The sequence below is a fragment of the Aquarana catesbeiana genome, linkage group LG01 (assembly GCF_042186555.1).
Source record: "Aquarana catesbeiana isolate 2022-GZ linkage group LG01, ASM4218655v1, whole genome shotgun sequence".
NCBI classification, from domain to species: Eukaryota; Metazoa; Chordata; class Amphibia; order Anura; family Ranidae; genus Aquarana; species Aquarana catesbeiana.
This window is the reverse complement of record NC_133324.1, coordinates 254081558-254225736: the sequence shown is the minus strand read 5'-3', so window position 1 is coordinate 254225736 and position 144179 is coordinate 254081558.

The window sequence follows — 144179 nt, the reverse complement described above, 5'->3', positions numbered from 1 at the left end:
AGATTAGTTAAAGGGGTTGTAAAGTCTCATGGTTTTTCACCTTAATGCATTAGGGTGAAAAACCTTCTGTGCTTCAGCTGCCCCCCAGACCCCCTTTTTTCTTACCTGAACCCGATCGTTCCAGTGATAAGGATGAGCCGAGTGGCTCCAGCCGCTGTCTTGGGTCCTCATTGGATAGATTGATAGCAACAAGAGCCATTGGCTCCCCCTGCTGTCAATCAAATGCAGTGGCACAGGAGCCAGGGGCTGGGCCGAGTCCTGATATCTGTGTTAATGTGCGCAGCAGCGGGACTCGTGAGCACGTCTGCGCAGGTGCCCCCGGGAAAGCGGCTCTTCATGGGGGCACCCGATGAAGAGGAGGAGCGCCGCCGGGGCACCCCAGAAAAGGAGGATCGGGGCTGCTCTGTGCAAAACCCTTGTACAGGGCAGGTAAGTATGACATGTTTTTTTATTAAAAAAAAAAAAAAAATGAACCTTTACAATCACTTTAAACACCCAAACCATATATAATGTGTTACTGTATAAATTTCTTATATTTAATAAAATAGTGGTAGTTCCAATTTTTTATGCATCACAATATTTGCGAAATGGTTTATTAAGCACAAATTTTCGGTCAAAAATTCATTAAAAGAGAAGTAAGGGATTTTTTTTTCAGTATCATACTTATCTATGGGTGGATGCAGCATCGGTCTGATGCTGCATCTGTCCCCCGGCGCCCCTACACTGAGAACCGTGTGATCGAACAATGCCGATGGCTTGGTTCTCACAGCTCCCTAAGCAGCAAGCTGCTGCATCTGTCCCCCGGCGCCTCTACACTGAGAACAGTGCGATTGAACATTGCCGATGGCTTGGTTCTCACAGCTCCCTAAGCAGCAAGCTACTGACTGTCAGTCAGAAGCTCTCAGCTCTGCTCCCTCCTTGCTCACTGAAGTGCTGAGCTGTGGAGGGGCGGGGAGCGGCTGTCTCTGGAGCTCAGCGGCTCGCTGGGTGTCAGTCCAGGTATCTGGCGGATCCAGACTCCCATTGTCGGGATGACCCGCTGCCTGGACGGATTTCTGTGACATCAGCAGAGAGCAGACTTCAGCCTGCTCTTTGCTGAAAACGGGTCACAGCAGTGAAAAACAAATTGCACTCATGTGATCCATATGAAAAGCCCAGACAAACAAGCTTTGGCTGGACTTCTCCTTTAAAGTTATTTAAGGGCACACAGGCACAATATAGTACCCACATTTTTTTGTGTAGCACCCTGATGTTTAGGCAGGGTTGCTATTAAATTTATTTGCAAAGTGATAGTTGTCTTGGCCAATTGTTAAGAGGTCAATTGATTTCGCGCTAATTCTTGAATTGCTGCACTTCTCTCTTCTGTCACTAGATGGCTGGGTGTCTGGTGACATTAGATAAGACAAGGGCATTTCAAGGACAGATTAGGAATGAATGGGGTGTCTCAGCCAATGGGCAGGGATTTTCTTGGGTTCCTTGGCCTGCTGGGAGAATCTATTTATTTGGGTGGAGCCAGGTGATCAGGGTTCTGTGCCACCTGGACGGCTGTCTGGGTGGACGTGTGTCCTATTGCCCTTGGCTGCTAGGCCAGAAACCGGCCTATCCCGGAGACATCTGGCTGCTAGGCTATCTGAGAGCCTACCCAGAAGTAGTGCAGGGTTGGGACTGCGGGCTTGTAGTCTAACCACAAGTAAGGGATCTGCCGGCCGGGGAACCAGTCATGGTCAGAGGTAGAAGGGAAGCTGACACCACAAAGGAACCATGCACCTTGCTATCAGAGGCCACAGTGAGTCAGCTAAGGCCAGTACCAGAGCAGACTTCTCGCCAGCCGGGGACGGTGAAGAAGTGGGAAAGCATCAGCAAGTGCCAAGTCAGGGACCCAGCGGGACAGCAGAGGTGACATTTGTGGAGTGCTTGAAGCTTGAAGAGTATCTGTGAGTACCAAGCCAGGGACCCAGCAGTGAAGCGGGGGTTATGCTTGAGAAGGATACTAAGTGCTACAGTGAAAGAGCTCAGGGGATCCCGTGGCTAGTGGATCTAAAGTCTAGTGAGAGAGACTGGGAGCTCGTTGAGTCAAGACCCACAGTGAGTGAGTGTGGGGTAAATAGAACTGTTTGTGTTGCAGATAGTTGAATACCTTTACCATTAGTAACAGCTACAAGATTGTTGCCATAGGAGACAGCGGTCCTACCTATATAGCAGTGGTGTCCGGCTGGAGGCCTTCACCTGTATAGCTGGAGTCTGACAATTAACATTGCATCTTCCTAAGGGTGTCCTGGCCCTAATCCTCTCTGCCACAGATCTGTTTAAAAGATAATAAATCTCTTTGCATTAAAAAAGTGTCTGGCGCCCATCTGTTCATCTTGCAATACACCCACCATGTCTTGTGACCCACTCTACACTGAAGAATGTCAGCTGTCCTTAACTCTGGAGGTCACCATTGGGCTTCACATTTGTTAAGGTATAAAAGACAAGATTGTGATGAGTAAATAGATAGCAAACATGACAAGCCTTACAATTCCATGTGAAATAGCGACAGTCGGAAACCTAAATTTTTGTTATAGGTGAGGCATAAAAAACGAATGCCAATGAGAGGGTAAGAGTGCACTGCACACGGCAACTAGGGCCACACACTTATAGTGTCCAACCCATCATAAAAGTGTCAAGACAGAGGAAGATTGATGGGCCAGCAGTTTGCGCTGAGTCCCCCCAGGACTACATATGTAATGGCAAGCAGGAATAAAATCTGAAAAAGATGCGCAAAGAAACCGCTACAAATAATAAATATTGCAGGGAACAAATTCTCTAAAACATGATAATATGAAAAATTGAGTGGTGTATCAAAAAACATATAGATACACCACTCAATTTTTCATATTATCATGTTCTAGAGAATTTGTTCACAGCAATATTTATTGATATTTGTAGCGGTTTCTTTGCGCATCTTTTTCTTTCTTAATATTGGTTTTAGGTTTTGGTATTTGACCTATAGAGGTGCAGCATTTATTCACGCTTTATTTAGTTATATCACTTGTGCACATATATTTTTTGTATATATTGATTGGTTAGCGCAAATATCCCCTTCTTTTTTGTCTTAGGAATGAAATCTGGCCATAGATAGCGAGCTTGTAAGCCTATGTCAGTAGCGAGTGCCTGTCCCGAGTGCCTGTCCCAGGACAGGCACTCACTACTGACATAGGCTTACGAGCTCGCTGCTCGTTGGAGACAGATGCTCCTTTACATTTATTTATGTGAGTACCCACTTGCTGTTTAATAGAACGTATTGATATTTTAAAACAATATTACACTATCTGGTACTTCCTTTGCTTTTCTTACTCCCCCTACACCCAGGGACTAGGGTCTCTGGAGAACATACTCTGACCCAGGACCATAAGAAGAGGCAGCCATTACCAGCACCTACTTTATGCTGTTACCTCATTACAGTAAGGTAAGGGGCCACTGCTTACTAGTGTGTGATTTTTTGCATAAAGAAGAAGTCACCACCCCTCCTTCACTCTAGCACCCCACTGTGATACCTGCACATTGGAATGATTCACTACTATTTTGCTACTTTTGCACATCAAGGAATGATCTGAACTTTTTTGTGATATATATATTTTTTTACTAGCACGTTTGCATTGCGGTCTATGTGCTGTGTGTACGACACACACCGCAGTGTACTGTTCATTCATCTATTTATTTTTGCACATTTGCACATGAATTTCTATATATTACTGAGGCTGCACATGTGATTGCATTACACAGTTTTTATTGTTGCACATTCATTTTTGCATATTTTCTATTAACCACTTCTGGTTTTATGTTTTGCACATTTTTATTAACTGCACATTTTTTATTAACCGCTTCTGGTTTTATGTTTTGCACTGTGCACTTTACCATTTATATTGTACATACTATGCTATAATACTACCTCTTATTTATCTTTATTTAGTGATTTGCAGATAGTTCCGGGACTGCTTTACCTGGAGCTTGAGAGTCCCACCCACTCCTTTCCATTTTGTACTACGACCTGTAGTAACATATCGTTCTTCTTTTTTTGGTTTAGCGCAGCACTAATCCCCCATCCATATTGTATTGTATAGAGATGATGTCACATTATTTATACTAGTGGTATGCCCCCTATCCCATTGGGATTGTTTGAATTTTAGTATTATCTAACACTGCTCTGTTACTGGTTTAGCGCAGCACCACCCCCTCCATTAAACGTTTCTGATTATTTGGGTTTGGTTGTACCCTATTTGGTGCAGGCAGCTTTTCCATTTGCTCCGTCTTCCTTACTTGATAGCGCAGGAATAATCACTCTACACTTTCGAAATCCAATTTAAAATGACCCGTGGTTACAATTGCCGGCATCCGGCTAGTGAAAAATAAAAATAAACGGCTTGGGGCCCCCCAAAATCCATACCAGTCCCTTATCCGAGCATGCAGACCGGCAGGTCAGGAAAGGGGAGGAGCGAGCGCCTCCCCCCTCCTGAACCATACCAGGCCTCATGCCCTCAACATGGGGGGGTGGGTGCTTTGGGGCGGGGAGGCGCTCTGCCTAGGACTGTCAGGTCTGCAGGCAGGGGGCTTATTGGAATCTGGAAGCCCCCTTTAACAAGGGGGCTCCAAGATCCCCCCCAAAAAAAGTGCCTAAAAGTAATAACCACAAGAGACAGTTGTTGGCAAGTCCTTTATAAAAAATAAAAAATAAAATAGTGTCCCTCAATGTATATCCATCGTCAATCATGATGCCTGCTGGACCCAAAAAATATAGAAAAAAAATGCTCCGCCTCCTGGGAAGCCTCCTGCCATATGCCCGCTCTGCGCTTTGACAGTTCTTATATAGGCAAGGTACAGTGCCACCTAGGTACATCGCCCCGTGGCACCACCCCTTCTGACGTCACGGATATAACTGTTCGCACATCCCTAATCCCCTGATACAAAATTGGCAATCTGCTGCACCCATCCCTAAAATATGACATAGGAAAAGTGTGTGGGTTGCTCATGTTTGATACGAAGGGTGTATGTAGACAGTGCAACTGCTGCTAGAGTGCTGACAGGATGGCTGAAAGCTTTACTCAAAGGCATTCATTGACTTACATGATAACTGATTGCATTAGATCCTGGGATGATGCAGGTATTCTCATGAGTGAGGACTCAATGAACTATTGTGTGTCCAGGCTGTAACTTATGCAGTATGTGCTGGAGCTTCTGGCTTGCCCTGCAACCAGTGTATTGTCTGAGAGGACAGGAAGAGAAAAATGTGCCTGTCCCCTGACAATGTGGGCTAGCTCACCTTCAATAAAATTACCCAGTGTTGACTTGACTACAAAACCCTTGTTGCTGATACAACAAACTAAACATTTAAGTTTCTCCCAGTTCCCCTTCCCCCCCAAAAAATTGTTACCATTGTCACAATTACCAGCTCCTACCATCTCTCCTGGCCCATTCTAGTGCTCTGGTGCCACACAATGTTCCTTCAGCTTGACCTCAGCTGTCAAATTTAAATTTTTTGCTGTTGTAGCACAGAGTCTGCATTCCATTCTGGTGCTCTGGCACTCAAAAATATTTGTGGCTATTGTCTCTCAGAATAAACTCTAATTTCTATTTCTATCTAAGATAATTTCTATTTATCTTTCAGTGAAGAACAAGAAAAAATTTTAAATGGTGAAAACATTTACACTCGAATATCTGATTGGCCTGTAAAGAGGGGAGGGATTACTAAATTACAGGATAGCCACAAAAGATTTGAAAGTTCTCCTGGGAAGCTAGTACAGGCTCCCTAGGCCTGTGTTGCTCTATTTATTTGTGGCTGCTGTTGCAAAACACCAATGCTAGTGCTTGCCACTGTACTGCACTGCTGGTGTGCTGGTGTGTGCCTGCAGCATTTCACTTGGATGGTTATTAATGGCTGACATTATTGCTTGACTCCTTTAGCAGAAACCCATTCCTGAACCTCCTTTACTGAACAATCGGTTTCTACTGGTTCATACTCCAGATCTGAATCTGACTGTGAAGTCACCTCCAAGTTTACATTTTTTGGCAGTGGCTGTACTGGTACCTGATGACACTGATACTGGTACTGACTGGCAATCATGACACTGGTTCTGGCTGACACTGGTATCTGATGACACCAGTACTGGTGTAGGCTGGTGATAAGGACAGTGGTACTAAATTTAACTGGTTCTGCTGCTCACTGGCAATCAGGACACTGTTTCTGTTGACACTGGTACTAGATGACACTGTACTAGTGCTGGCTTGTGATCAGGACACTTTTGCTGGCTGACACTGGTCTAGAGCACTGTACTGGTGCTGGTGGTGATGAAGACACTGGTTGTGCCAGACTCTAGTATTGGAACACTGTACTGGTGCTGGATTTTGATTAGGACACTAGCTGTGACTGACGCTGGACTGCGTCTTTTTAACTGACAATTGCGCAGTCGTGCAATATTGTACTCAAACAAAATTGATGTCCTTTTTTTCCCCACAAATACAGCTTTCTTTTGGTGGTATTTGATCACCTCTGCGTTTTTTATTTTTTGTGCTATAAACAAAAAAAGGGTGACAGTTTTGAAAAAAACACAATTTTTTTTACTTTTTGCTACAATAAATATCCCAATTTAAAAAAAAAAAAAAGTCCTCAGTTTGGGCCGATATGTAATCTTCTACATATTTTTGGTAAAAAAAAGCGCAATAAGCGTATATTGATTGGTTTGCGCAAAAGTTATAGTGCCTACAAAATAGGTAATTGATTTATGGCTTTTATATTACTTTTTATTTTCTTTACTAGTAATGGCTAGGAATGGGTGAACGGTTCAGCACGAGCATAAGTTTGGACCGAACTTTAGCTGTTTGGACGTTCGCCGAACAGCCGAACAAACGGGTAGTTCGACCGTTTGTTCAGCCCCCCAAACCGACCACAATGCATTGCGGCGCTGAACAGTGCATTGCGAGCCCTGATTGGCTGAAGCAGTGAAAGCTTCAGCCAATCAGGGCACAGAGCACTGTCAGAGTCATGATTGGACACTGTCATCATGACTTTATCCAATCCTCGCTCATTCCCATCCCACAGTATAAAACTATTCTTTCAATGGCAGCCATTTTCAGTGTGATTTCGGTGTGGAGAGAGATAGAACAGGGCTCTGTTCAGTGCTATCAGTTTGTGTGCTATACTGTGCTATTTTGCTTCAATTGTCAGTGTAGAATATTAGTTTAGTGTCAGTCTAGGGATAGTGTGAGTGTAGTGAAGAGGACCATAAATCAGCTTTTCATAGTGTGCAGCTAGAGTAGGGACAGCTTAGATAGTTTCACTGTAGTGTAGTGAGACCGTGTCATTCATACATACATTTGTGTGAAGTAGGGACAGCTCATACAGTTTCAGTGTAGTGTAGTGAGACCGTGTCAGTAATCTTGACATTAGTGTATAGCTAGAGTAGGGACAGTTCAGATAGCGTCAATGTAGTTGAACACGTCTATTTGATTGCGTTACTGCCAGTTTTACGTCATTCACTTCTGTGTGCGTTACTGCCAGTTTAACGCCATATAGTTCTGTGCATCACTGTACGTTCGGTGAATTATATTGCAGTATATTATAGTGTATCCGTGGAGTGTGTCTGTGTAGCTTGAGTACTCAAATTAAGTGCACCAAACACCTCTTTACATTGATTAAAGTACATCTACGTACAAATTTCAACTTCTTCTTCATATTTGCTTATAAGCACCGCCCCCTCCATCCCAATAATGTCTGGGAGGACAACAAGGAGAAGCAGACGTTCCTTTGGCACTGTAAGGGGGCCAGCAACAAATGTGTCCACAGGCAAAGGTGGACGTGGTGGTCACTCCTCAGTCAGGGAATCATTTTCTCTGTTTAGTGAGTTTGCCCGTGCTATCCAGCCACAGCATGCAGAGGAGGTGGTGGACTGGCTTACTAAAGCTTCCTCATCCTCCTCATTCTCTGTCACACAAGCAGAGACAAGTGTGCAGTCCCCTGCAGTTACCAGAGTGGATAAACCTGCCTCCTTGTACACATCTATTCCTGCCATAGCCCCAACATCAGCCATTGAGGAGTCAGCTGAGTTATTTGACCACAGCGTCAGCCACTTGTTCCTTGATGATGCCCAGCCATTACTGGATTCAGATGTTGGTTCTCAGGTTGAGGATGACAGGAACATGAACCTAGAGAGAGGGATGGACACTGGTAGACAAATTGGCATTCATGTTCCCCAAGCCACAGCGTATTGCCAAGTGTCTCCAGTGGTAATGATGAAGATGGAGGAGATGGAGATGATAATGATGATGAGGTCACAGATGTGACTTGGGTGCCAGATAGAGTAGAGGAGGAAAATGAAGGTGAGGCGGCACAACCCCAAGGAGGCTGACATCAAGAAAGAGTAGAGAGCAGCCACCCTATTCCATCACATTCTGCAGCTGTTATCTCCCGGCCCACTCCCCAAAGCTCAGCTGTTTGGGCCTTTTTCAGCACATCTGCAGCAGATCACACTGTTGCTATCTGCAAATTGTGTCTCAGGCACATCAAACATGGCAAAAACACCAACCATATGGGTACCACATGCTTATCAAGGCATTTAATGTCCAACCACTCAGCCCCTTGGCAAGAGCACCTAAAAGTCACACAAAAGGGGCACAAATTTGTCTCTCGTCCTCCTCCTCCTTACCCACTTTAGTCTGCCCCTGCTATACTGAGTCATTACCTCTCAGCAGCCTCCACTGACAGGGATGATGGTATAGCATAGGGTGTCCCAGGTCCTAGCAGCACATCTGCCAGCAGCACACCACTAGTGGTAGACTGTAGCCGACAAATTTCTCTGCCCCATCTGCTGCAGCAGAAAAAAAAATACAGTCCCTGCCACCCACATGCCCAGCGTCTAAATGCAAGCTGTTGGATCTCCAACTTCTGCCTTTCAGCCTGGTGGATTATGCTCCCTTCCGTAAATTAGCACAATGTGGTGTACCACAATGGCAGGTTCCTTATCGTTACTACTTTTCACGTAAGGCTGTTCCATCTCTCTACCATCACGTGGAAGAGAATGGTTTGGCATGGTAGTCAGCTGGGCAAGGTAGTCAGCCGTAAAATCCACCTTACTGCTGACCTGTGGTCCAGCAAGCATGGGCAGGGATGATATATTTTGTTCACAGCACACTGGGTAACGCTGCTTGCAACTCGAAAGGATGCAGGGCAGGGCTTGGTGCTGCAGCTTGTTGTGCCCCCATGTCTCCATACAGCTGGTGGGGAGGATGCCAGACCTGTGAGCTCTACCCCCTCCTCCTCCTCCTCCGTCACCTCCATGCCCTCCTCTGCAGAATTGTCCTATGAACATCAGGTACCCCTTAAGCGTTCAAAGGGCTATTCCATGAGTCAGGCTAAAAGGTGCCACGCAGTGCTTCAGCTGGTGTGTTTAGGGGACAGGAACCACACTGGAGCAGAGATTTTTGCAGCTCTGCAGGGACAGGCCCAGAGGTTGTTCACACCACGCCAGCTGAAGCCAGGAATGGTGGTGTCCGATAATGGCTCAAACCTCCTGTCAGCCCTTAGACAGGGAAAGTTGACGCATGTGCCATGCCTGGCACATGTCCTCAGTTTGGTGGTGCAGCGTTTCCTAAGTACGTACCCAGGGTTGCAAGGTGTATTAAAACAGGCCAGAAGAGTCTGTAGCCATTTCAGGCGGTCATACATAGCCAGTGCTCAGTTGGCTGAAATTCAGCGGGAATTCCACCTGCCTGTAAACTGCCTGATTTGTGACATGCCAACTTGGTGGAACTCGACTTTGGCAATGCTGCAGTGGCTATACATGCAGCAGAGGGTCGTCAACGAGTACCTGTGCCAGTATGGCACAATGATGGGCTGAGGCCGCCTCGGCTTTTTTCCCCCACGCCAATGGCTGATCAATAAGGATGCATATGCACTGTATTGTCACCATTTGAGGAGGCCACAAGGATGGTGAGCAGTGACAGTGCATGACTTCCTTTCCTCCCAAGGCCCACCTTATCCAGACACCATCATTCCTATGTCACAGAACACACAGGAGGAGAGAGGGGAGGAGGATGAGGATTCTGGCACTTTCATAGGCTTCGAAGAAGAGGAAGACATGTGTCAATCTATAAGCGATGGCTTTCCAACCCCAGGACCCTTGGCAGTAGTACGTGGCTTTCCAGGAAGAAGTTCCAGATGCTGTCATCCTGAGTGACCCCGAGGAGTCTGCTTCTCAAGCCTAGGGAAATTTGAGGCGCATGAGCAACCTCATGCTTCAAAGCCTGTGAAAGGACCCAAGAATACGTGGCATAAAGGAGAAGTATAATAACTAGTTGGCAACCCTCCTTGACCACCGTTATAAGGGGAAGGTTTCAGAACTCATCCCATCCCCACAGAGATTGCAGAAGAAAAAATCTCTTGAGGACACGTTAAAGAGGATTTTTTTTTTTTAACTTTGAAGTTTTTTTATTAAATTTTCATGGTATATAAGACATACATAGTAGTTGTATACAAAGTAGTTGTACAGAAAAGAAAAGAATACAGATTACATGGAGCAAAAAGTAAAAGTAGGCTGCGGATCCTTGGTTTGTTACATTAACAGTTGAGACCATAAGATATGTCAGGGTTCCCAATAAGACAGGTTGAATCTTCAGAAATTGAGGGAGAAGCCTGTCACCCCTTTTGGGAGCATACTGTGAGCAGGCTTGCCAGTTGCCCTCTCAGGAACTGCGTTTATGACCCGGAAGGCAGTCACCCTAAATAGATCATGCAGTTTAATCAATACCGTAGTTCCGAAACCAAGTAATACTAACTCTAACAATTCTAAGTATGTACTAGCTGAAAATCAAATAGCTTATACTAAATCTTAATATTAAACATAGTAATTCTTCATTTTTATAGCTAAAGTCATTTAATCCCCTTGCACTGTTACAGCTATAGCACCCTAGACGCGTTGTACTTTTTCAATAACTGAGTGTTGTAAGTATCATCAAACTCAACACTAGAGGTTATCTTGGATAGTTAACCAACTGTCCCAATACTTATGATAGGTATGCAGTCTGCCTTCCTTATGCGCTAACATTTTTTCCATAAGGCTTGGTGATTTCACTCTAGCAATAACTTCGCTAATGTTAGGAGGAGTAGGTGACTTCCATTTCTTTGCTATAGCCATGCGTGCTGCAAACAGAATGTGTACCATCACTTTTCTGTGTAGGGTGGGAAAGGATTCTATCCCTAGGCTTAGTAAAGCTAGTGCTGGAGAGGGTGTACATATAGTGTCTGAGGTTTTCGATAATAGGGAGAATACATCCTTCCAGAAGGTGTGTAGGGCTTTACAATGCCACATGACATGTAGGAGGTTGCCCTTGTGATGGCATTCTCTCCAACATAGTGGTGATAGTGTGGGGTCTATAGTATGGAGACGCATGGGAGTCAAATACCACCTGTGGAGCATTTTAAGTGAGTTGTCCCAGTGGTCAACACATGCTAAAGAGGTGCTAGTGTTCTTAATTGCTAGTAGCCACTGTGGTAAAGTGAAAGACATTTGCAGTTCCGTTTCCCATTTATCTATCATTGGAAGTTTAACGTGGGAGGTATGGAAGTTACAATATTTATAGCACAATGATATGCCTTTAGTACTGGGTTTGTGTTTGTTCTGTAGAAAATTCCAAATGGAAAGTGGGATTTTCATATTTGGGAGTGTTTTTTTTTGTGTGTAGTGGTTAATTTGTTGAATCCTAAGGATATCTAGGGCAATTGGGTTCACTATATCGTCCGTAGAGAAGTGGATGCCTTTTTGTTTCCAGTGATGTGTGGAAAAATTGTGTATAAGATATTCATAGGTTGTTAGGGGTATATTAAGCTTAAAGAGTATTTCATTAGGGAAATTATTTCTAATCAGTAACGACCAGGCTGTTAGTGTTGCTTGTATGGTAGGGTATGGTGGAGTAAAGGGTTTGTGATGGACAGTAGAGGCCATTAACAGTGCCGTCAGGTCGTGTCCCGGTGTGATCTCATGTTCAATGTGAGACCATAGATTGTCCTCCTGTCAAGAAAACCAGTATTTCGCTTGGTCCAGCAAAGACGCTTGATAATAAGCTTGGGCGTTGGGTAGACCTCCACCTCCTATTTTCTTATGTTTATAAAGAGTTGATAGAGCTACTCTGTTTTTTTTGTTTTGCCAGATAAACTTGTCCAGGTTTGAGGCTAAGTTCTTGAAGAGTTTTTGTGGGATGGGAATTGGAAGAGTTCTGAAGAGGTAGAGTAACTTGGGGAGTATTTGCATTTGGTAAGCTGCTATGCGTCCCACCCATGTTAAGTGAATTTCAGATAGTTGGACGAATTCTTTCTGTATTTGTAATAGCAGGGGTGGATAGTTGGTGGTGTACAAATTAGAGGTAGGATGGGTCAATTGTATACCCAGGTATGTGATAGAGGGTGAATCCCAAGTGCAGGGGAATATCTCTTGAAGCATAGATATATTTTGCGTGGAGAGGTTTAAAGGGAGAGCGTGGCATTTAGTGGTGTTAATTTTGTGGTAGGTTATTTTCCCGAAGTCATGTAGTATTTTTTTAATTATGTGTAGGGAATATTTAGGATTCAATAGTGTTAGTATAACATCGTCGGCAAAAAGTCAGATTTTGTGGTCCTTCTGTCCTACTGTAAGACCGTGGATGTCAGTATTGGTCCATATGAGTTCCGCTAGTGGTTCAATGGCTAAAGAAAATACAATTGGGGATAGTGGGCATCCTTGACGTGTACCGTTAGTTAGGGTGAAGGGATCAGATAACATGCCTGAGGTATATACTTTAGATGTGGGGTTAGAATATAGGGACATTATAGCCTTGTGAACAAATCCTTTTAGTCCAAATTTAGTGAGTGTTTCTGATAGGTATTTCCAGTGCACCCTATAAAACGCTTTCTCTGCATCTAATGCTACAAATACTGGGTGTTCGCGTTATTTCTGCATGTCTTATTAGATTTATCATTCTTCTGGTACTATCAGGGGCCTGTCTTCCTTTGACAAATCCCACCTGATCCAGTCCTACGAGGGTAGCGGTAACTTTCATCAATCTATTGGTGATTGCTTTGGCATATATTTTGAGATCCGAATTTAATAGGGAGATGGGTCTAAAGTTTTGGGGATGGGAGGGGTTCTTTCCTGGTTTAGGTATGGTCACTATTATGGCCTGTAGCATTTCAATTGGGAAACTACCTATTTCTGCTGCGTTATTAAAAACCTCTACTAATCTGGGAATCAAAAGGGGGGGAAATGTTTGATAATACTCCGCTGAGAAACCATCTGATCTGGGGGATTTATTTTTTGGGAGACGTTTGACCGCATCTTCGATTTCAGCTTCAGTAAATGGCCTGTTCAATGTATGTAGTGTGTTCTCATCTATTGTGGGAAGATTCATTCTTTGGAGAAAGTCTGTGATGTATGTATCTGTGGGTTGGTATGTGTTCACACCTTGATTAAGGTTGTATAGGGATTCGTAGTAGTCTTTGAAGGCATTAGCTATATCTTTGGGGTTAGTATATAAGCTATTGTTCTTGTGGTGTTTAATCACTGAGATATTTGCCTGAGCTTGACGTTTTTTAAGTTGTGAAGCTAAAAGTTTGCTCCCTTTGTTACCCTGGGAGTAATATGCGAGTTTAAGCCTTTTAAAGTATAAGTCATAATCATTTTTTAATGTTAGTTTTAGTTCCTCCCTGAATTTGTTTAGTTGGAGGAGTAGTGAGTGATCGGGTGATTGTTTGTGTTTGGTCTCTAGGTCCGAAATGTGCTTGTGTAGTTGTTCTATATGCCGCATTTTTTTCCTTTTTTCCCTAGCAGCTATGTGGATAAGTACCCCCCTGGAGAAGGCCTTGTGTGCACACCATACTGTGCTAGGGTGAGTACCCCGGTTTTCATTTAATGTAAAATATTCCTCCAGTTTCTTTTGTATTTCCTCCCTAATGTTGGGTAGAGAAAGAAGGTAGGTGTTGTTACACCATAGGGGTGTAATGTTGGTTTTGCGGGTATCCATAATGTCTATCGTAATTGGGGCATGGTCAGACCATGTGATATTATGGATATCTGTTTTGACCACACTTTGTAGGGTGTATTTATCCGTGAGGAAGAAATCGATTCTAGAGTAAGTTTTATGTAGTGGTGAGAAGTACGTGTAGTCCCTCTCTGTGGTGTGGAGGCATCGCCACGGGTCGTATAGTTCCTCTGATAGGCAATAATGGTCCAGGGATGGTCTGTGCCTCCTCCCCACAGAGGAGGAGTCCATTTCGTCATTCAAAATTACATTGAAATCCCAACATATAAATAAATTGCCTTTCCTCAAACATTTAGCCTTTTGTAAGATTTTACGTACGAATCTCACTGGTCTTTTTGTGGGAGCATATACATTTACCAAAGTATACATGTGGTTGTTGATTTCAGCAACCAAGATAATATACCTACCAAGGTCATCAGAGTATTGTTCTAGCAGTTTGAACGTGACAGAGTCTTTAATAGCTACTAATACACCATTACGTTTGCAAGAGTTATTCGCAGTAAAAATGTGCGGGAATCTGATGTGGGTGCAGTTTGGAGTGTTAAGTTCTGAGAACTGTGTTTCCTGCACACAGAGAATGTCACAGTTTTTCTGCAGGGCCGTTTTCCACATCATTCTGCTTAAATGGGCTGTTGAGTCCTCTAGTATTTAGAGACATTAATCTAAGAGACATTAATTTCTTTAGTGGTGCTTTGAAGCCATCTAGTGGTGCAATTTGGTATTTGTATTAAGAGGGTTAGAGCATCCAGTACAGTGGAAAGGGATTGTCTGCTTGTCATACTTGCGAGGTGAAAGCTCCAGTAAGATGGAGGTATAGGTAAAATAACTGTGATAACTGGTAGAGATAACAATAGAACAGTCAACATTACCTGGATGAATTTGGGATTATCCCAGAAATCAAAGTGGGGTAAAGTCATATATTTATCTTCCGGTACAGCCGTACATCAGGTGCTACTTGCATTAGCTTCAATGAAGCATGGAATGTAGAGTGGAACTGCGGGACAAACTTCCTAGAAATGTGGCAGGTAGGTCTCATAGCATGTTAGCGGTGAGAAGCGGTCATCCTTTGTGTCTTCCTCTGGAGCCGCGGTTGTTATAATGGCCTGTTCTGGAGGCCGCAGGGCCCATGTCTTCTGGGTTATTCTCGGTAGGAAGAATTGCCCACTTACGCAGCAGCTCCAGGCCCTTTTCTAAGGACGAAATGGCATAAGATTCGTTGCCTCTTTGAATTAGCAGTTTGGCTGGGAAGCCCCATCGATATAGGATCTTGGGGTTCCGCAACGCTTTAGTGATCGGGATTAGGTTGTTCCTGGCCGACATGGTGGCTTGTGAGAGGTCAGCGTATAGGGTGATCCCCGCATATGGATCTGGGAGAGTGTTGTTTTGCCTAGAGAACCGCATGAGTTGGTCCTTAATATGGAAAAAATGAATCCTAGCAATTACATCTCTAGGAACTTTCTCCAGGAGGTGTGGTGGTTTGTGCAGCCTGTGGGCTCTATCAATGATGACATCTGCAGGTGTAAGGGATGGTAGTGTTTTCATCATTAATTGTTGGAGGAATAGGCTCAGATCAGCTGGTTTCACGGATTCGGGGATCCCCCTAAATTTCACGTTATTCCTGCGTGAGTGGTCCTCGAGGTCGGCGACCTTTAGTCTAAGGGCTTTAAGTTCATCCTCCACATCCACATGCGCATCTACGAGCTCATTATGGGCTGCAGAGAAGTCATCCATTTTAGTCTCCATATCGTCAAGTCTGTTACCCAGTGCTGTCATTTCTTTGCATGAGGAGTGCAGGACATTAGTGATGTCTTGTTGTATAGCTCCCCTCAAGATGAGAATCATCTCCTTCATAGTGATGTCTGTCATAGGCAGGCCTGAGGTGGGGAGAGCATCCAGCTTCTGGTTATACTCATTGGTGTGCTCCATGTCATTTTCCTCATTCTCCTGCCTATCAGTATCATCTGGGGTGTTCAGCCTCCTCTTTTGCTTAATGGGGCTGTTTGAGGCTGAATGTGGGGATAGATTTGCAGTGTCCATGTCAGGGAGCTCACCGTCTTTATAGCAGACTGTGCTGCTGTGAGGAGATGTTGCGCAGGCGCCATCTTGTGACGGTCTGGCTGGGACCGTCGTGTAAAAGTCGGTCAGCTTTCTAGGTCCCTCTCTCTCCTTACGTTTAGCCATTAGTGCGGATTAGTTCCCCTCTAATTCCGCTGCTCGTGTGGCCGTTTTCTGCTCGCTTCTAGTCGCTGCTAGTAGCTTAGAAGCACCTGGTGTGTCGAAGCTCTCTCCTCACTACTCCATCAGCTCCGGCCGCCGGCTCCGCCCCAAAGAGGATTTTATTGAACATTTTTCCTGACTCCGGTAGGTTACAGTGTTGTGGAAAACGTTGTTTTGAGTCTTCTGTTGGTCAAGAGAGGAGCCTTGGAGAAGGCGTCCGCCTAAGTGAGGCATTTTGGAATTTTTTTTTGTCCTTGCTGTCCAGGGCTGTCAGCTTTCACATACCATCGGCAGTGTCTGCATCACATGGTGGACAATTACCTCGGGGCCAAAACAGAGATGGAGAGCTTTCCAGCCGACAATCCACTGAATTACTGGGTCATGAGAATAGACCACTGGCCAGAATTTGTCCAGTATGCTATTGAGTTGTTTCCCTGCATCCAGCGTGCTTTCAGAACGGGCATTCAGTGCTGCAGGACGTCTTTCCACAGACTCCGTGGACCGTTTGACTTTTATAAAAATGAATCAGTCTTGGATTACCAGCTTTGAAGCCCCTGATGCCAATGTCACTGATTAAGTCTTTTTGGGATGTGGAATCTCTGCAGGACTTCGAGGCTGCCTAGCTTTGAGGGTGTTCAATCATTTGATCTGGAAGAATGTTTTTGGTATAAGTTTCATGGGCACAATTAACACCCAAAGACCAATTTTTCTGCACCTGTTTGACAGGTGCATATCATTGCAAATTTTTACAGCAAGGCCAATTCTTGCTTTCATCAAGATTACCTCTATAGGGTTAAAGTGGGAAGGCGCCACCGACACCCAAAGACCAATTTTTACGCACCCGTTATTTCTATCCAAAGTCAAAGTGACACCAGAATGTATCCAAAAAATCTCTAATCTTGTTCCCAGTGCACTATATTGTGGCCTTATCATTCACACTGGTTCCCCAGCTGGTGCCGAGCAAAATAAAGTCAGCTTGCAGAGAAAATGTCATTTTTTTTGGCTTTATAAATGCAATTATTGTAGCAGCAGATTCTAGACATGGTACAGATCTGCCACTTTACAGGTAGATGAAGGGGACCCCCCAGGCACTACATTGGAAGGATTTTTTTATTTTTATGCTTTCACTTAAAAAATCCAAAAAATCACTGCTCATTTAAAAATGAGATTTATTGCAAACTTTTTTTTATTGATACATGTCCCCCAGGGCAGGACCCACACCTTTAACCATTGTATGCCCAATTACTTGCATATAAGCCTTCAAAATGGGCACTTTTGATTTTTGAAGTTCGGGTCCATTGACTTTAATAGAGTTCGTTATTCAGGTCCGAACTTTCATGGTGTTCGGAAGTTGTGGTGCGAACCAAACAGGGGTCTGTTCGGCTGATCCCAAGTAATGGCACCTCATGGCAAAGAAATCTCTGAGGATCTGAAAAAAAAGAATTGTTGCTCAACATAAAGATGGCCTCAGTTATCAGAAGATTGCCAAGACCCTGCAACTGAACTGCAGCATGGTGGCCAGGACCATACAGCGGTTTAACAGGACAGGTTCCACTTAGAACAGATCTCGCCATGGTCAACCAAAGAAGTTCAGTGCACGTGCTCAGTGTCATATCCAGAGGTTGTCTTTGGGAAATAGACGTATGAGTACTGTCAGCTTTGCTGCAAAGGTTGAAGGGGTAGGCGGCCAGCCTGTCAGTGCTCTGACCATATGCAGCACACTGCATAAAATTGGTCTGCATGGTTGCCGTCCCAGAAGGAATCCTCTTCTAAAGATGATGCACAAGAAAGCCCGCAAACAGTTTGCTAAAGACAAGCAGACTAAGGACATGGATTACTTGAACCATGTCCTGTGGTCTGATGAGACCAAGATAAACTTATTTGGTTCAGATGGTATCAAGAGTGTGTGACAGCAACCAGGTGAGGAGTACAAAGACAAGCGTGTCTCGCCTAGAGTCAAGCATGGTGGTCATGGTCTGGGGCTGCACGAATGATGCCGGCACTGGGGAGCTACAGTTCATTTGAGGGAACCATGAATGCCAACATGAACTGTGACATACTGAAGCAGAGCATGATCCCCTCCCTTCAAAGACAGGGCCACAGGGCAGTATTCCAACATGACAATGACCCCAAACACGCCTCCCAGACGACCACTGCCTTGCTAAAGAAGCTGAGGGTAAAGGTGATGGACTGGCCAAGCATGTATCCAGATCTAAACCCTATTGAGCATTGAGCTCTGTGATGTCGTCATGGAGGAGTTTAAGAGGACTCCAGTGGCAACCTGTGAAGCTCCGGGGAACTCCATGCTAAAGAGTGCTAAGGCAGTGCTGGAAAATAATGGTGGCCACACAAAATATTGACACTTTAGGCCCAATTTGGAAATTTTCACTTAGGGGTGTACTCACTTTTGTTGCCAGCAGTTTAGACATTAATGGCTGTGTGTTGACTTATTTTGAGGGGACTGCAAATTTACACTGTTATACAAGCTGTACACTCACTACTTTACATTGTAGCAAAGTGTAATTTCTTCAGGGTTGTCACATGAAATATTTACAAAAATGTGAGCGCTGTACTCCCTTTTGTGAGATACTGTATATGTTGCGACAAACAGCCACTGTCAGTTATTGATGGAGTATATCTACCACATAGAATCTTGAGGTTCTTAAGGTAAATGGGTGGCAGTGAGAGGTCTGTAGGCAGCAAGGGGTTAAGCACTGGACACACTTTGCTCCCCACCTGGGGTATAATTTTGCCTTACCTGGGAAAATGAGTATTTTGCTGGGAGAGGAGAAGCAGGCTGTGAGGGAACATACCTGCAGGACTGGAGCAGACCCAGTGAGGTCTATCTATTGGCAAGGAGGCTTACATTCATTTGATGGACTTTTGCTTTGGGACTATGTTTTCTACCCCTGCACAGGAAGTATTTTCTGTTTGCTTTATTTGCTGACCAAATAAACACAGGCAGGAAGCCCTTAGCCTTGCATACAACTGGATTACCTTTCTGAGAACTCTTTACTTGAAGCTAACCTCCCACAATTGGTGAAGGAATGCAGGCAATACCTCTACTGATCCATGCTGAAAGGCAAATTTGCTGGCTACACTGTGTACCTGTTGTTAAAAGAATGCATTGAGATTAACTGTGTGAATGTTGTGTCAGAGGTATTAAAAGGACAGCAGTGTGTGTATATATACCACTTAAAGACACAGTGTACTGCAGTGCAATTGTGAATCTGCAAAATTAGAGGACTTGGTAAAAGCCTTGCTTGAAAGTAATGCTGGACAGCAACAGACTTTTCAGAAAGTCCTGGTTCAGCAGCAGCAAGCTGCTGCACAACAACAAGAAACTAATAGAATGTTGGCTGCTTAGCAGCAGCAAACCCAAGCAACCAGCCAGCAAGCTGTGGCAGCCCTGGCTCAGGCAACAGAGGCTCAAGCGATTGCTTTGGCACAGACAACTGGGGCTCAAGTGGCTGCCTTGGCTCAGGCAGCCAAGAAAGACTGACATGCCTTAGCTGAAGTACTACAACGGATGCCAGCCCAGACTAAAAATGTCTCCACAGGGTCCCCCGGTGACACTCTGCCAGGCATCAAAATCTTCATCCCTTTCTTCAAAAGATGACATTCCAGGATGATGTGGAGGCCACAGCTGGAGTTTCAAGGCAAATGGATCCCTCTGCTGCTGTATGGTCTAATCAACCTGGTTGAAGGATTGATGCAGCCTGAGATACTCACAGGGCCCTAAATAGTGGAAAGAGTTGCAATGGACCGGTTCCTGAGAGCTCTACCTCCAGAGTTGCAGAGGTGGGTGTGGCAATCTAATCCAAATTCAAAGGATGTTCTGGTTGAGCTGGTGGAATGCTACTTTGCAGCAGAGGAACTGGTTGCTGAGTCTGCAGTTTCCAGATCCCTAAAGGTCAAAAGATCCCCTCCTGTGCCCACCCGGTCAACCCCAGTAACACAGCTGGTAAAGCCAAAAAGCTGAAGTCCTGAGAGGCCAGAGTCACCCTCTGTTGAAAGACCCCATCTGGAAAGCCCTAGAGCAACCTGTGGGCATCCCCAGTGTTAATGGTGCAGTGAGTGGGGTCACATCGCTGCCAAGTGTCCCTTGAACCCTGAGCCTATGGAGTGTGACATAGTCCAACGCATGTCCCTGTTTGCTCACCCAGGCCTAGTCACTGATCTGGACATGCCGAGCTCTGTTGTAACGATAAGGGGAAGAAGTGTGCATGCCCTCCTTGACTCTGGAAGCCTGGTTACCCTGGTCCATATCCGGCTTGTGGACCCCGAACAGCTGACCCAGCATCAGGTAGGAGTGGTATGTGTGCATGGTGACTGTAAGAAGTACCCCACAGCACTGGTGACCTTTGAAACCAGCACAGGATCTGTTTGCCATGAAGTGACTATGTCCCCTATCCTATTGCTAAGTGTAATACTGGGGAGAGACTTTCCACTGTTTCAGGAACTCTGCAGTGGGAAGGATAAGTCCTGAGCCTGGATTTCCTAGTGGGACTGCAGTGGGGAACCCAAACCCCTTTGAACCAAAGGTTGATGAAAATACTGTAGGGATGGCCCCTGATGAAAATGTGTCTTTTCCCCTAGCAGTATGTGCGGGTGAACTGGAGGTGATCCCCGAGACCCTAGAGTTGCCCAGTGTGCCGGAGCTAGAGGTCTCTTGGGACAACTTAGGGACCACCAAGTCACAGTATCCTACTCTATCCCAGAAAAATGTGAAGGTAAACAATGGGGCTGTTAGAAATCATGAAATCAGACAGGGACAGAAGTACAGTTAAATCGCACTTGTTTAATAATAAAAGTAAAAAGAACAAACTTAGTCAAAACATAGCCAAAGTATAGTAACTGGAACAGATAGTCAGCCAAGCCAGAAATCAGGGATCAATGTAGTGGAACAGCAAGCAGGATCTGGAGCCAGAAGGGATGTCAGCAAAGCAAGTCTTTAAACAGGAATACAGGAGAATGTCTCCGTGATGTTGGCGAAGGCAGAGATCCACTGGGCTGAGCAGTTTAAGTAGGCAAGAGTGACGAGCAGGATATAATCAACAGCTGAGTAACTGTGGAGAGATAGGAGCTGGCAATTAGCTGACAGCTGAGTGGCCAGCTCTGAGAAGGAAGGGCTAAGCCCAGCCTGACAGTACCCCCTCCTCAATGGCCCCTCCCCCTCGGAGGACCACCAGGCTTGAGGGGAAAACTTCTAAGGAAATCACGGAGGAGGACATGGGCATGTACATCTGAGGATGAGACCCAAGAGCGTTCCTCCAGACCGTACCCCTTCCAATGCATCAGGTACTGTATGTGCTCAAGGAACCTACGGGAGTCAACAACAGACTGTACTTCATACTCCTCATAGTTCTCAACCTGTACAGGGTGAGGACGTTGCAGACCAAAGGTTTTAATAAGGATACATGAAATACATTTGAAATACGCATATTAGAAAGAAGGTCTAATGCGTTAGCCACTGGGTTAATCCTGCAAGGAATACGGAAAGGCCCAATAAACCAAGGTGCAAACTTCAGCGAGGGAACGCAAAGTCAGAGGTTGCAAGATGACAGCCAGACCCTTTCCCCAACCTGGTAGGAAGGTGCAGGCAGGCGTCTGCGGTCAGCATGGAGTCTGTACCATTAGCATGGAGTCTGTACCATTAGCATTATCCTTATGGAGGTTAATCGGTTCTCAAAGATGTCTCATTGTATTCCACTTAAGAAGTTGCCCACTTCTGGCTTCCATTTTTGCTTGGGAGATCTTTTGCTTACATGGGCTACACAAGGTGATTGTCTCGGACAGGGGTAGTCAGCTTGTGTCCCGGTTCTAGCACGCCTTTTGTGCACAATTGGGAATTCAGCTTGCCTTTTCCTCTGCATATCACCTGCAGTCTAATGGGGCCGCAGATCAAGCCAATCAGTCCTTGGAGCAATTTCTACGTTGCTATATTTCTGACTATTATAACAACTGGTCAGCCCTATTACCGGGGGCAGAGTTTGCTCACAATAGTGCCTTGAATTCTGCTTCCCGATTGTTCCCATTTATGGCGAACTATGGTTTCCAACCTTCCATGTTGCCTGACTTATTTGTCCCGCAGAGTATTCCTGCGTTAGAGTAGCATCTCCATGGTCTGCGTTCCACTTGGGCACAAATCCAGGAGGCTTTGCAACATGCTAATGATAGGTACAGACTCCATGCTGACTGCAGACGCCTGTCTGCGCCTTCCTACCAGGTATTGCCAGAAGGAATGCTTATGGCTCACGTAGCCTTAATCCCAAAGGAGGGTAAGGATCCCGCCCAAGTCTCAAACTACAGGCCCATATCGCTACTAAATGTAGATATCAAAATCTTGGTCAACAGATTGCTCCCTTTGATTCCCAAACTTATTTCTTCAGATCAGGTAGGCTTTGTCCCTGGAAGGGAAGCCAGGGATAACACTATCCATACTCTGAATCTCCACCACTGGCTCACATCTTTTAAGTCACAAGGGTTCTTCCTCTCTCTTGATGTTGAGAAGGCGTTTTACAGAGTGGCCTGGGACTATATGCAGGAGGTGCTTGTGGCTGTTGGCCTGGCATGCTCTCACATGTACTAGCCCTGTATTCAAATCCCTCCGCCAAGGTAAGGGTTAATGGCCACCTGTCGAACGCCTTTTCCATCAGCAATGGGACACGCCAGGGATGTCCCTTATCCCCCCTAATTTACATTCTGACACTGGAGCCCCTCCTCAACAAAATGAGATCCAACCCTGACATTGGAGGTCTGACTGTCGGTGGAAGGAAATTCAAGGTCGCAGCCTTCGCGGACAACATCCTTTTGTCCCTGAGATTGCCCCGCATCTCACTACCCAACTTACTGAAAGATCTTGAGCTCTTTGGCAATCTATCCAATCTCAAGATCAATCACTCAAAATCATATGCTTTGAATGTAACTCTTCCCGCTCAGGAGGTAATCCACTGTCGGGATGCCTTTCCTTTCCGATGGGAAGGGGAGGCGATCATTTATTTGGGAATTAAAATTACCGCCCGGCTGTCAGACCTCTATATGTCTAATTTTTACATAGCTCTCACCAAAGTTCAAAACCATTTTAAGGAGTGGATGGGCTTGAACGTTTCCTGGTTCGGCCGTTTGGCACTAATTAAAATGATCATTCAGCCAAGATTACTTTATCTCATGTAAACCATCCCTATCCACCTTCCTCCAGCCTTTTTCTCAACTTATCGCAAAGCTTGTTCTACTTTTATCTGGAAAAACTCTCCACCTCGCATAAAATATTCTCGCCTTACGTCGCAGAAAAAGAATGGGGGTAATGGCCTTCCAGACTTACAGATACTACCTGGCGTGTCACCTAACTAGGATAGTAGACTGGAACATACACAACACCAAAAAGATTTGGGTAGCCCTGGAAAAATCACTTATACCGGGTCCTCTACACTTACTTCCCTGGCTATCTCACAAACCCTGGCCACAGATAATCTTATCTCATCCCCTGATCTACCCATCCTTGCTGGCCTTTAGGGGAGCAATGAAATTGGGGTTGTCTGCCTCGGTGCCGGGTCCCCTAACTTCCCTTCCTCTCCCCTTCGAAAGACTGGTTAACATGTCCAAGACTGCCTCTTTTCCCTTTTGGTCATATCGACAAATCCGCCACTTTCTCTTGTCTCAATCACACCAGTCTTGTTGGACCAAACAACTCACTCCTTTTGAATCCATTTGCCACCACAAAACACAACAAAGGCACTTAATATCCACTCTTTATGCCTTCCTTTCATCTGCATTGACCTCCCCCCGGCATCTTCACAGATGGCTTGGGACAAAGACTTTGAAACACCCCTCTCTACGGAAATGTGGGACACCAATTACGAATACGCCCACAAATGCTCCCTAAATGTGGCCATCCAAGAAAATGGCTACAAAATTGCCACAAGGTGGTAAAGGACCCCTTCTTGGCTTCACAAATTTTCCCCCTCTATCCCTAACACATGTTGGAGGTGTGGCAAACAGGAAGGGACTATGCTCCACATATGGGATTGCGAACGCATTCAACCCTTCTGGAGAGAAGTCAGTGAAATCATTTCACATGTCACTACAGATACCCTGGACTACACCCCCGCACAATTTCTTCTACATCACACATCTTTATAAAAAAAAAAATACTACAAGTCTCTGGCTATGCATTTGGTGAACGCCGCCAGATTATGCATCCCAGTTCACTGGCGTTCCACACACACTCCGACGATTGGAGAGTGGTATAGGAGAATTTCTAAAATAAAAGAGATGGAAGAATTGATCCATATTTCACAGGAAAGAACACACAAATTCTCTTTCACTTGGGCGTGCTGGAATCACTTTGTGACTACTGAACGCTATCGCCAGCATGTACTGTAAAAGGTGGCACGTGAACTCTAACCCTAACTGTGGACTCTCATCGGTCGATGGGATGTGGTGGGGAGTGGGCCCTCTGAGGGGTGTCTTCTATGGCGCCTGCTCGATGCTCTTTGACCCCTCCCCCCTTATTCTTTTTCTTCTTGTTGTCCCTCTCTCCCTTCCTGTTTTTTTTTCCTTATCTTGCCCTCTTTGCCCTTTCCTCTTCTTCCTCTCTTATAACCCATGTTCTTATCTCCCCACCTTCAGCCTCCTACCTGGTGGCTGATCATCACAACCGTGTCTTAACATGGCCCTACCTTTATGCTCGTAAGGGTACTTCACTCATGAGAAGTTGGCTGGGACCAACCGTATCAGCTACCTCCTCACCTTGGTTGGGCTTTGCCGCTCGGGGGGAGAGGGGGAGGGGAAATATGAATAATGATCCTCCACCCCACATCTACCACATTATGTATATCTGGTTGTGTTGCCGGTAATCTATTATCATAACCTACATTAGATGTACCCTGCGTTTCTTTTGCTTCTATACCCTGCCTGTAAATTGTATTACCGGGTCATTTGATGTCAATTGTAACTTGCTTTCTTAATACTAAATAAAATCTTTATGGAATAAAAAAAATAGTTGGCAAAGCCCAGGAAACGCTGCAGAGGATGTAAACCCATAGGTCGGGGCCACTGTAGGACTGCCGAAAGTTTCTCTGGGTCCATCGAAAAACCAGCAGTGGAAATGACATAACCCAAGAATTTAACCTGTTCACAATGGAACTCGCACTTCTCCAGTTTACAATAGAGATTGTTCTCTCTTGGTTTCTGAAGCACACGACAGACATCTGTGTGGTGGCTCTCCAGGGACTTTGAAAATATGAGGATATCATTGAGATAAACCACCACACATAACTGCAACAAATCTCGGAGGACATTGTTAATAAATTCCTGGAAAACTGCCGGGGAGTTACAAAGACCAAAAAGCATTGCTAGGTACTTATAATGGCGTGTTCTGGTATTAAACACAGTTTTCCACTCGTCGCCCTCCTTAATCCTGAAGGTCTCAGTTCACCACTCTTCTTCTTCACAAAGAAGAAACCAGCAGCAGCAGGAGACGAGGATTTGCAGATGAAACCTCGAGAAAGTGCATCTGCAACATACCCCTCCATGGCCTTATCCTCCAAGACCAACAAAGGGTAAACCCAGCCACGAGGGGGTATGGCACCAAGTTGAACGTCAATTGCGCAATCATACGGCCGGTGTGGAGGCAAGCTACCAGCTTGACCTTTGTCAAAAACTTCGCTAAAATCGCGGTACTCCTCCGGCAGGGAGGAGAGTGAAGAGGTGCACAGGACCTTGGGTACCTTCTGGAAGCATGTCTCACTGCATTGTGGTGACCAGGAGAGAACCTCAGCATGGAGCCAATCAAAAGAGGGGTTGTGCCTCTGTAACCAAGGATAACCAATAACCAGCAGAAACTTAGGTGAGGAAATAATTTGGAATGGGATTATCTCATGGTGAAGAGCCCCTACGGCCATGGACAACGGAACCGTCTCATGAGTCACATGGGCAGGCTGTAGAGGTCTCTCGTCAAGAGCCTCAATGGCAAGTGGAGTGTCACGCAGCTACAGCGGAATTGAGTGCTTCGATACAAAGGCAGCATCAATGAACAGGCCTGCAGCCCCAGTATCGATTAGAGCCTGTATCTCGACGGACGACTCAGCCCAAGAAAGGGTGATTGAAACCAGAGGCTTACCCTTCTGGATAAGTGGGGATTAGGGATGAGATTTATGTTCAGGTTGAACATGAGTTTGACTCGAACATTGGCTGTTCGCCGAATAGCGAACAATTTGGGGTGTTTGAGGCAAATTCGAAAGCCGCGTAACACCGTTTAAAAGTGCTAATTTTAAAGGTTAATATGCAAGTTATTATCATAAAAAGTGTTTGGGGACCTGGGTCCTGCCCCAGGGGACATGTATCAATGCAAAAAAAAGTTTTAAAAACGTCCGTTTTTTTGGGAGCAGTGATTTTAATAATGCTTAAAGTGAAACGATAAAAGTGAATTATTCCTTTAAATTTTGTACCTGGGGGGTGTCTATAGTATGCCTGTAAAGTGGCGCATGTTTCCCGTGTTTAGAACAGTCCGAGAGCAAAATGACATTGCTAAAGGAAAAAGTCATTTAAAACTACTCGCGGCTGTAATGAATTGTCTATGGGAGAAATCAATAGTGCTAATTTTAAGGGTTAATATGCAAGTTATTGTCATAAAAAGTGTTTGGGGACCCGGGCCCTGCCCCAGGGGACATGTATCAATGCAAAAAAAAGTTTTAAAAATGGACGTTTTTTTCGGGAGCAGTGATTTTAATAATGCTTAAAGTGAAACAATAAAAGTTAAATATTCCTTTAAATTTTGTACCTGAGGTGTTTCTATAGTATGCCTGTAAAGTGGTGCATGTTTCCCGTGTTTAGAACAGTCCGAGAGCAAAATGACATTTCTAAAGAACAAAAAGTCATTTAACCACTTCAGCCCTGGACCATTTGGCTGGCCAAAGACCAGAGCACTTTTTGCGATTCGGCACTGCGTCACTTTAACTGACGTGGCTCACAAAGAAAATTGATGTACTTTTTTTCCCACAAGTAGAGCTTTCTTTTGGTGGTATTTGATCACCTCTGCGGTTTTTATTTTTTGCTCGTTAAACAATAAAAAAGTGACAATTTTGAAAAAAGCGCATTATTTTTTACTTTTTGCTATAATAAATATCCCCCAAAAATATATTAAAAAAAAACATTTTTTTTCCTCAGTTTAGGCCGATACGTATTCTACATATTTTTGGTAAAAAAATCGAAAATAATAGTATATTGATTGGTTTGTGCAAAAGTTATAGCGTCTACAAAATAGGGGATAGTTTTATGACATTTGTATTAATAATTTTTTTTTACTAGTAATGGCGGCGATCAGCGATTTTTATCGTGACTGCGACATTATGGCAGACACGTCGGACAATTTTGACACATTTTTGGGACCATTGGCATTAATACAGCGATCAGTGCGATTAAAAATGCATTGGTTACTGTAAAAATGTCACTGGCAGTGAAGGGGTTAACACTAGAGGGTAGTGAAGGGGTTAATGTGTGTCCTAGTTTGTGTTCTAACTGAGGGGAGATGGGGACTGTGCAGGGAAAATAACAGATCGCTGTTCATACCCTGTATGAAAAGACGATCTGTCAGTTCTCTGCTCAGAGAACTGGAAACTGTGTGCTTACACACACAGTTCCGGGTTCTCCGTGTGCCCCGAGCGTGGGAGCCCGGTGGTGATGGAGACCGCCGGGCACTGGCATCGGCTTGGAAAGTGAGCGGGGGCACGCGCGCCCCCTAGTGGCCACAGGGCGAAGCAATGTTACATAACATCGTTTCGCCCAGCCGTGCCATTCTGCCAACTGTGGCAGCTGGTCGGCATGTGGATAAAAGCACATAAAAGAATTGTCGGTCCCGGCAATACACATAAAAGTCATTGAAAAAAAACGGCATGGGATTCCCCCACAGTCCATTACCAGGCCCCAGGTCTGGTATGGATATTAAGGGGAACCCCAGCCAAAATTTAAAAAAAAAAATGATGTGGGGGGTCCCTTTAAATTCCATACCAGGCCCTTATCTGAGCACGTAACCTGTCAGGCCGCAGAAAAAGAGGGGGGATGCAAGAGCGGTGTGACCCTGCCCCCCTCTGGCAGCATGGGGAAAGCCATAGGGAAGTCCCCGTGCGTCAGAGGGGGGCGGGGTCACCGGGTGGCCCCACCCTCAGTTATATAAGAGCTGTCACAAGAACAGAAGCGTCACAAGAACAGCGGGAGACTCCCATTGGGGAGGATCGTCCGGAGGATGAAGCGAGAAAGGAGAAGCCAGGGGAAGATGCCGGAGGAGAAGACAGAGGACCGGAGGAAGAAGCAGAGGAGGATAGAGGAAGAAGCGGGGGAAGAACAAGATGGAGGAAGAAAAAGAAAACCGAAGGTAGACCAGAAGAGGATGGAAGAAGAAGCGGGGAAAGAAGAAGACATTAATAAAGGAATTGTCAAAAACCGGCTATTGTCTTTTTTTAAAATTTTTGACACTTTTTTTGTGAAATGGTAGGGGTACATTTGTACCCCATTACCAATTCACACAGGGAGGGCGGGATCTGGGGGTCCCCTTGTTAAAGGGCTTCCAGATTCCGATAAGCCCCCCGCCCGCATACCCCCACAACCACCGGGCAAGGGTTGTGGGGATGAGGCCCTTGTCTCCATCAACATGGGGACACGGTGCTTTGGGGGCTACCCCAAAGCACCCTCCCCATGTGTTGAGGGCATGTGGCCTGGTACGATTCAGAAGGGGGGGCGCTCTCTCGTCCCCCCTCTTTTCATGCAGTCTGCCAGGTTGCGTGCTCGGATAAGGGTCTGGTATGGATTTTTGGGGGAACCCCTATACCATTTTTTTCTAATTTTGGCGTGGAGTTCCCCTTTAAAATCCATACCAGACCTGAAGGGTCTGGTATGGATTTTGAGGGGGATGCCCACGCCATTTTTTTTTACATTTTGGCGCAGTGTTCCCCTTAAAATCCATACCAGACCTGAAGGGCCTGGTATGGAATTTGGGGGGACCCCCACGCATTTTTTTTTTAAATTTTGGTTTGGGGTTCCCCTTAATATTCATACCAGACCCAAAGGGCCTGGTAATGGACTGTGGGGGAATCCCATGCCGTTTTTTTCAATGACTATGTGTATTGCTGGGACTGACAATTCATTATAGCCGCGAGTACTTTTAAATGACTTTTTTTCCTTTAGAAATGTCATTTTGCTCTGGGACTGTTCTAAACATGGGAAACATGTGCCACTTTACAGGCATACTATAGAAACCCCCCAGGTACAAAATTTAAAGGAATATTTCACTTTTATTGTTTCACTTTAAGCATTATTAAAATCACTGCTCCCGAAAAAACGGCCATTTTTAAAACTTTTTTTGCATTGATACATGTCCCCTGGGGCAGGACCCGGGTCCCCAAACACTTTTTATGACAATAACTTTCATATTAACCCTTAAAATTTGCACTATTGATTTCTCCCATAGACAATTCATTCTAGCCGTGAGTAGTTTTAAATTACTTTTTTCCTTTAGCAATGCCATTTTGCTCTCGGACTGTTCTAAATACGGGAAACATGTGCCACTTTACAGGCATGCTATAGACACCCCCCAGGTACAAAATTTAAAGGAATATTCACTTTTATTGCTTTACTTTAAGCATTATTAAAATCACTGCTCCCGAAAAAACAGCAGTTTTTAAAACTTTTTTTGCATTGATACATGCCCCCTGGGGCAGGACCCGGGTCCCCAAACACTTTTTATGACAATAACTTGCATATAAGCCTTTAAACTTAGCACTTTTGATTATTTATGTTCGTGTCCCATAGACTTTAACAGTGTTTGCGTGTTCGAACAAATTTTTTGCCTGTTCGCATGTTCTGCTGGGAACTGTTCAGCTCATCCCTACTGGGGATGAAACAATGGTAGGATACCTGGACAGGTAGGATAAGACTTCAAAAAGTGACCTGCCTGGCCACTAGGGATGAGCTTCGAGTTCGAGTCGAACTCATGTTCGACTCGAACATTGGCTGTTCGCAAGTTCACCGAACAGCGAACAATTTGGGGTGTTCGCGGCAAATTCGAATGCCGCGGAACACCCTTTAAAAGTCTATGGGAGAAATCAAAAGTGCTCATTTTAAAGGCTAATATGCAAGTTATTGTCATAAAAAGTGTTTGGGGACCTGGGTCCTGCCCCAGGGGACATGGATCAATGCAAAAAAAAGTTTTAAAAACGGCCGTTTTTTCAGGAGCAGTGATTTTAATAATGCTTAAAGTCAATCAATAAAAGTGTAATATCCCTTTAAATTTCGTACCTGGGGGGTGTCTATAGTGTGCCTGTAAAGGGGCGCATGTTTCCTGTGTTTAGAACAGTCTGACAGCAAAATGACATTTTGAAGGAAAAAACTCATTTAAAACTACTCGCGGCTATTGCATTGCCGACAATACACATAGAAGTTCATTGATAAAAACGGCATGGGAATTCCCCAAAGGGGAACCCCGAACCAAAATTAAAAAAAAAAAATGACGTGGGAGTCCCCCTAAATTCCATACCAGGCCCTTCAGGTCTGGTATGGATATTAAGGGGAACCCCGGCCAAAATTAAAAAAAAAAAATGACGTGGGGTTCCCCCTAAATTCCATACCAGACCCTTCAGGTCTGGTATGGATTTTAAATGGAACCCGCGCCAAAAAAAAAAAAAAACGGCGTGGGGTCCCCCCAAAAATCCATACCAGACCCTTATCCGAGCACGCAACCTGGCAGGCCGCAGGAAAAGAGGGGAGGACGAGAGTGCGGCCCCCCTCCCTCCTGAACCGTACCAGGCCACATGCCCTCAACATTGGGAGGGTGCTTTGGGGTAGCCCCCCAAAACACCTTGTCCCCATGTTGATGAGGACAAGGGTCTCATCCCCACAACCCTGGCCGGTGGTTGTGGGGGTCTGCGGGCGGAGGGCTTATCGGAATCTGGAAGCCCCCTTTAACAAGGTGACCCCCAGATCCCGGCCCCCCCCCTGTGTGAAATGGTAAGGGGGTACATAAGTACCCCTACCATTTCACGAAAAAAGTGTCAAAAATGTTAAAAATGACAAGAGACAGTTTTTGACAATTCCTTTATTTAAATGCTTCTTCTTTCTTCTATCTTCCTTCATCTTCTGGTTCTTCTGGTTCTTCTGGCTCTTCTGGTTCTTCCTCCGGCGTTCTCGTCCAGCATCTCCTCCGCGGCGTCTTCTATCTTCTTCTCCTCGGGCCGCTCTGCACCCATGGCATGGGGGGGAGGCTCCCGCTCTTCTCTTCTTCTTTTCTTCTCTTCTTCTCTTCTTCATTTTCTTCTCCGGGCCGCTCCGCAATCCATGCTGGCATGGAGGGAGGCTCCCGCTGTGTGACGGCGCTCCTCGTCTGACAGTTCTTAAATAACGGGGGGGCGGGGCCACCCGGTGACCCCGCCCCCCTCTGATGCACGGTGACTTGACGGGACTTTTTTAATTTTGGTTCGGGGTTCCCCTTTGGGGAATTCCCATGCCGTTTTTATCAATGAACTTCTATGTGTATTGTCGGCAATGCAATAGCCGCGAGTAGTTTTAAATGAGTTTTTTCCTTCAAAATGTCATTTTGCTGTCAGACTGTTCTAAACACAGGAAACATGCGCCCCTTTACAGGCATACTATAGACACCCCCCAGGTACGAAATTTAAAGGGATATTACACTTTTATTGTTTGACTTTAAGCATTATTAAAATCACTGCTCCTGAAAAAACGGCCGTTTTTAAAACTTTTTTTTGCATTGATCCATGTCCCCTGGGGCAGGACCCAGGTCCCCAAACACTTTTTATGACAATAACTTTCATATAAGCCTTTAAAATTAGCACTTTTGATTATTCATGTTCGTGTCCCATAGACTTTAACGGTGTTCGCATGTTCGAACGAACTTTTTTCCTGTTCGCATGTTCTGGTGCGAACCGAACAGGGGGGTGTTCGGCTCATCCCTACTGGCCACAATAAAGGCACAATCTCTCCCTCCTCCTAAAGGTTCTCTCATCCGCAGAGAGATGCATGAAACCCAAGTGCATGGGTTCACCTTCACTGACCGACTCGGTACCAGGAGGCATTGGAGGTGAGGGAAGCACGGGTGGGACGGCAAAGCTCGGAGACAAACATACAGGAGGCTTCTGCAAGCGCTCCTTAAAAGAGAGTCTTTCTCTGAGTCTGGAGTCAATGAGGATGGAAAACATGATCAACTTCTCCAGCTCAGTGGGTATATCTCGGGCTGCTATCTCATCCTTGATGTATCCGAGAGACCATGAGAAAAATCAGCCTCATTGTTCCATGCAACCTCTGGTGCCAGAGTGCGTAATTCAATGGTGTAGTTGGCTCTGTAGTCTTGTACTCTGTTTGGTGGACATGAGGCATTTGGCAGCAGAAGCTGAGTGTGTGGGAACATCAACTACCCTTTTAAATGAAGCCACAAACTCAGGGTAGCTCAAGACAACAGGTTTTTGCATTTCCCATAGAGGGTTTGCCCCGGCCAAGGCTCTATCAGAAAGCAAAGATATCACAAAACTTTGCTTCTGTCTGTGGGAAACGCCTGGGGCAGCATCTCAAAGTATATCTCAACCTGGTTGAGAAACCCTCTGAATTGGACTGGATCGCCCCCAAATAACTTGGGAAGCGGAGCGGAATCAGACATACCTTTAATAGAGGTAACACTCGAGGTGGGTGCCTGCACAGAGACTGGAGCAGCAGCAGGGTCGGCCTGCAACATAGGATGTACAGGGGAGGTCACAGTGGGAGATTCCAGGTGAGCCGTGCGACTCAGGAACGTTTGTAACACCATGGCAAACTGATCCATGCAGTGATCCAGTTCATCCAATCTGGAAAAAATATTATCAACAAGTGGATTGACTGCATCTTCTGAATTAATGGCCTTCACCTACTGTCAGAAACCATGAAATCAGACCGAGACAGAAGTACAGTTAAATCACACTTGTTTAATAATAAAAGTAAAAAGAACAAACGTAGTCAAAACATTGCCAAAATACAGTAGCCGGAACAAATAATCAGCCAAGCCAGAAGTCAGGGATCAATGCAGTGGAACAGCAAGCAGGATCTGGAGCCAGAAGGGATGTCATCAAAGCAAGTCTTTAAACAGGAACACAGGAGAATGTTTCTGTGATGTTGACCAAGGCGAAGGCAGAGATCCACTGGGCTGAGCAGCTTAAGTAGGCAGGAGTGACGAGCAGAATATCATCAACAGCTGAGTATCTGTGTAGAGATAGGAGCTGGCAATTAGCCGACAGTTGAGCGGCCAGCTCTGAGAAGGAAGGGCTGAGCCCAGCCCTGACAGGTGCCCCTGCAGCCCCAGGGCAGAAGAATGTGTTTACTCATATGGCGGTTAACCATGACATGTTGTATCAGTTTTACTAAATTCGGGGTGAGGTTGTGGAACAACTCTTGGTGCCTGACCCTGATAGGAGGACAGTGTTGAATCTGGCCCATACACATCCCCTGGGTGGTCACCTGGCCTATAAATAGACCAAATAATGTATTTTACAGCATTTCTTTTGGCCTGGGATACATGCCAACGTGAAAAACTATTGTAAGTCATACCCTTAGTGTCAAAAGACAGCCCTATGCCCCATTACCTTAGACCACTGGTGCCATTGCCTATGATTGAGGTTCCTTTTGACAGAACTGTCATCTGATACTGCCAGTAGTTAAGTCTGCCAGAGGCTGTCAGTATGTCCTAGTGGTCATGGACTGTTCCATCTTGTATCCCGAAGCTGTTCCCTTAAGAAACACTTCCTCCAAGACGATTGCCAAAGTTGTTTCACATGTTTACTCGTACTGGGATCCCAAAAAGAGGTTCTAACCAACCAAGGGACTCCCTTTATGTCAAAAGTAATGAAAGAGCTGTGCAAATTGTTCAATATTAAGCATATTTCGGTATACAATATTTGCATACTTCTGTTTACCACCCTCAGACAGATGATTTAATAGAACAGTTTAACAAAACCCTCAAGAGTATGCTAAAGAAGGTGGTGGCTAAAGATGGGAGAGACTGGGATTGTCTACTGCCATATCTGTTGTTTGCAATTAGAGAGGTCTTCCATGGGGTTCTTACCCTTTGAACTTTTGCATGGGAGGCATCCCCGAGGGTTGCTGGATATTGCTAAAGAAACCTGGGAGACTGAAACTACTGCCTACCGGAGTGTCATAGAGCATATCTCAGCCATGCAGGATAGAATTGCCTCAGTAATGCCCCTTGTTCAAGAACACATGTAGCAAGCCCAGGAAGCACGTCAAGTGTACAATAGGTCGGCAAAAGTTCAAACTTTCCATCTGGGGGATCGCGTACTTGTTTTAGCCCCTACAGTGCAAAGTAAGTTCCTAGCTAAGTGACAAGGACCCTGTGAAATACTGGAAAAAGTTGGGGAGGTAAACTATAAGGTATACCTACCAGACAGGCAGAAGAAAGAGCAGATCTATCATGTAAATTTAATGAAAGCATGGAAAGACAGGGAAGCTCTCATAGCCCTGGGTGATCAGCCACTAAAGACAAAGGAAGGCATAAGTGAGGTTTAGATACCTGAATCTATGTCTGTGTCACAACAGTAGGAAGTAAGAGAGTTTCTACAGTGTAATAAAGATTTCTTCTCAGAGTTGCCAGGCTGCACAAATGTAATTAAACAGGACATTGTCACTGACACCAAGATTCGGGTGCCACTTAAACCTTATGGTATTCCAGACGCCCCCAGACAGGCAGTAGCAGAGGAAGTACAGAGGTTTTTTGACCGAGTGACAGAGAAGTGCAAAAGTGAGTGGTGTAGTCTTATAGTCTTGGTTCCCAAACCAGATGAGTCCTTAAGATTTTTCAATGACTTCCGGAAACTGAATGAAGTGTCGAAGTTTGACACCTATTCCATGCCCTGGATTGATGAATTGGTAGAGAAGTTGGACCCCCCACTAGGTACATAACCACTCTTGATCTCACTAGAGGGTATTGGCAGGTTCCCCTGACAGAGGAACCAAAAGAAAAAAAAACACTTTTTCAACTCTGGAGGGCTTATGGAAGTATGTGCAGATGCTCTTTGGGTTAAATGGAGCTCCCGCTACATTCCAGCAGATGATGGATGAGATCCTTAGCCCACATCAACGCTATTCTGCAGCCTAGATGATGTGGTTATCTGGAGCATAGATTGGAAAAGTCACCTACCCAAAGGCTGTCATAAATTCCATTAGAAATGCTGGCTTAACCACAAACCCAAAGAAGTGTGCCATAGGGTTAGAAGAGGTCTGGTATCTGGGATACACCATTGGGAGGGGCCTAATCAAAACCAAAGTCCATAAGGTAGAAGCCATTAGAGACTGGCCTGCTCCTGCCACCAAGAAACAAGTGAGAACCTTCCTAGGCATGGTCGGGTATTATCAGAGGTTCATCCCAAACCCATCCCAAACATTGGCACAATAGCAGCACCCTTAACTGACCTCACCAAGGGTAAAAGCTCCTCTGTAGTAGGGATGAGCCAAACACCCCCCCTATTCGGTTCGCACCAGAACATGCAAACAGGAAAAAAATTTGCTCAAACACGCGAACACCATTAAAGTCTATGGGACACGAACATGAATAATCAAAAGTGCTAATTTTAAAGGTTTATATGCAAGTTATTGACAAAAAAAGTGTTTGGGGACCTGGGTCCTGCCCCAGGGGACATGGATCAATGCAAAAAAAGTTTTAAAAATGGCAGTTTTTTCGGGAGCAGTGATTTTAATAATGCTTAAAGTGAAACAATAAAAGTGTAATATCCCTTTAAATTTCGTACCTGGGGGGTGTCTATACTATGCCTGTAAAGGGGCGCATGTTTCCCGTGTTTGGAACAGTCTGACAGGAAAATGACATTTCAAAGGAAAAAAAGTCATTTAAAACTACTCGCGGCTGTTAATGCATTGCCGGTCCGACAATACACATAGAAGTTCTTTGATAAAAACGGCATGGGAATTCCCCACAGGGGAACCCCGAACCAAAATTAAAAAAAAAATGACGTGGGGGGTCCCCTTAAATTCCATACCAGGCCCTTCAGGTCTGGTATGGATATTAAGGGGAACCCCGGCCAAAATTTAAAAAAAAGTGACGTGGGGGGTCCCCCAAAAATTCCATACCAGGCCCTTCAGGTCTGGTATGGATATTAAGGGGAACCCCAGCCAAAATTAAAAAAAAAAAAATGATGTGGGGGTCCCCTTAAATTCCATACCAGGCCCTTCAGGTCTGGTATGGATATTAAGGGGAACCCCGCGCCAAAATTTAAAATAAAAAACAGCGTGGGGTCCCCCCAAAAATCCATACCAGACCCTTATCCGAGCACGCAACCTGTCAGGCCACAGGAAAAGAGGGGGGGACGAGAGAGCACCCCCCTCCTGAACCGTACCAGGACACATGCCCTCAACATTGGGAGGGTGCTTTGGGGTAAAACACCTTGTCCCCATGTTGATGAGGACAAGGGCCTCATCCCCACAACCCTGGCCAGTGGTTGTGAGGGTGTGCGGGCGGGGGGCTTATCAGAATCTGGAAGCCCCATTTAATAAGGGGACCCCCAGATCCCGGCCCTCCCCCCTGTGTTAAATGGTAAGGGGTTACTTGTACCCCTACCATTTCATTAAAAAACTGTCAAAAATGTTAAAAATGACAAGAGACAGTTTTTGACAATTCCTTTATTTAAATGCTTCTTCTTTTTTCTTTCTTCTATCTTCCTTCGGTTCCTTCCTCCATCTTCCTCTTCTACTGGTTCTTCTGGCTCTTCTGGTTCTTCCTCCGGTGTTCTCGTCCAGCATCTCCTCTGCTGCGTCTTCTTCCCTTCTTCTCCTCAGGCCGCTCCGCATCCATGGCATGGAGGGAGGCTCCCGCTCTTCTCTTCATCTTCTTCTCCAGACCTGAAGGGCCTGGTATGGAAATTAGGGGGACCCCCCACGTCATTTTTTAAAAAAAATTTTGGCTGGGGTTCCCCTTAATATTCATACCAGACCTGAAGGACCTGGTATGGAATTTAGGGGGACCCCCCACGTCATTGTTTTTTTTAAATTTTGGTTCGGGGTTCCCCTGTGGGGAATTCCCATGCCGTTTTTATCAATGAACTTCTATGTGTATTGTCGGACCGGCAATGCATTAATAGCCGCGAGTAGTTTTAAATTACTTTTTTCCTTTGAAATGTCATTTTGCTGTCAGACTGTTCTAAGCACGGGAAACATGCGCCCCTTTACAGGCTTACTATAGAAACCCCCCAGATACGAAATTTAAAGGGATATTACACTTTTATTGTTTCACTTTAAGCATTATTAAAATCACTGCTCCTGAAAAAACGGCCGTTTTTAAAACTTTTTTTTGCATTGATATATGTCCCTTGGGGCAGGACCCAGGTCCACAAACACTTTTTATGACAATATCATGCATATAAGCCTTTAAAATTAGCACTTTTGATTTCTCCCATAGACTTTTAAAGGGTGTTCCGCTGCATTCAAATTTGCCGCGAACACCCTAAATTCGAACTCGAAGCTCATCCCTACTCTGTAGCAAAAAGGTGGAATCCCAAAGCTGAAGCAGCTTTCCAAAGTCTTAAGGATGTGCTGTGTAAAAAGCCTATGTTGGTGGCCCCAGACTTTAGCAAAGAGTTTGTGGTCCAGACTGACGCCTTGAGTATAGGTCTGGGGGCTGTTTTGTCACAAGTGGTAGGTGGAGACACCCAGTGGTCTATTTGAGTCGGAAGCTGACCCCAGCAGAGGGAAATTATAGTATTCTGGCCTTGGAGGCTCTATGGTACTACTTGTTGGGGCGCCAATTCTGACTCATAACAGACCATGCTCCCTTGAAATAGATGGCCCAAGTTAAGGATCGTAATGCTAGGGTTACCCGTTGGTTCCTGGACCTCCAAGATTTTTTGTTTGAAGTGGAGCATGGGGCTGGTTGTAACCAGAAAAATGCAGATGCCCTTTCTAGAACCCACTGTTTAATAGCTGGTGTTCGAACCCACGGGTTCAAACATAGGGAGGAGGTATGTAACAAACAGCCAATGTCAGTTATTGATGGAGTATATCTGCCACATAGAATCTTGGGGTTCTTAAAGTAGGATTCCACCCAAAAATGGATTTTACGCTTTAAGTGAAGGTGACCCCCCCCTGACATGCCACATTTGGCATGTCATTTTTTTTTTTGGGAGGGGGGTGGATACCCTCTTTTTAGGGGCATCCAGCTCTCACTTCCTCCCGGGGCTCTGACAAGCCAGAAAGGAAGTTCACTTCTCCCCCCTCCCTCAAAGCAATCTTCTGGGACATGTCACAGGTCCCAGAAGATTGCCCGGCCAATCACAGCGCGCAACGTGGCTTGCGCATGCGCAGTGTGTGCCCGGCTGTGAAGCCACAGCCGGGCACCCACAGTCACAATGCTGATGCCAAGGAGAGGAGGGGGAGATGAGCAGGGTGTCCGATATATATAAGTCAGCAGCTACACTTTTTGTAGCTGCTGAATTTTTTATGGGTGGAACTCCACTTTAAGGTACTGTACGGCCCCTTTCACACTGGGGTGGTGGGGGCGTCGGCGGTAAAACAGCGCTATTTTTAGCGCTGTTTTACCGTCGTTTTTGCGGCGGTATTCGGCCGCTAGCGGTGCGGTTTTAACCCCCACTGGCGGCCGAAAAAGGGTTAAAACCGCTCAATGGGCAGGAGCGGTTTAGGAGCGGTGAATACACGGCTCCTTCACCGCTCCAAAGAAGACTTTTTTTACCGTCCTGCCAGCGCACCGCTTCAGTGTGAAAGCCCTCTGGCTTTCACACTGAACAAACAGCGGAGGCTGTTTAGGGGCGGTTTGCAGGCGGTATTTTTAGCGCAATACCGCCTGCAAACCGCCCCAGTGTGAAAGGGGCCTAAATGAGTGGCAGTAAGAGGTCTGTAGGCAGCAAGGGATTAAGCACTGGACACATCTTGCTCCCCACCTGGGGTATAGATTTGCCTTACCTGGGTTAATCAGTGTCTTGCTGAGACAGAAGAAGCAGGCTGTGAGGGAACATGCCTGCAGGACTGGAGCTGACCTAATGAGGTCTATCTTTTAGCCAGGAGGCTTATATTTGTTTGATGGACTTTTGTTTGTTTCTACCCCTGCTTGGGAAGCCGTTTCTGTTTGCTTTATTTGCTGACCAAATTAACACGGGGAGGAAGCCCTCAACCTTGCAAACGGCCAGATTACTTGTATATGTGTGTGTATATATTTTTTTTTTCTCTATTTTTCCATTTTTCATTTTTATTTTTAATATTGTTTTTATTTTTATATTTATTTTTATTTTTATTTATTTCTTCTTATTATTATTATTATTTGCATTTTTATCATTATTTTTATTTTTATTTGTAATCTAATTAACCCTCCAATCAGATCATCCATCCAATCTTGATAGATTTTTGTGATTTTTGGTGTCTTTTATTCATTTTATTATTCTTTGTGTGTCCTACCTTCTTTACACTGTGTGTGTATATGTGTTCTCCCTTCCTATATAAAGTTCCAAATGTTCTGCATTATTTATGCCCAATCCCTGCCCCTCGGCTTCCCTGGTGTGGGTGATTACAGAAAGGGGGACGGCCCTGTGATCTGATTAGTCCGCCGTGCCAGCTCTATATACCACACCTAAGATGGCCGACAGCTATGCCTGATGAAGAAGCACGCATGCTGCGAACGCATGCATGTCATAGCTTCCCCCACACTGAGACCAGGGACTTCCTGTGTGATAGCTTCCTCCTGCGCCCTGTACGCTCTATCCTGGGACACCGGAAACTACTGGCGCTGCCGAGCAAAACACCACAGCGCTGCTTGGATGATCATTCTGGAACATTGCTGTCCATCTGACATTTACCATGATGTGTCTGCCTTTATCCGTTTTTGAGTGAGTGCATTACTACTTGATTAAATATATTACAATATTGCTGCACTTAGATTGGCTTGCTTGTATGTTTGTCACTTAAAGCTATATATATATATATATATATATATATATATATATATATATATTTGTAGTCAGAGTCTTCATTTGGAAATACGATAAACCTAACTACTAAGACCTGCGGTGTGCCTTGGCCTAGCTGGTCAGTAAGCCTAAAAGAGGGCATACCCTGAATAAATATGTGTGAAATGTAAATGAAATTATGAAAGTATAGGGGAACAGGTGGTAACCCAGAAAGGAGCCGACAAGGATCTGAAAGAGGAGGAGGAGGGATATATAGCCCTCAGACTCCTACAAATTCAGGCTGGCTTGCGGCCAGCCTTCTAACTTGTAGTCAGAGTTAGGGATGAGCCGAACACCCCCCTGTTCGGTTCGCACCAGAACATGCGAACAGGAAAAAAGTTCGTTCGAACATGCGAACACCGTTAAAGTCTATGGGACACGAACATGAATAATCAAAAGTGCTAATTTTCAAGGCTTATATGCAAGTTATTGTCATAAAAAGTGTTTGGGGACCTGGGTCCTGCCCCAGGGGACATGGATCAATGCAAAAAAAAGTTTTAAAAACGGCCGTTTTTTCAGGAGCAGTGATTTTAATAATGCTTAAAGTCAAACAATAAAAGTGTAATATCCCTTTAAATTTCGTACCTGGGGGGTGTCTATAGTGTGCCTGTAAAGGGGCGCATGTTTCCTGTGTTTAGAACAGTCTGACAGCAAAATGACATTTTGAAGGAAAAAACTCATTTAAAACTACCCGCGGCTATTGCATTGCCGACAATACACATAGAAGTTCATTGATAAAAACGGCATGGGAATTCCCCAAAGGGGAACCCCGAACCAAAATTAAAAAAAAAAAATGACGTGGGGGTCCCCCTAAATTCCATACCAGGCTCTTCAGGTCTGGTATGGATATTAAGGGGAACCCCGGCCAAAATTTAAAAAAAAAATGACGTGGGGTTCCCCCTAAATTCCATACCAGACCCTTCAGGTCTGGTATGGATTTTAAGGGAACCCCGCGCCAAAAAAAAAAAAAAAAACGGCGTGGGGTCCCCCCAAAAATCCATACCAGACCCTTATCCGAGCACGCAACCTGGCAGGCCGCAGGAAAAGAGGGGGGGACGAGAGTGCGGCCCCCCCTCCCTCCTGAACCGTACCAGGCCACATGCCCTCAACATTGGGAGGGTGCTTTGGGGTAGCCCCCCAAAACACCTTGTCCCCATGTTGATGAGGACAAGGGCCTCATCCCCACAACCCTGGCCGGTGGTTGTGGGGGTCTGCGGGCGGGGGGCTTATCGGAATCTGGAAGCCCCCTTTAACAAGGTGACCCCCAGATCCCGGCCCCCCCCCTGTGTGAAATGGTAAGGGGGTACATAAGTACCCCTACCATTTCACGAAAAAAGTGTCAAAAATGTTAAAAATGACAAGAGACAGTTTTTGACAATTCCTTTATTTAAATGCTTCTTCTTTCTTCTATCTTCCTTCATCTTCTGGTTCTTCTGGCTCTTCTGGTTCTTCTGGTTTTTCCTCCGGCGTTCTCGTCCAGCATCTCCTCCGCGGCGTCTTCTGTCTTCTTCTCCTCGGGCCGCTCCGCACCCATGGCATGGGGGGGAGGCTCCCGCTCTTCTCTTCTTCTCTTCTTCTTTTCTTCTTTTCTTCTTTTCTTCTCTTCTTCTTCATTTTCTTCTCCGGGCCGCTCCGCAATCCATGCTGGCATAGAGGGAGGCTCCCGCTGTGTGACGGCGCTCCTCGTCTGACAGTTCTTAAATAACGGGGGGGGGGCCACCCGGTGACCCCGCCCCCCTCTGACGCACGGTGACTTGACGGGACTTCCCTGTGACGTCACGGGGAATGCCACAGGGAAGTCCCGTCAAGTCACCGTGCGTCAGAGGGGGGCGGGGTCACCGGGTGGCCCCGCCCCCCCGTTATTTAAGAACTGTCAGACGAGGAGCGCCGTCACACAGCGGGAGCCTCCCTCCATGCCAGCATGGATTGCGGAGCGGCCCGGAGAAGAAAATGAAGAAGAAGAGAAGAAGAGAAGAAAAGAAGAAAAGAAGAAAAGAAGAAGAGAAGAAGAGAAGAGTGGGAGCCTCCCCCCCATGCCATGGGTGCGGAGCGGCCCGAGGAGAAGAAGACAGAAGACGCCGCGGAGGAGATGCTGGACGAGAACGCCGGAGGAAGAACCAGAAGAACCAGAAGAGCCAGAAGAACCAGAAGATGAAGGAAGATAGAAGAAAGAAGAAGCATTTAAATAAAGGAATTGTCAAAAACTGTCTCTTGTCATTTTTAACATTTTTGACACTTTTTTCGTGAAATGGTAGGGGTACTTATGTACCCCCTTACCATTTCACACAGGGGGGGGCCGGGATCTGGGGGTCACCTTGTTAAAGGGGGCTTCCAGATTCCGATAAGCCCCCCGCCCGCAGACCCCCACAACCACCGGCCAGGGTTGTGGGGATGAGGCCCTTGTCCTCATCAACATGGGGACAAGGTGTTTTGGGGGGCTACCCCAAAGCACCCTCCCAATGTTGAGGGCATGTGGCCTGGTACGGTTCAGGAGGGAGGGGGGGCCGCACTCTTGTCCCCCCTCTTTTCCTGCGGACTGCCAGTTTGCTTGCTCGGATAAGGGTCTGGTATGGATTTTTGGGGGGACCCCACGCCGTTTTTTTTTTTTTTTTTTGGCGCGGGGTTCCCCTTAAAATCCATACCAGACCTGAAGGGTCTGGTATGGAATTTAGGGGGAACCCCACGTCATTTTTTTTTTTAAATTTTGGCCGGGGTTCCCCTTAATATCCATACCAGACCTGAAGGGCCTGGTATGGAATTTAGGGGGACCCCCACGTCATTTTTTTTTTTTAATTTTGGTTCGGGGTTCCCCTTTGGGGAATTCCCATGCCGTTTTTATCAATGAACTTCTATGTGTATTGTCGGCAATGCAATAGCCGCGGGTAGTTTTAAATGAGTTTTTTCCTTCAAAATGTCATTTTGCTGTCAGACTGTTCTAAACACAGGAAACATGCGCCCCTTTACAGGCACACTATAGACACCCCCCAGGTACGAAATTTAAAGGGATATTACACTTTTATTGATTGACTTTAAGTATTATTAAAATCACTGCTCCTGAAAAAACGGCCGTTTTTAAAACTTTTTTTGCATTGATCCATGTCCCCTGGGGCAGGACCCAGGTCCCCAAACACTTTTTATGACAATACCTTGCATATTAGCCTTTAAAATTAGCACTTTTGATTTCTCCCATAGACTTTTAAAGGGTGTTCCGCGGCATTCGAATTTGCCGCGAACACCCCAAATTGTTCGCTGTTCGGTGAACTTGCGAACAGCCAATGTTCGAGTCGAACATGAGTTCGACTCGAACTCGAAGCTCATCCCTAGTCAGAGTCTTCACTTGGAAATACTGTAAACCTAACTACCAAGACCTGCGGTGTGTCTTGGCCTAGCTGGTCAGTATGCCTAAAAGAGGGCAAAAAGAGACACGAAGTAGGTGTGAAGTGAAAACTTCAATGAAGGACCAGCAATAACCATCAGTCCAGAAAAAAAGTGAATGCCCGGATAACTACAAAAGGGGATTATGTATCCCCTTATGTATGTATGTAACTGCTAAAACAGGAGGATCTCCAGTGCCCCATGTACCTGATGATAAAGAAGGGATCCCCTGTTCGGGACCTACAAAGATCCTGATGAATATCCAGAAAAGGTTTAGGATTCAAGCCTAATTTGGAAGGTAAACCTGGACATGAGAACAAACTGTTTGTAGTGAGAGGATGCATGGGGAAAGGAGAAAGAGCTGACCAGAGGAATATTGCAGAGAAGAACATACACTTTAATCCAACACCATTACTGTGGTATGGTAATGAGACCATGAACCCCTGGCTTGTCCCTCTATTCTAATTATGGGGAAGTTGTAAGTGTAGTAAAGGGGACTGCCTAGAGCACTAACTGGTAACTGCGCCAAGGGTAGGAGACAGGAAGTCTGAAACACCACGGAAACCTGGCCGGTAACTGGTAGCCATGCCAAAGAGAACAACCCTGAATACCCTTTATCATGGCTTAGAGAGGGTGAGCTGCAAAAAATGAACAGACTGACAGGAGTTTGTAGGGGCCTGAAATGCTGGTCACCTGACCGATACTTGATAGTGTTGGCAAATGGCCAAATTGCAGAGGCAATATGCAGCGAAAGCCAGAGACATGAACCTATGAAACCTTCCCACTCTTGGTAGAGGCCCACTGAATACTCTGGATAAAAAACCATTGGCCAGATCGAACACCTGTGACCGGGCTAGCCCCCAGTTCCACATGCTACTGTGAAGAAATTCCAACATCACCTGCAGGCGCACTAGAGAAGAGCAGGAGCCGGGGTTGCAGCTGACACCTCCGCTCTAGACGAGCGGGTTATGATCCCCTCCATCCTGTCTAACAATTGTCGCATGAATGTTAAGAATGCATTAAGTACTGCATGAATCTGGGTTAAAGAATCATGCATAGAAACATGTACTGCACTAGTGGATGGGACGGAGTTGGGAATAACAACCTAAAAAATACTGCCCCCCTCAAGCTGAGGCTGGGAAAGGGGTACACCAGTGACCAGTGATAAAACTCAGCTATGAGTTTGGTATGGTCCCACCCCTTCGTGATGGGGTGCTACCATGCACTGAACCCCCATGCGGCATTTTGTAGAGATGAATGCAAATTTGTCACTTCCGAAACACCCGCCATGCCCTGATCTACGGAAACACAACCTAAAGAAATGAGAACAGACAACCAACCCATGAAACAACAACACCCCTTCGAACCTGACAGGTATGAGGATGTAGGTGCGGAAATGACAAGACCACCAGTGCATGAATGAGAATGAGTACCCACAGACCATGGTGGACCCCTGTTCGGTTCGGACCACAACTTCGGACCCGAATAACGAACCCTATTAAAGTCAATGGGACCCGAACGTCAAATATCAAAAGTGCCCATTTTGAAGGCTTAAATGCAAGTAATTAGGCATACAATGGTTATAGGGGTCCGGGTCCTGCCCTGGGGGACATGGATCAAAAAAAAAAAAAGTTTGTGAAAAACGTCAATTTTAAATGAGCAGTGATTTTTTTATTTTTAAAGTGAGAGCCTAAAAATGAAAAATTATAGTGCCAGGGGGGTCTTCTTAGTCTAACTGTAAAGTGGCAGATCTGTACAATAGGGATGAGCCGAACACCCCTCTGTTCGGTTTGCACCAGAACATGCGAACAGGAAAAAAGTTTGTTCGAACACGTGAACACCGTTAAAGTCTATGAGACACGAACATGAATAATCAAAAGTGCTAATTTTAAAGGCTTATATGCAAGTTATTGTCATAAAAAATGTTTGGGGACCTGGGTCCTGCCCCAGGGGACATGGATCAATGCAAAAAAAAAGTTTTAAAAACAGCCGTTTTTTCAGGAGCAGTGATTTTAATAATGCTTAAAGTCAAACAATAAAAGTGTAATATCCCTTTAAATTTCGTAGCTGGGGGGTGTCTATAGTATGCCTGTAAAGGGGCGCATGTTTCCCGTGTTTAGAACAGTCTGACAGCAAAATGACATTTCAAAGAAAAAGTCATTTAAACGTACTCGCGGCTATTGCATTGCCGGTCCGACAATACACATAAAAGTTCATTGATAAAAACGGCATGGGAATTCCCCACAGGGGAACCCCGAACCAAAATTAAAAAAAAAAAATGACGTGGGGGTCCCCCTAAATTTCATACCAGGCCCTCAGGTCTGGTATGGATATTAAGGGGAACCCCGACCAAAATAAAAAAAAATGACGTGGGGGTCCCCCTAAATTCCATACCAAACCCTTCAGGTCTGGTATGGATTTTAAGGGGAACCCCGCACCGAAATTTAAAAAAAAACGGTGTGGGGACCCCCAAAAATCCATACCAGACCCTTATCTGAGCACGCAACCTGGCAGGCCGCAGGAAAAGAGGGGGGGACGAGAGAGCGACCCCCTCTGAACCGTACCAGGCCACATGCCCTCAACATTGGGAGGGTGCTTTGGGGTAGCCCTCCAAAACACCTTGTCCCCATGTTGATGAGGACAAGGGCCTCATCCCCACAACCCTGGCCGGTGGTTGTGGGGGTCTGCGGGTGGGGGCTTATCGGAATCTGGAAGCCCCCTTTAACAAGGGGACCCCCAGATCCCGCCCCCCCTGTGTGAAATGGTAAGGGGGTACATTTCACTAAAAAACTGTCAAAAATGTTAAAAATGACATTATTAAAATCACTGCTCCTGAAAAAAACGGCCGTTTTTAAAACTTTTTTTTGCATTGATCCATGTCCCCTGGGGCAGGACCCAGGTCCCCAAACACTTTTTATGACAAAATTAGCACTTTTGATTTCTCCCATAGACTTTTAAAGGGTATTCCACTGCATTCGAATTTGCCGCGAACACCCCAAATTGTTCGCTGTTCGGCGAACTTGTGAACAGCCGATGTTCGAGTCGAACATGAGTTCGACTCGAACTCGAAGCTCATCCCTACTGTACAATGTCTAGAATCTGTTGCAGCAATAATTGAATTTATAAAGCCAAAAAAATGACATTTTTCCTGCAAGCTGCCTTTATTTTGCTCAGCGAATGCTGGGGAGCCAGTGTGTATGATGAGGCCACAATGTAGTGCACTGGGAACAAGATTAGAGATTTTTTGGATATATTCTGGTGTCACTTTGACTTTGGTTAGAAGTAATGGGTGCGTTAAAATTGGTCTTCCCACCTTAACCCTATAGAGATAATCTTGATGAAAGCAAGAATTTGCCTTGCTGTAAAAAATTGCAATGATATGCACCTGTCAAACAGATGCAGAAAAATTGGTCTTTGGGTGTCAGTGGTGCCTTCCCACCATAACCCTATAGAGGTACTCTTGATGAAAGCAAGAATTTGGCTTGCTGTAAAAAATTGCAATGATATGCACCTGTCAAACAGGTGCAGAAAAATTGGTCTTTGGGTGTCGGTGGTGCCTTACCCCCATAACCCTATAGAGGTACTCTTGATGTAAGCAAGAATTTGCCTTGCTGTAAAAAATTCCAATGATATGCACCTGTCAAACACGTGCAGAAAAATTGGTCTTTGGGTGTCAGTGGTGCCTTCCCACCGTAACCCTATAGAGGTACTCTTGATGCAAGCAAGAATTTGCCTTGCCGTAAACAATTGCAATGATATGCACCTGTCAGACAGGTGCAGAAAAATTTGTCTTTGGGTGTTAATTGTGCCCATGAAACCTATACCAAAAACATTCTTCCAGATGAAATGATTGAACACCCTCAAAGCTAGGCAGCCTCGAAGTCCTACAGAGATTCCACATCCAAAAAGACTTAATCAGTGACATCGGCATCAGTGGCTTCATAGCTGGTAATCCAGGACTGATTCATTTTTATAAAAGTCAAACAGTCCACAGAGTCTGTGGACAGACGCGTTCTATGATCAGTAACGAAACCTCCTGCAGCACTGAATGCCCCTTCTGAAAGCATACTGGATGCAGGGCAGCCCAACAACTCAATAGCAAACTGGGCAAGTTCTGGCCAGTGGTCTATCCTCATGACCCAGTAAGCCAGTGGATCATCAGCTGGAAAGCTCTCTGTCTCTGTTTTGGCCCCGAGGTAAGCTGATAGCCCTGGGCGGCGAGGACTAAAAAATTTCCGAAATGCCTCACTTAGACAGATGCCTTCTCCAACGCTCCTTTCTTGACCAACGGAATACTCAAAACGACATTTTCCACCACACTGTAACCTACTAGAGTCAAGAAAAATGTTCAATAAAATCCTCTTTAATGTGTCCTCAAGAGATTTTATCCTCTGCACTCTCTGTGGGGACGGGATGAGTTCAGAGACCTTCCCCTTATAACGGTGGTCAAGGAGGGTTGCCAACCAGTAATCATGCTTCTCCTTTATGCTACATATTCTTGGGTCCTTTTGCAGGCTTTGAAGCATGAGGTTGCCCATGCGCCTCAAATTTGCAGAGGCTTGAAAAGCAGACTCCTCGGGGTCACTCAGGATGACAGCATCTGAAACTTCCTCCTCCCAGCCAGGTTCTACTCCCAAGGGTCCTGGGGTTGGAAAGCCATCGCTTACAGATTGACACATGTCTTCCTCTTCCTCAAAACCTATGAAAGTGCCAGAATCCTCCTTCTCATCCTCCTCCCCTCTCTCCTCCTGTGTGTTCTGTGACATAGTAATGATGGTGTCTGCATAAAGTGGGCCTTGAGAGGAAAGGAAGTCCTCCTCTTCCTCCTGCTGCTCTGTCTCCAGTGCCCTGTTCATAATGCCAAGCAGAGTCTGCTCCAGCAGGAACACAACAGGGATTGTGTCACTGATGCATGCACTGTCCCTGCTCACCATCCTTGTGGCCTCCTCAAATGGTGACAATATAGTGCATGCATCCTTAATGATCAGCCATTGGCGTTGAGAAATAAAGCAGAGGCGGCCTGTGCCTGTCCTGGTGCCATACTGGCACAAGTACTCATTGACGGCCCTCTGCTGTAAGAATAGCCGCTGCAGCATTCCCAAAGTTGAGTTCCAACTGGTGGGCATGTCACAAATCAGGCAGTTTACAGGCAGGTGGAATTCCCGCTGAATTTCAGCCAACCCAGCACTGGCTGTGTATGACCACCTGAAATGGCTACAGACTCTTCTGGCCTGCTTTAGTATATCTTGCAACCCTTTACGTACTTAGGAAATGCTGCACCACCAAATTGAGAACATGTGCCAGGCATGCCACATGTGTCAACTTTCCCTGTCTAAGGGCGGACAGGAGGTTTAAGCCATTATCGGTCACCACCATTCGTGGCTCCAGCTGGCGTGGTGTGAACCACCTCTGGGCCTGTCCTTGCAGAGCTGCAAGAATCTCTGCTCTAGTGTGGTTCCTTTCCCCTAAACACACCAGCTGAAGCACTGCATGGCACCTTTTACCCTGACTCTGGGAAAAGCCCTTTGAACACTTAGGGGGTACCTGATGTTCATAGGACAATTCTGCAGAGGAGGGCATGGAGGTGGCGGAGGAGGAGGAGGAGGAGGAGGGGGTAGAGCTCACAGGTCTGGCATCACTACCACCAGCTGTATGGAGACATGGGGGCACAACAAGCTGCAGCACTGAGCCCTGTCCTGAATCCTTTCGAGTTGCATGCAGCGTTACCCAGTGTGCTGTGAATGAAATATATCGTCCCTGCCCATGCTTGCTGGACCACGTGTCAGCAGTAAGATTGATTTTACGGCTGACTCCCTTGCCCAACGATGCCAGAACATTCCCTTCCATGTGATGGTAGAGAGATGGAATGGCCTTACGTGAAAAGTAGTAACGACTGGGAACCTGCCATTGTGGTATAGCACATTGTGCAAATTCACGGAAGGGGGCAGAATCCACCAGGCTGAAAGGCAGAAGTTGGAGAGCCAACAACTTTGACAAGCTTGCATTCAGGCGCTGGGCATGTGGGTGGGAGGGACTGTATTTTTTTTCCACTGCAGAAGATGGGGCACAGAAATTTGCCGGCTACAGTCTACAGCTGGTGGTGTGCTGCTGGTAGATGAGCTGCTAGGACCTTGGACACAATGTGCTATACCATCATCCCTGTCAGTGGAGGCTGCTAAAAGGTAATGACTCGGTATCGCAGGGGCAGACTGAAGTGGGTAAGGAGGAGAAGGAGGGACAGATTTGTGCCCCTTTTGTGTGGCCTTAAGGTGCTCTTGCCAACGGGCTGAGTGGTTGGACGTTAAATGCCTTATTAGGCATGTGGTACCCAAATGGTTGGTGTTTTTGCCATGTTTTATGTGCCTGTGACACAGTTTGCAGATAGCAACAGTGCGATCTGCTGCAGATGTGCTGAAAAAGGCCCAGACAGCTGAGCTGTGGGGAGTGGGCCGGGAGATAACAGCTGCAGAATGTGATGGAATAGGGTGGCTGCTCTCTACTCTTTCTTGATGCTGACCTCCTTGAGGTTGTGCCGCCTCACCTTCAGTTTCCTCCTCTGCTCTATCTGGCACCCAGATAAAGTCGCATCAGTGGCCTCATCATCATCATCATCATCTCCATCTCCTCCATCTTCATCATTACCACTGGAGACAACTTGGCAATACGCTGCGGCTTGGGGAACATGAATGCCAATTTGTCTACCAGTATTCCTCCCTCTCTCTAGGTTCATGTTCCTGTCATCCTCAACCTCAGAACCAGCATCTTAATTCAGTAATGGCTGGGCATCTTCAAGGAACAAGTGGCTGACGCTGTGGTCAAATAACTTAGCTGACTCCTCAATGGCTGATGTTGGGGCTATGGCAGGAATAGATGTGGACAAGGAGGCAGGATTATCCACTCTGGCAACTGCAGGGGACTGCACACTTGTCTCTGCTTGTGTGACAGAGGATGAGGAGGATGAGCAAGGTTTAGTAAGGCAGTCCACCACCTCCTCTGCATGCTGTGGCTGGATAGCACGGGCAAACTCACTAAACAGAGGAAATGATGCCCTGCCTGAGGACTGACCACCACGTCCACCTTTGCCTGTGTACACATTTGTTTCTGGCCCCCTTACAGTGCCAAGGGAACGTCTGCCTCTCCTTGTTGTTCTCCCAGACATTATTGGGAGGGAGGGGGCGGTGCTTATAAGCAAATGTAAAGGAGAAGTTGAAATCTGTACGTAGATGCACTTTAATCAATGTAAAGAGGTGTTTGGTGCCCTTTAATTTGAGTACTCACACTACACAGACACACTCCATGGATACAATATAATATACTGCAATATAATCCGCCAAACGTACAGTGATGCACAGAACTATAGAGCGTTAAACTGGCAGTAACGCACACAGAAGTAAATGGCGTTAAACTGGCAGTAACGCACAAAACTATATGGCGTTAAACTTGTAGTAACGCACACAGAACTATATGGCATTAAACTGGCAGTAACGCATGCAAAACAATATGGAGTTAAACTGGCAGTAACGCATGCAAAACGATATGGCGTTAAAATGGCAGTAATGCACACAGAACTATATGGCGTTAAACTGGCAGTAATGCACGCAAAACAATATGACGTTAAACTGGCAGTAGAGCACGCAAAACGATATGGCGTTAAACTTGTAGTAACACACACAGAACTATATGGCGTTAAACTGGCAGTAACGCATGCAAAACTATATGTCATTAAACAGGCAGTAAGGCACGCAAACGATATGGCCTTAAACTGGCAGTAACACACGCAAAACTATATGGCATTAAACTGGCAGTAATGCACACAAAACTATATGGCGTTAAACTGGCAGTAGCGCACACAAAACTACATGGCGTTTAACTGGCAGTAACGCACTCCAAACTATATGGCGTTAAACTGGCAGCAACACACGCAATACGATATGGCGTTAAACTGGCAATAACGCAATCAAATAGACGGTGTTCAACCGTCACTACACTGCAGCTATCTGAACTGTCCCTACTCTAGTTATATACTAATGTCAAGATTACTGACACGGTCTCACTACACTACACTGAAAGTATCTGAGCTGTCCCTACTCCAGCTGCACACTATGAAAAGCTGAATAATGGTCCTCCTCATTACACTCACACTATCCCTAGACTGACACTAAACTAATATTCTACACTGACAATTGAAGCAAAATAGCACAGTATAGCACACTGACTAATAGCACTGAACAGAGCCCTGTTCTATCTATCTAGAATGGCTGCCATTGAAAGAATACTTTTATACTGGGGCAGGAATGAGCCATGATTGGATAAAGTCATGATGACAGTGTCCAATCATGACTCTGACAGTGTTCTGTGCCCTGATTGGCTGAAGCTTTCACTGCTTCAGCCAATCAGGGCTTGCAATGCACTGTTTCACGCCACAATGCATTGTGGTCAGTTCGGGGGGCCGAACAAACAGCTGTTAGTTCGGCCTGAACTTATGCTCGGCCGAACCGTTCGCCCATCCCTACTGGCTGATGATCAGGACACTATTGCTAGCTAACACTGTTCTTAGAACAGTGTACTAATGCTGGTTGGTGATCAGGTTGTGGCTAACACTGGTTTTAATATAATCATAATTTATTACAGTAAGTGGAAATTTACCTCTTCAAGAGACACAGAAGTAGCTAAAATTCCTAAATATTTACCGAATAAAAAACAGGCAGTTCAAAACTTTAAATGGTTCAAGTTAAAAGCATATTTGTAGAGATTTGCCAGGAAAAAAAATGCAAGATTAAGATTGACTTGCACTTAGAAGGATTAAAAGACTTGCTGTTGTTCTTTGATCCCAATCCTGTTTCTGAAAAAAATCCCCTGAGGTCAGTGGAGCTAGGGATTATCCAGGGACTAAATAATTACTAAACTTCAGAGTGCTAGAGAGCAGACAGGTATCAGAGATGGAAATCCAGAAGATGACCCTTCATTTCCACATTGGGTGTGTTAAACAACGCTCTATACTGGCAGAGGCTCTTAAAATAATTGGCAATTTTTTCAATTTCTATCTGCTTATTATTACAGTTGTGGTAGTTTTACTTTATTTTGTTCAAGGAGCAAAGCACATTTATTATCTATGTTTTATACTTTGAAGTTTTACAACTAAAGGATCATGGTTTTAATTAAAAAATATAAGAAAAAGTGTATTCATAATTTAATGGCAAATGACACTTTAGGTTATGTTTGTAAAGTTCCCATAAAAAGTATAGTTTTGTGTTTTTTCTATTATTATATCATTGTTCTTTACATCCGTGAATGCAAGTCACATGCCAATATATAGATTAGGCCTCTAGTGGTCACTTGCACATTGCACTGCACATTTAATGTCTTTCCTCAGTGACCGCTGAATAGGCAGATGAGCTTTAAGTTTGAATCCAATGCCGTGTACACACGGGCAGACTTTTCGGCATCAAAGGTCTGATGGTCTTTCTGGTGGACTTTCAACGGACTTTCGAATGAACGGACTTGCCTACACATGATCACACCAAAGTCCAACAGATTCGTATGTGATGACGTACGACCGGACTAAAATAAGGAAGTTCATAGCCAGTAGCCAATAGCTGCCCTAGCGTCGGTTTTCATCCGTCGGACTAGCATACAGATGAATGGATTTTTCGTCCAGACTCGAATCCGTCTGAAAGATTTGAAACATGTTTTAAATCTAAAGTCCGTCTGATTTTTGACCGAAAAAGTCCGCTGCAGATCCAATGAAGCCCACACACAGTCAGATTGTCCGATGGATTTGTTCCGTCGGACCAGTCTGGTTGAAAAGTCCGCCCGTGTGTACATGGCATAACTCTAATATTTCCAAGCTCTTTCCATTTCAGTGAACCACCATATTTGGCAGATATGCCATGAATCCCTATCAGCACTACTACCATTAGGTTACCATGCTTGTTTGTTTACATACAGTAGTTAGCCGGGGATCTGTCATTTTGCAGCAGGGCAACATTGTGGCTGTAGGGTAACATCATAGGGTGGCAAGTCATTGGTTCAGTAGGTCATTGTGATTAATGATAAGCGAGCAGCACTGGATGACACAATTGATGCTGGATTTACATTGTGGGACATTATTTGTATTTTTATTGTGGTGTAATTAATGGGCATTGTCTAAGGTGTTGGTGTGTTTATTTACCTTTTTTATTTTTTTTTTGCAGAATGAGTATTAAGAGCTATTAATTATTTTCCTGGGGAGCATATCTTGGAACCTGGTATGGTTCAGGGAGGGGGGACACATGCTAGCTTTCCTCTTTTCTCTGGCCACTCAGGCTGCATACCTGGATAAGGGTCTGGTATACATTTTAAGGGGAACCTCATGTTTTCATTTTTTTTCATTTTTTTATATAATCTTTAAAGAGCTAAATCACACTCTTCCATAACAGTATGTGTGGCTTGAAGACATCTCCCAAGCATGTTTAAATTATTTGTGCATTTTCAATTTTTATTTTTTTTTTACTAAACTGTATTTTTTTAACCACTTCAATACAGGGTACTTATACACCCTTCCTGCCCAGACCAACTTAAGCTTTTAACGCTCTCGCAATTTGAATGCCAATTACTCAATCATGCAACAGTGTAAATTTTTATATTTTTTTTTCACACAAATAGAGATTTCTTTTGGTGGTATTTAATCACCACTGCATTTTTAATTTTTTGCGACATAAGTGAAAAAAGAGCGAAAATTTAAAAAAAACACACTTTTTTTGTTTCTGTGATAAAATTTAGCCAATAGCCAATGCACTGACGGACTCTCATCTCTTGAGGCCCTGAAATGTCAGGAAAGAACAAATACCCCCTAAATGACCCCTTTTTGGAAAGTAGACAGTCCAAGGTATTTAGTAAGAGGCAAAGTAAGTTTTTGAAGTTGTAATTTTTTTCCAACAATTCTTGGGAAAATGAAGGAATTATTATTATTTTTTTTTTTTTACACAAAATTGTTATAATAACAAGTAATTTCTCACATACAGCATATGCTTCCAATTACACCCCAAAATACATTCTGCTACTCCTCCCGAGTCTGGCGATACCACATGTGTGAGACTTTTTCACAGCCTGGCCACATAGAGAGGTCCAACATGCAGGGAGCACCATCAGGTGTTCTAGAAGCATAATTTGCACATAAAATTTCCTAAAGACTTATCACATTTTTGAAGGCCCTGGAGCACCAGGACAATGGAATTACTCACAAAATGACCCCATTTTGGAAATCAAACACCCCAAGGTATATTCTATGAGGCATAATGAGTCTTTTGAACAGTTCGTTTTTTTCCAAAAGCCTACAAAAAACGTGGAAAAGAAAATGAAAACATTTTTTTTTTTTTTTACACAAAGTGGTCAATTTATAAGATATTTCTAACACATAGCATGTACATTGCAAAAATTACACCCCAAAATACATTCTGCTACTCGTCCTGAGTATGGCGATACCACATGCAAGACTTTTACACAGCCTGGCCACATAGAGAGGTCCAACATGCAGGGAGCAGCATCAGGCATTCTAGGAGCATAAATTACACATAAAATTTCCTAATAACCTATTACAATTTTGAAGGCACTGGAGTACCAGGAGAATGGAATTACCAACAAAATGACCCCATTTTGGAAAGCAAACACCCCAGCGTATATTCTGAGGCATAGTGAGTCTTTTGAACGGTTCATTTACTCCACAAGTCTTCGGAAAAACGTGGAAAGAAAATGAAAACATTTTTTTTTTACACAAAGTTTTAATGATATTTCTAACACACAGCATGTACATAGCAAAAATAAAACCCTAAAATACATGCTGCTCTTCCTCCTGAGTATGGTGAGTATGGTGATACCACATGTTACACAGCCTGGCCACATAGAGAGGTCCAACATTGAAGTAGTACCTTCTGGCATTCTAGGAGCTTCAATTACACACATAATTTAATTCCTTCCTATCACACTTTTGAAGGTCTTGAAGCACCAGGACAGTGGAATTACCCACAAAATGACTCAATTTTGGAAAGAAAACACCCCAAGGTATATTCTATGAGGAATGGGCTGCAGATAGGTACATGGGTTACATAGTTACATTGTTACATAGTTAGCAAGGTTGAATAAAGACACCAGTTCATCCAGTTCAACCTGAGTGAGTGTCCCTATCCCTGTACATTGTGTCTCATTAAGAAGCTCATCTATTATATTATTATTTAAGGTACCCATATAGTGCTGTCAATTTACGCAGCGCTCCACACATACATCGCACACTCACATCGGTCCCTACCCTCAAGGAGCCTATAATGCAAGGTCCCCAACTCACATTCATATACTAGGGCCAATTTTGGACAGAAGCCAAATAACCTAACAGCATGTCTTTGGAGTATGGGAGGAAACTGGAGTACCCAGAGGAAACTCACGCAGGCACAGGGAGAACATGCAAACTCCAGGCAGGTAGTGTCATGGTTGGGATACGAACCAGCAACCCTTTTTACTGTTAGGCGAGAGTGCTACCCACTACACCACTGTGCCGGGTATTCTGATGGGCTGGTGAGAGGTACTTGGGGACTCTGATGGGCTGGTGACAGGTACATGGGTACTTTGATGGGCTTGTGACAGGTACTCAGGTAACCTGATGGGCTGGTGACAGGTACTAGGGTACTCAGATGTGCTGGTGACAGGTACTTGGGTACTCAGATGGGCTAGTGACAGGTAATTAGGTACTCTGATGGGCTGGTGACAGGTATTCAGGTACTCTGATGGGCTGGTGACAGGTACTCTGATGAGCTGGTGACAGGCACCTGGATACTCTGATTGGCTGGTGACAGGTACTCGGGTACTCTGATGGGCTGGTGACAGGTATTTGGGTACTCTGATGGGCTGGTGACAGGTACTCGGGTACTCTGATGAGCTGGTGACAGGTACTCTTATGGGCTGGTGACAGGTACTCGGTGTCAGAAACCATGAAATCAGACCGAGATAGAAGTACAGTTAAATCACACTTGTTTAATAATAAAAGTAAATGGAACAACCGTAGTCAAAACATAGCCAGAGTTCAGGAACCGGAACGAATAGTCAGACAAGCCAAAATGTCAGGGAGTCGAAGGTGAGAATAGTAAAACACAAGCAGGACCTGGAGCCAGAAGGGATGTCAGCCAAGCAAGTCTTTAACAGGAATGCACGAGAGCGTCTCTGTGATGTTGACTAAGGCAAAGGCAGAGCTCCTCTGGACTGGACGACTTAAGTAGGCAGGACTGACTAGCAGGATATCATCAACAGCTGAGTAACTGTGGAGAGATAGGAGCTGGCAATTAGCCAATAGTTGAGCGGCCAGCTCTGAGAAGGAAGGGCTGAGCCCAGCCCTGACAGTACACCCTCCTCAACGACCCCTCCCCCTCGGAGGACCACCAGGTTGGGAGAAAAGGTCTATGGAGGAGGACAGGGGCATGTACGTCCAAGGATGAGACCCAAGAGCGTTCCTCCAGACCGTACCCCATCCAATGCACCAGGTACTATATGCGCCCACGGAACCTACGGGAGTCAACAACGGACTGTACTTTATACTCCTCATGGTTCTCAACCTGTACAGGGTGAGGATGTGGCACAGAGGTGGTAAAGTGGTTGCAGACCAAAGGTTTTAATAAGGAGACATGAAATACATTCAAAATAGACATGTTAGAAGTAAGGTCCAATGCATAAGCCACTGGGTTAATCCTGGAAGAATACGGAAAGGCCCAATAAACCAAGGTGTGAACTTCAGTGAGGGAACACAAAGTCAAAGGTTGTGAGATGACAGCCAGACCCTGTCCCCAACCTAGTAGGAAGGCGCAGGCAGGCGTCTGCGGTCAGCATGGAGTCTGTACCTATCATTAGCATGTCGCAAAGCCTCCTGGACTTGTGCTCAAGTGGAACGAAAACCATGCTCCTCTAAGGCAGGAATACTTTGCAGAATAAATTAGTCAGGCAACATGGACGGTTGAAAACCATAGTTCGCCATAAACTAGGACAATCGGGAAGCAGAATTCAAGGCACTATTGTGAGCAAACTCTGCCCCCGGTAATAGGTCTGACCAGTTGTTATGATGGTCAAAAATATAGCAACGTAGGAATTGCTCCAAGGACTGATTGGCTCGTTTTGCGGCCCATTAGACTGCAGGTGATATGCAGAGGAAAAAGCAAGCTGAATTCCCAACTGTGCAGAAAAGGCTTGCCAGAACCGGGACACAAACTGACTACCCCTGCCCGAGACAATCACCTTGGTTAGCCCATGTAAGCGAAAGTTCTCCCGAGCAAAAATGGAAGCCAGTTCCTTAGAAGTGGGCAAGTTCTTAAGTGGAATACAATGAGACATTTTTGAGAACCGGTCAACCACCATAAGGATAACTGTGTTGCCCTGGGAGTTTAGTAACTCCACAATGAAATTCATAGACAGGTGGGTCCAGGGCCTCTCTCCTTTGGGTATGGGTTGTAGGAGGCCCACTGGAAGATGTCATGGAGTCTTACTCTGAGCACAACAGAACAGGCAGCTACGAAGGCGGTTACATCAGCACGTAGATTAGGCCACCAGAATTGTTGGGAAATGTCCCAAAAGAGTTGATTCTTCCCAGGGTGGCCAGCAGCCTTGGGAGAATGGTAAGTCTGGAGCACGGCAGTATGGAGACTCTCTGGGACAAAGCAGCGGTCACAAGGTTTCTCAGGAGGAGCATGGACCAGAGCAGCAAGAATTTTGTCATCCAAAGGAGAAGTGAGACTGGTGCGAACCATAGCCAAAATACAATCAGGAGGAATCACAGGAACCGAAACCGACTCCAACTTGGAAGTGGAGAAAAATTGTCGTGACAAGGAATCAGCCCTTACATTCTTAGTACCTGGTAAGAATGAGACAATGTAATTAAAACTTGACAAGAAAAGAGCCCATCGCGACTTTCTGGGAGAGAGGCGTTTAGCCACAGGCAAGAATGTGAGATTCTTATGGTCAGTAAGAATGAGAATCGGCACAGTGGTACCTTCGAGGAGATGTCTCTATTCTTTCAGGGCTAAAATAGCTCTCTGTCACCAATCTCGTAATTGCACTCTGCAGGTGACCTCTCAGAGGTAGGACGTTGAGGCAGAAGGGCACCAACACCAGTCTCAGAAGCATCAACCTCAAGGATAAAAGGTAACGTAGGATCAGGATGTGCCAACACAGGAGCAGAAACAAAGGCAGCCTTGAGACTCTCAAAGGCCCTAATGGACTCCGGAGACCAACTCTGTGGGTTACCATCCTTTCTGGTCATATCAGTCAGTGGCTTGACCAGAGACGAGAAGTTATGAATAAACGTCCTATAATAGTTGGCAAAGCCAAGAAAACATTGCAGAGGATGTAAACCCATGGGTCCAGGCAACTGTAGGACTGACGAAAGTTTCTCTGGGTCCATCAAAAAACCAGCAGTGGAAATGACAAGCCCAGGAATTTAACCCGTTCACGATGGAACTCGCACTTCTCCAGTTTACAATAGAGATTGTTCTCTCTTAGTTTCTGAAGCACACAACAGGCATCTGTGTGGTGGCTCTCCAGGGACTTGGAAAATATGAGCATATCATCGAGATAAACCACCACACATAACTGCAACAAATCTCGGAGGACATCATTAATAAATTCCTGGAAAACTGACAGAGCTTTACAAAGGCCAAAAGGCATTGGGAGGTATTCATAATGGCCTGTTCTGGTATTAAAATGCAGTTTTCCACTCGTTGCCCTCCTAAAATCGTGGTACTCCTCCAGCAGGCAGGAGAGTGAAGAGGTGCACAGGACCTTTCTAATTTCAGTATAGATTGTAAATAAATAAATGTAGCACTATGTGTAAAATTATAAATATAAAGTGTACATCTCTAAAATAAATAAATCCTTTTAGAGATTTGCACTTTATAATTTTACACATAGCGCTACATTTATTTATTTACTATCCATTTTGAAATTAGTGTGGTGTACCACTTGGAATGTTTAGCAGCTGTGCACATTTATTATTAGGTTATCTTATTTAAACATCACAATATGTTTTACTTGTGGCGCTGATTGTTTCATCTTATAATGTGCACAGGACCTTGGCTACCTTCTGGAAGCATGTCTCGCTGCATTGTGGTGACCAGGAGAGAACCTCAGCATGAAGCCAATCAAAAGAGGGGTTGTGCCTCTGTAACCAAGGATATCAAATAACCAGCGGAAATTTAGGTGAGGAAATAACTTGGAATTGGATTATCTCATGGTGAAGAGCCCCTACGGACATGGACAATGGAACCGTCTCATGAATCACATGGACATGTAGAGGTCTCCTGTCAAGAGCCTCAATGGCAAGTGGAATGTCACGCAGCTGCAGCGGAATCGAGTGCTTCGATACAGAGGCAGCATCAATGAACAGGCCTGCAGCCCCATAGTTGATTAGAGCCTGTATCTTGACGGACGACTCAGCCCAAGAAAGGGTGACCGAAACCAGGGGCTTATCCTTGTGGATAACTGGGGTTGAAACAACGCCACCTTAGGTCTGTCCATGACAGGACCTTAAGGTTCGGGCGTTCCCTGGAAGGGTAGGACAAGACTTCAAAATGTGACCTGCCTGGCCACAATAAAGGCACAATCTCTCCCTCCTCCTAAAGGTTCTCTCATCCGCAGAGAGACGCATGAAACCCAAGTGCATCTGTTCACCTTCACTGCCCGACTCGGTACCAGGAGTCATGGGAGGTGAGGGAGGCACGGGTGGGACTGCAAAGCTCAGAGACAAACGTACAGGAGGCTTCCGCAAGCGCTCCTTAAAAGAGAGTCTTTCTCTGAGTCTGGAGTCAATGAGGATGGCAAACGTGATCAACTTCTCCAGCTCAGTGGGTATATCTCGGGCTGCTATCTCATCCTTGATGGTATCCGAGAGACCATGAGAAAAAGCAGCCACGAGGGCCTCATTATTCCACGCAACCTCTGCTGCCAGACTACGGAATTCAATGGTGTAGTCGGCAACAGTTATCGTACTCTGTTCGAAGGACATGAGGAACTTGGCAGCAGAAGCGGAGTGTGTGGGAACATCAAATACCCTTTTAAACAAAGCCACAAACTCAGGGTAACTCAAGACAACAGGTTTTTGCATCTCCCATAGAGGGTTTGCCCAGACCAAGGCTCTCTCAGAAAGCAAAGATATCACAAAACCTACTTTGCTTCTGTCTGTGGGAAACGCCAGAGGCAGCATCTCAAAGTATATCTCAACCTGGTTGAGAAACCCTCTGAATTGGACTGGATCGCCCCCAAATCAGGAAGGAAGCGGAGTGGAACCAGACATACCTCTTATAGAGGTAACACTCGAGGTGGGTGCCTGCACAGAGACGGGAGCTGTAGCAGGGTCTGCCTGCAACATAGGATGTACAGGGGCGGTCACAGTGGGAGATTCCAGGTGATCCGTGTGACTCAGGAACGTTTGTAATGCCATGGCAAACTGATCCTTGCGGTGATCCAGTTCATCCAATCTGGAAAAAATATTACCAACAAGTGGATTGACTGCATTTCCTGAATTAATGGCCTTCGCCTACTGTCAGAAACCATGAAATCAGGCCAAGACAGAAGTACAGTTAAATCACACTTGTTTAATAATAAAAGTAAAAAGAACAAATGTAGTCAAAACATAGCCAAAGTTCAGTAACCGGAATGGATAGTCAGCTAAGCCAGAAGTCAGGGATGAATGTAGTGGAACAGCAAACAGGATCTGGAGCCAGAAGGGATGTCAGCAAAGCAAGTCTTGAATAGGATCAGAGGAGATCGTTTCTGTAATGTTGATCAAGGTGAAGGCAGAGCTCCTCTGGACCCGATGGCTTACGTAGGCAGGACTGACGAGCAGGATATCTTCAACAGCTGAGTAACTGTGAAGAGAGATGGGAGCTCGCAATTAGCCAACAACTGATTGGCCAGCTCAGAGAAGGAAGGGCTGAGCCCAGCCCTGACAGAGCCTGTATCTCAACAGATGACTCAGCCCAAGAAAGGGTGATCGAAACCAGGGTCTTATCCTTCTGGATAACTGGGGATGAAACAACGCCACCTAAGGTCTGTCCATGACAGGACCTCAAGATTCGGGCGTTCCCTGGACAGGTAGGTTAAGACTGCAAAAAGTCTTGTTGTCGCGGTTTGCTAACATTCTGTGACTGGCTGTGATTGGACACAGCTGGGCACGTAGTAAAGAGCCAATTTCATTGGCTCTTTACCACGATCAGGGATGGGCTGTGTCAGGGTGACAAGCATCGTCCCCCATCGCTGCTCTGCGTGCCATGCACAAGGACAGTGCATGTGACCGGCTGTGATTGGACACAGCCGGTCACATTGTAAAGAACTCATCCCCGATCGCCGCACTGCAAGCCCCCAGGGCCTGCAAGAGCTGTGAGGAGCAGAGGACATCATATGATGCCTGCCGGGGATGGGAGAGTGCTCCTGCGGATATCATATGACTATAGGCCGGTAGGGAAGTGGTTAAAAACATTTTTTGCATTGGTACATTTCCCCCATCGTAGTGCTCAACTACCCATGTCCTTTTGTAACAAAAGCGCGCAAATTTGTCTTGAAAAAATAAAGGGAAAAAAGACAAGATTCACCTCTGAAAAGAGTTCAATAAAATTTGACACTTTGCCGAAGTTTTCCTGGTTTGCTCATCCATACTGCAGAGATTTTAGAATAAACCATATTAATGTTGTATTGTGTGCAACCAATTTGAGCAGGCCAATAGTCTTTCACTAAGACAAAGGAATAGTAAACAAGAATTACTATTATTCCCTTTTTTCCCCAGGTATTTTGTTTTGTGCTTCCCCTCTCCTACTCATTTGTCTAACTAGTCTTAAATTGGGTACACACAGATTGACAGAAGTTGTTAGATCAGCTTCTATCGAACTGACCTGCTGAAAATTTTTAATTCCAGAGGGTATCTGTGTCTAGGTAGGTATTGTAATGCACCGTACACACGGTCGGATTTTCCGACGGAAAATGTGTGATAGGACCTTGTTGTCGGAAATTCCGACCGTGTGTAGGCTCCATCACACATTTTCCATCGGATTTTTCGAAACACAAAGTTTGAGAGCAGGGTATAAAATTTTCCGACAACAAAATCCGATGTCGGAAATTCCGATCGTGTGTACACAAATCCGACAGACAAAGTGCCACGCATGCTCAGAATAAATAAAGAGATGAAAGCTATTGGCCACTGCCCCGTTTATAGTCCCGACATACGCGTTTTATGTCACCGCGTTTAGAACGATCGGATTTTCCGACAACTTTGTGTGACCGTGTGTATGCAAGACAAGTTTGAGCCAACATCTGTCGGAAAAAATCCTAGGATTTTGTTGTCGGAATGTCCGAACAAAGTCCGACTGTGTGTACAGGGCATAAGTGTAATAAATATTTGGCCGGGCCAATGCCTAGATCAAAATCTTTCACCTGTTCAATATTAATTCTAACCTTTGACCAGAAGTTTCGGAGTTTGTCGCATGTACTAAAGATATAGAGGACTGGAGCTCTCCCGCATTTCCAGAAGCTGCTGGACTTCTGATGATACATGTTTCATTGAACTGATGGGACTTGGTACCATGTGGCCAGGACCTTATATCCCAGTTCCTGATATTTGTTTGCTATATAAAAATATTGTGCAAAGTATAGAATATCCTTCCTTTGAGTAGAGGAGAACGTGGTCTCCAAGTCTCTCTCCCATTTGAGCAGAAATGGGTATATGAAGTTCTCAGAAGGTTGAAATAGGAGCTTATATGCAGCTCAAACTATATGGAAGGACAGTTCAGAATCTGAGATGCTCAAAGAGTGATTCCAGGCTAAGGGACTGTCTGGTCACCTTGAGGCTAGGTGACAGATGCACACCGTTGGGATCAGGAGTGCACCGCAAGGTAGTGGACCCTACGGCTGACTGCTGCAGATGGGAGTCCGGGTGGTAAGGAAGGCAGGGCCGCCGGAACACCAACACGAATCCCACTGGGGTTAGAGCGTAAGATTCCCTGGGGCGCGGAGTCTAAGAGCCAGCAGGTGTTCACCAGAGCCTTTAGTGGTGAGGATGGACTAGGCTGAAACTAGCTCCAGGTCGCGACCCCCAGGTCCCCCAGCTCACACACACACAGTAGGCAACAGGAAGATAGGGATAGTAAAGGAATAAGCCAAGGTCGGGGCCACAAGTAGACAAGGAAAACAGAGTGCACGCCAAGGTTCAGGGTCACAGGCAAACAGGGATAGTCGGGGACACGCCAAAGCTCAGGGTCACGTGCACACAGGAATAGTTAAGAACACGCCAAGGTCGGTAACAGAAACAAACGTAGAGCACACGGCAGGAAGGAAACAGGAAGTCAAAACACACAAAAGTTGATATAGAGTACTCTGATAGGAGCTGGGGTGGAGCCATGCTAAAGGAGAGATTATAAAAGCATTCAGGTGAGAGTCAGCTGGTCTCTAGAGATGAACACATGAATCAAATGAAACTTCCTCAACAGACGAGGTGCAAAGATCTCAGAAGACTTGATCCACAACCTCTCCTCGGGACCAAACCCCTTCCAATGCACGAGGTACTGGAGAATGCCTCTATAGAGTCGGGAATCCAAAATTTGGCTAACCTCATACTCCTGATTATCCTCAGAGACCAGAGCTGCGGTAGAGAGAGGACTAGAGAACTTATTGAGGACTAAAGGCTTCAGAAGGGCAACATGGAAGGAGTTAGAGATTTTGAGGCTTTTGGGAATCTGGAGCTTGAAACAAACTGGATTCAGTTTAGAAGTTATGGTGTACAGACCCATGAATCTTGGGGCAAATTTGAGAGGAGGAACCCGGAGTTTGATGTTCCTGGTGGAGAGCCAGACTTTGTCTCCTGGCTGAAGAGAAGGTGGCTAACGCCTGCGACGGTCAGCAAAACTCTTGAATTTGTTGGCAGCTTTCTGGAGGGAATCATGAACGTCAGCCCACATGGAATTGAATGATTCCTGAACAGTAGCCAAGGCTGGAATGTCGGAAGAACAGGCCATAGGAAGAGGGAGTTGAGGATGTCTTGCATAAACAGTGACAAAGGGTGTTTTCTGAGAACTGACGTTGACATGATTATTGTGGGAGAACTCTGCCCACGGGAGTAGTGATGCCCAATCATTGTGATGAGCCGAGACCAAGGTATGGAGAAAGACCTCCAACTCCTGATTAACCCTCTCAGTCTGGCCATTGGATTGGGGATGGTAAGAAGAGGTAAAAGGTAAGGTAATGTTGAGGGATTTGCAAAAGGCTCTCCAAAAACGTGACGTAAACTGAACACCCCTGTCCGAAGCGACATGGGAAGGAACACTATGAAGGCGGAAAATCTCTTGTACAAAAATGGGAACCAAGGCAGGGGCAGAAGGGAGACCAGGAAGAGGAACAAAATGAGCCATCTTGGAGAACTGATCGATTACCACCCATATGCCGATATTATTCTCCGACAGTGTAAGATCGGTGATAAAATCCATGGCGATGTGAGACCAGGGCTCCTTAGGAATGGGCAAGGGAATGAGAAGAGCGGCAGGGGCTTGTGTGGAAGATTTAGACTGAGCACAGACATGACAAGCCTTAACGAAATTTTTAACATCTGAGCGGAGATTAGGCCACCAGTAGAAACGACTGATGAGCAGGAAGAATTGGAGGAACCCAGCATGACCTGCCACCTTGGAATCATGTCCCCAACGAAGGATCTTAGCTCTTAGCTCCGTGGGAACAAAGGTCTTTCCAAGAGGAGTTTTTGATTCCAGGGTGGTAGAATGGGCAACAATGCATGAGGTCTGAATGATCGGCTCAGGATCAGGGGTGGACTCCTCGTCCAAAGTGTCAAATGACCTAGAGAGCGCATTAGCTCAACCGTTGCAGGAACCAGGTTTGTACATAATCCTGAATTTAAAACGAGAAAAGAAGAGACTCCACCTGGCCTGTCTGGGGTTCAGACGTTTAGCATTCTGTAGGTATTGTAGATTCTTGTGATCAGTAAAGATCGTAATGGAGTGAGGGGAACCCTCCAAGAGATGACGCCACTCTTCCAACGCCAATTTAATTGCTAGAAGTTCCCGATCACCAATGGTATAATTTCTCTCTGCCTGAGAACATTTTTTGGAGAAGAACGCATATGGTTGACATCTCTTCTCAAAGAACTGAAGAAGCACAGCTCCCACCCTCATTGAAGAAGCGTCTACTTCAATAAAAAATGGGTCCCCAGGATTTGGTCTCCTCAAGAGAGGTCCAAAAACAAAGGCCTGTTTCAGACTGTGAAAAGCAGAGACAGCCTCAGGAGGCCAGTCTTTGGCATTCGCACCCTTCTTGGTCAAAGCGATAATAGGCGCGGCAATGGAAGAGTAATTCCTTATGAACTGCCTATAATAATTTGTGAAGCCAACAAAGCGCTGTGTGGCCTTGAGGCTAGCAGGAAGGGGCCAGTTGGTAATGGCCAAGACCTTTCTGGGATCCATGCAAAGACCCAAACTAGAAACAAAACATCCCAGAAACAGAACCTCAGGACATTCAAAGGAACATTTCTCCAGCTTGGCATAGAGATTATTCTCTCTAAGGCGCTGAAGTACGGTGCGGACAGATTTTCGGAAAAGATGAGAATTTCATCCAAATGGATGACAACAAACTGGTACAGTAGATCCCTGAAGATTTCATTGACAAAGTTCTGGAACACAGCTGGAGCATTACACAAACCAAAAGGCATAACCAGGTATTCGTAATGCCCGTCCCTAGTGTTAAATGCAGTCTTCCATTCGTCACCTTCCCGTATTCTAAAGAGATTGTATGCAGCTCTGAGATCCAACTTGGTGAAAATGGAAGCCCCCTTCAACCTGTCGAATAGCTCAGATATTAGAGGTAAGGGGTATCGGTTTTTGATAGTCACTGCATTTAACCCTCCCTCGATAGTCGATGCAGGGTCTGAGGGTACCATCTTTTTTGGCAACGAAAAAGAACCCTGCTCCTGCAGGCGACGAGGATTTCCAGGTGAAACCTCTCTCCAGATTCTCGGCGACATACTCAGGGACATGGCCTGGGTCTCTGGAATGGACAGAGAGTAGGTACGACCCCTGGGCAGAGTTGCTCCAGGGACAAGGTCAATGGCACAGTCAAAAGATCTGTGGGGAGGAAGCACCTCAGCAGACTTCTTACAGAACACATCTTGGTAATTGCTGTATGTCGCGGGAAGAGCAGAAGATACGGATGTGTTAGCAATGGGAAGTCTCTCCTTGGGGGCCACCTTGAGAAGACAGGATAAGAAACACGAAGGACCCCAAGCCAGGATCTGCCCAGAGACCCAGTCCACATGTGGAGAGTGGAGCTGTAGCCAAGGAAGACCCAATACAATGGGGGTAGAGGCCTTGGGTAGAATGAGGAAGGAAATCCGCTCCTGGTGGAGTATCCCTACTGACATCCGAACAGGTAGTGTCTGGAAATGCATAGGGCCAATAGGGCCCCCTGGGAGCACAGTGCCATCAATTGCCGAGACTACCAGTGGTGTAGCAAGGGGAGAAAGGGTAAGCTTCATAGAAGAAGCAGTTCTCCAGTCCATAAAATTGCCGGCAGCCCGGGAGTCCAGATATGCTAGGACCGATTGGGGAGAAGGGCCTACATGGAGGAACACCGGAAAAAGAAGACGAGAAGGTGATGTTTCTGGGTACAATACTCCACCTTCTAAATGTATTAGACCCAAGCGTTTCCCAGATAAAGCGAGCAGGAGTCACGAAAATGACCCTTGCCCCCACAATAAAGACACAAGCCCAGAGTTCTGCATCTAGCATGTTCTTCGTGAGTTAGTCATGTCCAGCCCAGCTGCATAGGTTCCTCAGCAGGCAGAGGATGCTACACAGGGCGACGGGGGAAGAATTCTGGCTGACTAGGACCTAGGGGGTGCTGGCGTCTTTTTTCTAGGGACCTCTCCTGGAAACGAATGTCAGTCTGATTGAACAAGGAAATTACATCGTTTAGACCGGTGGGGATGGCTCTACCTGCTAATTCGTCCTTTACTCGGTCAGAGAGACCATGTAAAAAGACTGCGACCAGGGCCTCATTGTTCCAGCTCAATTCAGCTGTGAGGATACAGAACTGAAGCGCATATTGTCCCACTGAACAAGATTCTTGCCGAAGGCATAAAAGGGCACTAGCTGCTGAAGAAACTCGAGCTGGCTCCTCGAAGATATTAGGAATGAGCTTCAAGAAGTCAGACAGGCTGGAAACCACCGGGTCATTCTTCTCCCACAGGGGGGCAACCCAGGCTAAAGCTTCACCAGAGAGGAGGGAAATGATATAGGCTACCATAGCCCGATCAGACAGAAAGTTTTGAGGCTGGAGCTCAAAATGAATGGTGCATTGGCTGAGGAAGCCCCTGGAGGCCTTGGAGTCCCCAGAGAAACGGGACGGAGCTGGCAGTAAATATGAATGTGTGGCTGCGACTGGTGCGATAGGTGCAGCTGCTGATTGTACTTGAGGCTGCAGGTTTGGGTTTCCCAAGGAGGCCTGGAGCTGCTCGAAGCGGGGAGCCAGATTTTGAAGGAATCGCATAATCTGAGTCTGATTAGATTCCTGGGTCTCGAGTCTGCGAACTATGCCCTGCAATGGATCGGCTGCAGGAAGCGGCACGTCAGCCGGGTCCATGGCTGATCAAACTGTCAGGTCACCTAGAAGCTAGGTGACAGATGCACACCATTGGGATCAGGAGTGCACTCCAAGGTAGTGGACCCTATGGCTGACTGCTGTGGATGGGAGTCTGGGTGGTAAGGAAGGCAGGGCCGCTGGAACACCAACACGGATCCCACTGGGGTTAGAGCATAAGATTCCCTGGGGCGCGGAGTCTAAGAGCCATCAGGTGTTCACCAGAGCCTCTAGTGGTGAGGATGGACTGGGCTGCAACTGACTCCAGGTCGCAACCCCCAGGGTCCCCCAACTCACAACCACAGTAGGCAACAGGAGGATAGGAATAGTAAGGGAATAAGCCAAGGTCGGGGCCACAAGCAGACAAGGACAACAGAGTGCACGCGTTCAGGGTCACAGGCAAACAAGGATAGTCGGGGACACGCCAAAGGTCAGGGTCACTTGCAGACAGGAATAGCTGAGAACACACTAAGGTCGGTAACAGAAACAAACCTAGAGCACACGACAGGCAGGAAACAGGAAGCCGAAACACACAAAGGTTGATCAGCAAGCCTGGCCTGCAGTGCAGAGGTTAATATAGAGTTCTCTGATAGGAGCTGGGGTGGAGCCATGCTAGAGGAGAGATTATAAAAGCAGTCAGGTGAGAGTCAGCTGGTGACAGGTAAGCTGACAGACAAAACTCTATTGCATAACCATGACAGGGACATATCCCTCTTGGCGATGAAGGATAGGTAGTGGCAGTTGTTGGAGGCACCAGTGGTCTAGGGACAGGTAGAACATCTGTTCAAAAGAATGGACAGACTTTGGGCATGAGTCACAGAAGAAATCCTCAGTTGGATAGATACTGGTCTTTGTAGTGATGGCTAGCCTACGACAAACTGGGGGAGATTTACTAAAACTGGAGCATGCAAAATCTGGTGCAGCTCTGCAGAGAAACCAATCTGCTTCTAGGTTTTCTTGGCAAAGCTTAATTGAACAAACTGAAGTAGAAGCTGATTGGATACTATGCACAGCTGCAACAGATTTTGCACTCTGCAGTTTTAGTAAATCCTCCCCAAGTCCTAGATTATAGAATTAGCTTATATGCAGTCTTAACATTCCTATCAGCTGCACATTACCCTTTTTTTGACTACTGCTTTTGCTTGGAAACTAGAAGGCTGTCTAAGAAAATTGATAAGTCTTGTTTGGAGTAATTAACAGTGGTTTTTGACACAAAGCAGACTTCTTCAGCATAAAGACACCTATATTAATGAAGCATATTATCAGTGGAAAAATATAAAGTAGGTTGAAAGTTTTCACTTACTCAACATATTCTTGTGGCATTAGATGTCTGTGTCTAGTTTCTCTTACTTTCTTTTTTCTCTGGTAAAGGGATATGGCTAATGACTGTGCGTTGTTCTGTTTTGTGCTGAGTTTACAGTAAGAAAACTCAAAGAACCCAAATTTAATTGGTCTCACCTGCATAGGCAGTGACAGCTTTTTCTTCCCTGAAATGGATAGATTGTCAATTAAAATCCTTTGAAAATTTATTCTGAGCGCACATCTTATCTCTGTGTTTTATAGCGCTAACATTCGCATATGTCGAGGTCACTGTGGGATGGCTTTTCTTGCAAGAGATTCAGGAAGATTTTTCCAAAGAAATTTTAAATGTTTGCTTTAAAAGAGCTCTTGATGTATGTATTTATATTTACAACCAAAATGCCACCTTCATTTTCCTGAATAATTTGTTTATCTAGTTGAATAGCCTTGCTTCATTTATAATCTTGGTTTACCAAGGACAAGTCACAGCTTTAGCAGATGCTTTGTTCCTATTATATTTTATGCTTAAAGGATAACTGTGCTTTTAAAACACATCAGCGCTTTTTATTATATACGGGGTACCATGGTACCATGAAACTTTGCTGATATTACATTTTACCTATGCTCTATCTTTCCCTGTAGTTCGAGAGCTGTCATCATAGGCCCAGACTAGTGAAAATATTCCTGTTTACATACATCCTGTGTGCATTCTGTATTGCAGAGTGTTTTTTGAGTGTTTCTTCAGATCAGGACTGGGAACGGAGATGGCATAATGGATCCCTCTAGAAATACACTGTGAATTGTATAATTTCATGTCTGAAATCATATGTATGGGGGGGGGGGGGGCATGACTTATCTAAATATATGCAGTGTCTTTATCCAGGACTTAGTAATCTGTTCTTTCAGTGATGTATAGAAATCATCCTTTATGATTTTCACGAAAAAAAAAGAGTATATGTGGGGATATTAAACCACCACCAAACCTGCGCAATGATGATAATAAGAGCAGCTCATTGTATATAAAATGGATAAAAAGAAAATGCATTAAAGGTTAAATAACCGCTTCAGCCCCGGAAGATTTTACCCCCTTCCTGACCAGAGCACTTTTGGCGATTCGGCGCTGCGTCGCTTTAACTGACAATTGCGTGGTCGTGCGATGTTGTACCCAAACAAAATTGACGTCCTTTTTTTCCCCACAAATAGAGCTTTCTTTTGGTGGTATTTGATCGCCTCTGCAGTTTTTATTTTTTGTGCTATAAACAAGAAAAGAGCGATAATTTTGAAAAAAAACTCAATATTTTTTACTTTTTGCTAAAATAAATATCCCCCAAAAACATATAAAAAAAAATTCCTCAGTTTGGGCCAATATGTATTCTTCTAAATATTTTTGGTAAAAAAAAAAAAAAATGACAATAAGAGTAAATTGATTGTTTTTTCGCAAAATTTATAGCATCTACAAAATAGGGGATAGTTTTATGGCATTTTTATTTTTTATTTTTTTTTATTAGTAATGGCGGCGATCTGTGATTTTTTTGGGACTGTGACATTATGGCGGACACATCGAACATTTTTGACACATTTTTGGGACCATTGTCATTTATACAGCGATCAATGCTATAAAAATACATTGATTACTGTGTAAATGACACTGGCAGTGAAGGGGTTAACCACTAGGGGGCAGTGAAGGGGTTAAGCGTGTCCTAGGGAGTGATTCTAATTGTGACGGGGCTGGACTTCAACACACAGGACAGTGATCACAGCTCTCGATGAGAGAGAGCTATGATCACTGTCCTGTCACTAGACAGAACGGGGAAATGCTTTGCTTGCAAAAGCATCTCCCCGTTCTTCCTCTCCGTGACACGATCACGGGTACCCGGCAGACATTGCCTGCCCGTGACATCTCTTTTTAAAGGGGACGTGCCTGTACGCCCTTTTGCCTACCAGCGCCATTCTGCCGACGTACATCGGCGTGTCCTGGGCGGCAAGCAGTTAATTAGAACCGCGCTCTCTAAAATATATTATTTTAAAGTGCAAATGTTCAAAGTGCATAAACCAATGTCAGGAAACACAATCATAAACATTGATATAATATTATGTGTAACATCCACAAAAATATCTAATTGAGTGTCCAATCAGAATAAATGATCAAGAAAGTGCATGTGAGCGCTACAATTCTTGGTGAACAACAAAGAGTAGATCTTCCACCACCATCACCTGCCACACATCCTACTCACCAGAATCCCATGACACCCATTACAAGTAGTCATATACGCCTGTGAATGATGCCAATGGAAAATCCTCACAGCCACAGCTCCGGTCCAAACGGATAATAAATCAGGATCCCATGGAACTCATTTTAGGTACTGATAAACACTTGTAGGAAATCCCAGTGTGGACATTTTCATAACCACAGCATCAATCTGAGCAGGTGTCCAAGGATTAGTAGAAAATAAAGAAAAAAAGGGCTTCCATGGTGAAGTATATCACGGTTTATTCAAAAAATGAGTAAAAAGAGGGTTAAAATCAAGTATCCAAAGCAGCTTACATATCCATGTGGTGGAGACGCCATTAGCGTTCCAGCTGCATTGCAAATGGCGAAAGTGACATATCACATATCAGAATGGATTTACCTTTAAAATATAATGATTCAAAAACACAGGTTTCTAATATTTTTGGATAAATAGCAATTTAAGTCTATATCTACATTAATTCCCACAGGCGTGAGTGTGTTTAATTTATAAATCCATTCAGTTAAATTTTTTGATATTTTCTGGGTCATGTTTCCTTCCCTCCAATCTGTGTCTTTTTTATCAATCCTCAAAAATTCGGCCACACTAGGGTCCTTGTTATGATGTGTCCTGAAGTGGTTGGAAAAGCTGTGTTTTGGGAACCCATTTTTTATATTATTTAGATGTTCACTGATACGAGTACATACATTTCTTTTAGTGCATCCCACGTATTGCAACCCGCATGGGCAAATAATGAAATATTTAATTAAAAATCGTATCACCACAGAGTGGTACTGTGGATGCAGGAATTAAGTATATAATGCCACATCCCGATAAATTGGATTTTAAAGAGTAGGTTTGTGGACTTTATAAGCATAACACAGGTTTAAATTTAAAAATAAAATTTATTACAAAAACATACATACAAGACAATTGCTTAAAATGTCATTGACTATTTATAAAAATGCCTTTGAAGAAAACAACACACCACCTACATACATATACAGTAAATTATGAATGATGGGGGACCAATCAGGTCACTCTCCAATATTTGATAAGAGGAATGAAAAGGCGCATATTCAACAGACGCTTCTTCAGGAGCTTATGGTGTATTCTACAAATAGAAAATTGCAATTAAGTTTCTTACATTTGTTTATTTGTTGAAAACATTAACATACAACATTATTGCCCTGGTGAGTTTAATATCACCGCACAGCTACCCCCCCCCCCCCCCCACAGGAATTCAGAATCCCCACCAAACTTGGATCTTCCATAGTGTGTAAATGCCGATTATGAGAACAGATGTAACATTTAAATGATCAATCTATAGTAGCGTATGATCAATATAAGGAGACCCTGTCATTGCATAAATGTAAATAAATTCCCACTTACATTTTTAGTCAGAAAGGGGAGGAAAAGGATAAGCAGAGAATAGTATCCACAGCATAGCTGGGAATGCAGGGAAGGTTATCTCCATGTCACTTCTAAACCAATCTGTATATATGAGTATTAAAACATATATAGATGTTAAATGTTATTTGAGGGAAAGGGGCAAAAAAAGAGAAAAAAAAATGACAAAAAGGAAAAAATAGAGGTAGTTTGCTCACCTATAAGGCAACCTCACAGTGAAGACCTTAGGACGATTAATGATAGTAGACAAAACCAATGGAGGGTACTGAGGACAACTAGTGTGCCAATGTCTGGAACAGTTAGGGGACCCCCCACTAACTATACAGCTTCATTATCCATGGTATACAGTTCCCAACAGGTATCTAATTCAAGAGCATAGCAGAGAGAAAGTAAAAGTAAAAAAGAGGGAGAAAAAAAGGGTTTTTAGTGCATAGTCAGAGAATATATCTCCGGTCAGTGAGCACCTAAACCAGCCCAAACCAGTAGCTAGAACGTTAGTGATTACCTTGAAGGATGAAATTCCCTTAGAGTCTCTGCTTCAATGACAGCAACGAGTGTGGTGGGGGTAACTGTGTGAGACGCCAGCTTGGCGATCATACGATACTATATATTGATCATTTAAATGTTACATCTGTTCTCATAATCGGCATGTACACACTACGGTAGATCCAAGTTTGGTGGGGATTCTGAATTCCTGGGGGGGTAGCTATGCGGTGATATTAAACTCACCAGGGCAATAATGTTGTATGTTAATGTTTTCAACAAATACACAAATGTGAGAAACTTAATTGCAATTTTCTATTTGTAGAATATGCCATAAGCTCCTGAAGAAGTGTCTGTTGAATATACGCAACATGTGGAGCTGAGCTATATTATGACCCACCGCCTTTTCATTCCTCTTATCAAGTATTGGAGAGTGTCTGATTTGTCCCCCATCATTCGTAATTTACTGTATATGTATGTAGGTGGTGTGTTTGTGCTTCAAGGTATTTTTATGAATAGTCGATGAAATTTTATGCAATTGTCTTGTATGTATGTTTTTGTAATAAATTTTCTTTTTAAAAAAAATATGTTGTATGTTATGCCTATAAAGTCCATCATCCACAAACCTACCCTTTAAAATTCAAATAATGAGACAGGTTACATGGGTCAATTTACATGTAATAAATTTCTCGATTTTGTGTTCACTCCCTGTGCTGAATGATGTAAAATTCAATACCTTGCTATCATTTTTCCTCGCCAATTTACATGCTTTACATTTTTTACAGTAATAAAACCTTGTTACATCCAAAAAAGTGACAATTTTTTTTGGGGAGGTTCAATACATTAGGAGCCAATCTATTCCTTAAATTAGGTGCACGTTGATAAATGAACCTAGGACAGTTGGGCAACAATTTTGACAATCTCCTGTCTCTCGGCAGTAATGGCCAATGTTTCATTTCATTTCTTCTCTAAACTTTTATAATCTCGGCTAAAATTAGTAAAAAAAAAGCTATGAAATCTAAATCTGGTTTCTTTTTGGGTTTGTCCTCCAAAAGTAATTTTTATCCATCTCCATAATTTGATTATTTGATTGAATAGGCCTAAGGTCCTAAATTTCGATATCCTTTTTCTTTGAATTTATTAAACACAATCTCTGACTGACGCCTGATTCTCATAGGTTAACCCTTTGAAACCCCACCAAACCATCTAGGATGGTGGCAGCTGGCTGTGGGGATGTAACTGTTTCTATTAGTGTCCTTGAAATAAGTCTTAGTTTGGATGCACCCATTTGCCTTCACCAAGACCAAATCAAGGAAACTGATTTCATACAAATCTCAGTTTCCTGTGAATTTTAATCCATAACAGGTTTTAATGATGTTACTCAAAAATGTTTCCGGTGTCTCTATTGTGCCATTCCAAAGGATAACGATGTCGTCAATGTACCTTTTATATAAAGATATTTCAGGTATAGGAACTCCAAACATGCTATGCTCTTCCCATTGGCTCATTAGTATGTTTGCCACACTGGGAGCATATTTGGCACCCATAGCCACTCCCTTGACCTGTTTAAAGCATAATCCCTCATGCCAAAAGTAGTTATTAGACATTGCTAGCTCCAATGCCTCAATCAGGAACCCTTTCTGTTCCCTTTTGGGGTCAGACTTGGAATCAAGGGCTTTTTTTAGTGGTTAATAAGACGTCCTGTTGTATAAGATTAGTATATAATGATTCAACATCAATCATCACAATTAATGTGCTATCATGTATTGGAATGTCTTTAAGCAGATTCATAAGATGCTTACTGTCTCTCAGGTAGGAGGGATATGTTTTAACAATGGGCTGTAAAAAATAATCAACATACAGTCAGGTCCATAAATATTGGGACATTGACACAATTCTAATCTTTTTGACTCTATACACCACCACGATGTATTTGAAATGAAACAAACAAGATGTGCTTTAACTGCAGACTTTCAGCTTTAATTTGAGGGTATTTACATCCAAATTAGGTGAATGGTGTAGGAATTACATCAGTTTGTATATGTGCCTCCCACTTTTTAAGGGACCAAAAGTAATGGGACAGATTAACAATCATACATTAAAATTTCACTTTTTAATACTTGGTTGCAAATCCTTTGCAGTCAATCACAGCCTGAAGTCTGGAATGCATAGACATCACCAGACACTGGGTTTCTCTGCTGATGCTCTGCCAGGCCTCTACTGCAACTGTCTTCATTTCCTGCTTGTTCTTGGGGCATTTTCCCTACAGTTTTCTCTTCAGCAAGTGAAATGTATGCTTAATCTGATTCCGGTTAGGTGATTGACTTGGCCATTGCATAACATACCACTTATTTCCTTTAAAAAAGTCTTTGATTGCTTTCGCAGTATGCTTCGGATCATTGTCCATCTGCACTGTGAAGCGCCGTCCAATAAGTTCTGAAGCATTTTGCTGAATAACATGTATAATGTTGTAAGTTAATGTTTTCAACAAATAAACAAATGTGAGAAACTTGATTGCAATTTTCTATTCTATCATTAGGCTGAAAAAAACAAAACAAACCCATCAGAGAGATAGCAAAAACATTAGGTGTGGCCAAATCAACTGTTTGGAACATCCTTAAAAAGAAAGAACGCACCGGTGAACTCAGCAAAACCAAAAGACCCGGAAGACCACAGAAAACAACTGTGGTGGATGACCAAAGAATTCTTTCCCTGGTAAGGAAAACACCCTTCACAACAGTTGGCTAGATCACTCTCCAGGAGGTAGGTGTATGTGTGTCAAAGTCAACAATCAAGAGAAGACTTCACCAGAGTGAATACAGAGGGTTCACCACAAGATGTAAACCATTGGTGAGCCTCAAAAACAGGAAAGCCAGATTAGTTTGCCAAACAACATCTAAAAAAGCCTTCACAGTTCTGGAACAATATCCTATTAACAGATAAGACCAAGATCAACTTGTACCAGAGTGATGGGAAGAGAATATGGAGAAGGAAAGGAACTGCTGATGATTCAAAGCATACCACCTCATCAGTAAAGCATGGTGGTGGTAGTGTCATGGCGTGGGCATGTATGGCTACCAATGAAACTGATTCTCTTGTATTTATTGATGATGTGACTGCTGACAAAAGCAGCAGGATGAATTCTGAAGTGTTTCGGCCAATATTATCTGCTCATATTCAGCAAAATGCTTCAGAACTCATTGGACGGCGCTTCACAGTGCAGATGGACAATGATCCGAAGCATACTGCGAAAGCAATCAAAGACTTTTTTAAAGGAAATAAGTGGAATGTTATACACTGGCCAAGTCAATCACCTAACCTGAATCCGATTGAGCATACATTTCACTTGCTGAAGAGAAAACTGTTACTTTTTGCTAAAATAAATATCCCCCAAAAACATATAAAAAAAAATTCCTCAGTTTGGGCCAATATGTATTCTTCTAAATATTTTTGGTAAAAAAAAAAAAAAATGACAATAAGAGTAAATTGATTGTTTTTTCGCAAAATTTATAGCATCTACAAAATAGGGGATAGTTTTATGGCATTTTTATTTTTTATTTTTTTTTATTAGTAATGGCGGCGATCTGTGATTTTTTTGGGACTGTGACATTATGGCGGACACATCGAACATTTTTGACACATTTTTGGGACCATTGTCATTTATACAGCGATCAATGCTATAAAAATACATTGATTACTGTGTAAATGACACTGGCAGTGAAGGGGTTAACCACTAGGGGGCAGTGAAGGGGTTAAGCGTGTCCTAGGGAGTGATTCTAATTGTGACGGGGCTGGACTTCAACACACAGGACAGTGATCACAGCTCTCGATGAGAGAGAGCTATGATCACTGTCCTGTCACTAGACAGAACGGGGAAATGCTTTGCTTGCAAAAGCATCTCCCCGTTCTTCCTCTCCGTGACACGATCACGGGTACCCGGCAGACATTGCCTGCCCGTGACATCTCTTTTTAAAGGGGACGTGCCTGTACGCCCTTTTGCCTACCAGCGCCATTCTGCCGACGTACATCGGCGTGTCCTGGGCGGCAAGCAGTTAATTAGAACCGCGCTCTCTAAAATATATTATTTTAAAGTGCAAATGTTCAAAGTGCATAAACCAATGTCAGGAAACACAATCATAAACATTGATATAATATTATGTGTAACATCCACAAAAATATCTAATTGAGTGTCCAATCAGAATAAATGATCAAGAAAGTGCATGTGAGCGCTACAATTCTTGGTGAACAACAAAGAGTAGATCTTCCACCACCATCACCTGCCACACATCCTACTCACCAGAATCCCATGACACCCATTACAAGTAGTCATATACGCCTGTGAATGATGCCAATGGAAAATCCTCACAGCCACAGCTCCGGTCCAAACGGATAATAAATCAGGATCCCATGGAACTCATTTTAGGTACTGATAAACACTTGTAGGAAATCCCAGTGTGGACATTTTCATAACCACAGCATCAATCTGAGCAGGTGTCCAAGGATTAGTAGAAAATAAAGAAAAAAAGGGCTTCCATGGTGAAGTATATCACGGTTTATTCAAAAAATGAGTAAAAAGAGGGTTAAAATCAAGTATCCAAAGCAGCTTACATATCCATGTGGTGGAGACGCCATTAGCGTTCCAGCTGCATTGCAAATGGCGAAAGTGACATATCACATATCAGAATGGATTTACCTTTAAAATATAATGATTCAAAAACACAGGTTTCTAATATTTTTGGATAAATAGCAATTTAAGTCTATATCTACATTAATTCCCACAGGCGTGAGTGTGTTTAATTTATAAATCCATTCAGTTAAATTTTTTGATATTTTCTGGGTCATGTTTCCTTCCCTCCAATCTGTGTCTTTTTTATCAATCCTCAAAAATTCGGCCACACTAGGGTCCTTGTTATGATGTGTCCTGAAGTGGTTGGAAAAGCTGTGTTTTGGGAACCCATTTTTTATATTATTTAGATGTTCACTGATACGAGTACATACATTTCTTTTAGTGCATCCCACGTATTGCAACCCGCATGGGCAAATAATGAAATATTTAATTAAAAATCGTATCACCACAGAGTGGTACTGTGGATGCAGGAATTAAGTATATAATGCCACATCCCGATAAATTGGATTTTAAAGAGTAGGTTTGTGGACTTTATAAGCATAACACAGGTTTAAATTTAAAAATAAAATTTATTACAAAAACATACATACAAGACAATTGCTTAAAATGTCATTGACTATTTATAAAAATGCCTTTGAAGAAAACAACACACCACCTACATACATATACAGTAAATTATGAATGATGGGGGACCAATCAGGTCACTCTCCAATATTTGATAAGAGGAATGAAAAGGCGCATATTCAACAGACGCTTCTTCAGGAGCTTATGGTGTATTCTACAAATAGAAAATTGCAATTAAGTTTCTCACATTTGTTTATTTGTTGAAAACATTAACATACAACATTATTGCCCTGGTGAGTTTAATATCACCGCACAGCTACCCCTCCCCCCCCCCCCACAGGAATTCAGAATCCCCACCAAACTTGGATCTTCCATAGTGTGTAAATGCCGATTATGAGAACAGATGTAACATTTAAATGATCAATCTATAGTAGCGTATGATCAATATAAGGAGACCCTGTCATTGCATAAATGTAAATAAATTCCCACTTACATTTTTAGTCAGAAAGGGGAGGAAAAGGATAAGCAGAGAATAGTATCCACAGCATAGCTGGGAATGCAGGGAAGGTTATCTCCATGTCACTTCTAAACCAATCTGTATATATGAGTATTAAAACATATATAGATGTTAAATGTTATTTGAGGGAAAGGGGCAAAAAAAGAGAAAAAAAAATGACAAAAAGGAAAAAATAGAGGTAGTTTGCTCACCTATAAGGCAACCTCACAGCGAAGACCTTAGGACGATTAATGATAGTAGACAAAACCAATGGAGGGTACTGAGGACAACTAGTGTGCCAATGTCTGGAACAGTTAGGGGACCCCCCACTAACTATACAGCTTCATTATCCATGGTATACAGTTCCCAACAGGTATCTAATTCAAGAGCATAGCAGAGAGAAAGTAAAAGTAAAAAAGAGGGAGAAAAAAAGGGTTTTTAGTGCATAGTCAGAGAATATATCTCCGGTCAGTGAGCACCTAAACCAGCCCAAACCAGTAGCTAGAACGTTAGTGATTACCTTGAAGGATGAAATTCCCTTAGAGTCTCTGCTTCAATGACAGCAACGAGTGTGGTGGGGGTAACTGTGTGAGACGCCAGCTTGGCGATCATACGATACTATATATTGATCATTTAAATGTTACATCTGTTCTCATAATCGGCATGTACACACTACGGTAGATCCAAGTTTGGTGGGGATTCTGAATTCCTGGGGGGGTAGCTATGCGGTGATATTAAACTCACCAGGGCAATAATGTTGTATGTTAATGTTTTCAACAAATACACAAATGTGAGAAACTTAATTGCAATTTTCTATTTGTAGAATATGCCATAAGCTCCTGAAGAAGTGTCTGTTGAATATACGCAACATGTGGAGCTGAGCTATATTATGACCCACCGCCTTTTCATTCCTCTTATCAAGTATTGGAGAGTGTCTGATTTGTCCCCCATCATTCGTAATTTACTGTATATGTATGTAGGTGGTGTGTTTGTGTTTCAAGGTATTTTTATGAATAGTCGATGAAATTTTATGCAATTGTCTTGTATGTATGTTTTTGTAATAAATTTTCTTTTTAAAAAAAATATGTTGTATGTTATGCCTATAAAGTCCATCATCCACAAACCTACCCTTTAAAATTCAAATAATGAGACAGGTTACATGGGTCAATTTACATGTAATAAATTTCTCGATTTTGTGTTCACTCCCTGTGCTGAATGATGTAAAATTCAATACCTTGCTATCATTTTTCCTCGCCAATTTACATGCTTTACATTTTTTACAGTAATAAAACCTTGTTACATCCAAAAAAGTGACAACTTTTTTTGGGGAGGTTCAATACATTAGGAGCCAATCTATTCCTTAAATTAGGTGCACGTTGATAAATGAACCTAGGACAGTTGGGCAACAATTTTGACAATCTCCTGTCTCTCAGCAGTAATGGCCAATGTTTCATTTCATTTCTTCTCTAAACTTTTATAATCTCGGCTAAAATTAGTAAAAAAAAAGCTATGAAATCTAAATCTGGTTTCTTTTTGGGTTTGTCCTCCAAAAGTAATTTTTATCCATCTCCATAATTTGATTATTTGATTGAATAGGCCTAAGGTCCTAAATTTCGATATCCTTTTTCTTTGAATTTATTAAACACAATCTCTGACTGACGCCTGATTCTCATAGGTTAACCCTTTGAAACCCCACCAAACCATCTAGGATGGTGGCAGCTGGCTGTGGGGATGTAACTGTTTCTATTAGTGTCCTTGAAATAAGTCTTAGTTTGGATGCACCCATTTGCCTTCACCAAGACCAAATCAAGGAAACTGATTTCATACAAATCTCAGTTTCCTGTATATTTTAATCCATAACAGGTTTTAATGATGTTACTCAAAAATGTTTCCGGTGTCTCTATTGTGCCATTCCAAAGGATAACGATGTCGTCAATGTACCTTTTATATAAAGATATTTCAGGTATAGGAACTCCAAACATGCTATGCTCTTCCCATTGGCTCATTAGTATGTTTGCCACACTGGGAGCATATTTGGCACCCATAGCCACTCCCTTGACCTGTTTAAAGCATAATCCCTCATGCCAAAAGTAGTTATTAGACATTGCTAGCTCCAATGCCTCAATCAGGAACCCTTTCTGTTCCCTTTTGGGGTCAGACTTGGAATCAAGGGCTTTTTTTAGTGGTTAATAAGACGTCCTGTTGTATAAGATTAGTATATAATGATTCAACATCAATCATCACAATTAATGTGCTATCATGTATTGGAATGTCTTTAAGCAGATTCATAAGATGCTTACTGTCTCTCAGGTAGGAGGGATATGTTTTAACAATGGGCTGTAAAAAATAATCAACATACAGTCAGGTCCATAAATATTGGGACATTGACACAATTCTAATCTTTTTGACTCTATACACCACCACGATGTATTTGAAATGAAACAAACAAGATGTGCTTTAACTGCAGACTTTCAGCTTTAATTTGAGGGTATTTACATCCAAATTAGGTGAATGGTGTAGGAATTACATCAGTTTGTATATGTGCCTCCCACTTTTTAAGGGACCAAAAGTAATGGGACAGATTAACAATCATACATTAAAATTTCACTTTTTAATACTTGGTTGCAAATCCTTTGCAGTCAATCACAGCCTGAAGTCTGGAATGCATAGACATCACCAGACACTGGGTTTCTCTGCTGATGCTCTGCCAGGCCTCTACTGCAACTGTCTTCATTTCCTGCTTGTTCTTGGGGCATTTTCCCTACAGTTTTCTCTTCAGCAAGTGAAATGTATGCTTAATCTGATTCCGGTTAGGTGATTGACTTGGCCATTGCATAACATACCACTTATTTCCTTTAAAAAAGTCTTTGATTGCTTTCGCAGTATGCTTCGGATCATTGTCCATCTGCACTGTGAAGCGCCGTCCAATAAGTTCTGAAGCATTTTGCTGAATAACATGTATAATGTTGTAAGTTAATGTTTTCAACAAATAAACAAATGTGAGAAACTTGATTGCAATTTTCTATTCTATCATTAGGCTGAAAAAAACAAAACAAACCCATCAGAGAGATAGCAAAAACATTAGGTGTGGCCAAATCAACTGTTTGGAACATCCTTAAAAAGAAAGAACGCACCGGTGAACTCAGCAAAACCAAAAGACCCGGAAGACCACAGAAAACAACTGTGGTGGATGACCAAAGAATTCTTTCCCTGGTAAGGAAAACACCCTTCACAACAGTTGGCTAGATCACTCTCCAGGAGGTAGGTGTATGTGTGTCAAAGTCAACAATCAAGAGAAGACTTCACCAGAGTGAATACAGAGGGTTCACCACAAGATGTAAACCATTGGTGAGCCTCAAAAACAGGAAAGCCAGATTAGTTTGCCAAACAACATCTAAAAAAGCCTTCACAGTTCTGGAACAATATCCTATTAACAGATAAGACCAAGATCAACTTGTACCAGAGTGATGGGAAGAGAATATGGAGAAGGAAAGGAACTGCTGATGATTCAAAGCATACCACCTCATCAGTAAAGCATGGTGGTGGTAGTGTCATGGCGTGGGCATGTATGGCTACCAATGAAACTGATTCTCTTGTATTTATTGATGATGTGACTGCTGACAAAAGCAGCAGGATGAATTCTGAAGTGTTTCGGCCAATATTATCTGCTCATATTCAGCAAAATGCTTCAGAACTCATTGGACGGCGCTTCACAGTGCAGATGGACAATGATCCGAAGCATACTGCGAAAGCAATCAAAGACTTTTTTAAAGGAAATAAGTGGAATGTTATACACTGGCCAAGTCAATCACCTAACCTGAATCCGATTGAGCATACATTTCACTTGCTGAAGAGAAAACTGTAGGGAAAATTCCCCAAGAACAAGCAGGAAATGAAGACAGTTGCAGTAGAGGCCTGGCAGAGCATCAGCAGAGAAATACAGCGTCTGGTGATGTATATGCGTTCAAAACTTCAGGCTGTAATTGACTGCAAAGGATTTGCAACCAAGTATTAAAAAGTGAAATTTTAATGTATGATTGTTAATCTGTCCCATTACTTTTGGTCCCTTAAAAAGTGGGAGGCACATATACAAACTGATGTAATTCCTACACCATTCACCTGATTTGGATGTAAATACCCTCAAATTAAAGCTGAAAGTCTGCAGTTAAAGTACATCTTGTTTGTTTCATTTCAAATCCATCGTGGTGGTGTATAGAGCCAAAAAGATTAGAATTGTGTCGATGTCCCAATATTTATGGACCTGACTGTATATGCCTATTTTAGAGAAGATAGAATTTATGCAACTAATAATTGGTCTTCCCGGTGGGCATTCTGAATTTTTATGTATTTTCGGCAATTGATAAATCACAGGAAGCTTTGGAGCATCAGGAATAAGATATTTGGCTTTTTTTTTAGTGACAATACCCATTTCCTTAGCCTTTTGTACAATGTCTTTTAAGGAGGTTTTAAGTTTTTTAGTGGGGTCACCTTTAATTTTTTATAGGCATTGGCGATACCTACCAGCCTATTAAGTTCTCTAATGTAGTCATCTTTTTTTAAAACCACAATACCCCCACCTTTATCTGCCGGACGAATGGCTATATTTTTCCTTTATTCTAATGCCTCTATTCCTTTTTGAATGCTGCCTTTCCCATTTCCCCTTTTTGTTTTTATAAGTCTAATGTCTTGCTCAACCATAATTTTAAATGTCTCCAAGAAATGATTAGATTGAACACAGATTCATTTCTCAACCAGCTATCCTGATATTCATGTTCCGTGGTTTGAATATCTGTGATGGGATTTTCAGCAAAATGTTTTTTAATGTTTAACTTCCTAACACATTTTTCTGTATCAATAAAAGCATCAAATTTATTTAATCCCCTATCTGGGGCATAATTTAGACCTAACTCGAGAACCCTAAGTTCATTAAAAGTGAACACCTCATCACTCAAATTGAATATCTGTTTTCCCACTCTCTCTTTCTTTTTATTCTTCCTTCCTGCTCTCTTTCCTCTATATTGTTTCTTTGTGCTCCTTGTTGTTGCCAATGTGGTGCCACTTGCTGGACATAATGAGTTCCCTGGTATTGAGTGTACCAAGGTGGATTGGGTGGTTATTTTCACCATTGAAGAAATTTGAGCCTGCAAACAGGAGGAAAAAAATTAGAACAAAAGAAGTGTTGCTGCCCCAAGAAACTAATCAGAATGTTTCAATAATTCTTCATAAAATTAAAGGTGAATCATGACCGGTTGCTATTTTCTCTCAGTTTTATTAAAATCAATCTTATTGACTCAAGCAGGTGTGTGGAGCAGATGTCTTCATATTACTCACTACAAACTACAGTACAGACGGCAGACAATGAATGTAAGCAAAAACAATGTTTAACCACTTCAGCCCTGGAAGGTTTTACCCTCTTAACGACCAGAGCACTTTTTACAATTTGACACTGCACTACTTTAATTGGTAATTGCGCACTCATGCAATGCTGTACAATTTGACACTGTGCTACTTTAACTGGTAATTGCATGCTCATGCAATGCTATACATAAACAAAATTTGCGTCCCTTTTTCCCCACAAATACAGCTTCCTTTTGGTGGTATTTGATCACCTCAGGGATTTTTATTTTTTGCGATATAAAGAAAAAAAGAACGCAAATTTTGAAAAACAATATTTTATACTTTTTGTTATAAAATAAAATCCAATAAACTCAATTTTAGTCATACATTTGGGGGGTTTTACTATCTTGGCATTTCATGGCTTCCGAAACTGTGATAGGTAGTGAGGAGTGAAATCAACAATTTACACCCTTAGAAAGCCTGAAGGTGGTGATTAGGGTCCTGTACGCGGCTAGACTGCAAAAAGTCTCACACATGTGGTATCCCCATACTCAGTAGAAGCAGCAGAATGTATTTTGGGGTAAAATTTCACATATACCCATGGCATTTTTGAGCAATATATCATTTAAGTGACAACTTTGTGTAAAAAAAAAAAAAAATATTGTAATTTTCCCGAAAATTGTGGCAATATATAAAATATTCCATGGATGCAACATGCCTGTCAGCAAATAACTTGGGGTGTCTACTTTCCAAAAAAGGGGTCATTTGGAGGGGTTTTGAACAGTCCTGGCATTTTATGCCCAACATTAGAAGCTTATGCTACACAGCATCCACTCTTCTAACCACTAGAAGACAAAGCCCTTTCTGATACTTTTTGTTCACATGAAAAAATATTTTTTTTGCTAGAAAATTACTTTGAACCCAAGGCTCTACAGATTAAATGGTGGGTGTTGCAATTTTTTTTCACACAGTATTTGCGCAACAATTTTTCAAACGCCGCTAGGATGGCTGAAAAAAACGATACTAAGATGATACCTAAACTTGCCGGTATCATTCCAGTATAACCTCTCAAAGTCCAGCAACATACCAGTACATCGCTGGTCCTTGTTGGGTATAAATTGAAATGTTCTTTTTTTTCATGCAGCTTGTGGATGAAATGAAAAAAATAACAGATTCCTCCATTCACATTGATTGATCGGTGGTATGCCCACCATTAGAATACTGCCCTGCATCCACCCACTTCCAATGATGGGCATACATGCACCGTTCTTTTTTAACTGTGGTGGTGAAATCACCTCCTACAGCGCTGGAGTCACGGATTTACGTATCGTGAGAGCAAACTCTGTTGCTGTCATAATAAATAAATCAGTGCTGCAGCTGAATGGCGTACTTGCAAACCAAACAATGGTAACAATAAATCACAGTATCAATAAAACATTAACTCAATAAAACAACTTTTTTTTTATTGCAATCTGTGCCAAAAAAAGAGTAAAAAATATACGCCGAAGCATAGGGGCAATCTGCCCCTAATGTCCAACCCTGCCCGCATGCTTCGGCATATATGCTCTTTTTTTAAACTGTGATGGTGAAATCACCTCCTACAGCACTGGAGTCATGGATTTACGTATCGTGAGAGCAAACCCTGTTGCTGTCAAAATAAATAAACTCATGCTACAGCTGAATGGCATACCTGCAAACCAAACAAAGGTTAACAATAAATCACAGTAACAGTACAGTAAAACAGTAGGACACACCTGCAAAGCAAATACAATAAAACACAGTAACAATAAAACATTACATTATAGCTTAAATCACAGCAACAGTAAAACAGTAGAATGACATACCTGCAAAGCAAACACGATATAACACAGTAACAATAAAACATTACAGTATAGCATAAAATACAGTAAAACAAAGCAGAACAATAGAGAGAGAACAATAGAGAGAGAAGAACAATGAAATGCAACTATTTTTGGCTTTTTTAGTTTTTATTTATTTTTTTGTTTACACTTTTATGGTAACTATAAACGTTGCAGCTTAGGGTCTCTCAAAATTCAATGACCATCTGCTATAATGGCACCGTTGCTATTTGCAACATATGTCTCAAGCTTATCTCGCTTGACTAGACATATGTTGACCTGCCATGCAGTTCATTGGCAAGCGTACCTAAAAGACCCACACCAAAAAACAAAGAGGACCTCTCCTTTCTCCTCATCAGCTGGGATATCCAACCCCACTATACCTTCAGTCCTCTGTGAGACCTGCACTGAGAGGAATGAAGGTGTAGAATTAGGTGTATCACAGCCAAGTACTTGCAGGCAATCTGCTATTGGTACACCAACGTCAGATTGTACCAGGCAAATTTCCCTGCCCCAGCTGCTGCACCGCAAAAAGACATTCGCTCCCAGCCATCCACATGCCCAGCGGTTGAATGCTAGCTTGGCAAAATTGCTAGCACTTCAACTGCTACCTTTTTAGTTGGTAGACTCTGCCCCCTTCTGTGAGTTTGTGGAATGTGCGGTTCCTCAGTGGAAGGTTCCCAAACACCACTTTTTCTCATGGAAGGCGATTCTGGCTCTCTACCGGCATGTGGAAGGCAATGTCTTGGCCTCGCTGGACAGGGCGGTCAGCGGTAAGGTGCATATTACCGCTGACTCATGGTCCAGCAGGCATGGACAGAGACGTTACCTAAGTTTCATGGCACATTGGGTGACTCTTCTGGCAGCTGGGAAGGATGCAAGACAAGGGGCAGTAGTGTTGGAGGTTGTTCCGCCACCACGCCTCCAAAATGCCACTACTAGTGATTCTGACACACCTCTCTCCTCCACCCTCTCCTCTTCTTCTTCCTCCATGGCCTTTTCCTGTGCTTTGTCCTCAGAACCAGCGGTGCTCCGCAGGCGTTCAAGGGGCTACGCAAGTACGCAGGCCAAAAGATGCCATGCGGTGCTTGAGCTGGTGTGCTTGGGGGCCAGGAGCCACACTGGGGCAGAGGTTCTGTCAGCTCTGCAGGGGCAGGTTCAGAGGTGGTTGACGCCACGCCAACTTAAGGCAGGAATGGTGGTTTGCAACAATGGCACCAACCTCCTCTCCGCCCTCTGACAGGGACAAATGACCCATGTGTCCTGTTTGGCTCAGGTCCTTAACTTGGTGGTACAGCGGTTCTTGGACAGGTACCCGGGCTTACAGGATGTCCTGGGGCAGGCCAGGAAAGTCTGTGTGCATTTCCGCCGGTCATATAATGTCAGTGCTCGGCTGGCAGACCTCCAAAAGGAATTTAACCTGCCCAAGAACCGCCTAATCTGTGACATTCCCACCAGGTGGAACTCAAGGTTGGCCATGCTGCAGCGGCTGCACACGCAGCAGAGGGCCATCAATGAGTACCTATGCGACTATGGCACCAGGACAGGGTCAGGGGAGCTTGTTTTTTTTTCCCCACGCCAGTGGGCCATGATCAGGAATGCATGCACTGTCCTGTCACCATTTGAGGAGGCCACGAGGATGGTGAGCAGTGACAGTGCATACATCAGTGACACTGTCCCCCTTGTCCACCTGTTGGAGCACACGCTGCGTGGAATAATGGACAGGGCACTTGAGGCAGAACAGAGGCAGGAAGAGGAGGACTTCCTTAGCTCTCAAGGTCCCCTTTATCCAGACAGTGTTCCTGCGTGCCCGCCGATCACAAAGGAAGAGCAGGAGGAGGAGGATTGTGTCAGTATGGAGGTGGAGCCTGGCACTCAGCATCAGCAGCAGTCTTTAAGGGATCATTTACAGTCCCAAGAAACACATGGACTTGTACGTGGCTGGGAGGAGGTGGCTGCAGATCATGTCGTCCTTAGCCCTGTCGTGACTAAGAAGTCTCCGGACTGAATGCCTCAGCAAACCTACGCTGCATGGCCTCCCTGATCCTGCAAAGCCTGTGGAAGGATCCTCGTATTCGTGGTATCAAGGAGAAGGAACAATACTGACTGGCAACCCTCCTTGATCCACATTACAAGGGTAAGGTTGCAGACCTTATCTTGCCGTCGCAGAGGGAGCAGAGGATGAAACATCTTTGGGAGGCCTTGCAGAGAGGTTTGTGCAACGCGTTCCCAGAGACTGGGAGGTTACAAACTCCTGTTTCTAGACAACGTGTTGCTGAGGCTTCGGTCATTTAATGGGACAAATGCAGCCTCTGTCCCCCCCAAATGCAGCCTCTGCCCCCCCAATGCAGCCTCTGTCCCCCCCAATGCAGCATGCCTGTGTCCCATTACATGCTGCATGCCTATGTCCCATTAAAAGCAGCATGCCTGTGTCCCATTAAATGCAGCCTCTGTTCTCCCAAATGCAGCCTCTGTCCCCTCCAAATGCAGCCTCTGTCCCCCCCAAATGCAGCCTCTCCCCCCCCCCCAAATGCAGCATTCCTGTGTCCCATTAAATGCAGCCTCTGCCCCCCCAAATGCAGCCTCTGCCCCCCCCCAAATGCAGCCTCTGTCCCCCCCAAATGCAGCCTCTGTCCCCCCCAAATGAAGCATGCCTGTGTCCCCCCCCAAATGAAGCCTCTGTCCCCCTCAAATGCAGCCTCTGTCCCCCCTCCAAATGCAGCATACCTGTGTCCCATTAAATGCAGCATGCCTGTGTCCCATTAAATGCAGCATGCCTGTGTCCCATTAAATGCAGCCTCTGTTCTCCCAAATGCAGCCTCTGCCCCCCCAAATGCAGCATTCCTATGTCCCATTAAATGCAGCCTCTGTTCCCCCAAATGCAGCCTCTGCCCCCCAAATGCAGCCTCTGTCCCCCCCAAATGCAGCATGCCTGTGTCCCCCCCTCCAAATGAAGCCTCTGTCCCCCCCCAAATGCAGCCTCTGCCCCAGCCAAATACAGCCTTTGCCCCCCCAAATGCAACCTCTGCCCCCCCAAATGCAGCCTCTGTCCCCCCCAAAATGCAGCCTCTGCCCCCCAAAAAGCAGCCTCTGTCCCCCCCAAATACAGCCTCTGTCCCCCCCAAATACAGCCTCTGCCCCCCGAAATGCAGCCTCCTCTGCCCCCCTGCAAAATGCAGTCTCTGTACCCCCAAATGCAGCCTCTATCCCCCCCAAAATGCAGCCTCTGTCCCCCCAAATGCAGCCTCTGCCCCCCCAAATACAGCCTCTGACCCCCCAATACAGCCTCTGTCCCCCCCAAATACAGCCTCTGCCCCCCCAATGCAACCTCTGTTCCCCCCAAATACAGCCTCTGTCCCCCCAAATGCAGCCTCTGTTCCCCCCTAATGCAGCCTCTGTCCCCCCAAAATGCAGCCTCTGCCCCCCCAAATGCAGCCTCTGTCCCCCCAAAATGCAGCCTCTGTCCCCCCCCATGCAGCCTCTATCCCCCCCAATGCAGCCTCTATCCCCCCAAAATGCAGCCTCTGTCCCCCCCAAAGCAGCCTCTGTCCACCCAAAATGCAGCCTCTGTCCCCCCCAATGCAGCCTTTGTCCCCCCAATGCAGCCTCTGCCCCCCCAAAATGCAGCCTCTGTCCCCCCCAAATACAGCCTCTATCCCCCCAAAATGCTGCCTGTCCCCCAATACAGCCTCTGTCCCCCCCCACATGCATCCTCTGTCCCCCCCAAATGTAGCCTCTGTCCCCCCCATAGCGGTACTTACCTTGGGTCTCCTGTGGTGTCCTCCTCCTCACACTGGCAGCAGCATTCTTCCTGTTTCCTCTCTCAGGCGCAATGAGAGAGAGAATCAGGAAGTGACATCTGACTCAGGGCAGATGTCAATCAAATCTGAAGCGCCGAGTAGCTTCCGCCCGGCACCTGTAGTATCTATTACTATGGCCAGGCGGAAGCTACTCGGCGCTTCAGAAAACGCCACAAGGCGGGCTAAATGCCCGCAAATGCAGCACCACGTCTGCAATCTCGTGATTGCATAGATGTGGCGCTTCCTATAGGTGCACTGTGTCTGGCGTCGCACTGTGTCCAGCGTCCGAACACAGTGCACTTAAGGACCTTTTTTTTCCTTTTTTTTAAAGGGGCAGTAATAAAATTTTTTTTTTTTTTTTACTTTTTTTTTTTCTGCCTGGAGGGGGGGCGGCGCCCAGGCGCCCCCTATGGACGGGCCGCCACTGATGAAATTTACCCCTAGGAAGGGAAATTCTCTCCTGTAAGAGTTAATATGGGAAAAACTTTTCTCCTTTACACTGATGCTTTATCAACAATCCTTGTTTCACTAAAAACCCCAAATTTTCAAAAAACATTTGTCATTGGGACAAAAAGTGAGGTGAAATCTTCTGAAGAGAAGCACAGACAGCAAAACAAATGTCACAGGGGTGATAACCCTTCCCTATGTTTTCCAAAAAGCTTAAAATAGATTTTTTGGCTGGAGCTAAACACGTTAAAAATGTACCAGTTCAAAATTACAAACAGATTCTACTTAACAACAAACCTACAGTCCCTGACTTGTTTGCACCGCCTGTATACTGCTGTTCAGAGTATATAGGGCCTGGGGGCCCCACACCTTTCTTTTTTTAATTTGGGTGCAGGGTTCCCCTTAATATCCATACAAGACCCAAAGGGCCTGGTAATGGACTGGAAGGTACCCATGCCATTTGTCTCACTGATTTTCATCCATATTGCCAGGACCCGACATTACATTAAAGCCGCAAGCAGTTTTAAATGACTTTTATTCCTTTAAAAATGTCATTTTGTGCAGGGACTGTTCTAAGCATGGTAAACACATGCCACTTTACAGGCATACTATAGACACCCCCCAGGTACGATATTTAAAGGAATATTTAACTTTTTTTTTTTTTTTTTACTTTAAGCATTATTAAAATCACTGTTCCCGAAAAAATGGCCGTTTTTAAAACTTTTTTTGCATTGATACATGTCCCCTGGGGCAGGACCTGGGTCCCCAAACCCTTTTTAGGACAATACCATGCTAATTAGCCTTTAAAATGAGCACTTTTGATTTTGAACGTTCGAGTCCCATAGACGTCAATGGGGTTCTAACGATCGTGCAAATTTTCGGTCCGTTTGCAGGTTCTGGTGCGAACCAAACCGGGGGGTGTTCGGCTCATCCGTAATCCTAAATTTTTCCTTAGCAGGGCTGGCAGATTGAGGTGTATTAGGATAGGACTGTGGGCTGCCAGGGGAGCCATTATTTCTGCTGTTAGATGCAGATTTGGGTGGCAGGGAGTGAGGATTGTGAATCAGGGTAGAGGATGAGCTGGCACCATCTCACCTACCTCAAGGCTGCTGCTGTGTGAAGAATGTAGTCAGCTTCTTCAGTTTCTTATCCTCTTTGCGCTTCTTTGACAAGTTCCCCAGGTTGTTGCAGGGTAGATCGCCCTGTTGAGGTGTTAAAAATGCTGTCCGGAAAGCTGCTGTGTGCTGCTGAGTGTCCCTGGGTGTGAGAGCTCCTCTCTCACGCTGCCATCACAGTCCGCGGCCGGTCACACCAACACTCCACTTGCTATTGAGGCAATTGATGGGAGACCTCTACAGCCTGCCCATGTGACTCATGAGACCTCTCCGTTGACCATAACTGTAGGGGATCTTTACCATGAGACAATCCAATTCTAAGTCATTTCCTCTCCTCATTTTCTGGTGGTTATTGGTTATCCTTGGTTACAGAGGCACAACTCCTCTTTTAATTGGCTTCATCCTGAGGTTCTTTCCTGGTTGCCTCAATTCAGTAAGACATGTCTTCAGAAAGTGGCTAAAGTCTTGTGCACCTCTTCACTCTCCTCCCTGCCGGAGGAGTACCGCGATTTTAGTGATGTCTTTAACAAAGGTCAAGCCGGCAGTTTGCCCCCACACCGGTCGTATGATTGCACAATTGACCTTCAGCCTGGTGCCATACCCCCTCGTGGCCGGGTTTACCCATTGTATGTCTCGGAGGAAAAAGCCATGGAGGAGTATGTTGCAGACGCACTTTCTCGAGGATTCATCCACAAATCCTTGTCTCCTGCTGGTGCTGGCTTCTTCTTTGTGAAGAAGAGTGGTGAACTCAGACCTTGTATTGATTATAGGGATCTAAATCATTTCACAATTAAGAATGCGTATCCGATTCCATTGATTACGGAGTTTTTTGACCGCCTCAAGGGAGCAATGATTTTCACAAAGCTTGATTTGAGAGGGGCATACAATCTTGTGAGGATCAAGTAGGGTGACGAATGGAAAACTGTGTTTTATACCAGAACAGGTCATTACAAGTATCTCGTAATGCCGCTTGGCCTTTGCAACGCTCCGGCAGTTTTTCAGGAATTTATCAACGATGTCCTCCAATATTTGTTGCAGTTATGTGTGGTGATTTATCTTGATGATATCCTCATATTTTCCAAGTCCCTGGAGAGCCACCACACAGATGTCTGTCATCTGCTTCAGAAACTAAGAGAGAATAATCTCTATTGTAAACTGGAGAAGTGTGAGTTCCATCGTGAACAGGTTAAATTCCTGGGTTATGTCATTTCCACTGCTGGTTTTTCGATGGACCCAGAGAAACTTTCAACAGTCCTACAGTGGACCCGACCCGTGGGTTTACGTCCTCTGCAGCGTTTCCTGGGCTTTGCCAACTATTATCAGAAGTTTATTATATAGTGCTGTAATCTCCCCAAGTAACAAACCACGGTCCCCAGATTACAGGAGCTCAGGACTCAGACAGCCATCTAGGTCTCCGTCCAGGCCATGCCCCGGGCTTTGCCAACTATTATCGGAAGTTTATTCGTAACTTCTCGTCTCTGGTCAAGCCCCTGACTGATATGACCAGAAAGGACGGTAACCCACAGAGTTGGTCTCCGGAGTCCATTAAAGCCTTTGAGAGTCTCAAGGCTGCCTTTGTTTCTGCTCCTGTGTTGGCACATCCTGATCCTACATTACCTTTTATCCTTGATGTTGATGCTTCTGAGACTGGAGTTGGCACCCTTCTGTCTCAACGTCCTACCTCTGAGATCATTTTAACCCTGAAAGAATGGAGACATCTCCTCAAAGGTACCACTGTGCTGGTTCTCATTCTTACTGACCATAAGAATCTCACATTTATGTCTGAGGCTAAACGCCTTTCTCCAAGAAGGGCACGATGGGCTCTTTTCTTGTCACATTTCAATTACATTGTCTCATTCTTACCCGGTACTAAGAATGTAAGGGTTGATGCCTTGTCACGACAATTTTCCTCCACTTCGAAGTTGGAGTTGGTTCCGGTTCCTGTGATTCCTCCTGATCATATTCTGGCTACGGTTCGCACTAGTCTCACTTCTCCTTTGGGTGACAAAATTCTTGCTGCTCAAGTCCATGCTCCTCTTGAGAAACCTTGTGATCGCTGCTTTGTCCCAGAGAGTCTCCGTACTGTCGTGCTCCAGACTTACCATTCTCCCAAGGTCACCCTGGGAAGAAACAACTCTTTTGGGCCATTTCCCAACAATTCTGGTGGCCTAGTCTACATGCTGATGTAACCGCTTTTGTAGCTGCCTGTTCCATGTGTGCTCAGATTAAGACTCCACGACATCTTCCAGTGGGCCTCCTACAACCCATACCCAATGGAGAGAGGCCCTGGACCCACCTGTCTATGGAGTTCATTGTGGCGTTACCCAACTCCCAGGGCAACACAGTTATCCTTATGGTGGTTGACCGGTTATCAAAAATGTCTCATTGTCTTCCACTTAAGAACTTGCCCACTTCTAAGGAACTGGCTTCCATTTTTGCTCGGGAGATCTTTCGCTTACATGGGCTACCCAAGCTGATTGTCTCAGACAGGGGTAGTCAATTTGTCTCCCGATTCTGGCGAGCCTTTTGTGCACAGTTGGGAATTCAGCTTGCTTTTTCCTCTGCGTATCACCCGCAGTCTAATGGGGTCGCAGAGCGAGCCAATCAGTCCTTGGAGCAATTCCTACTTTGCTATTTTTCTGACCATCATAACAACTGGTCAGACCTATTTCCGGGGGCAGAGTTTGCTCACAATAGTGCCTTGAATTCTGCTTCCCGATTGTCCCCATTTATGGCGAACTATAGTTTTCAACCTTCCATGTTGCCTGACTCATTTGTTCCGCACAGTATTCCTGCGTTAGAGGAGCATCTCCATGGTCTTTGCTCCACTTGGGCACAAGTCCAGGAGGCTTTGCGACATGCTAATGATAGGTACAGACTCCATGCTGACCGCAGATGCCTGCCCTCGCCTTCCTACCAGGTTGGGGACAGGGTCTGGCTGTCAACTCGAAACCTCCGACCTTGTGTTCCCTCACTGAAGTTCGCACCTCGGTTTATTGGGCATATTCTTTGCAGGATTAACCCAGTGGCATACGCATTAGACCTTCCTTCTAACATGCGTATTTCGAATGTATTTCATGTCTCCTTATTAAAACCTTTGGTCTGCAACCGCTTTACCACCCCGGTGCCATGTCCTCACCCTGTACAGTTTGAGAACCATGAGGAGTATGAAGTACAGTCCATTGTTGACTCCCATAGGTTCCGTGGGCGCATACAGTACCTGGTGCATTGGAAGGGGTATGGTCCAGAGGAACGCTCTTGGGTCTCATCCTCTGATGTACATGCCCCTGTCCTCCTCCGTGATTTCTATAGGCATTTTCCCCTCAAGCCTAGTGGTCCTCCGAGGGGGAGGAGTCGTTGAGGAGGGGGTACTGTCAGGGCTGGGCTCAGCCCTTCCTTCTCTGAGCTGGCTGCTCAGCTGTTGGCTGATTGCCAGCTCCTATCTCTCCACAGGTACTCAGCTGTTCATGATATCCTGCTCGTCAGTCCTGCCTACTTAAACCGTTCAGCCCAGAGGTTCTCTGCCTTCGCCTTAGTCAATATCACAGAGACGCTCTCCTGCATTCCTGTTAAAGACTTGCTTGGCTGACGTCCCTTCTGGCTCCAGATCCTGCTTGCTGTTTTACTACGCTCATCTCTGGCTCCCTGACATTTGGCTTGTCTGACTATCCGTTCTGGTTCCCTAACTCTGGCTATGTTTTTGACTATGTTTGTTCTATTTACTTTTATTATTAAACAAGTGTGATTTAACTGTACTTCTGTCTCGGTCTGATTTCATGGTTTCTGACATGCACTTCCTGGTTGCCAGATTATTGTGCTTTCTCCAGCCAGTATTTTGCTCTTGTCACTCCTGCTGCCATCCTATCTCCACCTCCCTAACACTCGTTACCGACCTTTGTCTTATTCCTCAAAAGCTGCAACTACTTGTTGCTAAACTTTGGCTTGTTTACTGACTACGCTTTTCCTTGATCCGTACCTGCTATATCTGCTACTGAACCTTGGCTTGCTCACCTCCTGGTGGGGCTATCCCGAGGAACATGACCTGACACTAACATGCAGCTAAACCCATTTTTACCATCAGGAGCTCACCAACACCAATTAGTTACTCAACAGAAATACCACTCTTGCACATGTATGACTCTGAGGAGGAAGGACAATCATTTGAAATGTGTCATTCAGCAGCGTGGTCCCCTTTAGGGTTCAGCAACTGTATATTCCGGGACTTCAAGGCCATGGAAGATTGACTGTTTCTCGCATACTTACATCTCATGTTTGTGAGTAGTTTTATATATTTTTTATCTACAATAAATTTATGTTTGATAATGCGCTAGGCTGCTTCTTTTTCATTTTTTGAACACCAATTTGTGCTTAGACTCTGCACCTTGGGTGAGCCTGTATAACTGGTCAAGGTGACCTGCTGCTGTACTTATCCAGCTGGTGTGAGCCTCTCTACCGCTATAGCTACTCGCCTCTGAGCCAAACCCCCCCTTATTGGCCTATCCAAAAGATCCATTATTGTCCCTTTTAAGCCAGATGACCTAAGTTCAAAAGCCTGGCAGTGCATTATGGCTGTTACAAATATTTTTTTTCTGGTGAATTTATGCATTAATACATTTCAAACCCATTGGATTTACTGTGACCCCTGGTAGCAGCAAATCTAGACCTTATTCTTTGACCCATTAACAAAAAAGTTTCCTCCTCCAGGATACTTTTGCACACTGGTGAAGGAAGACAGAGATCACTACCATGAAACTAAAATGTTTGTACCTTGTCTGCTTTCCCTTGGTAAACTTTAAATCAAAAGCATGTGCACCCCTCTTATTCAGAGCTTTAACCACGTACTTGCTCACAATGGTATATGTGTATAGAATATCAGTTATATGTTATTTAGAATATCAACATTGCAGAAATAATACATGTAATAGGAGTCTGCCACACATTACCTAATTTATAGGGTTGGAGGTATCCATGCAACTAAGAAAATGCCTTCTCTAGGTATCACTTACACTACAGCAGGGTGGAAATACTTTGCTAGATGCTACTTTGCAAGTACCTCACAGTGCAGCTTTATAAATAAGGTTTCACAAATCTCTAGACTATACTGCCCTCTTGGTGTGCCGAACTCTCTGTGCTTTTTTTTGCCAAGGACAAGACTTCACTAGGTCAGTTCTCCCCTATTACTTCTCCAGACTGTCATGGGCAGGGCATAAGTAGATGAATGGCATTTCACTAGTGTAATTACCATGTAATCAGCAGATCAGCCATCTCTCTTTCTTTCCTAAGAGGAATGTCATATTTCCAATTTGAAGGTCTCCAAGATGGCTGATTACACCCTGGATTACTCTGGCCCCAGCTGCTTCTCCAGTGGTCCTGATTCTGACTGTAAATAAGCATACGCATAAAGCCTCCATATTGCACCTTTATAATAATAAAATAATAAACCACAGAAAAGTTTGTTGGTTGGAAGGACAAGGCTATAGTTTTATTTATCAATAGTCTTCACAAATTCAATGTATAACTCAAACATGAACATAACTGTTTCAGAAAACAAATTTGCCCATCACAGCGATGCTCTGAGCACCAAATACTATAACATAGCTTACTCTTCTGTCCTAATCATCAGTTCAGGACAGGCACTGTCTGAACACCAATGACTGAGGTGATTACCCAAATAATTTGTACCTGGCAAGGTGACAATTTGCCACCACGTCAATCATTAACTAACATAGTGCCTCACCAATGTCAGCACCCTTTCAAAACCAGAACTTAAACCTAAATTAAATATGTCCAGGCCAATCTCTGTCAGGTGGATCCCATCCCCCTTTTGAAGGTCAGCATTATCACCTTCCAATTATTTTTGTGCAAACCACTTGGCCTCCCAAGGTACAAACAAATTTTGACATCCATGAATTAGCCTTCCTCCTACTGTGCTCAAGGAAAGGGCCAGGGATGCCATCTGCTCAAACTTGGTGGGGAATTATTTCAGACCAGATCATAATAGTGTTAATAAAGAGAGAATAATGCTGCGTACACACGGTCGGAATTTCCAACAACAAATGTTCGATGTGAGCGTGTTGTCGGAAATTCCAACCATGTGTAGGCTCCATCGGACATTTGTTGTCGGAATTTTCGACAACAAAAATTTGAGAGCTGGTTCTCAAATTTTCCGACAACAAAATCCGTTGTCGTAAATTCCGAGCGTGTGTAGAGAATTCCGACGCAATTCCGATCGGAATTTCCAACAACATTTGTGCGACCGTGTGTATGCAAGACAAGTTTGAGCCAACATCCATCGGAAATAAATCCAGGATTTTGTTGTCGGAATGTCTGATAGTGTGTACGCGGCACTATGCCCTGTACACACGATCGTACATTCCGACAACAAAATCCATGTTTTTTTTCCGACGGATGTTGGCTCAAACTTGTCTTGCATACACACGGTCACACCCAGTTGGTTGAAAATTGTGAACGTCAAGAATGCGGTGATGTACAACACGTACGAAGGCACTTAAAAAGGGAAGTTCAATACCAAGTGTGCCACCCTTTGGGCTCCTTCTGCTAATCTTGTGTTAGTAGAAGTTTGGTGAGAGACGATTTGTGCTTTTCAGACTCATGCTTTTCTTTTTTACTGCTCTTCAGTTTGTGCTTGTGGGTTCGTATCTGTTCTTCAGTGCGTGTAGTCAGTTCGCATTTGTTTGTCAGTGCGTATTATTATTATTATAGTACGTATTTGATTTTCAGTGCGATCTTGTCTGCTCGTTTCTGATTTTCAGCTCACTCTTCTCAGGCCTTTCTGTTTTTCAGTTAGTTTGTTCTGACCAGCCGACCGTTTTGAAGCCATGTTGCGGGTACGTACTCGTCGAAGAGTTCCTGCTTGGTGTTGGGGTTCTTGCTTTGAACCAAGCCCAGTCCATGAACAGGGTGGGGAGGAGTTCATGGACGAAGAATTGGTTGCTTCAGCATGACCAATTCTCTCACATGCCTTTATTGTGGGAGATCCGTGAGAATAATCCTGATGATTTCAGGAATTATCTCCGGATAAAGGACCCCGTTTTTCACCGTCTGTTGGCTTTGCTGTCCCCTTATATTAGCAAGCAGGACACCTGCATGCGGCAAGCCATCACTCCCAAGCAGAGGCTAGTTGCCACCTTGTGGTACTTGGCAACGGGGAGAAGTCTGCAGGACCAGTGGCGTAGCGTGGGGGGTGCGAGGGGGGCGTAGGCCCCGGGCGCAACATTTGGGGGGGGCGACATCCTGCTCCAGTATGTGTCACCCTCTCTACATACAGCTAAATTCTGTTCTGTGACCCCGCGCTCCGGCCGCCATGATAATTCTCAGGCCGGCCCCTGGCGCCCTGTGATTGGGCGAAAGGGGTCATGTGCGGCAGGTGGGGCTGGCCTGTACTCAATCGCGGGGGGAGCGGGGCTGGCCTTTGTTGTGGCCGCCGTCTTCTCCTGCTCCTCCTCTCCAGCCCGGGTCACCAATCATGACGGCCGTTGCAGAAGGCAGTCTGTGGCCGCTATCTTCTCCTCCTCTCCTCCTCCTCCTCTCTGGCCCGGGTCACTGAACATCATGACCCTGTCGGCCGTCGCGGCAGGCAGTCTGTGGCCGCTGTCTTCTCCTCCTCTCCGGCCCGGGTCACTGATCATCATGTCCCCGCCGGGGCAGGCAGTGTGACAGTCGGCGGCGCAGAGGCAGAGCAGATGGAAGAAAAAAAGGTAAGAGACTCACTCGGCCCGGGGGGGAGTAGATATGGTCTGAGGAGAGTGAGCAGCCAGAAAGTTAGCGTATAGTGTAATGTATAGTGTTGTAGGTAGTGTATAATGTATTGTGTGTAGTGTATTGGTCTGTGGGTAGAGTGTTGTGTAGCAGTCAGTATGTAGTGTATTGAGTAGTAGTGGTCTGTGTCTAGTGTATTGTGTAGTGGTCAGTGTGTAGTGTAGTGGTCAGTGTGTAGTGTAGTGGTGTGTAGTGGTCAGTGTGGTGTGTGGTTGGTGTGTAGTGTAGTGGTCGGTGTGTAGTGTAGTGGTCAGTGTGTAGTGTAGTGGTCAGTGTGGTGTGTAGTGGTCAGTGTGGTGTGTAGTGGTTAGTGGTGGTCAGTGTGGTGTGTAGTGGTCAGTGTTGTGTGTAGTGGTCAGTAGTGGTCAGTGTGTAGTGGTTAGTGTGTAGTGTAGTGGTCAGGGTGTAGTGTAGTGGTCAGTGTGGTGTGTGGTCAGCGTGTAGTGGTCAGTGTGTAGTGTGATGTGTAGTGTGTAGTGGTCAGTGTGTAGTGTGGTCAGTGTGTAGTGGTTAGTGGTGTGTAGTGGTCAGTGTGTAGTGGTTAGTGGTGTGTAGTGGTCAGTGTGTAGTGGTTAGTGGTGTGTAGTGGTCAGTGTTTAGTGGTGTGTAGTGTAGTGGTCAGTGGATAGTGTAGTGTATTGTGTAGTAGTATAGTGTAGTGGTCAGTATAGGAATCAGGTAGGTCAGTGTGTGGTGTTTAGTGTAGTGGTTAGTGTGGTGTGTAGTGGTCAGTGGATAGTGTATTGTGTAGTGGGTAGTGTAGTAGTATAGTGTAGTGGTCAGTATAGGAATCAGGTAGGTTGGTGTGGTGTGTAGTGTAGTGGTCAGTGTATAGTGGATTGTGTACTGGATTGTATAGTGTAGTGGTCAGTGTGTAGTGTAGTGGTCGATGTAGGAATCGTGTAGGTTGGTGGGGTGTGTAGTGGTCAGTATAGGAATCAGGTAGGTCAGTGTGTAGTGTAGTGGTCGATGTAGGAATCGTGTAGGTTGGTGGGGTGTGTAGTGGTCAGTATAGGAATCAGGTAGGTCAGTGTGTAGTGTAGTGGTCCTTGTAGGAATCGGGTAGGTCAGTGTAAGGGTCAGTATAGGAATGAGATAGGTCAGTGTATTGTATAGTGTAGTAGTATAGTGTAGTGGTCAGTATAGGAATCAGATTAGTGGTCCGGTAGGTCAGTATTATTGTAGGAAGGGAAGGGACTCAGGGAGTGCGAATTGTCCGCAGGTTAGGGGGCGCAAATTACTTGCCTTGCCCCGGGTGCTGGCAACCCACGCTACGCCACTGTGCAGGACATCAAGTTCTCGACAGGCATTTCCCCCCAGGCTCTGGGGATCATTATTCCAGAGACCTATTCTGCCATCATTCAATCCTGCAGAAGGACTATATTAGAGTAAGTTTTCTCCTTTAACATCACATTTGATGTATTTCATGTTTGCTAATGTATTGTATTTCATTCATCATTCCCTAATTACCATGATTGTAATATGTTGTGAAAGTCCTCTTTGTCCTCATGCATGCTGGAAGCTTTTAAACTTCCTTCATGCATATTTGCCTTCACTAACCTCCCCAGCATGCTAGTCTAGTCACTTAACAATGTATTTTGTCAGCTCCACTGTAGTGCTTTAGCCTAAATACCCCCTAAAATGTTCCAAAATCATTTTGAACCCTCCCTCCCTCCCCCAACCGCTAAGTCAACCGATACCAATCTGCTGACTATGCCAAACCCATACACACTATATCTACCTCTTTTGTGGTCATATTTATGTATGAATTCACCAAAGTATGTAGTGAAAGGTCCTGCCTGAATAGGTACTGTTTAAATGGTACTGTTTAAAGTTTTGTTCTCCAATTATCTTGATAGGTAATTGCAGAATGTAAAAAAGTGCTTCAATTTATACAGTGTGTATTTATATTTTTGTATTAATGCACTTCTTACCTGTCCAGTGGGCTGCCAATAGTGTAAGTAAGGAGGGGCTGGCCAAAGTAACACACATTATTATGTATGCATTCAGCTCTCAATGAAGTGAAGAGGGTTACCTGTCCAAAACACCCCCCCCCCAAAATTTTTACAATGGGCTATCAGAGGGGGTGAGGAATCTGATAAGTGGACCTTCTCTTTTTGTCTTTAAATACTCCTTCAAATAAATGTTAATACTGATGTTGGCCAAGAATGTTTGTGTTTAATCTGCTTGCAATGTTTATGTGCAAAATGACTATTTTTTTTTCTTGTTTGACTCCCCAGTTTCTTTCAACACCACAGGCCTCCCAGTTTGCCCAACCGTGGGACTTTCCCAACTGCAGAGGGGCAATAGATGGGAAGCACATCCACATTGTCCCACCCCCCCAACTTGAGGTCATACTATTATAACTATAAGGGGTTTAATAGTATTGTGATGTTGGAGGTGGTGTCGGCGACATATGAGTTCCTGTATGTGGACGTGGGGAAGAATGGCCGGATGTTGGATGGTGGAGTCATCGCCCAGACCGAATTTTACAGATGGCTCCAGAATGGTGGCTTGGGATTCCCACCTGCTGAAGAGAACGTGGAAGGACTCACGTTCATCTTTGTCGCTGATGAAGCATTTGGTCTGGGTGAACACCTGATGCGGCCGTTCCCGATGAGGACTCTCACCCCAGAGCAGAGGGTTTTTAACTACTGGCTGGCCAGAGCCAGAAGAGTGGTGGAAAATGCCTTTTGAATAATGGCCAGCCGGTTCCGCCTATTCCTCACAGCGATCAACATGACGGAATATAAACTTAATCATATAGTTATGGAATGCTGCATATTGCATACATTTTTACGAAAAAATGCTTTGAATTATGTGGCCTCAGTTGGGACTGAGGCCGGCTTATTACTGGATACAACCCTGATGGCTTTTGAAGCTGGCTGTCCTGGCTTGCTCCCCCAAAGCACCCTTGAAGTTTATGAAAAGTATCTAGAGTACTTTACGGGTAGGGGGCCATTGATATGCCACAAAATGGTTAAGAATCCTGTTAAAAATATTTTTTTTATTTAAACATAAATAATATTTACTTTGATTTGCTGCTTGTGTTTCTTTTAGCTGGCTCCTAGGTTATCCAATGGGCTTTTCCTTTTTGCCTTTTTGTTCAATAGTGCAAACGTAATTTTTTGGATACATGAGGTGACAATCTTTTCTTCACCGAACTATTATGTTGTAGGTCTGCTACACACACCTTGTTTTTGTTGTTAATGTATGTAATGCATTACTGATAAAAATCGTCATCATTTTCAGCACCATGACTGAAATTTGTGGAGTCACGAAAATGACCTGATTGTGGCAAATTATAAAGCACTGTGGGAGTACCATAATTTACTAAAGGAAATTCCACTTTGCACGCCAAATGCACTGCAAAAGTGCACTTAAAACTGCACTTGTAGTGCAAAATGGATTTGACTTTAGTAAATAACCCCCATTGCCACTGTAAACACCAACTTACTACAAGAATTGCTAGTGAGCATTGAAAGAAGAAGCCACACCTTGTTGAGTAGAAAACATTTTACTCAAAGCACATTCACATGTGAGTTAAAAAAGGGTTTTTGGACAAACCAACATCTTTGGTGTATAACATTTATTTTTTCACATTAGAAATAGCCTTTTTTTGGTTAAACAGGCATGTTTCAAACCATAACATACACAACTCAGGAACTTACAAAGTTCAACTTTGATAAAGTGAAGGCAATATCAGACATTTTAGTATGTCCAAACTGTGTTGATCTTGCCTTCATCACATGGGGTGATGTCACCCCTGTAAAAGCCAAATTTTGAAGATGCACACAAATTGTGATTCAAAATGGGGATTTCCCTCTTGATCCCATGCCTAATGTCAACATGTGCAAGCTCCCATCATGGGGGATCAATGGACATGTTTTGGGGGTGCAACCCCTTCCTCCTAGAGTAACGAGGAAGGGGTTGCACCCACAAAACGCATACATTGATATCCCATGATGGCAGATAGAGGAGTCCTTTCTCCTGAGTCTTTTCTCCCCTATGTGAATAAAAAAGTGGTATACTTAGCACACAGATATTTGAGGGCAGAAATAGGAATATGAAACATTGCTTGGAAGTGTTGTACAATTGTCTGTTTTGGCAGAGTTCCGAGCTTAAAAAATGTTTGTTTCGGGGGGCGCATGCACGGCGCGAACCGAGGAGGAAGCAAGGGCTGAGAGCTCCGTGAGCCACAAAGGAGAACGGCACTTCCCCGGGGCCATCCACGCTGAATTTCATCCCGATTCTTTCTAACACCCCCGGTGGAACATCCAGCGCATGCCGGGACCCAAAAATCGCCACTGCAAACCGGCTCAAAGATCCCTAACCACATACTTATTAAGAGTGAGAGAGAAGAACATGCAGGCCCAAGATGGCGCCCGGAAGACACAGTCACAGGCACACCTTCCCGCTGCAGCTACCTCGCCGACACACTCCCTGGGAGACTGTGAGTACTCATTACAATTAACTAAGGCAGATCTGGATGCAAGTCTAACCCTGATGTATGACAAAATTGCCCAGAAGTTTCAATCAGAGCTGCATAAGTCCAGTAATACACTATCTCTGGAGATTGCAGCTCTGGGAAGCAGAACAGACTTGCTGGAGACCAAGCATGATGAATTGTCCCTAGGGTACTCTGATCTTAGAAAGGAGCATGAATCTTTGTCAGAAACAGTCCTACAATTACAAGCACACATTGAGGACCTCGACAACAAGAATCGGCGAAACAATCTTAGGGTCCGTGGAGTCCCAGAATCGGTGACAGAATTGCTGCCAGCCGTTCAGAAGATATTTCAATCTCTCCTGCCTGACTCCCCATTGACTGCCTTTTCCTGTGATAGGATTCATAGGGCCTTACGCCCCCCTCCACCCCCGGAGAAGCCTCCTAGGGACATAGTGCTTTGCCTTAAGGACTTCCTGATTAAAGAAGATATCCTCAGGGCCTCAAGAAACACCCCTAGCATTCGTTTGGATGGGGCTCCTGTTCAAATTTATCCGGATATCTCCCCCACTACCCTGGACAAACGCAGGAAGATGAAGGAGGTTACGTCGGTGCTTCAGTCGGCAAGTATTCGTTACCGCTGGGGCTTCCCTTTCAAGCTACAGGTGCCTCATAATGGCACGACATACACTGTGACCACGCTGGCTGAAGGCAAGGAGTTACTGGTGAAACTGGGCCTCCTAGATGCGGCTTCCCTGCCCAGACTGCCATCCACCCCACGACACTCAGCAATTTGGGCTACTCCTCCACCCAGAAGAGACCGCCGAGATCAAAGACAGGACTAACGGAAGCAGCAGCTTTCATTTTTGTTTTTGGATCTTTTTTTTTTTTTTTTGTGTCTCCTCTCTCTGCTCTGTTTGTTTTTCTCCCTTAAGGTTGAGAACTCTGATCCTCCCCTGCCATGCTTTGATGCACCTGGACTCTCCTGGCTCCATGTGGAATCCTGGTTGCGTCCGCTTGTGAGACCCCACACTCTTCAATAATGAGGGCTGGCTGGCTCTTCACCTGCTTAGTGATGTTGGAGCCGACGGACCCATCACAGGTAAACCCTCCTGATATATCTGCATCCGCACAGATCACACGGACACAACAACTTAGAGTGTGGGACCTTTTGGTCCGAATGGATACCACATTTTGGGTATATGGGATGACTTCCCCCATTACCCCCCGTGACTATGGTTGGCTATTTTTTGGCCTGGTTTTTAGGTTCTTGTTCACTTTGGTTTCTTGTTTTATTTTTTTTTGCTTTTTTTGCTTTTTTTGTGCTACCCAACTCAGACGGTTCAGTCATTTTGATATATGTATTGCCATCTCAGTTAAAACATGTATGTATCCTGATGGGGTTGTACTTCTTGGCGGGGCCTCACCCAAGGGTTTCTCATACTGTTGTTGTGGAGCCCCCTCTCGGCCTGGACCCTATTCCAATCTTAAAGCTATCCCTTTAGACCCAATATGGGTATCAAGGTAATTTCTCACAACGTAAAAGGGTTTAATACCCCTCAAAAACGGAGGAAAGCATTTAAAGCTTATAAGTCTCTTGGAGCGGATATTATCCTGCTTCAGGAGACACATTTCTCCAGTGATAACCACCCATCATACTTTGATAAAACATTTAAACAATGCTTTTTCACTACCTATGGGTCCAGGTCTAGAGGGGCCGCTATCTTTATCAGGAATTCAGTGTTATTTCAGGTCCAACAGATATATAAAGATCCAGGCAGTCGGTTTGTGATTGTTCAGGGCTCTATCCAGAACAAACAATTGACCCTAGCTTCAATATATGCGCCTAATGCCTCACAGGCCACATTTTTTAAAGATTTCTTCCAGATCCTGGAAAGGTTTCACTCCCCCCATCTGTTAATCGGAGGGGATTTTAACCTGGTAGCCCATTCAGGATTGGACAGGAGTAGGACATGCCCAACCTCTAAGGCTTTTCCCAAATCCCTTCAGCATTCCTTGTGGTCCTCTCAATTAATAGATGTATGGAGGGCCCATAATATAGGCTCGAAAGAATACACATTTTATTCCCACCCCCACGATAGTTACTCTCGCCTAGATTATATTTTTTGCACTCCTTCTCTGGCGGTGAATTCCACCTTAGCCAACATACATGTATGCCCTTGGTCGGACCATCACATGGTTTCCACCAATGTTTCTTGTTTAGGCCTCCCTCACACGGCTAGGTCCTGGCGCCTAAATGAAGCACTGCTTAAAAGACCCGGTGATCCTGGCCCAGCTGATGGATCGTCTTAAGGAATACTTTAGAATTAATAATGTCGAGGATATCTCACCTATCACCCTTTGGGCAGCCCATAAGGCTGTTATGAGAGGCCACCTAATAGAAATCTCTACAACACAAAAACGCCAAAGACAACAAGAGACTCATAAACTCACCTTAGAATTAGAACGATTATATCATAGTCACACTCAGACACCTTCAACAGAGTTGCTCTGGCAGATCACTGAAAAGACAAGGGCCCTTGACGATATACTTTCAGGACACATAGGAAAATCTCTTAGATGGTCTAAAGCTCGTTTCCTCCTTCACAGCAACTCAGCCTCCACAGTGTTTGCGCGTAAACTAAAACAATCCTCCCAACCGACCCACCTTTATAAACTGAAGGATAAAAACGGCAACCTCACCTCCCACCCTAAACAGGTTTTAAATATCTTTTCCTCCTTTTATCAGAAACTATTTTCGGGCCCAGATCCCTCTCTTCCCCCACCCACGCAGACATGGTTGGACACCCTTTCGCTTCCCCAGTTGTCAGAGGAGCATCTTGGTATCCTCAATGCTCCTTGTTCGTCAGAGGAAGTGGCTTCTATCATATCCTCCCTTAAGCCATCCAAAGCCCCAGGCCCGGACGGGTTCTCGGCAGTCTATTATAAAAAATTTGCAGATTCCTTACTCCCCACACTAACTAACATGTATAATCAGGTCCTTAAGGGGAAACAATTCCCAGAGGAAATGCTGTTAGCAAACATGTCCCTCATACCCAAACCGGGCAAAGACCATACTCTCCCTCAAAATTTTCGTCCCATATCTGTTATTAATAACGACCTAAAGATATTTGGAAAGATCTTGGCAGACAGGTTAGCTAAAGTGATACAGACCTTGATATCCCCTGACCAAACCGGTTTCATCCCATCGAGACAGATCACGGATAACATCCGTTTAGCCACCAACATTCTACAGGATGCCCATGTGCACTCAAACCAGGTACTGCTTTTAAGTTTGGACATAAATAAAGCATTTGACAGTGTCCTCTGGACGTATCTAGACACAGTATTATCAAAATTTGGATTCAGGGGGGGCATTTATACAAGGCTTTAAAGCCCTTTACCATCACCCTAAGACCCGCATAAAGTTGCCGGGATGTAATTCAGACTATTTTGCTTTGCAGTGTGGAACTAGACAGGGGTGTCCCCTCTCCCCTCTATTATTTGCACTCGCCATGGAGCCCCTGTCTAGGTCCATATCCAATGACCAAAACATTAGGGGATATATAAAAGGTGACCGAGAATTTAAACTTAGCCTTTATGCGGACGATGTACTTTTATTTATTTCGGACCCTTTGATCTCCCTCCCCAACCTCATGTCCACTCTAAACTCCTTCCAAAAGTTAACAGGCCTTGGAATTAATCCTAGCAAGTGTACGGCGATGCCCATCCACCTTCCACAACTTTTATTAACTACACTTAAAGATAAATTTAAATTCACATGGAACAACACCTCCTTACAATATCTAGGCATTAAGCTGGCCCCCTCCCTCAAACAAATATACTCTTTAAATTACCCCCCAGCTTTCTCTAATGTTAAACTCCTTTTAAACCAATGGTCCTCTTATCGTATATAATTCCTAGGTAGAATTCAAGCAATAAAAATGAATATCCTTCCTAAACTTTGATTCCTTTTTAGGTCTTTGCCTCTATATGTTTCTCGCTCTACCCTGTTGATGATGCAGTCGGCTCTGCTCAAATTTGTATGGCAAAACAAAAAACCCCGCATAGGACGTTTGATGATGTATAGAACTCAGGTGAGGGGGGGCTTGGGTTGCCCGGACCTATGGAAGTACTTCTTGGCATCCCGCCTCATTCAATTGGCGCAGTGGCATACCCCCCCGCCTCTATACCATGGCTACAATTTGAGCAGATCTCGGTGGCACCTTACCACCTTCCTGGTTTATTATGGTCCCGATCTATAACTCCAAAAGATATCACCCCACTTAATTCTATAGTAGGCCAATCGCTGTACCTATGGTCCCTTTACTCAAAGAAGTTTAAGTTACAAACAGACAGGCCCCTTTTATCCTCCTTTATAGGTGAACCATCCTTCCCACCGGCCTTCTCATCCAAATCATCATTCCTTAGCTGGATCGCAAGGGGTTTGGTGAACCTTGAATCCTTGCTGCGGGATGCCTCCTTTTGTTCCTATGCTCACCTGCAGCAAACCCACGATATGGGACGATTCGAGTTTCACCAATACTTGCAAATACGACACTTTTACTCAGCGCTTATCTCTGGTGGAGTTGATTTGTCTAAGACCCCGTTTGAGTCGCTGTGTGGAGAGGCTTCGAGAGATAAGTGGACCATATCCATTCTATATAGATATCTTAATGACCTCAACTCTCCTCAAAAAGCTAAGGCAATGGAGGCCTGGGAGACCGAGATGGCCCAAGACTTCCCTGTGGAGGACTGGCAGGATATGATAGCTAATATGCACAAATGTACGCGATCTATATCCATTAAAGAGACAACTCTCAAATTTCACACCAGGTGGTATTACACTCCCGATCGTCTCCACAGAATATATCCCCTGGTACCTGGCACATGTTTTAGAGGATGCCAGGACGGGGGAACGCTGTTGCACACGTTCTGGAGCTGTAAGGCCCTGGATGCCATATGGCATAAGACAATGTCTCTCATAACACTTATCTCAGGTATCTCGATTACTCTGACCTCTCCAATGTGTCTGCTTTTTGCGCAGCTCCCAGAGGTTCCCATCCCACTACAGAAATTATTTCACACTCTTTTTAGTGCTATTCAATGGACAATAGCCTTGAACTGGAAACATTCCCACGTACCTTGGTCGCAGGTGATTTTGCGTATGGAGTCCATTAGGACTATAGAAAGAATACACCATACTCTCCTGGACTCCATGCACATTTTTGACAGTAAATAGAATGTTTGGACGGCCCACCTGCTAAGTGATAGATTGGGGGATCCTTCGGCCCTCAATGGCTGAATCATAATAGGTCTGATTATGTTCCCAAATGATGGAATCTGTGTGAAAATGTACCTCTAATAGCTGCATAGCCTCCTGATTCAGGTATAAGGTCACGCAACATCCTCATGGATTGATGGCTATATTAATATGCATGGGATGCACATTTATCACAATAGTGTGTTTTTGTTCCTTTTTCCTTTTCTTTTTGTTTTGTTTATTTTTTTATGTTTCTCTATGCTCTGATTTATTGGGTGCATCATGATTGTACTGTACAACGAGATTTGCTTTGTAAGATTTATATTGTTCAGCTATTAATGGCTATATTACCACTGTACCTCTTGTACCTTCAACACTTGTTCACCCAGATATTATACTATTCTGTAATAAAAACGTTTCTAAACAAAAAAAAAAATGTTTGTTCCTTTCTAAAGCTGGAATACTTCCCTTTTTTGTACAATTTTCACACATGGAGACACCCCTAGTATCCACTGGAGCACCTCAGTGGGATACCCTAAAAAGTTTGTTCTGGTGTCCCACACTAGTGTTCCTGCGTCCAGATGTGAAAACAGCTGCTGAGTGTCCTCTCTTTACACTGAATCAGTCTTCCATTTCATTCTAGTTACAACCCCATCTTGACAACAAACTTCTTTTAATACAAATAGAGCTGAACAAATGTAGTTAACCGGCACCTGCCAAAAAACATCTTATAAGTGGGCGAACGATGTTTCCTTCGACCGATTACTGAGCCCATGAACATAAAAGTTGCCATTTTAAACTGTCCAACAGTAAAGAAAAGCACATGGAGCAGCATGCAAGTAAAAATAATAATAGGAACACATGACAACTACTTACTTTTTTGAAGAACTCTCTTGATTCTTCTGTACTGATCCTGCTCCCTCAATTTGAGGTCTGACCATCGTTTCCTCAGTTGCTCGTCATACCCCAAACTTCCGGCGCAGACTCTTCACAACTTTATTTGTGATCTTGGCCTGGCTCACATTTGGGTTTAGGTACGGTCCATACTTCCCATCATAGTCAGCCCTCTTCAAGATGTCCACCATCTCCACCATCTCTTCAAAGGACATATTTGAGGCCTTAAATCTCCTCCGGGATCGGGACGTTCGTGGCTCTGGGCTTTCGTCGTTGCTGCTCTCCTCTGCATGCACCTGCTGTGTCTCCGCCATGTTCTCTACCCACTGCGAAGAAAGAGAAGGGGCGGGGAATATACTAGAAAGAACGTCAGGGCGTTCGGAGTTTCACGCATGCGCAGTGTATATAAAGCGTAACAAGCGTGCGTCATATATATGATCTGTGAGCGGAGGACGGAGTAGCGGAAGCGATGATCGTTATAACAAAGGTACAATTTTAAGTGCATCAATGGCCTATACTGCTTATAGATTGAGGCCTATATTGGGTCAAGATTAGAAGAGGTCCACCTGACATAAGGGTTTGTTTTGTGTTGTGTCTTGCAGAGTAAATGGATGGGTTCAAAGACCACAGTTTCCTCCCAATATTCATTGATAAATACAGGGAGCTGCCCTGTCTGTGGTAGGTCAAACACCCGCATTATAATAACAAAATAAAGAGTCAGGCAGCGATGGAGAAATTGCTGGAGTTGATGAAGCCGCAGGTCCCCACGGCAGACATCACCTATTTAAAAAAAAAAAAATGGTGGCCTGTGGAGCACATATAATCGTGAGCATACTAAGTTCTAGAAATCCATGAGACCAGGAGCAGCAGCAGATGACATTTTTGTCCCCAGGCTTTGGTACTATGAGAGACTTCATTTTCTGGCAGACCAGACTGAAGTCAGGGAATCCCTCTCAACCCTATCTTCCACGCTTCCTTCCACCCCAGCTAAGGCTTCCGATGCCCACCCTGGGCCTTCCAGCCAGGAAGAAGTGGAGGAGCCCAGCTTGAGTCAGGTATAGCATTATGATAAAGAGAACAGTGCAGCGCTGGACAAATATCAATTGTGAATGTGATATATCAATAAATCAATAATAAACACTAGTGATTGATATCCAAATAATTACCATCAAATAAATAAGTAATAGATCAATTAAGTGTTAATACATAATAAATGTAAAATATTAAGAAAAAATAGTTCATATGATGAAGTGAAAGCGAAATAAAGTCCAAAATTTGAGATGTTCAATGCAAGACCCTGGGTCAGTATTCCACCGCTAGTGCTGCCCGCCACCTGGTGATAAAGCAATGGAGGCTTACCGAAAAGCCTGCGACCACCCTTATTCAGGGGGGTCAAGACAGGCTTAGTAGAAATATCAGAACCACAGGAGACACTGCTGGAATCTCGCGAACTTCCTTCATGGACAGCCGATGAACAGCAACAGGGGACACCTTAGAAAGAGACAAGCTGGTGCAAGAGATTGCAGAGTTTGTAGTGCAGCTGTCTGTCTGTCTGTCTGTCTGTGGAGGGGTGAGGCACCTTCCTTTCTGTATTGTTCAACATATATCCTGTATAGCATTGTTCAACATATTTCCTGTCGTAAAATAAATGATGTGAAATAGATGTTATTATTGATCACTAATTGCTGATTTAATAAAGTGTTTTATATATCAATAGACAGTAGTGACCAAAAATGTAAGGGACAAGAATTAAAAATGCTGGGCTCAGAATGATAGTCTTTTCTATTTATTAAAATTCACTTTGCAACAGTCATGAGCTGAAAATTGTGCGTGATTGATGAACAATAAACTAAAACTATATCCCTTTTTCAGACACAGGAAAGCCTCAGCCAGGAGGAGGCTGTGGAAAGTGGCAGCCAGGAGGAGGCTGGGGAATGTGGCAGCCAGGATGAGGAGGGGGAATGTGGCAGCCAGGATGTGGCGGGGGAATGTGGCAGCCAGGAGGTGGGGGGGGGTAAGTGGCAGCCAGGAGGTGATGGTGCCCAGTAGGAGCCTCACAGAATCCCAGGTCCCTCCCCTCTGCCTTCCAAACAAAAGGCCCAGGAAGGGGAGTAACATGGAGGAGGCAGCACTCAGGCTGATTCAGGATGCTAATGACGCCCTCAAAGCCAACCCCACTATCCAAGAGGCCTTTGCATGCATGACTGCATACAAAATGCAGCAAATGGAGGAGGGCCAATGCCTCTTGTGTGAGGAACTTATGGTGATCACCCAAAATAGGGGTTGAGGGGCCAACTCACAACAAAAACATACCTGTGTGAGTTCGACCATCTTCCTCCTCCACCTCCTGCCACACCTCCAACACCACAGCCACAGCCTGGAAGGAATCGTGTAAGGAAGACAAAAAAGTGATGGCCTGGGTTCAGTCTGGTCTGGCAAAAGATGCAGGCTGTGGTATGACCACAGCCTGGGGACATAGATGTCATCTGCTGCTGTTCCTGATCTCTTGGAGTCCTGGACCAGTTTGTGCTCACTATTATATGGACTCCTCAGGACAACAATTTTGGCTGGAAAATAGTTGATGTGTGCCCTGGGGTACAAAGGCTTCGCCAATTTCAGCAGTTTCTCCAGCGTTGCCTTCCTCTTTATTTTGTGATGACCAGGGCTTTTTTTCAGCAGGAATGCGGGGGAACGCAGTTCCGGCACCTCCAGCACTGAATGTATGTAATAGCATGGGGTGTGGGGTGTGCTGGAGGATCTATTGATGTTGGCTGCTGGGGGATCTATTGTCACTGGCGGGGATCTGATTTTGTGTGAGGGTCTATTGTTGCTGATAGGGAATCTATTGTTGCTGGGGGGGTCTTATGTTGCTGGGAGGGATCTACTGTTGAGGGAGAGGTCTACTTTTACTGGCCGCTGGAGGATCTATTGAGGCTGGCTGCTGGGAGATCTGTTGTTGCTGCTGGGGGGGGGGCGTTCTAATGTTGCTTGGGTGGATATTTTGTTACTGGGTGTGATATTTTATTGTTGTTGGGGTGGAGTCCATTGTTGCTGGGGGAGTCTATTGTGTGGGGATCTATTGCTGGGATTCTATTGTTCCTGGCTGCAGGGGATCTATTTTACTGCTTTTCTTTTTATCATTAACATGTTCCATACAAATGATTTAGCACCACAAAATGATACTTGGTTCTGTATTCTCTAAAAGGGACAGTACTGGTAGGTGGGTAGTGGGTGGAATCAAGGGACGAGGGTCAGAGGTGGGTAGGGGCAGAGACAAGTGATGACTCAGATGGGGGGAGTTCCTGCACCTATTCTCCGAGAAAAAAGCCCTGGTGATGACCCATGTCACGGAACGTCCCACACTCCGCTTGAGTGCTTCCGTCATATACCACTTCCTCCCAGTCTGTATACAGATATCCCAACCTCTCTGAGCACAAAACAAGGCGACACTTGCTTGTTGCTACCAAGAACTCACTTTATCTAGAATCAAAATTACAAGACTTTATATGCCGTTGGAACCTCCTCTAACAATAGAACTGTAACCTAATTAACATAATTGACATGAGCTAATTAACTAATCCTTTATACAGCCTAGGTGACTGAGACATGACCTATTGCCCAGACTGAGTTCATTATCACAGGACATTTCTCACAATAGTAGCTCCAATAGGAGTTGTCCCGTCTCCTACATTGTATAGAGGACAATGTCATCAGCTCATTCAATTAACATAAACACAGGTAGTTGGAATTGATGACACCAGCATCTCCTCACAGGATGTGTCCCAACAGAATGAATCAGTCTTATCAGCAGGGGGCTGCTGGAGGAATCCCCCCTCCCTCTTCAGGGACACAAATCTACAGTAAGGAGTCCCCATACAATATATACATATATACACGACTGAGTCCGATTAGTACAGTTCAGCCTGGATTTCTCATTCGCCTCACAAAGAGTATTGTTCCATTGAAAATCCAGGGCCCATAATCAAAAGGCAACAGGCTTGCATACAGTCCTCTCCAACAGCCTCTGTTCTGGCTAGGTCTGTCACATTTCTCCCCTTTCGGCAGGAGACTAACACAGGAGGAGACCCCAGACGGGTTGACTCCGAAGTTAGTCAGTAGTTCCAGTCCTCTACTGCCTGTACCCACACAGTACCCCAAATAAATTGTTCCAAACAGAGTATTACTCACCCAGCCAACCTCTGCCTCTCTCAGAGAACATATCTGCCGCTGGGGAGAGGCCTGGACTGGCCCTTCTCCCTGGAGTCCTTTCCGCCGCTGAAGAGAAGACAGGGGGACTGGGCTCACTCTGTCATGCTGTTGGGGATCTGGGCCCACTGCCCAGCATCCCTGGGGTATACAGGTGGAGACTGAAGTCCCATCCACCTTCACAGGAAATCCATCCTCTTTTAGTTGAGGGCAGAGTCCAGCAGTCCTCGGCCCTGTTGCCAGCCCTTCTGCTGGAAACCCCACACCATCTGTTCCAGCTAACTGTTGGGGAGGGAGGCCGACTGCCCCGCCTCTCTGGAACTCTGTAGTTGTTGCCGGTGCTGGGCAGAAGTTGGTAACACTCTGCCCTGTTGCCAGCACTTCTGCTGGGGACTCCGCATCCTCCACTCTGGCTAACCGTTGGAGCAGGAGGCTGGCTTCCTCCACTCCCAAACTGTGTAGCTGCCATTGGGGAGGTGAGCCGGCTGCTTCCTTTTCCATTCCCTCATCTGGCTGCTGGGACGACATGTCAATGGTACTGTCTCCCAGGTGCACTGATCTTTGCTGGGGAGGGAAGGCCGCTTCCTCCACCCTGGCCAACTGTTGGGGAGGGACAACACACACCTCCACTCCCTTCTCCCCCTGTATCTGCTGCTGGGAAGTGATTGCCACCTTCTCACCCTGAGCCTCCGAAACTGCCACAGGTGTGGGGCAGAGGTCTTGGACCATCTGTCCGGTTGCCAGCACTTCTGCTGGGGGTTTGCTAGGTGGTTCCTCCTCTACAGAAATGTCTCTTAAATCCCCAGTCTCTGGAAGTGGTAAAAGTGTGGGACAGAGGTCTTGGACCCTCTGTTCAGTTACCAGATCTTCAGCTGGAGAAGTTTGTTTTAACTCCATAGATGCTGCTGGCAGAAAATCACATGTCCCTGTCAGTGTTGTGGGAGAAAGGCCGACTACCTCTTCTCTCAAGAAGGCCGAAGCCACTGTTGGTGCTGGGCAGAACACAATGAACTTTGGCCCTGATAGCAGCTCTTCTGCTGGAGGCTCATCAGGTTGTTTTTCCTCAGCAGAAAAGTCTATCAAATCCCATGTCTCTGCAACTGATGTCTGGGGATAGAGGTTCACCATCTCCTGTCCATGGAACCCAGAAGATGCTATCATTTCTGGGCAGAGGTTAGCAGAGCTCTGCCCTGTTGTCAGCACTTCAGGTTTGGGGACGGCAATCTCCGGATTTTCCACTGCCGATTCTCTGGCATGCTGCTGAACTTGTTCTAGCAGTTTCCTGTATGCCCTTTCCAGATGCTGTTCCTTCCTTAGCAAATGGTCCAGATCAGGTTTGAGCTCTGAGACCCCTGCAAGACCGAGCATAGACTCTCTATATTCTCGCAGGTCCTCAAGGTCAGGTTCCCCTTCATCGCCAAACATAAAAAGATCTGTAAGGTTCTCCCACAGCAATCCAGGGCCGCCAAAGTCATATCCCTCTGGAGAGCATTCTGTCGTCTCCCCTAAATATCCCTCCTCTGCGTGCCATTGCAGAGCCCGATAACGATTGTCCAGCTCTATCTCCTGCTGGACCAACCTGTCCAACTCAGTCACCCATTGCTCCTGGGGCTGCTCTCCCAGGAATGCCATCCGCAATGCCCGCTGGTCACTGGCCCGTTGCTCTTGGGTTGGAAAGCACTTGCCCTGTTTTATACCAGCGAGACGGAGGGCTGCAATCCAGAGCTCCACCCGAATTTGCTGCCTAAGCTCCAGGTATTCATCCTCAGACACAGTCCTGGTGTATGTTGAAAGTATGATTCGCAGCAGCCCCGGGAATTCTGATGCCAGGTCCATATCTCCGCTGGGGTGACTGAAGTCTGTTATCCTGATCTTGGATCCAGGTGGAGGTTTAAATTTCCCAGACTGCAGGAAGCTTTTCCGCTGCTTGCCACCAATGTCACGGAACGTCCCACACTCCGCTTGAGTGCTTCCGTCATATACCACTTCCTCCCAGTCTGTATACAGATATCCCAACCTCTCTGAGCACAAAACAAGGCGACACTTGCTTGTTGCTACCAAGAACTCACTTTATCTAGAATCAAAATTACAAGACTTTATATGCCGTTGGAACCTCCTCTAACAATAGAACTGTAACCTAATTAACATAATTGACATGAGCTAATTAACTAATCCTTTATACAGCCTAGGTGACTGAGACATGACCTATTGCCCAGACTGAGTTAATTATCACAGGACATTTCTCACAATAGCAGCTCCAATAGGAGTTGTCCCGTCTCCTACATTGTATAGAGGACAATGTCATCAGCTCATTCAATTAACATAAACACAGGTAGTTGGAATTGATGACACCAGCATCTCCTCACAGGATGTGTCCCAACAGAATGAATCAGTCTTATCAGCAGGGGGCTGCTGGAGGAATCCCCCCTCCCTCTTCAGGGACACAAATCTACAGTAAGGAGTCCCCATACAATATATACATATATACACGACTGAGTTCGATTAGTACAGTTCAGCCTGGATTTCTCATTCACCTCACAAAGAGTATTGTTCCATTGAAAATCCAGGGCCCATAATCAAAAGGCAACAGGCTTGCATACAGTCCTCTCCAACAGCCTCTGTTCTGGCTAGGTCTGTCACAACCCATAATAAATTTTATTTTCAGAAATACTTGCCTATGCGTTTTGCTTCAAAAAGGACAGTTTGTTTGTGAGGAGGCAGGTACATTTCCAAAATACAAAGTCAAATTAACAAGGGACACCAACACCAAACAACCTCCTTGAGATTAAAAAATACAAGATAATAATGGTGTTGTGGTAACTTGACACACAAAACAAAAAAAAATATTATGGAGATCACTAGAAAACAAAAAATAAAATAGGAGATCTTGATAAAAAAAATAAAAATTATATATATATATATATATATATATATATATATATATATATATATATATATATATATATATATATATATAAACAAAAATTAGAAACATTAGTATGGAGATCTGACAAAAAAAAATTATTCAGGAGATCACGAGAAATAATAAAGAAATCAGTTTGTCAGAACTCTGTGTGAATATGAGCAGTAAAACAACTTCATTATTCTAGCATTATAAAGAAGAAGAGAATGCGCTGCATTAAACTATTCTAAAAATTGCAGCGTGACGAATGTGCTATCTCCATTACGAACGCTAGTTTTACCAGACTGAGCGCTTCCGTCTTTCTTAATTTATTCTGAGAATGCACTTTGTGCGTCGGAATTGTGTACACACGATCGGAATTTACGACAAAAAATTTTGTTGTCAGAAAATTTGAGATCCAGATTTCAAATTTTGTGCGACGGAAATTCCGATGGAAAATGTCCGATGGAGGCTACACAGGGTCGGAATTTCCGACAAAAGGCTCCCATCGAACATTTTCTGTCGGAAAATCTGACTGTGTGTATGGGGCATAAGAGTGTACCAGGTCTGGTTTTAACATATTATTGAGATCAACCACCTGCAATCGACCCAGGTTGTTACCGCCGCCATAGAGAACTAGAATTATAGAACCTAAAACATACTTCTGTAACTGGAAACATTCTTTAAAAAGTTGTTGCCAACGCTTTAGCAGCCCCTAATGTCCCATTAAGAATGCAGGTCATTCACTGTTTTTCAGCACTTTCATATAAGTACAGATATTAGCTAATGTTTACCAGGCTCATGGCTGCATATTCTCAGTACCAACGGTCTTACATTTATCCTTGTAGTTAGGTTCTGAAATATCGATTACGTTTCTACTCTGCATCTTCATATATATATTGTTTGGTGTTTCCTGAGGTGAAAATAATGTTGAGCCAGCCATCAACATTGGAAGTGTCAGTATTCTCTGCATGATAAAAATGCATATGAATTAGAAAACTGCAACGGCAATCCTTGATGTATTTAACATCTAACATACAATTTTAGCTCCTAGGCTGTATGAAACATGTCAATAGATAATCAATGCCACTCTATTATGCAGCTTGTGCTATTATGCAGATGTAGTTTTTCACTTTAGCAGACACAAAATCGATAAAATGAATAGCTTTGGTTTTCACACAGCACTCTTACTTTCGAAGACAAAACTTCCAATTCATCTTCTCTGGAGGCCTTTGTTTTTGAATAACACATTTTTATGTTGAGTCATTAATTAAAGGATGGAACCAATTTAATTATCCTAATGTGACAATAAGTTTTCAAAGTGAAGTGGGTTTTAGATAAGTATGTATTGTTTGATCTATCTGCTTATATTTAATGTTCCATGGCCACAAATGATTTTTCATTAGTTAAAAGGGAAAGATCTGAGAAGAGCCAAACTATAAAGAAATTGGTTGAAGGTATCTCCCTTCGATCCCCCTGTTCTGTCTCTGTTACTAACTCTAATTTAGGAAGTATGTTAACAATGGTTAACTGTTTATAGTAGCATACAAAGTTAAAGGGTTTTTTTAGGTAAAAATAACAAACATGTTATACTTGCTCTGTGCAGTAGATTTGTGCAGAGCAGTCTGAACCCTCCTCTTCTCGGGTCCCTCTTTGGTGTTCCTGGCCCCTCCCTCCTGCCAATGAGGAGGGAGAGTCCTGGTAGCCGAGACATTCCTACAACATTATATATTTTTTTCACATTCTTTCATATTGGACTGGTTTATATAATTTATGATATATGTGCTGATTATTATGTCACACTTATGTGGGTCTGGTTGATATTCACAAGCTTATATGGTTTTGCGCCCAATTTTTCACATTCCTACAACATTGCCGGATCTAGAGCGGGCTCAGGTAAGTATTAGGGGGGCTGAGGGCGGCTGCCCCACACAGAAAGCTTTTTATCTTAATGAATAGAATGCATTAAGATAAAAAAAAACCTTCTGCCTTTACAAACCCTTTAATGCCAGCATACAAATGTGGGTTAAAAAATATAATCCACTATAAAAGAGGTAACCATGCGATGCAGACATTTAAACAAAATAAATACATACATACAGTACATACATGCATTAACCACTTTTATACCGGGCCATTGTTATATGACGTCCGCAGGAACACACTGTCCCTCCCGGTGAGCATAATATGGTGTCCTGGGCTTATCGCCGCTCCTGCGGGAACCCAGGGGCCGGCAGCGCGGCGATCGGGGATGAGGCGTATCCTTTGGGACACAGCCCATCCCAGATCAGTGTAAAGAGCCAATAAAAATCTGCTCTTTACCACGTGACCAGCTGTGTCCAATTACAGCCGGTCACATGCATTGTCCTTGTGCACGGTGCTCGTGAACACCCCTAGTGTTGTCACACTGACACAGCCCATCCCTGATCGCGGTAAAGAGCCAATGAAATTGGCTCTTTATTACGTGACTGGCTGTGTCCAATCACAGCCGGTCACAGAATGTCAACAAACCGCGGTAACGAGCTGTTACCAGGCTCTCCTCCTCACACACTAATCGTGTGTGAGGAGGAGATTATGGTAACAGCTCGTTACCGCCTACAGTATACACCAAACACACTGATTGCCCCCCAATAAAGAGGACCTGTCACCCCCCATCAAAGCACATGTCACCAGCCCATCAAAGTACCTGTCACAGCCCATCTGAGTACCCGAGTGCCTGTCACCAGCCCATCTGAATACCCAAGTATCTGTCACCAGCCACTCAGAGTACCCTCGTACCTGTCTGCAGCCCATCAGAGTACCCGAGTACCTGTCTCCAGCCTATCAGAGTACCCGAGTACCTGTCTCCAGCCCATCAGAGTACCCGAGTACCTGTCACCAGCCCATCCATGTACCTGTAACCAGCCCATCAGAGTACCCGAGTACCTGTCACCAGCACATCAGAGTACCCGAGTACCTGTCACCAGCCCATCAGTGTATACGAGTACTTGTCACCAGCCCATCAGAGTACACGAGTACTTGACACCAGCCCATCTGAGTACCTTTCACCAGCCCATCTGAGTACCCATCACCAGCCCCTCTGAGTACCCGAGTACCCATCACCAGCCCATCAGAGTACCCGAGTACCTGCCACCAGCCCATCAGAGTACCCGAGTACCTGTCACCAGCCCATCAGAGTACTCAAGTACCTATCTGCAACCCATGCCTCATAGAATATATGTTGAAGTGTTTGCTTTCCAAAATGCAGTCATTTTGTGGGTAATTCCACTGTCCTGGTGCTCCAGGACCTTCAAAAGTGCGATAGGAAAGAAATGAAATTATATGTGTAATTTATGCTCTTAGAATGCCTGAAGGTACTACTTCAATGGTGGCCAGGCTGTGTAAAAGTCTCACACATGTGGTATCACCATACTCAGGAGGAGTAGCAGAATGTATTTTGGGGTGTAATTTTTGCTATGTGCATGCTGTGTGTTAGAAATACTGTATCTTATAAATGGACAACTTTGTGCAAAAAAAAAGTTGTGGAAAAAAATGAACTGTTCAAAAGACTCATTATGCCTCATAGAATATACGTTGGGGTGTTTGCTTCCAAAATGGCGTCATTTTGAGGGTAATTCAATTGTCCTGGTGGTCCAGGACCTTCAAAAGTGTAATAGGTTGTTAGGAAATTTTATGTGCAATTTATGCTCCTAGAACGCCTGATGGTGCTCCCTGCATGTTGGACCTCTCTATCCTCTCTATGTGGCCAGGCTGTGAAAAAGTCCATGTGAAAAAGTACATGTGATATTGCCGTACTCGGGAGGAGTAGCTGAATGTATTTTGGGGCGTAATTGAAAGTATGCATATATTGTGTGTGAGTAATAACTTGTTATTATGAACATTTTGTGTAAAAAAAAAAAAATAAATAATAATTTCTTAATTTTCTCAAGAATTGTGGGAAAAAATTACAACTTTATAAAACTCACTATGCCTATTACTAAATAAGAGTTCAGGTGTGATCAATTTTCAAAAATTTGCGCCATAGCTTGTAGACTCTATAACTGTCACACAGACCAAATAATATACACTTATTTGGGTTATTTTTACCAAAGATATGTAGCAGTATAAATTTTGGCCCAAATTTAGGAAGAAAAATTACTCATTTGCAAAATTTTATCATAGAAACTAAAAAAAGTGTTTTGTTTTTTTTTTTCAAAATTTTTGCACTTTTTTCACTTATGTCGCAAAAATTAAAAAACCCAGTGGTGATTAAATACCACCAAAAGAAAGCTCTATTTGTGTGAAAAAAAATGATAAAAATGTTGTTTGGGTACAGTGTTGCATGAATGAGTAATTGTCGTTCAAAGTGCGAGAGTGCTGAAACCTGAAAATTGGTCTGGGCAGGAAGGGTGTATACAGAGGCGGCTCTCTAATTAGGCATATTAGGCGGTCGCCTTAGGCCTCGCACTGACAGGGGCCTCGCGGCCGCTTAATCTTAAAGAGCCACCTCTGAGGCTAACTTTCACCAGCTTCCGAGGCCCCTCCTCCTCCTCCTCCCACAGGAAAGGCAGATGATGGCTTTTAATTTCAGCACATCGATCAGTTGCTGCTTCTATCCATGAAAATCTCCTCCCATGTGGGCGGTACCAGAACCGCCTCCATTCCAGCATACTCGTTGGTGAACTGGAGGTAAGTGAGAGGAGGGGGGAGGGGCCAAAAGAGACCAGGGGGAGGGGCCAGCAGACACAGTAGCAGGAATGGCATGGATCCTCAGAGGAAGGTAGAGGTAAGGTGATGTATCATGTCTGACTGTACTTATTACACAGCTTGCTGCATGTACATAATAGGGACCATCTAGAGAGATAGAGGAGTGATAGATGGGGCAGAGAAGGGGATATACGTACAGAGCAAGGGAATAAGAGAGATGATGGCAGTTAGAGAGTACATGGGGACAGACAGAGCAAAGGTGATGGGACAAAACAATACATCAATGAGCCCCCTTTCACATGGGACAGACCCTGCTTTGCAGGGCATCTGTCTGCTAAATACCCTCTGAGCAGAGCAAGAGGTTAACAGGTCCGCGTCTGCTCCGCTTATGCCAAGCGGACACAGACACAGCCCACACTGCTCTATGGGCTTTCAGGTGTAACAGACCACCTGTCTGTTTATACCCAACTGGCATTCGTTCTGATCAGCCCAGACAGAGGATAATGGATCCCCCTTCAGTTTGTTTTTGTTGGGTCGGATTGAAGGTAGGCCGGTGTAAATGGACAAAAGTCCATTTACATCCACCGCTCCATAGAGGAGGATGGAGGGTCTGATCAGGTCTGCCTGAAAAACTGACAGGTGGACCCGATTGGATCCTTCATGTGAAAGTGCCTAAAGTGCAATGTGATAGTTGTCAAGAATTATATATATATACACACACACACATACTCCAATTGTGCTGTGATAATCTTGCGCAGATCCACTGCAAGCTGTTTGCACAGACTTCTGTGTACCATCACCAAAACAAAGCACATAGCATTTGCTTACCAAAAGATGCACTTACATGTACTTGTCACCCACTTTACAGCCGCTTCACTCAAAAAAGTGACAATGCAGTTATAGTAACTTTCTTCCAGGAGCAGCCCTTCACCACTCTGCCTGGTCAGGTACCAACCACAGCAACCCCGTGGATGCAAAGAATAAAACATACTGTATGCATTACCAGGACATACTGCGTTGCTTTATTAAAGTAATCTGCTTACAGCACACTTTACTAGGATAAAGCAACAAATTGTTTACTTGTCCTGGTACTGCTTCATTATTTGCATTTACGGGGGTTCCCTGTGGTTGGTACCGGACCAAGCTACTATGCCTGAAGTGTTGTTTTTTGAGTGAAGTGGTTGTAAATATCCAGCAGCTGACAAGTGCATGTGACCTCATAAGTTTAAGCAGTCACATTTTTTTGGTAAGCAAATGGTATGTGCTTTGTTTTGGTGATGGTATCCTATGAAGTCCGAGCAAATAGTTTGCAGTGGATTTACACAAGTTTATCACAGCATAGTTTTGTTGGATTTTTTTGTGTGACATGTAAGTTTTATGCTTATTATTTATTGTACCAGCACTTTGGAATGTACATATATTAATTATTCTTGATATCTATCACACTATAGCATTGTATTGTGGTACACACTTATGTTATGGATGTTCTTTCCTTTTCTTTCTTTCCCCAGTGACAGCCTGCCAGAATAGCTAGGATCTGCGAGAGCAGCTCTGTATTATACATTACTGTCCATATACTGTACCCTCCTGCCCCTTGTACTGTGTGCACTTACCCTCCCCCTGTACTGTGCCCTCCTGCTCCCCCCTATACTGTACCCTCCTGCTCCCCCCTGTAATGTACCCTCCTGCCCCCTGTACTGTGTCCACTTACCCTCCCCCTGTACTGTACCCTCCTGCCCCCTGTACTGTGTCCACTTACCCTCCCCCTGTACTGTACCCTCCTGCCCCCTGTACTCTGTCTACTTACCCTCCCCCTGTACTGTGTCCACTTACCCTCCCTCCGTACTTTGTCCACTTACCCTCCCCCTGTACTTTGTCCACTTACCCTCCCCCTGTACTGTGTCCATTTACCCTCCCCGTGTACTGTGTCCACTTACCCTCCCTCTGTACTGTGTCCACTTACCCTCCCTCTGTACCCTCCTTACACAGTTAATTTTTATCGCTTTAATTATTTGTCCTATTATGGGCGTGAGTGGAACCTCATGTCTAAGTTTTGCCTAAGGCCTCACAAAGCCTAGAGCCGCCTCTGGGTGTATAAGTGCCCTGTATTGAAGTGGTTACCGTATATACTCGTGTATAAGTCAAAATTTTCAGCCCCTTTTTTGGGGCTGAAAGTGCCCCCTTCGACTTATACATGAGTCACCGCCATCTGTCTGCATGATCAGCATGTCATGCAGGCAGACGGCGGCCAGCGTGTGCTGCATAGACTCGGCAGCGGCTCTCAATGTTCAAAAGCCGCGCCTCCTCGTCTGTGATAGGCAGTCAGTGTACAGCCTATCACAGACATTCTCTCATCCTCGTCCATGGTATGAGGATGAGAGAATGTCCGTGATAGGCTGACCGCTGACTGCTGGGAAATTGAGTTTTTTGGACGAGGAGGAGGCGCGGCTTTTGAACAGTGAATGGCTGAATACTACACGCTGATCGGTGCAGAGCAGCGCATGGAGGATGCACAGGACACAGGTAGGATGCACACACACACAGACACATGCACACAGGTACATATACACATACACAGGACACAGGTACATATACACATGCACATATACACAGGTACATGACACAGGGTACATATACACATGACACATGCACATATACACAGGACACAGGACACATGACATATATGCACAGGACACATGATACATGCAAAGGACACCGGGAGGTATACAGCTGCAGATGGGCATTGCTGACCCTCTTTTTCCACTTGCATTAGCTGCTGCATTTCTCACCCTCGTCTTATACTCGGGTCAATACGTTTTTCCCATTTTTTTGTGGTAAATTTGGGCCTCGACTTATACTCGGAACGACTTATACTCGAGTATATACGGTAATTAAATCCTTAGCAAAACTGGATTGCTGGCTTAGTTTAGCAGTGGATGTGATAAACTGTTTACAAATAAAACCTTCCATGCATTTCAGGGAAAGAAAAGGGGTGGTGCTAGCTTCCTGAGATACCAAGGAGGCTCATTTACAATACTATCAGCATTTTGTGACTTTGTTTTACTTTTCAAGATGCACGTTCTTTAATAGACGTGACTCATGCCACATCTGACTAGCCTGCTCTTTGTGATGATTCAGCGGTCTTGTGAGGTAGCAGTCACACAAACAAAATTAGATGTTTTTTTGGAATGCATTACTGAACAAATTACAGGCAACACAACTTTGAATTAAATGTAAAATCACTCATATTACTTAATATTTTTCCTCTGTGCTATTTTCCTAAATGAAGATAGAGCCAATGTGCCATAAAAATACATAGCCTGTAAGCACTTATGTTTGTTGCAGTTAATAATATTGAGCCCCAGATTTCAGTGGAAGACCTTGAGGGACCATACAAGACTCTTGATGATGGCAGACGCATGTTGTGAGCCCTCCACTCCCTGTCTGTTTTTTTACACCCCTGCCCCTCGTTGCCCCACTTTTAATGCCACGGGGGGTTACAGCACTTGGACTTCTGAACACTCTGAGCATCCTATAGGTAAGATTGGGAGACAAAAAATCTTCTTCCCACCTCCATCAGAGTCAAGGACTTTAGACCTAACTTTAGACTGCTCCCTAACTAGGCCTGCATCCCTGGCCTTGAGTATGCAGAGCAACACAGCTGAGTTAGTGGATCACTTTGTGGCCATGGAAGAATATGACACCACTATCTCTTTGGAAAAGGACAGCATTACACAGGAACTTAGAGAAGAGATAGCACAGATTGGAAAGCACACTGACAATTTGGAAACCAAATTTGATGACATAGTCCAATGCAGGGCAGCATGGCATTAACATACAGTCTCCCAACTCCAAATACAGCAGGAAGACTTAGAAAAAAGAGAGAGACTTCAAACCCTATGCATTGTGCCAAAATCAGTAGGGGATGTTAATCTGCAATCATACTTGACTTATTCACCACTTTAGCCCCAAATGTACCGGATATAGACTGGTGTCTGGACCAAGCTCATAGGTCAACGGGTCCCTAAACTACCAGCTGGTGCCAGACCCAGGTACGTTATATATACACTTTCACTATTTCGACAGCAAAGAAGCTCTACTCCTCTCAATATGCAACAAATCGCTGATTGACTGCAAAGGGGAGAAGATTTATATCTACAGCAACCCGATCTCCTTTAACACTTCCCCACCTTGTCCATGGTCTCAGACCCATCTGGGAAAGCCAGAGTTGCTATATTGATCAGACGCACCTGTCCCCAGGGGATACGCTCCTCTTTTATTGACCCTCATGGTCGGTTCATTTTCCTGGTTTGTGAATACCCCGCTTACTTTGATGAATGTATATGTACCCAACGCAGGTCAGATCAACTTCCTATTTCAAGCCTTTGATAAGTTGCATCAACACTCTGACCCCTTTACTGTTGTAGGCAGAGATTTCAACCTAATCATGCCCCCAGATAAAAAATAAACAAACTCTTTATCCAAATAGGTACATAGACTAGCCACCTCATTTCGTAAGTTAATCAGAGAGCACCATCTTTTTGATTTTTGAAGGATTAAACACCCCTTCCATAAACAATTCACTTTTTGTTCAGCAACACATAAAATGTATCCTAGATTGGGCAATTTCTTTATTTTGGCCTCTCTAATACTCAACACTATCGCCTCTGAAATGAATCCAATTACTTGGTCAGATCCCAAGTCCTTCTTTTTGGATATAATGGTATTAGGGTCCTCCTCTAAATCATGATTGAATGATTAAATAAATGATTTAACACTCAATACTGCAAAAACTAAAGAAATAATAGTGGATTATAGGAGATCAAGAAAGATCAACCATTGTCCGGTATATATAGGTGGTGAGCAGGTGAAAAGGGTGGGAGCTATTACATTTTTGTGACTGAATATTACCAAGGGAGTTGTCATGGTTTCAAAATACTTTTTTTTTCAAGTGAAAAAAGCGCAGCAGAGAGTTTTTCCTTCGGACACTGAGCAGGCTGGATTGCCCTTAAGGCTTCTGGTCAATTTCTATCATTGTACCATTGAGAGTATTCTTTCCATTGTGCTGTAGTGTGGTATTCCAGCTGTAGGGCGGAGGATAAGAAGCGCCTGTCTTGTGTGGTAAAAATGGTACAATGGATCATAGGCACAAAGCTACCGAATTTGGACACAGCATATGCCAGCCCATTAAAAAAGTGGGCAAAAGCTATTAGTAGTGATCCAACCTATCCAGGTTACAGTGTGTTTGTCCCATTGTCTGGAAAAAGATATTGCACGTTCAAGACACACACTAATCGCTTAACCACTTAAGAACCAAGCCTCTTTTGTGAGATTTATTGTTTACAAGTTAAAAACATATTTTTTTGCTAGAAAATTACTTAGAACATTTTTTTTTTCTGTCACATCGTATTTGCGCAGCGGTCTTACAAGCGCACTTTTTTTGGAAAAAATACACTTTTTTGAATTAAAAAATAAGGCAACAGTAAAGTTAGCCCAATTTTTTATATTGTAATAGATAATGTTACGCTGAGTAAACTGATACCCAACATGTCACACTTCAAAATGGTGCCAGCTCGTGGGATGGCGACAAACTTTTACAATTAAAAATCTGACATAGGCGACGATTAAAAAATTCTACAGGTTGCATGTTTTGAGTTAAAGAGGAGGTCTAGGGCTAGAATTATTGCTCTACCGATCGCGGCAGTACCTCACATGTGTGGTTTGAACACCGTTTTCACATACTACATACTCACGTTTGCGTTCACTTCTGCACGCGAGCTAAGCAGGACAGGGTGCGTTTAAAAAAAATTTTCTTATTTATTTTACCTTTTATTTTTTATTTTTACACTGTTCTTTTAAAAAAAATGTGTCACTTTTATTCCTATTACAAGGAATGTAAACATCCATTGTAATAGAAAAAAAGCATGACAGGACCTCTTAAATATGAGCTCTGGGGTCAAAAAGACATCAGATCTCATATTTACACTAACATGCAATAAAAAAAAATAAATAAATGTTGTAATTTGAAAAAAGAAAAAAAAATGGCCCTTTAAGAGCTATGGGTGGAAGTGATGTTTTGACATCGCTTCCGCTCTGCAGTGCTATGGAGACAGGTGGGGGCCATCTTCCCCTCACTCATCTCCATGCCTAGCAGGAATAAGGATCCAATCACCTCCGCCACTGCCGACAGCTCCGGTAAGTGGCGGGGGGCCCCTATCCCACCGCCAATAAAAGTGGTCTTGTGGCCAATCAACCACAGAGACCACTATTATCGGAAACTGGACCGCCAGCCGAAGAAGAGGATACCAAGGTTATGGCAGCTAGCTGCTGCCATAACAAAGACATCTCTCTTCAAAGTTAGGACGTATATCTGCGTGCGGCGGTCCGGAAAGGGTTAAAGTATAATTTTTTCCCTAGGGCTGTATTGTCCATAACCCCACCAGGTACAGAGTCTTAGGAATTTTATGTGCAACTTAGATTTTTTAAATAACAGTTTATATTTTGTTATATTTAAACAGATACTGTATGTGGGCATGTGCTAAGAATATGTATGTGTGGTTGTGTTGAGAAGTGTTTTATTGCTGTTATAAAGAGTATCCTGATTAATTTTGTTGTATGTATACGATGAGAATAAAGTATATTATCATTATCATGTCATTGGCACTTTAAAGCCTAATACACACTACAGTCTTTTTATTCGTGCAAAACTGTCAGCTCCGGTTGGAGCCGCTGTACTAACCATGCAAGGTTAGTCCAGCAATCTCCCCCCACTGAGCTGTTGTGTTCTGACAGAGGGATGCCCCCCCTTCCCGCCAGAACACTCTGACCAGCGCTCTCAGCCATGGGCTAAGAGCACTGATCGGGAGTCGGTCGGCTGCTGGTTTTCTAGCATACACTTCTGACAGAAGCCAGCCGAACGGCCGTCTTCTGTTGGACGGACCGACACACACAGTATCTCAGCTGGTGTTTTTTGTACCGGCAAAATGTCTCCTGACATTCTGCCTGTGTGTAAAGGACTTAACAAACATTTTCTTCACATACCACCATTAGAGAAAAGTTATCTCATGAACTAACCTAATTTTTTTCAGTTTAATGAGGGTACTGTGCAGCAGGTCTCCAATTTGTGGGAAGCACACAAAGAATGCCTCAGAGTTCAATGCATTTCAGTGGAGACACGTTTGAGACGAGAGACCAGTCTCTGTAAAACATCCATATTATATCAGTTGCATAAGGCAGAAGCTCAACTCTTGACTTTCCCAACAGTGGCTCACCTAAGCATTGCTACCATGCTTCAAAAGCAGATAAAATCTGTAGATATAAGTGAAATAGTCAAATCCCTTTTATCAGAGGCGTATCTAGTGAAAATGGCGCCTATGGCAAGACCTGAAACTGCGCCCCTGTCCAGCACCCAAAAATTCGGTAACATCAGCACCCATAAATACAGTAACATCAGCACCCATAAATGCGGCCTTACCAGCACCCAAAAATGCTGTGCCATCGCCTCTGACACTGTACAGAGGTAGAAAGGGAGTAGAATCACCAGCGACTGGGTGCTCTAGGCTGCCTAGTTTGCCTAGTGGTAGCGCCGGCCCAGTCTGCTTGGCACACACGCAGAATCGCCCATGATGACTTTAAGACCCCTTTCACACTGGAGGCATTTTTCAGGTGCTACAGCGCTAAAAATAGCGCCAGCATAGCGCCTGAAAAAAGCCTCAGCTACAAACCCAGTGTGAAAGCCTGAGTGCTTTCACACTGAGGGCGCTGCGCTGGCAGGATGTCACAAAAAGTCCTGCCAGCAGCTTCTTTGCAGCGGTGGAGGAGCGGTGAATACACCTCTCCTCCACCGCTCCTGCCCATTGAAAACAATGGGGCAGTGCTGCCATACCACCGGCAAAGCGCTGCTGCAGCGGCATTTTGTGGATTTAACCCTTTTTTTGCCCGCTAGCGGGGGTTAAACCGCCCCCGCTAGCAGCCGAATAGCGCTGCTAAAACAACAGTAAAGCGGCGCTACAATAGCGCTGCTTTACCGCTGACGCCCGGGGCGGCTCAGTGTGAAAGGGGTCTAAGTCATCATCATGTGCGTGTGTGTGTGTGTATGCCAGGCCCAAGCAGAAGCAAGTAGCCAATCAAATATAGTGCTCAATATGGATTAAATAAATATGCTTAGCCATTGATATCATAAATAAAGTGTAATAAAGTGATTTGTGCAAAAGCAGGTACTACTAACACAAATCACTTTTTTACACTTTATGATATCTATGGCTAAGCATATTTATTTAATCCAAATTGTTTGAGCACTATATTTGATTGCTTGCTTTGAAGTTGGTGCTGGTTCCTGGTACACATGCACAAGATGATCAATATCATGGTGACAGGTGCTGTACAGTACTAGTACCTGCTGCTGCTGCCTGGGGGGGGGTTCAATTGGTTTTCTACTCTGATGTCTCTTTCTTCTCCTGGTCGCCAGCCTCCATGTTCCCCTATAGACAGGCCCAGATTAAGAGCATCATGGGCCTGGTGCTAAGGATGTTGGTGGGCCTTTTTATGAAAATAAATAAAATGAAAACGCAAACAATTTTTTGTTAAATTTAAATTAAAGAGAGAGAGGGGAGAGAGAGAGAGAGAGAGAGAGAGAGAGAGAGAGAGAGAGAGAGAGAGAGAGAGAGAGAGAAAAAGGGGAACAGAGAGAGGGTGAAAGAGAGAGAGGGTGGTAGGGGGTGAAGGGGGCGAGTGAGAGAACAGGGTGAAAGAGAGGGGATGAGAGAGAGAGAGGGGATGAGAGAGAGAGGGGGGTGGGAGTGAGGGGGTGAGTCTGTGGGGGGCACAGCATAGTACATTACACGGGGGGGGGGGGGTATAGCACAGTACATCACATGGATGGCACAACACATTACATGGTGGATACATGGATACAGCACATTTAATGGTGGGCACAGCACATTACGCGGTTGGCACTGCCCAATACAGCACATTACAAGGTAGGCACAGTACATTATATGGTGGGCACAGCACATGACATGGTTGGTACTGCACAACACAACACATTGCATGGTGGGCACAGCACATGCACACAGTGGGCACAGGACCTTATATGGTGGGCACAGCACATGACATGGCAGGCACAGCTGAGCACATTACATGGTGGGCACTGGACATTACAAGTGGGCACTGCACAGAACATTATATGGTGGGCACAACACATTATATAGTGGGTACTGCACATAGCATGGTGGGCACTGCACAGCACATGACAAGGTGGGCACTGCATGACACAGCACAGCACATTACATTGTGAGCACAGCACATTAAATGGTGGACACCACACATGACATGATGAGCCCTGCACACCACATTCCATTGTGGGTACTGCACGGCACATGCCATGGTAGACAATGTACAGCACATTACATGGTGAGTACAGCATATTACATGGTAGGCACTGCATGGTGCAGCACATGACATGGTGGGCACAACACAGCACATGACATGGTGAGCACTGCACAGCAATTTACATGATGGGCACTGCACATGACATGGTGGGCACTGCATGACACAGCACATTACATGGTGGGTACAGCGCATTACATGGTGGGCACTGCATGGCACAGCACATGACGTGGTGGGCACAGCACATTACATGGTGGGCACTGAATGGCACATAAGATTACATGGTGGGCACAACACATTACATGGTGGGCACTGCATGGCATAGCACGTTTCATGGTGGGAAATGCAACTGCACATTACATGTTAGGAACTGCACATGACATGGTGGGCACTGTTGAACAGCACAGCACATTACACAGTGGGCACAACACACTACATGCTGGGCACAACACATGGCAGGGTGGGCACAGCATAGCACATGACATGGTGGGAAGTGCACATGACATGGTGGGCGCTGCACATTACACGGTGGGCACTGCACATTACACGGTGGGCACTGCACATTACATGGTGGGATCACTGTATGGCACAGCACATGACATGGTGGACACTGCAAATTACATAGCGGGCATTGCAAGGCACAGCCATGACATGGTGGGCACTGCAAGGCACAGCATGACATAGTGGGCACTGAACATCACATGAAGGGCAATGCAATGCACAGCACATGACATGGTCAGCACAGCGCATTACATGGTGGGCACTGCAATGTACAGCAAATGACATACTGGACACAGCACATTACATGGGGGGCACTGCAAGGCACATGACATGACATGACATGGTGGGCACAGCACATTACATGGGGGGCACTGCAAGGCACATGACATGACATGGTGGGCACAGCACATTACATGGGGGCACTGCAAGGCACATGACATGGTGGGCACAGCACTTTACATAGTGGGCACTGCAATGCACATGACAGGACATGGTGGGCACAGCACATTACATGGGGGGCACTGCAATGCACATGACATGGTGGGCACAGCACTTTACATAGTGGGCACTGCAATGCACATGACAGGACATGGTGGGCACAGCACTTTACATAGTGGGCACTGCAATGCACATGACATGGTGGGCACAGCACTTTACATAGTGGGCACTGCAATGCACATGACATGGTGGGCACAGAACATTACATGGGGGGCACTGCAAGGCACATGACATGACATGGTGGGCACAGAACATTACATGGGGGCACTGCAAGGCACATGACATGGTGGGCACAGAACATTACATGGGGGGCACTGCAAGGCACATGACATGGTGGGCACAGAACATTACATGGGGGGCACTGCAAGGCACATGACATGACATGGTGGGCACAGCACATTACATAGTGGGCACTGCAAGGCACATGACATGGTGGGCACTGGGCACAAGAGAGCACATTACATGGGGGAAGCAGCAGTCTGTCCTCTAGCACAATAATTACACAACATCCCCCTAACAAATGTACTGACCTTATCATAACAGTATGGGAGATGTCCTTCCTCCTGGGCTCCTGCTGGTTAGGACATCAGCGCCCCTCCCCCAGACATGGAGGATCTGTGTGAGTGAACAGATCCTGTGATAGGAGTCAGGCATCGGCAGAGACAGGACTCAGCTGCACTGACTTGTCTCCTCCATGTGTGTACAGAGGGCTCCTCTTCCTTCAGGAAGGCACACAGGAATTGACAAGCCACTTCCATGTGCCTATATTGAGGGAGGGGCCTGGAGCTGCAGCTCCACCAGCCCCTATGTTAATCCGGCCCTGGGCGGAGCATTAGGCTCCGCCTCCGCCAGTTACTCTATCTCTGCGTAGATGACCCAGGGGCGGTCACTCTGGCCAGACCAACTCATCAGCCGTCAGGGGGGGCGCCTGTCACTGGCTTCCCTCCTGGCCTCCTCACTTGCTAATTTGCTGTGCCGGTGCTGCGCTCCAGCAGGCCGGTCGTGGCGCCGGGGACAAGAGTATAGCGGGAGGCGGCCGCGAGAGGACGGGTAGTGGGACTTTATTTTTTTATGCTTTTTTGCCGCCCCCCCCTATGGCGCCCATGGCACTTGCCATGGCTGCCATACCCTAGATACGCCTCTGCCTTTTATGGACCAAACAAAAATTCTATGACTCTAACAAGCCTCACACGATGTTAGTGAACACTTCTCTTTCAACACGATGGAACTCCTACATACTGCCTCCAGGCTGTGGGTAATACTGTTGGGGACTTCTACCATAAGTTGAACAAATGCTTAGTCCCAAATAAACACCCCCCCCTTAAACAAGAGGAGTTTAACACATTTTTTTGCTGCTTAAGCCGGGAGCATGCTGGGTTGCACGAAAAAAAGCCGCTGTACTAATCATGCTAGGTTAGTTCAGTGATCTCCCCCGCTGAGCTGTTGAGTTCTGACAGGAGGGCGGCCCCTCGCCAGAACACTTCGATCAGCGTTCTCTGCCATTGGCTGAGAGCGCTGATCGGGAGTCGGTTGGATGCTGGTTTTCCAGCATGCACGTCCAAAAGAAGCCGAACAGCTGGCTTCTGTCGGATAGCTCGATATACACACGGGCCTAATGTTGTCTGTTTTTTTTTTTTAAACCGGCTTTTGTCTCCTGACATTCTGCCCATCTGTACAGGGCTTTAAACTACCCAGATTATCTTACTCTAATCTGGCTCTTTAAAATGCTGATACTGTATTTCTTTTGAGGAATCTAAAGAGGTGATCAAACACTCTCCCTCTATTAAGTTCCCTGGCCTGGATGGCCTGCCTTACCCTCCCTTTTACAAATCTTACAATCCTAGCCCCCCACCCACACCCAATTTATGACTTATATATTTGCGTCATACCAAAGCCCAAGAACAACCCAGCTGTTCCAGATAATTATAACCCTACACAGTGGGAAAAATAATTATTTGATCCCTTGCAGATTTTAAAAGTTTGCCCACTTTCAAATAAATGAAGGGTCTATAATTTTTATCATAGGTCGTAGGTATATTTCAAAACATAGAGACAGTATATCAACCAAAAATGCAGAAAAACATATAAAACAAATATTATAAAATAAGTTACAGCTCAGTGAGGATCAAGTATTTGATCCTCAAGAAAAACATGACTTAGTACTTGGTGGAGAAACCCTTGTAGGCAAGCACAGAGATAAGACATTTCTTGGTTACCAGGTTTGCACACATCTCAGGAGAGATTTTGTCCCACTCTTCTTTAAAGATCTTCTCTAAATCCGTAAGGTTTCTTTGCTGTCTCTTGGCAACTTGAAGTTTCAGCTCCCTCCATAATTTTTCTATATGATTAAGGTCTTGAGACTAACTAGGCCACTCCATGACCTTAATGTGCTTCTTCTTGAGCCACTCCTTTGAATGGGGCCATGTATTGTAAAATCTTGGAGGAGAACCTGCTTCCTCAGCCAGAACACTGAAGATGGGTCATGGATGGGTCTTTCAACATGACAATGACTCAAAACATACCACCAAGGCAACAAAGGAGTGGCTCAAGAAGATGCACTTTAAGGTCATGGAGTGGCCTAGCCAGTCTCCAGACCTTAATCATATAGAAACTATATAGAGGGAGATGAAACTTTGAGTTGCCAAGCGACAGCTAAAAAACCTTAAAGTGGATGTAAACCCGATTCATGAAAATTGAGCTGGGCACATATATCTGCAGGGTTTTTCTTATCTCTCATCAACGCACTGTCCCGTAGCTGTCTCCTGCCCCTTTCTTCTGTTATTAGCATGATAACTTCTGGCAAATTCTCCGACACATGGCATAAAAGCAGGCTGAATTTTGTGTCAGGGAGGGAGCTATAAATAGATTAGCAGGCAGCCTGCTGTGTCACAGAGTCTTTGCCTATGTGGAGAGAGGGTGTGTGCCTTTCCTCCAATCAGCTGCCTTGGCTGTCTTGGCTGTATGCTCTGACTTCATACTACATGTTAAACAGGAAGAGAAAATCTCCTAACACGATCTTAACTTTCTAAAGAATATATAAAGTTGAAGACAGCAGATACAGTAGATGAAAACTTATGTAGGGATATTTGTTTCATCCCTGTGTATCATCTCAGACTGTAAACTTCACTGGGTATATGTGAGGGTTTACATCCACTTTATTATTATTATTATACAGGTTTTATATAGCGCTAACAGTTTGCGCAGCGCTTTACAACATGAGGGCAGACACTAGAGTTACATTACAATTTGGTACAAGAGGAAGCGGTGGGCCCGGCTCGTTAGAGCTTACAATCGATCTAAAAAGAAAGGGTCAATTGATACAAAAGGTAATAGCTGTGGGGGGGATGAGCTGATGGAGGAAGTAATACAGTGTTAGTTAGAAGCAGGATAGGCTTCTTTGAAGAGAAGGGTTTTCAGGGATCGCCTAAAGATGGATAGATTAGGGGACAGTCGGACAGATTGGGGTAGGGAATTCCAAAGGATGGGAGAAGCATTTAAGGATTTAGAGAAGATCTGTAAAGATCTGTAAAGAAGAGTGGACCAAAATCCCTCCTGAGATTTTAATGGACTTGGCTGGCCTTACATGTTTGCCACCCTCACACATTATGGATTTAAAGGTCTCTTTTTCAATGCCTTAAAAGCACTCTATTCTCGTCCTACATCCCAAGTCTGGCTGTCCTCCTTTCTATCCCACAAATTCAAGATGTTTAAGGGGAACCAGACAAGGGTGTCAGCTATTGCCTCTTATTTTTTGCTTAGAACCCCTGGTGGAAGCTATGAGGTCTCATCCAAATATTCATAGGGTGTTTGTGAGACTGAGGGAATATAAGCTCACTCTATTTGCAGATGATACTTTATTGACTCTGACAGACCCTCTCACTTCCCTTCCGACCCTGCATAAATTATTGTCCACCTTTTTAGGCTTTACCAGGTTACGAAAATTGATACTTCCAAAACCAAAGTGTTTTCAGTGCACATCCCTTCCCACCTTCTCACATTCACTTCTCTGCTGGTGCCCCAGGCCCTCAAATACTTGGGTATATATCAAACCATGTATAATGATAACTATGCTGCTTTATTTCAGGATATACAGTAGCTTGTATGTTGAAGCAATGGGATCCTTATTACATTTCTCTACTCGGGAGAATAAGTTTGCTCAAATTGTTAATTCTTCCTAACTGTTATATCTCATTGAGACTCTCCCAGTTTCAACTCCTATGTCTCAGCTCTGGTCTTTTCAGAGGTTGTTTAGCAAATTCTGTACTTTCCTCTCTTAAATCCTACAGCAGACATCATTAAAGTGTAGTTCCAGCCTGGGTGAAAAAAAAATTAAGTCAGCAGCTACAAATACTGAAGCTGATAATTTTTAATATAAGGATACTTACCTGTCCAGGAAGCCCGCAATGTCGGCACCCAAAGTTGACCCATCCATTGGCTCCAGGTGCAGGTGCTGGCATCCTTACTAAGGGAAACAGGAAGTGGCTAAACAGCCTGTTTCCTACTGCGCATACGCGAGTCGTGTGTCGCTTTCTGAATGGTCCAATCATCTTCTGGGACACACACAGGCCACAGAAGGTGACAGGGGAAGGAGGAGGGTTAAAAAAAAAAGCAGAAGTGACATACTGCGCTGCGGCACCATGGGATGTGCTTATGTTATAAAAGGAGTTCAATTTTTGCCTGGAACTTTAAGTATTGCTACACTACACACCTTAGTGCCATCCTTTCCTGGTCCACTCGACATGCTTATAACATGTGGTTAGAAACTGAGATTGGATACCTTTATCCTTCACACCTGTACTCTCTGATTTGGTCACATTACTTCTGCATGTGTCCAAATGAAACATTTATGCTTAGCACCTATGCTCTTTACATATTCGATTTAGAAAAAAAAATGCTCGGTACGGTACTCTCTCACGCCCACATTTATCTAATGTCCTGTATAATTCATAGAGTCCAGATAGTAAGTCCTCTGGGTGTATCATGCCTTGGGCCCGGGCTGATATATTTAAACTTTGCCATCTTGTAAATCCAGTTACCTACATGCTACGTTCCTTTGAAGTACTCCATTCTAAGAAACATATACCTAGGCACCTTTTTTATTCATATTTTCAGATCAAACATGACTTTTCATCTTTATCACCTACTGTAAATTTAAATAGGCCTACTAAATTTTAATCCATCTGTGCGAATACCAACCACATTTAATATCTTCTATTTACAAAATTCTCCACAAAAAAACTCAACTATTCAAGCAATCTCAATCCTATATGCGTATGTGGGCTCATATTCTACAACATCCTATCCCTTTAAATCAATGGGACTCGGTTTTCCAAAGCCTTACACTGTGTGGTACAGAGAGAGTCTACTTGCAAAGTTGTAATGTTGTGGTACAAAAACTCTGAAATGCTCCATTCTTGTAACCCAACAGTATCAGTGACCTGCCAGGGATGTAGCTGTGAACCAGGCTTTTTATACCACATATTTTATCTATGTTCCCATATTCAGACTTTTTTGGTCATCTGTTATACACATCTGTTATATCTCTTCCGTTAGACCCTCTACATTATCTATTGGGTTTACCTTTTTCTGGTATTGCCAACCAGTCTAAAAAACTAATTTTACACATTTTGACTGCTGCCAGTAGAGCCATATCTCTGTGCTGGCTATCCACAGACCCACCCTCTCTTTTCCAGCTATTAAATATTGTTGAGGACATTAGGAGAATGTAACATCTTACAGCTTTATTGGGTGACATTTTAACACAATTTGGGATCCATGTGGATAAATAATGAAGAAACACCTGCGCTGTCAGAAATACCTATGCTAAGGGGCACTGCTGCAACACCTAAATGGCTGATCCAAACAGACAAAAGTGGTATGAATAAAGTGAGTGGTGATTGCGCTGTTATAAAAAGGGGAAGGGGGGAAGAGGAAGGGGAAGGGGCTAACTCAAATGTATAGAGAGGTGAATGAAAAATGAAAAAAATATACAAAAGGTATAATGAGCATGAGGGCTAGTATCATACTAGCACATAAAAAATATTGTAAATACTGAAACAAAAGAAAAGAAAATTCTCAGTGCAAAAGGGCTAGTATCATACTAGCACATATGTGGTAACTCAGCAAATACTTATTAAAAGAAACATCTCAGTGCAAAAGGGCTAGTATCATACTAGCACATATGTGATAACTCAGCAAATACTTATTGGTGACTCCAAGTAAATAAATAAATGGTGAACAGTTCTACCACCTTGTAGTACAAAGTGCTCAAACAATGAGTCATCAGTTCCAAAAAAGGTAAAATGAAAAAATTATACAAAATATAAAAGTATAATGAAATGTAATAAAGTGCAGTCTCATGGGCACTAAATCCGAATAGACTGAAGAAACAAAATTGCCTAAAACGTATAAAAAGCTATAAAATGAGTGACAGATACAGTGTGGGTACAAAAAAAAATTGAACCAAATAAAAATATATAAATCAAAAAAAGTCCATGTGCATGAGGGCTAGTATGATACTAGCACATAAAAAATATTGTAAATACTGAAGACACCCTTTTAAGGTATACGAACTCGGCGTTCGTTGGATTGACGCCTACACTCATTTTACAAAAGTGAGAGCATTCCCCTTCTGTGTCCTGTCCCTTTTTCCACTCTGGCCGCCACGGAGTTATACTATATACTGTCTGCTAATGTTTTTTATATACCATCCTGCACACCCACCACCCGAATCTCCTGAACTACTGGATGGGACCCTTGAATGCTGGTGATTTGTTATTGGATTACAAGCTGTTGTCTTGCAGCAGTAAGGTGAGCTGCTTGCGAGCACAGAGGTGTCCCCACTGAAGACTTTTTTTCCTTCCCTGTGGCTTGTGGACTTGCATTTTTGGAACTGATGACTCATTGAGCACTTTGTACTACAAGGTGGTGGGATTGTTCACCATTTATTTATTCACTTGGAGTCACTAATAAGAATTTGCTGAGTTACCACATATGTGCTAGTATGATACTAGCCCTTTTGCACTGAGGTTTTTTTTTTTTTTTTGTGTTTCAGTATTTACAATATTTTTTATGTGCTAGTATCATACTAGCCCTCATGCACATGGACTTTTTTTGATTTATATATTTTTATTTGGTTCAATTTTTTTTTGTACCCACACTGTATTTGTCACTCATTTTATAGCTTTTTATACATTTTAGGCAATTTTCTTTCTTCAGTCTATTCGGATTTATTGCCCATGAGACTGCACTTTATTACATTTCATTATACTTTTATATTTTGTATAATTTTTTCATTTTGTCTTTTTTGGAACTGATGACTCATTGTTTGAGCACTTTGTACTACAAGGTGGCAGGACTGTTCACCATTTATTTATTTACTTGGAGTCACCAATAAGTATTTGCTGAGTTACCACATATGTGCTAGTATGATACTAGCCCTTTTGCACTGAGAATTTTCTTTTCTTTTGTTTCAGTATTTACAATATTTTTTATGTGCTAGTATGATACTAGCCCTCATGCTCATTATACCTTTTGTATATTTTTTTCATTTTTCATTCACCTCTCTATACATTTTTAGTTAGCCCCTTCCCTTTCCTCTTCCCCCCTTCCCCTTTTTATCACAGCGCAATCACCACTCACTTTATTCATACCACTTTTGTCTGTTTGGATCAGCCATTTAGGTGTTGCAGCAGTGCCCCTTAGCATAGGTATTTCTGACAGCACAGGTGTTTCTTCATTATTTACCTTTTGTATAATTTTGGGATCCATGTGACTGTTTTGAGTTTGGCCTACCCTCCCTTTAATTGATCCTGGGATAACTGTATTTCCTCATATTTTCTTTTTCCTTTTATAACTCTATACTAACCTTGTTAAAAATCACTGGGAGGGCATGGTTTGGTCCTGATCCGAGATGGCCGCCTAACTTCTGAGCTCCATCCACCTGAGGTCCAGCTAACACCATAATGGAGGCTTTCAGCAGTGGAAGATGAACAGAACACAAAGCAGTGCTTCTGCCACAAGGTCCCAATCACCCAGGGAGCAAGGAGTGCAACTCAGCAGCACTATCTCGGAGCTATTTCTCTCCCAACTGCAGAGGGACACCATGCCTGCTTCCCAGGCCGCCTCCCAGAGGTCACGATCCCCGAGCAGAAGCCCGTGCTTGCCACAGGACAGCAGCTCTGCTCCCCTTAATACCAGGGAGACCCAAGCCCTTAACCTGAACGATCTGCATGAGATCACCGCAGACATTAAAAACACATTGTCTGCTGCCATATCAAACTTGCAGGGGGACATCCAGACAATACACTGCAGAGTGGAAGAGGTGGAGAAGACAACAGCCCGCCATGATGTATCTCTATGTCAGGTACAACAAGTAACTGAATCACATTCCATGCACCTGAGGGAACTTCACCGTCATCTAGAAGATTTAGACAACCATGGCAGACGCCAGAATCTGAGGGTGAGAGGATTGCCAGAAACTATTAAGCCTAATAGGCTCACTCAAACCACACTGGCCCTATTCAATGATATCCTAGAAAGGCCCCATGATGCTCCCAATTGAAATTGAGCACCTACACAGAGCCCTACACAGAACTTCTAAATATGGATCAATTGCAATGGATCAAGGTTGGTACTGCACTATCATTAACAGCCCCTTCATTGCACGATTCTGTTTGGCCCATTTTCCTACCCATGTTTCCGATCGCCTGCAATATCCTATAGACTTCCTCTATGCCTAATTATCATCTGACCCTATTCCATTCCCCCTGAGAGAAACAAGCTTAACATCTTCCAGTTATAATCAACCAGCTTGACTCTCAGTCCCAGAAACTTTTTGCCACTGTCAGTAGCACAAGATCACTATGGCGGCTCTCTCCTTACTGAGCAATCCCACAATTGCGGATCCAACTATAACGTCTGCCCTATTCATTGAACAATGAACTGAGCACTTGAAACCCCTCAACATTCGCATCCAATATCTCTCGCACCAAACATGATGCTCAGAACTTTGAAAAGACTTGGAAACAAGAATCCCCCCACATCACGGAACGCAAAAAGAACAATGATTTATGAAGCACAGAAATCTGCAACGGAAATCTACCCACCTGCCCATTGCCTTCCCCATATCCCATGTCTTCCTCCCATCCCCCCATCCAGACCCATATTTTCCCACCTTTGCCCTTCACCCACCCATTACTATGCCATCATTCGTTAGATCAAGATCTGGGAAAACCCTGTTCCTGTCTAGTAAGTACACCAAGAAGGACATTGTCTATGAACCCACTCCCTGCATGAAGATATATCAATACCCGCTAGCAATCCGCCACCCATTACCCTACCAAATGCCTTAATCCATTGTTTGTTTGTTCATTTGCTTGATTAAGTGCTTGTTTGTTTGACTCATCGATCCCAACATATAACGTGCCTGAAAGGGGAGATTCCGAGGGGATATGTTAATAAGTCACTGACTGACACTTACTAGCACCTCCCATTTGGCCCTGATTAACCCAATATGCCAATGACCTTTGCTCCTACTCATGCATAAAAAAAATCTTGCATTAAGCTGCCCCTCCAGATCATATCGAAGGTCTACAAGATGACCCTTCCTTAAAGTGTTAATGAGGCTTTGAGACTTTCTTGCACCCCCTTGGAATTCTCCCCGAACACCCATATAACTGTTGAACTGTTATTCTTGAGCTGTTATTATTGTTCGGTGTTACTGGTTACTGGTTCCTCATAAGACTAAACTTGACCTGCTAATGTACACACCCAAAGGTGTCACCCCTCTGATTGCATATCAAAACTTTTTTTTCTTTTTTCTCTCTTTTAAGCCTCCACATAGGCACACCTGAGCTCACAGGTAACACAGGAGACCCTACCCATCTTGAGACCTCAACCTACCACTCCCACACCCAGCGAACTCAGGAAGTTTTTCGCTGAACCTTTCCGGACCTTCCCTCACAGACAGGGTGAGCTAGCTAGTCTACACTCACCTCCGGATTTACTCCCTACTCTTCCTCCCACTCCTTCTCTTACCCCATCTCTACTCTCACCTCCTTTGCCCCACCCTTCTTTATCCACCCAGAACCCCCCCCGGTCTCTTCATCACACTCTCTTACCTAACCTAACCACCCTTTCCCACCCAACCTACCCTCTTTCCTATCCTCCCTGTACCCACCCACTCCTACCTTCTGCCCATCTCTCTCTCCCTCCCGATCCATCAACCTCATTCCCACTAAGGTAGGTAACTTTAAAAACTTGACACGCAACACCTACTCACCTCACGCCCTACATACAACGTTCATCATGGCCAACCCACAACCCAAGCCCACACCCCTATCACTCAAAATTATCTCATTAGATGCACAAAGTCTCAATAAGCCTGAAAAAAGATCGCAAGTGCTAGCTAACATGCACAATATGAAGGCAGACATTATATTTTTACAGGAGACCCATTTCAAAGCAAACTCCATCCCCAAACTTGAAAACAATCCTCTAGCATACCATGCAAAATCCTCAACTTCCAAAACAAAGGGAACTTCCATACTACTATCCAAAAACCTCACCTTCCAAATTTCGGACACCCTAGCAGATGAACATGGACGCTACGTATTCCTAAAAGGCACGTTATGGAATAAACCAATCACTATGGCTAACATATATAGTCCCAACACCTCCCAGATCCTGTTCTTTAGATCGATCACACATTTACTAACCACCTTCCAATCAGGAATCCTGGTCTTCGCATCCTCCTTGACCACCTCATCGACTCCTCAACAGGTACCTCTCACCTCCCATTTTGTGCTCTGTGACAAATTAGACTTTCCCTTAAAGAACTTTCACTTCATAATACGTGGAGAACATTACATCCCCAAGATAAAGATTATACCTTTTTCTCAGCCCCACACAACAAATACTCCCGCCTAGACTACCTCTTCCTCAGCCAGCAAGACCTACCCATCCTATCCAAATCTACAATTGAACCAATGGCAGTTTGAGACGACCATTCACGCCATCACACCCCTGGACCCTACTCAGACCTCAGACATACAGAAACTCTATACCTTATTCAGACATTTACCTAGAGTAAAACATAAGTCCTACTTCAGATGAAGCAGTCCATCTGGAAGCCACAACAGTTTAGATTTCAACCGCCTTTCCACACTCAACTAACTACTTGGTACTCCTAAAACATAAGCTCCAATGATACAGTGACTAACCTTTGAATTGACCGCCAAACATTACACACCTACTTCACAAAAACTCGAATAAGTTCCCCTGACAACCACTATGAGTCATTCAGACTCCTTAAATACCCAAGCCTTTAGACAGGGGATTTTTTTTTTTTTTTTCTACTTTTCTATTTTTATTTTTTTGAACACGCTGCAATTGCTATAGCTCATTAACCATTTAAAGACCGAGCCTCTTTTTCAGACTCGGTGTTTACAAACAAGTTTTTTTGCTAGAAAATTACTTAGAACCCCAAACATTATATATTTTTTTTTTTACACCCTAGAAAATAAAATGGCGGTCATTGCAATTTTTTTTATATTGTGAAAGATAATGTTACACCGAGTAAATTGATACCCAACATGTCACGCTTCAAAATTGCGCCCGCTCGTGGAATGGCGTCAAACTTTTACCCTTAAAAATCTCCATAGGCAACGTTTAAAAAA